At 40.4% G+C, this 144,179-nt stretch overlaps 2 protein-coding genes and 1 non-coding gene across 10 annotated transcripts; 1 reads left to right on the top strand and 2 right to left on the bottom strand.

The window, feature by feature from the left end:
• Nucleotides 1-34,105: 34,105 nt before the first annotated feature.
• Nucleotides 34,106-54,496, top strand: ENO4 (enolase 4). Of its 7 annotated transcripts, none has more exons than XM_048060388.2 (14): nt 34,106-34,662; nt 35,761-35,889; nt 37,041-37,231; nt 38,747-38,874; nt 40,950-41,119; nt 41,359-41,490; nt 42,941-43,006; nt 43,737-43,799; nt 46,186-46,353; nt 47,765-47,890; nt 50,098-50,293; nt 51,288-51,355; nt 51,894-52,011; nt 53,882-54,496. In XM_048060388.2, exons 1-14 carry the CDS (start codon nt 34,516-34,518, stop codon nt 54,055-54,057), a joined length of 1,878 nt encoding a protein of 625 aa, XP_047916345.2. In that variant the 5' UTR covers nt 34,106-34,515; the 3' UTR covers nt 54,058-54,496. The 7 variants fall into 7 exon arrangements, with proteins under 7 accessions (XP_047916345.2, XP_066856267.1, XP_047916347.1 ...); XM_048060387.2 differs by having other exon boundaries at nt 34,111-34,662; nt 41,353-41,490; XM_048060389.2 differs by having other exon boundaries at nt 34,112-34,662; nt 35,789-35,889; nt 41,353-41,490.
• Nucleotides 54,497-54,638: 142 nt separating this feature from the next.
• Nucleotides 54,639-116,337, bottom strand: SHTN1 (shootin 1). 2 transcript variants are annotated; one of them, XM_067000165.1, is made up of 17 exons: nt 116,154-116,337; nt 107,946-107,998; nt 100,639-100,699; nt 96,130-96,224; nt 93,824-93,992; nt 90,891-90,988; nt 89,803-89,884; nt 87,665-87,759; nt 76,476-76,622; nt 75,042-75,195; nt 74,023-74,128; nt 72,261-72,343; nt 68,777-68,886; nt 68,064-68,117; nt 65,730-65,850; nt 64,649-64,832; nt 54,639-56,597 (listed from the first exon to the last, which is right to left on the bottom strand). In XM_067000165.1, exons 1-17 carry the CDS (start codon nt 116,209-116,211, stop codon nt 56,384-56,386), a joined length of 1,884 nt encoding a protein of 627 aa, XP_066856266.1. In that variant the 5' UTR covers nt 116,212-116,337; the 3' UTR covers nt 54,639-56,383. The 2 variants fall into 2 exon arrangements, with proteins under 2 accessions (XP_066856266.1, XP_066856265.1); XM_067000164.1 differs by lacking the exons at nt 107,946-107,998; nt 116,154-116,337 and adding an exon at nt 102,196-102,329.
• A 9,122-nt stretch (nt 116,338-125,459) lies between these two features.
• Nucleotides 125,460-137,811, bottom strand: LOC106045205 (uncharacterized). The gene is made up of 3 exons (XR_007162079.2): nt 137,707-137,811; nt 135,957-136,084; nt 125,460-125,601 (listed from the first exon to the last, which is right to left on the bottom strand). It is a non-coding gene; the product is annotated as an uncharacterized protein (transcript).
• Nucleotides 137,812-144,179: the final 6,368 nt, after the last annotated feature.

The following is a 144,179-nucleotide window of genomic DNA, read 5'->3' as shown; positions in this document are numbered from 1 at the left end:
ATAGTTCAGAAGCACTCTAATTCTGAATGGTTAATTTTAGAGTTTCAAAGAGTCTAACTTGCTGCTGCTTTCTCTGAGATGCAGAAACTCAACATTTGAAAGAGGAAATATCTAGTATTTAGAGCACTCGCAGATAGCTAGATGACCATCTTTATTTTCAAATTCAGCCAGACACCTAACCTTCATTGAAAAATCAAAGGAGATAATCGTAAAATTGCTTTGCAAAGCCAGCCGGAAAGCTGTCTCCATTTCTAGGTCCTTTGACAAACCCATTGGCACAAACATTTTCCCCTGTAATGTATGTTCTTGTGCATCCGTGTGTGTGGAGAGCTTCTGTAAGATTTTATGCTCTGCTTGCAATTATAAGGATATTTGCTGGAACAAATACTAAATTTACCTTGAGATAGTTCTCTTAAAACTGTCTTCCTATAGGTGTTATAAATTACTCTGTTAGCCAGAAAGAATTAGTTTATTGAGTAAGCGATCAGCAAGCAAAACAGCGCTGGGCGGCCTGGGAGTCCATGCTCCTCCAAACGGTTTATAGCATAGGTATTTGAAATTTCAAGGACTTTTAAGGACTTACAGTTTTAAGGACATGCAGTTACTATCAACAAAGAAGGGAATCAGTTGTACTTAAATGTGAAATTTTTTGTGGTATGTATGAACAAGTTTTACATGGATGCATACCATAACTCCCTTCTGATGTGATATTGTTTACAGGCAAAACAATTCTGAATGAATAGCTGCAATCATAGATCTTTTCAATTCACTGCTGAATCTCCTTGTCAAAGGCTTTTTGGATTGTAGTGCTTGGCTGGCCCTTCTCAACCAGCACAGCCGAGTAGGGGCACCAGGAGCTATGGATCAGCCCCTTTCGAGGCTCTCATTCATCTTTTAGGGATCACTGTTTTCTCGTAGTGCTACATTAGCGTATTTCTAAGCGTGCAGGTACCTAAGTTATTGCCAACTGGCAGATGCTGCTATTCCTTCACAGCTAGTAATCTGCCTGCAGCTTCAGCTCTAGCTGATGTCTTGGGTTCAGAAACAGTATTTTAAGAGTACAAGTTCCCATGTTTTCACTGCTAGCTCCTTCTGATCCTTTCAGGTGCTCTGAGCATGCCAAAGCCAAAAGGTGACTCGCTGTACAGACGTACACAGTGGAAGAAACCAGTGCCTATTTTTCCTTGCTTTCAGACAAATGGGTGTTCTGACAAAGAGACAAACTTTCTCTTGCAAGAGCGATACCGAAGCTCAAGACCTTTCCAAGTCATTCTCAGGAGTTCTCAGCATTCTGTATGCTCGTTTACCATTTTCTTCGTGCAGCTTGTTCACACACTCACGGTGCTCGTTTAGACAAAAGCCTCTAACTCCAGATAAAATTCCATGTCTGGGAATCCCCCAGGAAGTGCCTGCTTGCCCAGAGACCATCTTAGTCCTATCACAGTTGCTGTTACTGTCTTGGCCTAGTAAGATTTTCTCTCCACACAGCTGACATCTGTGAGGACTTTGGTTGCCCATCTCTTCCCTATAAATGCTTGAGGGATTGCTGGAGCTGAGGACTCCATCTGGCTGCAAGGCTCGTGGGAGACAGGCACTGAGGTGTTCAAATGCCTTTAAAGGTCTATTGAAAACACTTCTTTAGGGCCAAGATCTCCTAAACACTCTCTAAAACACAAAGTCCGTTCAGAATTCAGAAGAGGTTGTTAGTGGCAATGCAAGACACCTTGAATCTGGAAAGAGGGGGGACAACATAGCATGAACCTACTGAGGGATACTTACCTCCTTAGTATTTTTTTTCAGGTAAACTGCCAGGCTGTCTCCACTGCTTGGTTCTGCAGCATAACATAATCTGAAGTACACACTCCAGTACTGCAGAGATGCCAGATTTAATATACAGACCTATTTTAAATAGGCTTATGATACAAAGCTTAAAGAAAATGTAGATTTATATTTTAAAAGTAACCAATGGGGAACAAGGGCATGTAGTTTTGCAGTACAAGAAAAAAGTTTGACCAGAACTTCATACTTGTTTGCATGACAGCCATCCCCACAAACCAGCAGGCAGGAGCTACGAAACTCTGCTAAAAAGGCCCAAATTAAACTCTGCAGCTTCATCAATAAAGGCTCCTCTCTCCTTCCTACTGAAATCAATCATTTCTTCAGGAAAACCTTATGCGACTAGAAAAATATGCTGTGATCAAAAGCTCAAATGTGCAAAAGATGGAAGCTATGTCAATGACCCCATGTCAACGGGGTCAAGGATCCCTAACTCCTTGTATCTAATTCCCTTAAGATTCAGAGGAGGGAGGAAGGGTGAGGCTATAATCCTGTGCTCTTGCAGTTACATCAGCTCCTGCAGTTAGGCCTTCCAGACAGATGATTTCAAACTCACGCTGGATTCAAACTGTACAGGACTTTGAACACTTGAATCAACCTCTTCAAATAAGGCAGCAATCACTTTCCACAGCAGCCAAAGCTTCCAATGACTGCAGTGCATTATTCAAGATACCGTGTACTACACTAATCTACTCAAGAGGTGACAGAGGCACAGAAAACTGGGTAAGGCCAGCATCTGAAAGGAAAGGTTGCAGACTCTTGGGCAAGCACAGATGATAAAAGCATTCCTGGCGGCTCTTGCTATCTAAGCATTCTGAAACAGCCAAGGACATCTTCAGAATGGCACAACATCATCTTCAGAAACTCCACTCTCATTATCTATTTCATTTGTGCAGTGCTTGTTTTGTCCCTTAACAACCTTGCATGACCCTCTTTAAAGCCAATGGAAGTTAAACACACTCAGGCGAGAACAAAATGGAAAACAACTGTACACAGACTTTGACTTGACAGACAAACCTGAACCCGGTAACATTCTTAAACAAATGTTATTTTGATTTGCCCCTTTAGGCCCAAACACATACCACAGGTCCAATTAGGATCCAAAACCACAATTGCCAATGTTGGTGAGGAACTGGACACATCTTGTAAACAGAAGCAAAACCACACACAAAACCCGAATGCAAGAACAATCAGCAGAAATCTAAAATAAAAGCTAAACTGATCAGAGAGAACAAATCTGTGATCGCGTCCCCACATTTCACAAGGGCAACAAAAGATGCCACACTGCTCAACCCAAACCCTGTTTGTCCCAAGGCCTGAGTTTTACAGCAAATCTGTATCTTTAGCTTACCTTTTATCCTTGTGTGTAAGTGAAGTAGCCTCAAGACTTCATTCAGTGCTTTTCACAAAAGTCTATAAGCACTCAATCACTGACAAAATATTCAGACCTTCTCAGTGTTGTTCTTACTATCCCTGCTTTTTCAGCATCCCCATGCATGGTGCTCAACATGTCAAAAAAAATTGAGGCTAGGAGCTGCAGAAATACACAGCCAGTGCTTAGTGCATAGCTAATGGCACTGTCCCAGCTGATTAATTTGTGCCCTTTGATATGACCTTTTTCTTTAGCCAAGTTAATGTGCAAGCTTCACTTTGTGGAGGAAATCAATCAAATTCTGCTTACAATTTTAGGAGTGTAAATCTGAAGCAATTTCATTGTTTTATTCCCAGTGTTACAGAAACACAAATACAGTGTTTCAGACAAACAACACTATGAAATATGATGCATAGCTAAAATCAGGAGACACTCGTAATGTATGATGATTTCATTCTGGATTAGTAACAGCGTTCTACAATGCAAGAGGAAAACAAATGCAAGGTAACTTCAGGGGTATAATGTGAATATCCTGTACACTGCTAAATTCTGAAGTGTTCCCAACAACAACAACAAAAAAGCACGTTGTCACTGGTGAAGCACGTACTGCTCAGCTGCTATCAATAAATAAATAAAAGGCTAAGATGTATGGGGAACAGAATTAAAAAATTACGCCTCAGATACAAAGCTCTTAAACACGACACTGACCTGGAGAAGTGTTCAGTTCATACTGTCACATAAATTGTATAAGAACTGAGTAGGGTTCAAAGTGCATGATAAGAATGACTTAAAGACATTTTTCCACATAACAGGAAATTGTTAAGATTGGGATTGGACAGAGCTGACAGACAACTTTAGGAGAATGCTTTGTTGACACACAACTCATCAACTTAATAGTACAATAATAGATTGCAAATCACAGTTTTTTCATAAAATTATTTCATGTTAATTGAGAACAAATAGTGCCTCAGAGTTCAACATTTCTTATTTAAATAAAATAATTTACCATATTCATTCAAACAAAGCACATCCAGGCTACACGATGATCTCTTAGAAGGCTTGGGAAAAAGTCAGTAGAAATAGGAAAGATTAAAAATCCCCCCAAGCATGGCAGATTAAAAGATTTTCCATTGTAAGACTAGTAACTCTAAGAGCCTGATTTGACTCCCCAGGTAGTATTCAAGGGCAGAAGAGAGAACCTTAATTCCAACATCTAACAAATGTCTATAACCAGAAGGTATCCCGAAGAATTACAAACAAGCTATATACGTAAGCCAAGAAGCTGGAAGAAATGACATGCTAGAAGAATATCAAATGGTGAGACAGAACGTTCCCAAACAGGCAATGGCTAGTCAACTGCCAAAATTATCCCTTGCCCTACAATAATATACACATCAAAATCATACTTTGCACACATTAGCAGGTTAGTATAGGAAGAGGCTCTGGTATGAATACAAAATCAAGGGTGACACTAATAACTTCTCTATTTCTTGAAGATGTCCTGTGTATTTCTGGAAGCACTTTTGTGCAGACAAGAGACATTTACTTAGGCCCAAGCAAGGAACAGCAAACACCCACCCTCTAACTAACAGGTCCATTTCAGCAGCCAGACAATTCTTACAGAAAGTTTTGAGAACAAAAAGCAGCCAGCTAAGGGAACCAAAAATGTCTGGCATTCAGAGGTAGCAATCACTGACAGACAAGCATCTGCCCTGAAATCCTAATTTCTGGATTTTACTGACTATCCTAAAGTTTTCGTTTAAAATTATTTAGCTTTTATTAACATTTTTCTTCTTTATTTATTTTCAGCGTTAGAATGTATGGCAGTTATGTGTTGTAGCTGTGTCGAGAGACTGGAATTAGGTTTACCAGCACAAATATATCAGAAAAGACATACAGAAGACGTGTCACAGAATGTATAATATGCTTGAAACTTATGTCCAAGGGCTACCATAAAATATGGCAGTGCTACCTTGTGACATGCTTTTATTACAGTTAATATTTTACCTTGCATATTGTTTCTTTTGCTAAATGTTGATTGTTTTCCTTGCTTATGATAAAAATACAAACCTGAAGTCCTAATTACACACTACAGTAGTTTGGGGAGTAAGAAAAAAAAAAAAAGACAGCTTCACCATGGGGCAGAAACTATTCACCCTCCCACTTGAATAACTTGTGTCAGCTCAGAAATGCACCAGAAGGTGTCTGCTGTTTTTGCCACCTGCAAACTTTTGCCATTCAAGACAATGAAAAATTCTCAAGTAATGACAGGGAATGAATGAATAGCCTCCAGCTCCACATGAATGGGAAAGACCTGACCTTCCCTAAGCCAACATAGAAAATTGCCTGTGTCTAATATGTAACTATGTGCATAAACAAATATCGGTAAAAAACTATATCAACAGCTCCTTGTTGCCTTTTGGTACAGAAAAGATTTTCAGAAGCGCAAATTTTCACCTTTTTTCGGAAAACCTCTATTGAAATAAACATCAAAGTTTTCTACAGATAAACATACTTTGTTCTTACTTTTATCAAATACACATTTTGCTTTTCATATCAGTAGTCACACAGATTCCATTTGTTAAAAACTCTAAATGCCATTTTTTTTCCTATGAAACACATTAGCATTGCTGTTTTTCCCAGATGTGTCTTAAGCCAAAAGAGCAACTAAAAAAATTATTTCTTACAAACACTTACAGCTTATTCAGAATCATGTTGCTCTTTTAATCTTTTGCTGGACCTGCTATTGTCTTCATGTTACTAGTTATTTGTAGAGCTACATTAAGATGACTTGGAAATTGCGAAACAGGATTAAATCCTTGTTGTTAATCTTTAAGACTGTAACAAAGCCTATTTGGAGGGCATTCAGAGAGAAGTAAAAATGAATAAGGTGACTGAGTAGTACATATTTAATTACTTTCAGATAGCAGTGGCTAACTAACATGAGTGTAACTAGCGGTACCTAACATTTGACAAGAATCTAAAAAATATGGAGTCACGTTCAGAGTAGTGTGAGGTAATTTTTTACTACAACTAAAAAAGGTGTAACAGGATGAAGAGGAATATGCTACACACCACAAAGTATTTGAAAATTTTCTTAAAGGCAAGCATCAAGAGGTATAACAGACTGGAAATAACTTTCTGGGCTTAAAGAACAGCTTCATGGCAACCTCTTCAGCTGGTTTAGAAGTGTCCAGTTTTTCCAAGGGAACATATCACACACGTGCTGCCAGAGAATGGCATTTGCTGGGTTCTGGCACACTGTAGCTAACCATACAGCATGTCCGTGCTTCTTGGAAGCTCTAGTTTCACTGCAGCTGCATAGATGAAGTGTTGTCCATGGCCTGAAACTGCTCTGTGCCTGTATTTGAGTTTGGGACAGATAGCAGCAGGGCACAGGTGCGCTCCCTTAGCACCTCATGCAACCTGGTTCTAGCTGCTGATTTTGTTTTGTTTTCTGGAGGACCCTGAGCTCCTTGCCTGTCATGCATCTTTGGAAATTGTGGGGTGTCACGTAGGAAGGAAGAGCAGATGGAAGCTGGCTGCTACTGTCAGCTATTCACCCAGCCTGCAGCCACTCCCCAAGGTCCTATCATGAAAAAAAACATGGCCTAAGCAGCTCACAAACCTTATGAGATGCCCTGCTTGCACAGTGTAATCAGCAGTCCATGCTCTTTGCAAAATGTCAGACATATAGCTAATATTGACTGCAACTGTGCAAGTTCTTCAATTAACATCTGTATTTAAATAATTGTCTGTAAAACCACAAAGCTGGGATTCTTCTATGGCTCTTAACGAAAGATAAGCTCAGTGGGAGATAAAGTTCAAAAATTTTACACACCTTTGAAAATCTCAGCCAAAATGACCAGCGTGGTTACCTCAGAAACAGCCTCTCTCACTTCACTGTGTAAGAGCTAAGACAAAGCATTAAGCTACCAGCCCTTCATTCAGAAGGGGGAAGGGAAGGAGTCCCAGTTCTGGAATTTGTTTCGCCCCTAATCTTCCAGAACGCAACTGACTGTCAAACCACACCATGACGCTCATTCTTCACACATTAGAATAAAGGAAAATTTCGACAAATGGGGGGAGATGGGGTGTTTCCCATTTAAAACCCTGGCGTATTTCTTGCTTTTTTTGGTGCTGTTGTTTGTTTTGCAATGGTTTTAAATTCATGCTGTGGATTATGGGTATGATAATTTTTGAAAAATAAATAAATAGATAAATAAGACAGTGCAATTTTGCAGTATCATTCTCTTCCCACCTTCCTTTTTTTTTTTTTTTTTTGCTTTACAGGAACAGCCAGAGCCAATGCAGAGGGTGCTTGACTCAGCAGTTAATGACCAAAGCAAAAGGTCACGTACAAAAACTTAGCTTGCATGAAATGCTCAGTTTAGCAGTTATTAATAGTTGGCGCTGAGGAAAGATCAGACTCTAAGCACTCAGACACTATTTCTTCTTATCTGCAGTGAGTTAATTGCTGCTTCTTTCTGCACCTCAAGAGAGGCGCTGGCCTCAGATGAAACTAGAGTGCACACCTTTTGAAAGAGTCACATGTATTGACCCAGACTCTTCCAAGTGACCCTTCAAAGGCTGTTCTGTGGTGCTTCTTACAAAGCACATTAGAAGTGTGATCTTTCTTTGATGTCCCTAATTATAAAGCTAATCCAATTCTCACTAAATACAACAACCGTTTCAATATTGGCTTCATCAGGAGTGGAAACATGGAGTTATATTTTACATTCAAAGATGATCTACTGCTCACAAGGTCATAGAATTTGGAATCTAGAAGAGGCTGAAACCTCTTCAATTCACTCTTACGCTCTTGGGTTTATTTGAAAGAAGCTTCTGTTGTTTTTAAAAGAGTTTATTTGTGGATATATTTAACCAGATCCTTGGGAAAATCAGTCTTGTGCTAAAATTAGGATTCAATGACCCCAAAAGAAAAAAGTTTCTGTAACACTATGCAAAAGTATAACCCACGAGGTTGGTCTTCTGATTAGGTTAGCAGACTCCTAATCTTTATCCAACAATGCACTGCCATCGTGTGGTTCATCACATCAACGACAATATTAAAATACACCTAGGATGCAATAATCCTAGGATGATTTCATAAATTTTTCATAGCTTTAATTTCTAGGAAGCTAATAAAATATAAACTTTAAGTTTTCAGGTTATTTATTGAAAGCTACAGCATTCCATTTTTAAAAAAGGAAGTACATAACTTGATTCACCCTTTGAATTAAAGTTGAATTTTTTTTCAATAAAATTCTTCAAAATGTACTGTATTTTGATTGTTTTATTTTAATAGTGGACTGATTCTAATTCAGATCACTGCCACCCTCCCGTTTTCTTTAATCCAAAAGAGATGAGTTCTTGAAATAATTAAATTTTAATAACCCTTGTATTCCATTGTGATATCCTTTGCAGGAATGCCAACACAGGATTTACCAGTTCTGCTCATGACTACATTGTACACTTAGTATACACAGTACACTTGGCTAATTATAATTAGTTCAAAGATCATCCAGCTGTGACCAGGCAATTTCAAAGTGACTGCCTTTACGTAATATCCACGTTCAGTGTGTGTTTATACAGCTAACTTTATCAATCTCATGTTCAGTTGCTTCTGTGAGTTGAGAAAGAGGAGATGGTCTCCTAGACATGCACTCAGTCCTTTATCTTCTAGCAGTACCTTGCTGTCTGAACCCCAAGTGTTCTGCTATGGATCCCAGTGAGCCAACCCACTGAAAGTCCCTCAGGCACTTCCCTTGCATTGCTCAGAGCTCTGGGCTTAGACAGAGCTGCACTAGGAAAGGAAATCTCACATAGGTACTAATTATGATGAATATTAAATTTAGGGGAAAGGACTGAAAAGCAAATACTTCTTAGTGCATCTGCTGTTGGATCTATCAACAGAACAGCAAGACCACACCTCAATTTCTGTATTCCACTACTGCCACTTCCTCCCTTTGAAATATTCATGCAAGGTTTCTGGCCAATCCAATGATAAACAGTTGGCAAAAGTCACTCTACTTCTTGTCCTTCCATGCAGATTTTTTTTTTTTTTTAAACAGCTAAACATGATAAAAGAAATCCATCTGGCTTCACAGTGCTAGGAAGTCAATTTTGTCCAGGAACGTCAAGAGCCTAATGTAGCATTTTATCTAGGATGGTCTTCTTTAAGAATTTGACTCTGACATGGGAGGCTGTCACAGGTACAGACTCATGGCTGTAACTGCACAGTTAGAAGCAGGGGGTTGATTTAAAAGGCTGTCTGTTCATGAGGATTGCAGCAGCATCTAAGCAATACTCAGTTTGCTACTTTCAAATAAGAAGCAATTTGCTTGTAGAAGACAGAGTTCAAAGCTCACTCTAGGTATTTGTTATTGCACATCCATGGAAAAAGGTCTTCCTGACCCTATCATGAATGTACTTACATTATGTCTTGCTATATATATTTCTGATCTAATGTTCATCAGAAATCAAATCTGTTTTCCTTCTGGCATATATATACACACAAATATATATAAAAGTGTAAAATTCATGGCTTTTATATATTCATTTTCCTTTCAATTTTACAGTGCAGCCCTTAGCTGTCATACAGGGAGGACGGATACATTGGAATATCCCACAGGTTGTTCAACATATTCTGTATTACATGCTTCCTATTATTTTCCATAAAACACAGGGTATAAAGAAGCCTTTCGAAGTCCCTCGTCTTTCCCACCTCCCTTGGTTTGATGCTTTCTGTGTCACTTTCTACACAAAGCCTTGCAGCTGGACACAGTAATCCAGACGAGGGCGTCCTGTTGCTTTGTATAATGACCGGCCGTCCTGGAGCTGAAGCCAGTTATCTGTGGGGAGGGGGCGGCAAAATAGGACTGTACAACACTAAGATCAGCAGTGCATGTACCACAGGCGTGCAAAGGAAGACAAGTAAATTAAGCTAAGGCACCATGCACCCACCAGCTCCTGGGTAAGGCTGGGTGCTCGCTATAACCCATCGAGGTCCCTGTGCTCCCTGGGACCCTCGGCCTGCCTCCAGCCTGGTCCGAGGCCTGTCCATGGGCCTGCTGCCCCAGCCTGTGCTTGGCAGCCCATCACCTTCCCCCGACCTGGCCAAGAAAGTCATCCCACACCTCTCCAAAGGCTGGGGGAACTTTCTGTAGCATAAAAGGCCCAGAGGGAGAGGCGAAGGTTTTGACCCGAGTCAACTGAGCTGCTAAACACAACTTGCTTCTGAGAATTCGAGGCCTAACATGCTGCAAGCCCATGCGTAGTATTGCACCTGAGCCAATTTCTACCAGAGGACAGCTCCGATACCCTTTATGAAGAAGGCTGTACAGAACTGGACACCCCACAGTCATATCATCATCATGAAAAATAGGCCTTTTGTAAAGCGATCTCAAAAACAGCAAGAAGATACAGCCTAAAATATTATGAAATTTTTGGCTCAGGAAATGACTTAAAAAGCTTATCAGGAAATTTGGAGTCCTAGAGAAAATGCCTGCACCTTCTCAAAAGTTTATGACTCACATTACCAATCCTGGGTCTGAGAAAACCCTTAATAAATCACGAATGAAAAATTTTACATCTGAATAAAAGTTTTTTTTTATTCAGTACCTTTTATTACAATAAATTGTTTTGTTTAGTTTAACTTATTTCCTACAGTCAAACAATAATTTAAAGGGCAAAAGCTAGCCATGAAAAAAAAAAGCTTCACTAGCCCCTGAGAGAAGCATTCTTGTTTAAAATGCAGCAAAAATATTTCAAATCATTCTGTGATAAAAATAAAAAATACTATAGAAAAGGTATATTTTAAGAAAATTGTAATGTATATGAATGTTGTACTATTTAAAGTATAAACTACATAGCCATTAATAATATAACAAATTATTGCATTATACAGAAATAATTATTAGAGGTATTTTTAATATTTAAATTCTATTACATTCAATGACTTCCTCATTTAGTAAGAATATCCCCAAACTGGGATAAGTTTCATGTCTTATACTGCTTTCTGCTTCTGTTTTACTGAAGTCAAGGGGAGCTTTTCATTGACTTGAGTAAGAATTGAACTTTACAGATCTAGTCAAAGGGAAGGATCTTAGATCATCTTGATGAAAGATAGGTATTTTGAATTGTTAAGCTCAATTTTTGAGAATTTCTGGTCAACTGAATATCTCAAGGCAGTTATCAAATGAGCAGACAATGTCATACTCATCTCCCTTAAAATATACACTTTACACATTTTCAAGTTTTTTTTTGTTTTATGTCTAAATGAATTTCCTGTCTTACTCTTTGAAATGTTACTGTGCATTGTTAAATAGTTATGATGTTTCATTCCTATGACATTTCATTCCAGATGACCTGCATTTCACCGCTAGAGATACTGGTACTGTATCTGCAACATAGCTTGTGAGGTCCTCTGAGTCCCTTTCAAATGAATTATACCACAGATTTAAGACAATTGAGTTGACTGATAAAGCACATGGTAGAGCCAGCAAAAACGGTTATATTTGACCAATGAAAAATCATCATTTTTTCCACAATATTCAGCAGGTTCTGCAATTGTTCTCTCAACGGGAGACAAAATGTTAGGTTACAGAACCCTTAAAATTCCCTGCTGGATCTCACAGAATCTGCAAGTCCCACCCCGCAGGGAATGCCACTTTCCGGCAGTCTCTACACATTCCCTGAAAGAGTTCAAATTCTTTACACCAATTGAACGCATTTCTCGTCTCGTTTGAATGGCAGACTGAATGGAGACACTTGAGAGTTCTTGGTCGCAGACATTCTAATTGATCTCTTGGCTGCAGTATACTGTAATTTGTATGGAAATATGCATTTCTCTGTGTAGGCTGTCCTGCAGTGGACTAAGCATAGTCATGTCACCTAACAAGAGCACTTTATGAACCATAATTTTCTCTGTTCAAATTATATCTCTCAACTTAGGAGGTACATGAAGAACCTTTCCATATACACACACACAGGAGAGAACCTGTCAAAACATGTAGCTTTGATAACATTGACTCAAAAACTGAATGCTTAACAAGAGCTCTCTATGAAACAAACGGGGAAGAGGCAAAAAATCATGTTTTCTTAGACTAAAGTGTTTTCCCCACTATCTGTAAGACAAATTTAGCTGTGGCATTTGCACAGCAAATCTCATTAGGTAGGCTGGTAAGTTATGCAGGCAGAAACAGACTTCTAAGGATTGTTCTGCAAAGAGGGGGCATTGGCAGCACACAAAGAACTTCCCTTCCCACTCCCCGTGCTGTGGGATCTGGTGAATCCCCAGCTGTGCTATAAAGCAGACCTGTCAAGTCTCATGCACTGACTCATTCTTTTGTATCACACTCTGTCACTGCCGGCATTGCACATTTTTATATGGCACTACCATGGCTCTCTCCCACTTTTGGATCCCACACATCAGATGCAGGTGGTCAGTCTGATCTGTGATTATCTGACCAGCTGCATCTGACGTGTGGGTCAAGGAGCAAAAGAAAGGTCATGGTGCTGGCACTGCAGCTGGGGAATATGCTGTTTAGCAGGACCCAGTGCTGACGAGCCCTGCTAGAAGGCGTGCTCCCCTCTTAAGGCTAAGTGCTGCAGGACTCAGCTTTTTAATGGCTGGACATATGCTTATCACCTAACCTTTCACAAAAATGTGTGCCCCAGCACGTGGAATCTCACGTGTCTAAAAGCGGTGACTTAAGAGGTCTGTATTATAAGTTTAACTTTGTCATGAGATTTTTGCAAGAAAAAGTAATAGGATGAGAACTTGGAGATCTGGTCAATATTTCCTAAAGAAAGATTTTGTTGACCTTACCTTTTCCCTTTTCCTATATGCTATTATTGGTCATCTCTTAAAACCACAGAAACAACTACATGAATTCTGATTTTTTTTCCTCAATTTACAGGATCTAAAGGCAATAAGTACTTACGGTGAAGGTAACACTTATGAAATGATTTATACCTACTTCTGAGTCTCTCTTTGTGGCAATCAAAAATTACATTTCATAAATACATGTTTGTGTGCAGTTACTTAAAATGAAAGGATGACTGAGGTTTTAAATGTCATCCACCCAAAAAAAGCACCGTAAATATTTCAGCCGCTCTCAGTGGAGAAGGCTGGTGACTGGCATATTAAAAGCCTCAAGGCTGCAGTTATTTACAAACTCTAGTTTGCTAGATTGTTCCATATGTTTAATTCCCTCCCCTTCTCATCATCATCATCCTTCCCACTGCTTTTCATCAACAGGTATGTTAACAAGAAGTTTGGTTATTCCTAACATTTCTGTATCTGGTCTGATGTTTCATCGCCTTTAGAAAGTAAGACCAAGAACAGAGAAATACCTCCACGCAGAGAGCCTCCGTATGGCCACGTGTACCACTGATTCCACAGTGAGGGATGCAGCAGGCTTCCGCTGATGCATGTGACCTTCTGAGGGATTCCCATACAATAACTCTGTATAAACAAAAGTATAATAAATTAGCACCTTTTAAAATTTTTCCTCACGAATATAGACAAAAAGTCCGGCAAAATAAGGCTGAGGGAAAAAAAATGGATAAGATGTACATTTACAATAATTAGAATCTTATTGTTTATTTGATGGAAGAGCTCCCTTTGGCAGAATCTCCATTGACAAACAAAATTTGTTTACAGGACCACATCTGTTGGAACACAGACATCTGCTCCTTAAGGCATTAACTAGTTCATCTTTCACTACAAATGAAAACCACAGTCCTTATATGTAAGGAGGATTTCTGATTGTAAATATCACATAGTCATTCCTATTGCACTGCCTGACTATCTGTTAATAATGTGCAATTGCATTTCAGAGAATCATAGAGTGGCTTGGGTTGGAAGGGACCTTAAGATCACCTATTTCTTTATGTGCTGATCCTTAAGCAACAGCTAGGCTGGAAAATCTTTAGATGTAATGAAACAAAGAAAATGCAGAGATGCAAACACAAAAACACGAGGAAGTATATACAGCCCATCTAATCCAAGTAAGCAAATAAAATTAAACTGAAAATGTCATTTTGTATGTGACAGTGGATAAGACCCAAGCAGACGTTCTGTTTAAAACCTGAAGTACTAATTCGTGCAAATACCCTTTAAACAAAATGTAAGTCTTGCTCTCCATCAGATAACGTATTCAGCACTGGCAATGTGTTGTAGAAAAGATAAGAAAATGAGAAGTCAAATGCTTGGAGCATTCAATATATATATCAAAGACTGGTAGGTATCAATATCCCCTGCCACATCTTAGAAAACTGTATGAGAATTCAGATATGTCATGAATTAGCCCCACATTGAAGCTTCTGTAGCAGTCATTGGTCACACCACTGCAGAACAGAGCATGCATCTGCTCTCTGTATGCATTTTTCTTCTCTAGGTACAGCAGTTTCAGCAAACTGTCGTTGACTGCTATTTCTGGTGAAATAAAAAGCTGCAGAGACTGTTCACCCCTTGGCTTTGCCTACGGTCAAATGAACCCATAAGTAAAAACAGCTGTCAGAATTCCCCACCAGGACTGAATCCCTGGTTATCTGTTTCCACCAGACAAGTTGAGCCTTCCTGCTCCCATGACCTCCTTGATTTTATTTGCCGTATTCCACTCATAATATCCTACTTGGTGCATTTGGAACAATGCAAATACCTTCACGCATGCTACCATCAGCTAGAAACAGCTTTTGCTACTGTTCTTTCCCTAATCCTTAAGGAACTGTACTCTGTCTTCAAAGTGATTGCACTAGTGGTGTCTCAGGCTGCACCCACCTCCCACAGCGTGGCTTTGCCAAAACAAACCAGGTGGGAACAAGCTTGGCATCTTGGCTGTAGGTAAAGTTGTACCCCTGTGTGCAAGGAGGGTTAGGAAGCCTTCATGAGCTCTCCAGAACAAAACCACCTTTCTAAAATCATTTCCCCCAGTTTACTTCTCCTTTCTTAGCTTTAGCTCACAGCTCTCAATAGTGGATCTTACACATCTACTTTAACATCAGTGGAAGTAGAAATGGGATCAACATTTCCAGCTGACATCAGAGTAACGCATCCACACACTTCTACAGAAAAAGGAAACTTTTTGGATTTATTTGGCAGATAAACCGTCTCAAGCAAAAATCAATGTTTTGTACAGAACAGTTACCTTTCAGCCCCTCATTCACACACATTGGAACAGAAAACAAAAGCTCATCCTCACTTCTCAGTCCTCAACAATCTTCTTCAGTATTTCTGGTAAATACTCTTCCCAGTATTTCTGGTAAATTAAGCAGTTCTCTCACTCCAGCACAGAAAGCAACCATAATAAAATCCCATGGTTACCCTTAGCAGTACATTACAACGATGTTAAAAAGGATAACTTTACTTAGCCTTACCTGGCTTCCAGATTTTCAGTCAAAAATAACTTAATTTTAAGGAACAGATTATGAATCTTATTACTGTCCCATCCTAACATGGGGATTCAGAGGTTATACTTCTATCTTTATAATTGATAGTTTATATTATTTTGGATATCCATGCCTTCATTTACTTAATTTCTCCAAGCAACAATGAAAAATCTGATTCATGAAATCTTTCTAATCTTTTCCCTCCTGAGAATTTATTTGGTTTCATTTTGCTGTTGAATGCAAACAGCTGGACAAGAGGGGAAAAAATCGGAGGGAGAGGGTGCTCCAATAGCCAGGACTAATTAGCCAAAGCAAGAGGATGTAAATGCCTCCTAGTGGCAGGTTTACAAATCTGTATTTTGCTTCAGTTGATCCTTAGCAAAATCCATATACACAGGACAGAAAACTGAAAAACAAGAATGCAGAGGCTGCTCTTTGTTTGGGTTTGATTCTAGCATCCTCCTATTCTTTTCCCCCACTCTCTCAAAATAAGGAAAGAAAAGATTCACACCACACAACCCAAATTTATGCTTATTTCCATTTTAAAAGAAGATTCACTGCTATTTTTTTCTTCAGTACTGTTAAGGCTGAACACTCAACTGACCCACTGTGTTTAGGTTTCCCTGAGTGCTTCACAGAGATTTGTTAAAGATATAAAATAACATAGCAAACAATGAAAGAGCTTGTTTCCCCAACCATTTTTGTTGAAAGCTACTTTGTATATGTTCCTATGCAACAAAAATTAAGTTTATGTGTAGGTGTTCCATGTTTTTACAAACTCCACACTCCTTAGTTGTTATAAGATTAAAACAATTTTCTCCCTCAGTAAATGCTTCCCTTGAAAACCACTGGAAGCACATAATTCATCTGTCCATTTATAGCTTCTATTTTCTTCTAGGCACTGAGAAACTGCTGATTGTGATTGTTGTTTTCCCTTTTAAGAAGCCAATGTTGAACAAGTGACAGATAAGACAATTTAATGTTTCAGTGACCACACAGATCAATTTTTTCATTTATTCTGAAGTTTAAAAGAAAAAAGAAAAAAAAAGATAGGCAACCAAGGTACAATAGCAGGGATTTTGTTTAGCAAATTATTCTTCTATACCCAGAAAATTTAACAGGCACTCTCATTAAACCTGCAGGGAGTTTTAAGGTAGCTTTAGTCCTAATATTTTTCAAAAAATGCATTCAAAGATTTTTCCCCTGAATCGTTTTCTTCTCTATGGAATCTATCAGAAAGGTTTGGAGATATAGTACAAGTCTTTAACTGTGAATAATAGAAGAAGAAGAAAGAAAAGAAATGTATTACCACAAGCTGGAGAAGATCTCAATAAAAAGATAGGTAAGTGAACAGGGAACATTGTGTAGTTGCTGTATTGGAACATATAAATGGAAAAATGACATATATTTGGGAAAGTGTTTATATGGAAAAGGTTCAGGATTGGTATCACCTATTAGCACTTACCAACTCAATACAAGTCATTGTAGGGTGACGGACACCTGATTCACTCCTTCCACCCCCTTCGTTTCTTCCTGGTTTTATTCCCCGTAGATCTCTGCCTTCTGTCCCTGCGGTGTGCCATCTGATGCGCAACCCTATTAAGCAAGCTAGCATTATAGCATCGTATGTGGGCTGGCAAAGTATGTGTACTCAGCCTCCTCATGCCTGGGTGCTAGCAACGTGACGGCTGCACATTGCACCAGTGTTCAGTGTGAACCTGTATGAAATCTCCTCTAGATGCAACAAACCCTTCTGGAGACAGTAGGGGGCCTTAGGCATCTGACCTGGCTGTCCTCAGGAAGAGTAAGGACTAAGCACACCTACATCAGAACCTCCCTCTTTCCAGTTATTCAGAGACCAAACTCAGATGCCATGGCTGTTTACCACTGTACCTTTTTTTGCTGTCAAGTAAGACAGCACTCAAAGGAAGCTGTGCAGTGATCAGGCTGTCATCCCATAAAAACAGAAACTGAAAGACAGCTAATTAACAGTAAATAGTCAACAGTGACATCCAAAATGCTATCCATAATACTCATTGTTTTTAGCTTACTGAGTACAGGCAAGAAATTTAAAACTTATGCCAAGGAATTTACAGTGACATCCCAAGCAATCTTGCAAAAGTCCTGGAGCTACTATGTTGGTTTATGTTCACAATTTTTTTAAAAAATATATATATATATAGTTTGCATTGGAACAGTTTGCCAAGAGATGTCGTGGAATCTCCTTCTCTGCAGATATTCAATGCCCACCTGGATGGGATCATGTGCAACATGCTCCAGGTGACCCTGCTTGAGCATCGGGGTTGGGCTACAAGATCTCCAGAAGTCTCTTGCAGCCTCAACCTTTCTGTGATACACAACATGAACTCTACTAAAAATAGCATAAAATTCCATCTTTGTTCTCTATGAAACAAAGGTCTTCTACCTTGGAGTGAATCCAGTTCATTTTATTGATAGGAAGCAGAATTTTAAATCCTTGCTTGGTTATCTGTGAGGCTAATTGAGAAGACAGGTCTATACGTATTAATTTTGCCCAAATACTAATTACAAGATTTTCTTTCACGAGCTTAACTGTTATTCTCCTGTTTAAAAACATTACAGAACTTAAAACGTGTTAACAACTGTGTTTCTGCAAGTTTCGCAGTGTAACAGAATGACATCACTGTCAGTTCCCTATAAAGAGGCTTTGGTTCTGCTAAATACTAAAAGAAGACTTTATTGCCTCATATACTACTCTTGACCACTTAATTAACTACCACAAAAGCTAATTAATTAGACAGCACAGTCTCTAATCATTCTGGAATTTGTTCTATTATGTTCAGCTGGAATATCCTCTTTCCTCAACAGACCCCCTAAAGTTTAGATGAAGCATTCTGGGCTTTTCAGATACTTAGGATCAGGATGGGAATATTTTAGACTGATTTTATTTCAGATTCTCCCTATTTAACTCTATCTTTAATACAACAGATGTTTCTGTGAGTTTGGAAGGCTTCAGCCCCTTCCAGTGTTAGCATTCTGATTTTTTAATCTACTGGTCAAATTCACAAGCCATGTCACATTGTACAAATAGGAATTAAAGTGATTTTAAGGTCGTACATTTTATTTATAAGGGAGTGTCAATGGCCAGAAAAATAGTTACACAGTTTTTGCAAAGCAGTGGAATACAAAACCATGCATCCTGGAAAGAAAATAATATTAATAGCCTCAATCATTAAATTAGGACACAGCTGTATCTTTTAAATATGGTTACAAATAAGCTCAAGCCTTAACTCTCCATGCATACACCTGTTACAGCTTTTATAGCGACTTTGCACTGTTACTGTGTAAAATAGGACTCATGAGCTGATCCAAAAACCCAACTGTATATGAACAGAGAAGGATTTAGAAACTTTTTGGGACGGGAATGACCTAATTTTGCCAAAAGCTCACTCTTAAGACATAAAGAATTCCAGCAACTTAACTCAATGACTGTCCACTGCTGATGCATCGCAACATGGATATCTTGTGCACAGGAATTTCGTGAAGCACCTTCCCCAATAAACTCAAAAGATTTACCTCAAATATTTCAAATTGCTTTGGCAACAAGATGCAGCTGGTCTGTAAAGCCAGCCTGTGTGTCGTGATGGAATGAAAGTACCAATGAGAAACAAGCTGATGAATTGGTTTGACTAATCATTAAAACCCGTCTAGTATAATCATTTTAGCTGATCTCGTTTAAGTCATTCCGTGAAGCTGCCAGAAGAGTTCAGGGACAAGTCGATCTTCTATTCGCATCATGCAAGGATCAGGCAGATAAAATCCGATCAGTTACCTGAGCATTCTTGCACTTATATGTAATTATTCCCTGTTGTTTTAAAGCTTCCATCTGGAGGAAAGAAATCTGTTCTGCTCCTGACCTTTTCAGACCTCATGCCACTGTACTTAGCTTTAACAGATGGATTCTACTGATCTGATATGAAGAAAGAAATGAAAGATTGAAAACATGAGAAGAGTGGAAAAATATAGATTCATTAAAGCCTTGAATCATTGCTAACTGCAGGTCACTGGGTGAATCTTCACTGGGTTCATGGGTCATTGATCAGGACTCTCAGTTTGTTCCTGCCCTAAACTGCAAATGAATTAAGACGACTCTATTAAGAAGGTGACAGGCACTACCTTCCCCTAACGTGCCAGTCGGTGAGAGCAGGAGGGGTTGCCAACACACACTGAATCTCCTAGGTCATGACTATTCCTAACAGACAGCCATAGTCGAAAATAAGTACCAGTTCTGAGCAATATTGAGATCCAGCTTGTGGAAGCAAGAGCAATTGCTCTGAGCAGCAAAGATTTCTGCAGAAGAGCCGAATTTTTCCTATTTGTGCAAGGCTTTTCTTCTTCTTTTTGGTCAGGATGAGTGAATAAAAAAAAACTTTTTCACAGATTCACGTACAAAGCATTTCGGTGAACAGAATTATTCTTCATCTGTGCAAAAACACACTGGAAAACTTAAAACAATATGAAATAATGAAAGCACTTTTCAGAACAATACACACTTGAACTAGTTAATCATAAAGAAGGAAAGAACTGAACTTTTGCAATGTCAATATTCAGCTTTGGTGTGCTATTTCAGCTTAAGGAGCAAACTGGTGAAGATACATTTCTGAATCTCACAAACGGAGAGGAAATTCAGAGGAAATTCAGAGCGAAACCTGATTCACTGTCCTTTGTTCAATTCACTTTGTCTACTTTATGAAGATCAACTACAAGGCACTACGCTTGGATTGATGGATGCTGCAGTTTCATATAACCATATGTAGTCTGGAGTAGGCTACAGCAGCAGGAATTTCTGGGCACGTTCCCAGAACAGTAGAGTAGAAGAAATGTGTTTGTAGAGAAGGGTTGTCTTCCCCACATATCCATCATAAGATTCATGAATTATACATGTGTTTTAGGCTATTAGGTGTGCTGCAATATGTAGATACAATAAAACAGAGAGACAAAGACAGATTTCAATAACTTCAAAAAAATACCATTACCTTCATTGTGTTCTCCATTTTCTTACTGTTTTTTTCATTTGAACAACTTCTCATAACAGCTTTACAGGAACTGCACTTTAAGATGTTAACAATTTACATTTGATGTGTATTTTTTTTTCAATTTGTATTCTATCACACAGATTATTATTTTTTTTTTTCATAGGACAACAGAAACCAATTCCCTACTCTTTTAGACATACATGTGCTTCTGAAACCTACTGAGGATCTGTATATTACAAGGCAGAAGACATCAAGACAAAGTATATAGGAAAACAGAGGACAGAATGCAGAAAATCGTGATTTGATATTAGCAAATTGGTAATTGGTATTTTTGGTAGTACCTGTGCACATTTGCATAATCATAATGCTCCCATTGGAACTATCTGGCAATACAGTCTTATTGACTGTCATTATTACCAACCTTCCAAAAACAGTAAACAATTAAAAGGAATGGCTAAAATTCTTTTAGAATGTTTGGAATTAGTAATAAAGAAACAGCAAGCATTTTGCTTCATGTTCTTTGACTCCAAGTATCAATGAAAAATCAAATCAAAAGAAAAAAAAAAACATCCTCTGGAAATCACCCAGTGGACTTGCTACCTAGCCAACAACTGTCCTGCGTGCCAAGTTCTTCTTATGCTAATATAATGAAATGTATTTCATTGTACAGTGCAGATCCAGAAAGAAGATCAGACAAGATATTGAGTAACGTGACTCATTATATTTTCCAGTTAAATTCTCTCCTGAAAAAAAATGCATGTCCCAACATTACCTCTTTATTTCAATACTGACCTCTTTTGAGAGGCAGGAATACCATCTTAATAAACTACATAAGAAAACTTTTAAGACTCCCTACACAGAATGTTGTGCTACTATAATAGTTGTCCCCACTGACAACAAATATTTAATAAAATACTTCAATTGTTCATGCTCTCATAAAGCATAACTGCTTGTCAGCTGTCAGGTCCAATTTTATACTGTTTCGTAGCTACAATTTTGCTAAATAAAACAGAAAGGTATTTGTTTTCTCCAGAGCTGAATTTCTTTGAGTTGCCTTTGACTTTTGGATCAGAGATAAGGGCAAAGAAAAAATAAATAAATAAAGTTTTACATCATTAATAAGTAAGGATGCAATTCCTTCCTGTTATAGTCTTCCTGTTTAAACAAGCAAAACTATCATTACATTATGACTACAGCCATCAAGTGATATAAATTCTCTTATTGTTTCCTGTCCTTAATATCATTGAGTGTTATTAACCAGTTGGCTGTTACCATCCAGGTGCTACCTTTTTTCCTCAGCAGTGGTTTCATTCCATAGAAACCAAAGAAATTCCTGCATGTAGTGACTTTTATATAAGTAGGGACTAGCTCAATTCATCTGCTTAAACTGAGAAGTCTGAAAAAGTCTGAAATATAGTAATAAGATCTGAAAAACAGAACATCAACTCAATATTAGGTTCATCCTGTCTCTATATACAAATATATAAACACTGTGCTATTACTTGGTAAAGCATTTTAAAATCCTGAGTCATTTATACCATCATCAGCAGTGTGTTTATGCTTTCGAAATAAAGGGCTATTTTCTCAGTTAACATAAACTAGCATAACTCAGCTGAAGTCTAAGCGCTATTGATTAACCAAGTGAAGATACCCATTAAAAAAGCCAATTCCCCAATATGCTGATGACCTGATTTTACAGTTGTCAGATGTCAAGACACCTAGGACTGATCAACTATCAAAAGCATGTGGCCACATGTGAAGATGGTCATGGTGCTGCTAAGAAACAGGTGAGGTCAAAGGGAAACCTTTATATTCTGTTTTTTGTTATTGTTTTTAACAAAACAAAATAGGATTTTAAATAGGATTTAAAAAGGAGAAAATAGGATTTTAAATATCTTCTAGGCTTTTTTTCCTGAAACATTTCACATTTTCAGGGTTATTAGGATGTTTTGATGGAAAACGTTAATATGTTTTAATAATAAAGAAGAGGTTTGCAACAGAGAAGTAGAAAGGATTTTATCTGTGGAAGGATCTGCATTTATTCCTCCGTATGTCTTTCTACATTTGGACTGCTCAGTGCCCGGTTTATGGAACCAGTGCTGTTTCTGCACCAGTGCCTAAGGTTTATGTGGGGAGGGGAGGGAGAAGGGCTGCTAATGATCTCTCAGAGATAAATGAAATTGCTGATTTAGTCAAGCTCATTCTTGACCTTGACACAAGACGGGACAGGCAAAGGGAAGAGCTCAAAATAGAGCAAGTGAAAGAAGGGAAGATCAAACGAATGCCCAGGTCTGGCCAAGACCCCCCCTACATTCAGCTAACACCTGGCTGAGTTAGAAAACATGACCAGCCCAACCTTCCTGTTGGAGCCGATTGAAGCTGTCAGCTCCCGGCTTGTCACCCACTGCATCAGGAGGCCCCTGGGCTGCCACAAGAGCCCTAATTAGGCAGAAATGGCACTTCGGCAACTGACCCGCCAGGACCTTTGGCAAAGCATTTAACATCATTAGTTAACATTTTTATTAAAAAAAGTGTGAATGTAAATGAACAGCCAGTGCATTTCAATAGGGTTTGTCGGTGGCATTGCACGCCCCCCCACTCTCCCAACCACACACACACTTTTTTGCATGAATAGTTCACTTGTTTTCTCTAAAGGGGGATGGGGATGCAGAGAATGTTTTTCCAAGGGAACTAGACATGTTCAAAGCACGGGGAAGGTCTTAAACAATCAGGCACAAACTCTTGCCTTTTGGGGAGTGTGTTGGGGAGTGAACAAACAACTAAATGCGACCTTACCTGCAACGTGCCTAAAGGGACATCTGAAAGGGAAAGGATGCATAACCCATACCGCAATAAAGAGACGCACAATCACATATTCATCTGATTGCTCTAAGTACGTTCCTTGTATATTTGCTCTTTTCTGCTACATATAACAATATAGGTACCTATCCAGTAAATTTGCAACACTTTGCTGGAGCTGTCAAAAGCTACAGCAAAATAAAAGGATGAATGTCTAGGAATATGCTGTCCTCTTCTTTCCTTATCATTTCTTTAAATTACTGCATTTTATCTTTGATAAAACATTATCAAAAATTACCACTCAGGCATATTAATGACCTACCTTAACTGAGCCACCACTGGCAGCAATCTGTATGTGGAAAGTTATTTATTCATACAGATGAATATGCAGCCTTGAGAGAGTTTATTACTATTTAATTTTTTTCTGCAGGTTCTTTAATGGAAGAGCTTCCATAATACATGAATTCTTGACCAAAATCCTGGCACATTTTTTTGGGGGATAAGGGGCACAAGAAAATGAAATAATCATACACACACTTTTGAAGAAAGAAATAGACAGGATGTGGAAGGATGTCCAGTCCTCAGATATTTTATGCCTGTTTTCCATGAATATGCCACAATCCTTTATTTCCCTTAACCCATTAGACTCCTCCTTCCTCCAATGGATGCTACAAAATATAGCACTGGGGCTGACTGCTTGGGCCAGATAAGGATTATATTACCTCTGGTTTTGGAATTTGTTCCCTCAGTCTGTAATAGACGTATGTTATCAGAAACAGTTGTAGTGGTAAGGACTATTACTTGAACCTTCTAAATCAGATCAAAATAAACCAGATCTTTCTAATAAAGTACTTGGGATGAAGATTTTGGTTCAAATCCCAACTCACCAGACTCACTTTGCAGCCATTGGAAGGTTATCTTCTTTCTCAGTTTCACGTATTAGAAACTGAAATAGCAGCTTTGTCCTTTTCTCATGTGTTGGCGTACTCCAAGGTTCTGGTCCCTGAGCATTCCAAGCCATGTCAATGCCATACCAGGAAAAAAACGTGGCTATGCACCTTTCTCCTGTATGTTCAGTTTGCTAAACAAGCCAGTCCCCATCCTCAACCCTGACCTGAGTACAAAAGAAGAAGCACTGCACTCCTACATACCACCTGACAGGGATAACCAGGAGATCATACCTCAGAGTACCTCAGATACCCCACAGATCTCCCGTACTGTGACTGAGACATAGCAAAGTTTGTATCCAAAATGCCAGAATAAAGTTATACCAGTACACGTGTACCCCACATCTGCACAATGCTGGTGGAGATGCGACCAATGCACACAGGCACAAGGTGTATACATGAATATGCTCACACACATAAGGACTGTCCTTTTCCAGGATGAATAAAAAACCTTCCTTAGTAAATGCTTTAGGATCCACAGATTATTCCATATAAGTTCTTGCTGTGTCTGAACATAAACAAACAAGTGCAATCATTCTCTTCTTAAACAAGTATGTGTAGGCTTCAAGGCCACTCTAGAAACATTAAACCAACACGGACTTCTAAATATAGATTTTTAAAGCACAAGACCAAGTCTTGAAATCCCCGTAGGAAGCCTGGCGTGATCTCTTGACTCACCTGTAAGAGCAAGAGGGGCAACTTTGGCAGTATTCAAATCATTGCTTACCACTCTATTAATGAAAACAAAATCTGTATCTTTCTTTCTAGAGCAGAAAGAGGAAGGCATAAACATTAAAAATGTATTTGCTGACAATAATCAGATGGTGGCTTGCCTATCCCCACGATGCAGTTGTTCAGAGGTCATTAGCTTAAAAGCAGTATTAGGCACAGGGAATAAATGCTCTTTAGGAAGTGTGGAAAAAGCTGAATTGTACAAGGCGCAGAAAGTTGGTAACAGTAAGGTGTCTATATCTGACCCCTTTTCCCATCACATGACTGTTTTCCAGTCTAGTTCTCCAGTACGGCTTCTCTTCTCCCGCTGGAAACCAGAGGGGTAGCTGAAGGGAGAGAGAGATGACAGCTTATCGAAAAGCTCGTGCTCCCTGCCTAGTTTTGGCACATGTTCTGCAGGTGCCTCACACTGTAGCCACAATAGGCTCTGGAAGAGAGGATTCAGACCTGTCAACAGCTACAGGAGGCAACTCCACAGCTTTGTCTTACATGCTAAATTCATTGTCTGCTGTTCTGAACCCTGCAGCACAGGCACCCATTAATGAGATGAGCCCCTTTTTCTCGGTTTGTTCCTCCCTCTGTTTCTCTTGCCTTCCTGTAATGATTTAACTTGATCGTATTGGTTCCTTTCTAGTGGGGATTGCTCCAACGATCAGATAAGATAATTGCCTGTAGAATACTGCTCGGCAACAACTATTACTTCTTTGGCTGAAAATGTCAGAGCAATTGAAAGCTCTTAGTGAAGTTCAAGAACAAGGAGGCAAAAAGAAGCAGCTCCTATATATGGATGTATCTGTGTGTATACACAGCAAGTTTACTGTGGCCAGCTCTCCTGGATGATCGTGCTTTGCGGGCACCTATTTCTGCATATTTTATATTTCCATGACTTTTTAAAGAAGCTAAACTACAAACACACACAATTCACATAAGGATATTTTTTCTCATTTAGTTTGGATTTTCACGTCACTAATTTTACCTTTGGGAGATAATATTACTTAATTGCCTCTTTTGCCTTTTCCCCATTTCCTATTCCATTTCTTAAAAAAAAAAACTAACACAATTTCTTTTAATTCTTAAAATATTGTCTATATACAGAAGATGCTTAAGGAAAGCTTAGAGTGGCATGAAAAAGTGGGTGCAGTTATTGGATAGTGCCATGAATTTAATCCCCTTGAAATTAGTCAGGCAAATTCTTCATTCTTTGGTGAGCAACTCTAAGATAGGCAGCTACATGATGGTTGTTTTACGCAATATCACAAGATTACAAGCACACAAATTAATGTGACTGAAGATACCTGGAAAGAGCCAGGCTCTAATCTTGTGATGTAATTGAACCAGACTCACACTAGTTTAATTACATGAAGCAGAGAATAAAATGCACGGGAGGTTTATACATTAAGCATTTCAAAAACGGAACTACTATATTGGAACTAACGTTATAGTTAGGTTTTGTTATATACAACTCAGCTTATGAGCTGAGCGAATTATAGTGCAGGTATCCAGTTAAACTAACCAGTGATTTGTAAAGCCCACTATATAACTTATTCAGAATTACTTCGTTGGCTGATACAATGCTTTATAGCAAAGAGGTAAAGAGTTGAACAGATGTCTGAAATACAGTTTCTTCCTGTTCTTTTTGCAAGTGTTTTTGGAAAGTCACTAATTGCAACAGCTTCATTTTCTTTTTTCTTTTTTTTTTTTTTCCAAATATACAGTCCCACAAGTTGCCAGAGAGAGTAGAATTTCTATCTAAAACTTCAACATCAAGAACTGTGACACAGGAAATTGAGAATAACTGATCTTCCTTTGTGTCTGAAGCTTAGGCTAGCAGACTGACTCTGGAGCCCTTGACAAAAACTCACACTTCTAGAGAAAGCTGGAAGTGGTAATTGCTACTCATGCTTGTCCTGAAACAACATGGCCTTTGAATGAACTCCCATCACGGGGCAGGCTGGTGCAGTAGCTTCACAAACACTTCATGGCAGTCCTGAAAAATGACTGTGTGTAAGTAGGAAACACAAAAGAAAAGCTCTACTATCTTTTGACAAGTAGCCGGGGAATTAAAGATGTTCCTGTGCTCATTTCCTTGCCTGTTACAGTCTACGCTCACAGAATAAAGGAGAATTAAAACATACAAAATTGTTAATTAAGAGCTATGTTCTTTATTAAGATACTATGCTGCAAGCAGGCAGCAATTATTCTCAAATTAAAACCTAAAACCCTTTAATCTTATAGATCACATGCAAAAAACAACACAGTGCTTGGTATACGCAGGAGGTCAAGAGTAAATGATCTGATAGTCCTTTGTGGATTTAAGCTTGTAATAACCCAACTGCTAGGATTTCATTTAACTTTAAAATAGAATACTAGCATCAGGCACTTCTCAAAATAATTTCACTGCATTGAAACACAGCCTGCGTTGCCAGAGATTGTGTGTGTTGGACTATTTCCCTCCCCATGAATGGAGCAAGTAACTGAGTACCAATTAACTGGCAAAGTCAGGAACCAGAAGCATTTATTACACGACACTGACAAATAGTTGTGCATGTTTTGCTCTCGGCCTGCTCAAGAGACATCAACAGTTAACAACAAATATACCCTCTTTCTTTGCTGTGGAAAGTGGTGATTTTTATGATGGGTGTTTGGACACATTATGTATACTGATTGCTTTCTGCCTGATGTGTTTTACATACTGTCCGTTTCATTGCTCTTGATACATTTCACAAAACGCACAGTTGCAGATGCAATATCTTTCTCCAGTTCTAGAGGGTTTTCTGTCAAACAACTCTCTCTATCAGTTCCTGCCCTCATGTTGCTTTCAGTAACTTTTTGTAAGAAACGAAGACTAGAAAATAGAAGTCCTGTATCACAGTTAAAGGTACAACGAATGAGTCTGTAATATTTTCAGGCGGTTACACACATGATTTTTAATAATTATACAAATCCTGATAGTAATCTAGAGCCTGAAAATGAACTCTATTCTTAAGCAGTGTTCCAGTTATGCAATATCAAGCCATAAACTTTCGTACACTAGCATAACTAAATATGCTATGTCAATACACGGTAATGCAATTTCCATTAGTGCAACTGATGCAAGAACTTAGTGGAGTGTGTTCAGCACAGAGATGATTAAAGGACTGGTGCACCCTTCTTATTAGTAGAAGTTGAACTTTTCAGCTTGAAGGCTCTCTCCTTATTTATCTATCTGTATAAATACCTGATGGGAGGTAATGAAGAGGAGAAAGCCAGCCTCCTTAGCACCCGCTGACACAACAAGAGGCAATGGGCACAAATTAAAAAATGGGACATTCAGTCTGAGCACAAGAAAATGTTTTTTGTTGTGAGGGTGGTCAAACACCAGCACAGAAGCTCAGAGAGGCTGTGTAGTCTCCCTGCTTTGAATGATCAAAACTCGACTGGACACAGTCCTGGGCTGACCCTGCTTGAGCAGGACGGTTGGAAAAGACAGTCTCAGGAGGTCCTTCCAACCTAAGCAGTTGTGATTTTGTAATTTATGTCTCAGTAAAGCTTCAAGAAGGAAAGATCATGTTTTGTGAAAGCTTGTTTAAGAGATGTTCCTTTCTGCTCTAGGGAATATGAAATATTGAATCAAAAATCTGAATCAAAAATATTTTACTAAAGGAAGTCACATTCAGAAGTAAAGCACCTCCCCATTTCTCCATGTATCATTCTTGAAAACTGTCTATTAACTCTTGAAGCAGAAAATGAAGGGAGGTTTTGCATTAGAAACAGCCACTATCTCTATGTCCGTATCAGCCACTGCTTAATTTTAGAAAATAGTAATATTTGAAATCTGAACTAAACCCCCCTGTGCAAATGCACCACGACAAACTATTTCTCCAATCTTTTCCAAAACACTTCAAAACCACCAGACTGACCTCATGTTCACAGATCTACCTAACTTCAAGCTACTCTGTAAGAAATGCTATGGATTTACAAGTCTTGTTGACTTTTGAGGAAAGTCAGACATGTTCAAGCTCACTCAAAATCTGTGCTTTCAGACATGCCAAAGAACTAGGTTTTAATATAATTCTAGCAATACACTAAATTTGCAAAAACAGTATTTTGTGGATGAATACACTCTCAAAGAGTAATGCAATTCAGTAGATCTGTTGTTCTTCAAAAGAAGGTATATTTCACTGTATCAGCAGGATGTCATTCAAACATATGGTTGAATATCTTACAAGGAACTGTGAATATTGCATATTCTTCTGAAGGCATATTCTCAAAAAGGTTTTCAGTTTACATCTAAGTTTATTTTTTTATTTAATGTGTAGGAGCAATATTTCTCTCACGCTTTTTACTAAACAAGTTTTGAAATGAAAAAAACTATTAAAGGTAACAATGGAAATCATGGAAATAGAGGGAAATAGAGAGTTTTAGTACCACAATTCACACAGTATTTCTCTAGCCTCAAGGGGACTATTTAAATCTTGTTTATAAGAAAAAAAAAATCAGATTTCATCTGAGACCTGAAAATCTGGGGGTTTTGTGCAAAAATATCAGCAACATGAGGCAAGTTTGCTACCAAAAAAATTTTTGTATTACAGATACCAAAACTAGTGCAATGGTAATAATAAAGTCAGTTATAAATTCACGTAATCTTATGGGCTTATCCCAAAATGATAGTCAAGCTTTTGCTCCAGATGGTGCAATAGTGTTTGTGACATCCACTTTGAACTGCAATCTAGTTATGTGTCAAGCAGGAGAGTCCATTATTCACAGCATCAGTGCTGGGGAAAGAAGGTTAAAAGTTCAAGACATGCCCCAAGCGATTAGGGTTGTAAAAATCAGGAGATATACCATGGGGAAAAAAAACGCCATTCTTCCGTTTCTTCCATACTCAGTTTGTCCCAAAAAATGTGTTTAAGAAAAAAGTCATAGGACATAGGAAAGCCCCCATTCTGAACAGTAATGCAAAAATTACCTTTTTATTTGAACTCCTTAAATCCCTCTGCTACCAGCTTTGCTTTTCCTAGAAAGAAACAGAAACGTTTCTCTTAAAATCTTTGAGTAAGTTACATGAATCGAGAACTCAATTAACCTTATTTCTCACTCATCACAACATTCACTTCAACTGTTACACACGTCCAAATAACTCTGATTTCAAACTTTATTTTTTACGTATCCCACATATCAACAGATCATCTGCACCAATCCAGCTTCACTTCTTAGTCGTGTAAGCCTTTGATCAGTAACAGATAGTCAGTAGCAGATAAACTACAGATTACTTCCAACCATCCCCAAAGTTTCTGTACTTGGAACTGCAAGTACTGCTTCTCAAATGGTTGACCAAATTTCCAAATTTATTGAATTTCTAATCCAATATAACAGGTAAGAGGAAGACCCAAAGCCCAAAGTGTGAAACTAAAATAAATTCAGATTTAAAAAAAAATGTTGGAAATGCTCTTTGGAAATTGAAAGATTTTAAATAAAAAAATAAATAAATAAAGATGTTTTAGTGCTTAGAACCTTTAAAAGGTATCAAATAAGCTTTTCCCATCGAGGTATCTCATTTCAACAAACTGGGGCCAGAAAATTAAAAAAGAGTAATTTCCTTCTAATATGTTGCTTTTTATGATTTCCATTATGCCGCAGGTTCAAACTAGCACATCCAAGGAAACCATTCTGACCATAAAAAAGAGATGATGAAAAAGAATAAATTCCACTGATTTACATAAAAGTTTTTCCCTAGAATCAATAACCCAGCATCAGAACTAGAAAACTTAGGTACATGTTCCTGCTTTTCTACCTCCTGCTCATCTCTGAATTTGCTTGCTGGTTTGTCTAAATTGCAAATGCATTATGGCCACCTTGCCACATGATCTTTAAAACTGTATTGTAACTGATGCATGAGAATACATTCTTATTTTCATGTCATAGAAAATATTTAACATGAATGTCACAAAGCCTGGTAACATTCTAAGTCTGTATATATTTATAAGCGTATTAACATTTCGGAGTATCCTGTTGAAATGATCCTGACAAAGATCCTTATAGTCCATCACGTCAAGGTCCTGAAACTAGGTAGGCTTCAATAATGTTTTAAAGCTCATAAAAGATACTTCAAAATGCATCTGCAAAGAAATCATGTAATAAACTCCTGATATTCTAGACTAAAACTATCGCAGTATTCCTCCACAACTGGTGCATTACAGAAAAACAAACAAACAAAAAAATAAGAACAGCTGCATCACAGAAATTTGAGGGCAATCTTTTGTAAACTCAAAAATCAGCTGAAAGACTTGACCTTAAGTACTTCACATTCCAAATTACCTTTAGAATTGGAATGATAAATCAAAGCCTATCAGCTCTCATGTTTTAGCTCTGCGGCCTCTTGTGAGAAGGCTGGGCTCACCCTCGCTCAGCATGAGCCGAACAGACCCACAGGAAAAATCCTCAAACTTTAGAAATAAATTAGTATTAAAATCCACTCAACTTGAAGTAACCATTGGAGCGGAGAATGATTACTCAAGGCAAATGAACACTTATATGAGTATTCTGGAAATTAACAACACTAGAGAAAAAAACATGACCTAATAGTCATCAGAAATTTCCAAATATTCATTATATACATTACCCAAGTTCTTGTACATCTTGTATCTAGCCTTAAAGTCCAATCTAAATGTTACACATTCTAGGACGAAAGCTTTGGTTTAGTCTTTTACGTAAAACCATATTGAACTTTGTTACTGATGTTTATCCTACATAAAATATTAAGAATTAAAAAAGAAAAAACACTACACAAGTATTTTTGTGTGTAAAAAGAATTTTTAAAAGCCTTTTCAAAAAACTAAAATGCCTCAAAAATAGTAATATACGTGTGTAAGAGTATTTGTATTGCCAAACTAAAAAGGCAATCCTGATTTTATTGGAAACGTCATGCAGTTTTTATGTACTCAGACTTGACTTCAAAGAAGACCCTGTCAGTGGAATGAGCACACATTACTCTTCTGTGAAATCCTACAAGAACACAGATGGCAGTGAGACCATGATCTTAATTGATTTAAGGGGCACTTTTATGTCTTTAGAGCAACATTTCAGAACGGCAAAAATCAGACCCTTTATGCAACACATAAGCACGCCATGGTATACTTGGTTTTAGAGGGCCCAATAGCATGTTGATTGGCACCACACATAAAGACTCAAGTGAGATATAAAGCAACTTGGGAAAAAAGTAATGCAAACAGTAGTGCATCATACATGAGGAGTAGCTGATAATAACTGATTTCCTGGCAAAGGAGTTAGAGCAAAGGCAAAAGCAGTTTTAAAAAAAATGACGTACAGCTTCTCTGGAAAGAAACACAAAACTGATTTCTCCATCCACCCAAAATATTACACGAATATAAACATATAAACAGAACATGGTGTTACTGGCCACCCCTAGGAAAGTGATGATAGCAAGCTTACAACATTGGTGGTTTGGTACCTTTTAAATGTACATGCTGATATAAGTGAGTCATCTTTATTGTTCAAAAATTAAAAAGAGCTACTACAGGGCATCATTTGCACCTATTCATTTCTCGAAGGACAGATCCACACCAGTCACATGCTTTTGCACACTGTGTGGGTTTCTTGGAGCTCGCTACATATACTTTGATTAGTGAGTTTTTAATTACACTTTAGCCTGTTAGCACTATGGGGCCAATAAAACTAAGAGAAATAGAACTAAATTCTTTTCATTCAACACAACTGTTAACTAAACACCAATTAATTACACCCACACAAGCCTAATGAAGATAATGGGGTTGCAGAGAGTTCACCGATGGTATGAAGTGGCTTGCAGTACCCTAACCTTAATCAGTTAAATACTTCATAATAGGTAGGATCATAGGATAAGTCATCCTCTTTCTGCATGCTTGCAGTTCCTATTACTGTTAATGGAAATTAGACGACACTGCAGATAATTCACGTAACATTCAGTTGACTGTGAACCTAAAATGATAAATCTGGAGGGGAATCCTTACTAGCATTTCAAATGGTTAACTAAAAAAAAAAAAAAAAAAAGAGTGTATGGTAATTTTAAAAAGTGAGTATTAATCTCCTTTGATTCTTTGTTTTCCTGAAGCTAGCAAGGGAAAATTGACAAGTTTCTTTTCTCAGACTATTAATCAATACCAATACAGCAACAAACAATGCTGTTTCTCCACAACACATTTTAAAAGGCGGAAGGTGGGAAAGTGAGTTAAAGGCAACTGAAATTTAGCAGCAGGTACCTCTGCCAAATCACGTCATATGGTCTAGAAGATGATGCCCAGGAAGCACCGAACAAGCACCATCACCTTGAGAAGTACGTTCGTAAAGAATTATGTAATTAAAACTTGAATGCTGTGGGCAAGAGCAATGCCGGTCTGAGTCCATTCCTCTCATAACACCCAGCTGAGAGCCCGCACAAGCCCCTCAGGAAGAGCAACGCGCCCTGAGGAGCAGCGGCCCACCGCACTGAACTGCTCTCAGCCAGCGAAACCTCACCAGATATTTATTCTCTTTCCCCTCTTTAAGGCACGGCTAGTGTCAGTTTAAAAACTTCTTCGGAGGAAAAGGCTAAGGGATTAAAAAAAGATGGAAAAAAAAAAAAAAAAGAGGGTTTAACTCTCTAGAGAGGTACCGTGCTATTTCTGAAGGATGTGAAAGGGAAAGAAAATGATTCAGTAGGGATTTTTCTTCATTATTGCCCAACCCAGAGAAGTGAACATACAATGAGCAAAGGTCTACACATATTGATTTTAGAGCTGAGGAAGTGTGCAGCTAACAGCTTTTTAAGTATCTCCATTTTCAGTTACTTCAACAAAATTACCAATGAACAGTGTAACAAAGTGAAAGTTTTTGTAGGAAATTGCAGACTAAAAATGATCATTTAGGTTGTGAAACGTTTCTTTTCATTGAAAGTAAAGGGCTTTTAAATGCAGAAGTAGAGTTACTGGGGCATTTTGCAGCGTTATCCTCACTAGACATTTCACAAACCATAATCTGTCTCTCTTTCAGGATGATAATCTTACACAATTTCGTTGTTCGGCGACTTTTAAAACTAAAGAGCGCCTGCCCCAGGCATTCTGACTTGGAGGATCATAACCAGCTTCCGAGGAAAGAGCCAGCGCGGCACGAAGGAAAGACACCAAACAAACACCGCCCCTCCCTGTCGCCGGGGGGCCAGCTGCGGGACCCCCGGGGGCAGCCGTAGGACCCCCGCTGGTGCCGCAGGACGCCCGGAGGCAGCCGCAGGACCGCCGGGGGCGCTGCCGCCCTCACACGGCGCTGCCTTCCCCCCCGGCCCGGGGCCCGCCCGGCGCCATTCCCCCCTCAGCGCCGCGCTTCCCGCCTCAGGGCCAACGGCGCTCATCTCTCGCGAGAGAAGGGGGGCGCCGCCATTTTGTCGCCACGGCCGGCGGGCGCTGCCATGGAGCCGTGTGGTGGCGGCGGGCGGCTCGCGGAGCTGCGGCGGGAGGCGGCGGAGTATTACCGGGGCCACCGAGTGCCGCAGCGGATGGAGGAGGCGCTCAACGCCCTCTTCCCGCTATGCCCCGCAGATCTCTACGGGGCCTTGGTACCTCCGGGGGGGCCGCAGTGCGGGAGGCGCCCGCTCTGGCTGCTCCTGAGGGAGGCCGCGGTGCTGCTGCTGCCTCTGGGCGGGCGGAGGCTTCGCCGAGGTTCCCCGCGGCCCCCAACCTGCCCATAGGCTCTCTCGGGTGTCTTCTGGCAGCCCCAGCTGTGACCTTCCCTGGTGCCCCTTATAAGCCCAATGGCTACTGATGAGAGGAGCCCGAGGTTTCTGTGGCTAAAAGTACACTTAAACACTGGGCTTGCCACTGCCTCGGGCAATTTTCTTTCATTTTTGCCTCTTGGGGCCACTGGCACGATGATGCTGGTCCAAATAGTTCTGTGCAGCATCACAGCTTTTTGTTATACGCTGGTTGCTGGTCTCAGTGCAAAGGGAGAATACTTTGCCTTGGGAGGCTGTTGGTGGGCATCCCTAGTAAAGCTGCTGCTCAGCACACTGATGCCATGGGCCAGTTGCAATAAAAGAGACTGGGCATGTTTCAGCTCTTCTCGGAAAGAGTGTGGGCCTCACACCACTTACATCTGGTATCAACTTGACAAAATACTGTAGGGAGTCCTACTAATGAAACATCTGTTAGTGATGATACAGCAACTACAAGCAATACAAATAGGGTGTAACTCTTAAAATAGTATGTGAAAGTGTGTGGAAATGAAGCATTTCACTGTTTCCCATCTCCAGGTGTTTTGCCATCACCAGGGGAAGATGGGTAGCACATGAATTGCAAGCACAATGATTGTTTTTGTTATATAGTGTAAATCCAAGTAAGCTTTGGGCAAATGCCTGTTTTCTGGGAGGGCTAAGGAGATACTTGATGATACCCATCACTAGCTTTGTAAAATAAAGCACATGTTCATCTAACCTGGATATGACTTTGGACTTTCCATATAACTTGGATCTGTTCCCTGGAATGATTCTTAAGTAGATGCTGTAGAAGTAAATGTGCAGTGTAACACAAGTATGTTGAAGATTGGGACATAAAAATAGATTTGCGCAATGGTGGATATAATTTAAATTTGTTTAATGGAATAAAAACCTTTTTGCATTGCAACTGACTTCTGATGGGTTCTTTCTCTTTCATTTAAGGCTAACTACTTTTCTACATTTTCAAAAGCTCCAGTAATATGCAAATTAGCTGGAAGAAAAGTTCTTGATGGAGTTGGTAAACCAACATTAGAAGTGGAAATATACTGTACAGTTAAAAACTACGAGAAGGTATGAGCTCCTTCTTCCTGTTTTATTTATTTTATTTAATAAGACAGTATCAGGGAGATGTACTATTCTACTCATATCCTAGCGAACATTTTAGTTTGCATCTTTAGTGAAAAGATGAATCTCCGTGACTCACCAGTTGAGTACATAATGTTGTATGTACTCAAAAAATGTCATGAAGAAAAAGTCATGAAAAGTTAGCCACTGACAACAACTATGAAAACTTTATGTTCTGTGAATTAGACAATACTTTTTGGACAATACTTGTTTACTTTGTGAGTGTAATGTGACAGAGCATCTTTCTATGTTAAACTTTCGTCTGTCTTAACAATGTATCGTGTTGCTTTTCCTTACAGCCACGTCCAGCCCTGTAAGTTCATTTACTATCGACTTTTTTTTTTGTTTTTGTTTTCAGATCCTTATATTTCTATTTTTGTGGCAATGTTAAAGAAAAGTATAGCACAGTGTCAACAAAGTGTAGGTGAAGGAACTTTTACTTTGAGATGATGTGGGTGATAATTAAGTCAAACATGTATTTCACCTGCACTTAAACTATGACTCATTCCATTCTTGATCCCTAAAAGGAGCCAATTTAAAGAAATTAAATATAATTTCAAAGATATTCACAGTATGTAAAGTAAATACTATTAATACAGGCAGCTCTGTGATATCTGTAGATGATTGGGTGAGTTTTGTAAGTATTGTTCATCCTTCTGTGGTACAGAAAGATAAGCTTAAAATACCTAAATAAGACAACAAGTAAGTGATCATGAGTGATGGCATTAAACATAAATGCTGATGAATCATGATACAACAAGCTAACAACAACTGCAATAGAAGATGTCATAATGACAGTATGATCTTTAAAATAACTCTGTTCTGATAACAAATGGCATATGTAAAGCAGATCTGTCACAAGGTTTTTGCCTAAGTAGTTATAATTTAGATGGAGAAACTTGAATAAGGTCTGTGAGTACCAGCGTGTAAGAGACCAGGAAGGAGGTGCTGGATGAAAAGAGATCAGTTCAGTGGAACAAACAGTAGTTCTGCAGATAGGTGCTTGTAGAGCTGGTAAGGACATCTACTTCTTATTCTTTCAAATTTCCAAATTAGAAATGAAATAGTGCTCTAAGTCTTTTTACGTTATTTTGCAGAGGATTTGTTCTGCTATAATGTCTTCTCATTCTCACGTGCCCGAAAATGCTTCACCTGAAATAAAGGAAGGTGATGAGAAAGAAAGAAGTGACACTGTTGCCACTGCTGTGGAATGGGTGAATGAATCCCTGAACACGATGTTAAGGGACTTGAAGCCTACTGACCAGTGTGAAGTTGATAAGATGCTTGGGTAGGTCTTGCATGTGTTTTCTACTCTTTTATGTTACTGCAAAACAAGTTACTGCATTTGAAATACTGTTAATTTATATGTAAATGAAAAACATATACAATAATGCTTCTAATATTTTTGTATATTTTTAGAATATGAAGTGCATTTAAGATATATTAAAGTATATTATTTCCTGCTGCTTCATAATTATGATATGGAAATTAGCCTTATTTAATAAAATTTATAGGAATTAGATTTTTTTTTGGGGGGGGGGGAAACTAGGAGCCTGAGAAAAAATGCTTGAACATGTTAAAGAGTGTAAGAAACTCATTCGGTGCCAGTTTAATCCGGGGCGGGAGCTTCTTCCAATTGCAATTCTGCTTGTTCTGTTCATTGCACTGCAGAAAAAAAAGTGGTATGGAAGGCCTTTGTGTTATGTCTTCTGCACTGAGCTAGATCCACAGAACAGATAGGTAGATAGATAGTGTTTTCAGGATCTATCAGGGTGTTTTTTCTGGGCAGGGTACTCCTAAGGGATTTTTATTTGGAGTAATTAATTGCTTTTAGCTGGTATTCTACTCTTTCTTGGAAACAAAGTTTTTCTAGTAAACAGTCATATGTATTGTTTCATGCAAATATTTCATAGGGGAATCTCAAGTGAAAATGAATGGCTGTATTTTTCCATTACAAAGAAATATTTTTGTTTATAAGAAAAAAAGCCCTGCGGTAAAAACATCACATGTATCTGAATGTATCTGTACTAGCCTTAGAGAAGCCACCTGGCGATGTTATGGCCTCCTTCACCCAGGAAGCAGTAGTGCGGCATGCCATCCTGTTCTGTCTGTAGTTGGAAGTGTTTCTGTCAGCTGCCTGGCTGAATGCAGTGATGCTTTCCTGGAGGGGTAGCTGTTGGGTTGCCACACTTAACACAAACTGTGGCAAACAGACCTAATTGCCTTCCAAATGGATTAGCTGGAAATCTTTCTCAAGAGAATGAGGACTCGTTTTGAAAGAAATTCTTCCATCTAAAGTGAATCTAAATAAGACTAATACATTACTTAATGTTACCTTACGTAGCTTATGTGCTCCATTTGTCTGAATTGGGTGTCTGTGTGACTATGTATGCAATTTCCATTTCATGCATGTAGTTGAAATGCAGCCACTCAGAGTTTGCAACCACGCAGATGACAGCGTACAACTTACATCCTGGATTAGCAATTTAGGCTAAATTGTTATATGTCATAAAGTTATGACAGGATTACTGTCTGTTACTACCCATGCAATGCAAATTTGTCCTTCACACTAACATTTGTTATACCTGCTTATGGGTTCTTTTTTTTCATTACCCAGTGATGCAGGTAACTACCAAAAGACAGTCATTTATTGACTTACTCAGCTTCACACAAGGAGACCATGGCAGAAACTCAAATAGATGCTCTTAATCCATCTCCCAGCATCTTTAGCAAGTATAGTGTGTCTACTTTTCACATGCCTATCACTATTTTGAACCAATAATCTTTATGCCTTTTCTCTCAGTGAATACTTTAGAAAAAAGGTAGAAGAAAAAAAAGAAATTCAAAAGGAAGAAGAAGAAGCAGCAGCCCCTCTTTCCTGTGCTCCATCAGCAGTGGCACTATCTGGGGGAAAAAAAGCAGCAAAACCAGGTTTTAGTTTATTTCCTTTTAATATTTTCTGTAAGACCTGTAATACCGATATTGATAAGGATGCTAAAATACTTCTGTGGACACTAAAGAGTAGTGTCACATGTTCAGGTCTTCAGTTACTCTGTCCTAAATCTTCTTTCTGCTCACAGCAGTTTCTCCTTCAGAAATGAGAGAGGGAAACACACAGTTTTCTCATCATTCGCTTGCATTTGTTGAACAGAGTTTCTGCCTTTGTTTTACAGTTGTCTTAGACAGGAGGTTATTACTCTTCAGAGTGAGGAATAAGAATGGAGGAGGATGCAAATGAAGAATAAAAATGAAAATGATAAGGAAAGAAAAGAATCATAGAACTGAAAAGGAAAATGGAAATAGAATGAAGATAGAAGTTGAAAAGAACGGAAAGGGGAAGGGAGGAAGGGAAAGTTGTGGCTAACACTGACAAAAGGAGGAAATAAAGGTGAAAAGTGAAAAAGAAAAAAGGAAGGGGATGACATGGGAAAGACAGGAAATACAAAGTGAAAAAAAGAAGTAAGTAGGCAATGCTACTGAAGAAAAAAATGGTGCAAGAGTAGAGAAACAGGATTACTATATATAGCCAAAAAAAAAGAAAAAAGCATGCTATGTTACCTCCATGTATGCATTATCCTCAGAAAAAAAAAGATCTTCCTGTTGTCATTTATTTGAATGGCATAAAATTTTGGCAAATTATCATCTACTTACCAATTTAGTTTGAACTCTCATAAAATACTAGTAAGACCTCCCAATTAATATGTTCTATATGTGTACTCTAAGTTCGCCTTTCACCTGAAACAAAACATCAGAAGCTGTCAGGTCCATCTAAATATCATCATGCTGTATATTGTGTGCTTAGTTAAGGTTCTACTGATACTTATATTACTTGTTTTCATTCATTTTAATTTCTTTGTATTTGTGACATTGACTGCAATACTATTGCTGGAACCAATATCTGAGTATTAGGAGTCAATGATTGTGGCTTCTTGTTGTGACAGGAGAGCAGTAACGGATGGCAACTTCCAGCAGCAGGTGCTTTCAGAGGTAGCATCCATGTTGCCATTTTTGCAGGTTAAAAAGTAGTGTAGTGGAAGGAAGCTCTGGAAGACGGAGCAGTTTACTGGAGTTGCTCAGCACTAGGTTACCAGTGTACTGTGTGTGTAGCTCTTTATCCTCAATGTAAGAGGTACGGAAGTTACGTGCAGTATGTGAATGATGTATGGTGTAATCTGCATATCCGCTTAAGGTCCTTAGGCATATTTTATTGCCTAGCAGAGTTGTATCCCGCAGCATTTATATTTTATTGAAAACTTCCACAGCAAATTAACATGTGTATGTCACTCCTATTAGGAACCAAAGTAGCTGGTCAGATTTACAAAAAAGTACCCAATGCATATGAATTTTGAGAATCAGACATCTTACTTCACATAGGTGCTTACTGGTAAGAAGTGTAGGTAACAAGTACAGTAGTGGGAACTGCTGGGTTTCAAGCATTTTGACAAAAGTTACGCTACTGTATCTGAAAGGGAAGTAAGCTCTTTTGAAAATTAAACAAGACTACGTGTATGGAATATTTAAAAGACCTGATCTGTTCTCTTTATGGAAAACTCAACTGTAATAGGCCTAAATTTTTTTCACGCTCATTATTAGAAGAAATCAAGTATGCGTACTTCCAGTCAGCTTATAATGTAATATTCCAAGATGTTTATGCAAAAGCTGAGCATATAAGGAGGCCAATAAAGACTACTGAAAACATGTTGATGAAAAGAACCTGAAAAATGGTATGACATTACTGCATATAAACATAGACTTCAGTGGCTGAAAGAGCTCTAAAGGAGATTTGAATCACATTTGAAAGCAGAGTGAGGACAGATACTTTACTTACTTGTAACATCATTTCGTATAAAGCAAATGACAAGTTTAAGGAAAAAAATGAACTGACTCTTCTGTTATATATTGACTACACTACCAAAACGTGACTTTTTATTTACTTGCACAACCATGGTACATAAGTACATGTTTTAAACCAATAAAATGTTTAGCTGCTACTCTCTGTCTCACAGGGAAGAAGATGTCGAGTACAGAGAGAACAATCCCGCCTGCAGAACCCATTGAGCCAGTGCTTTGTGGCAGCTTAGCTATTGGGGGAACATCACTTGCTGTAGCTAAGGCTGGTGCCACTATTAATCATATCCCATTGTACTTACATATAGCACTGCTGAAATATAATCAGGTACGTGGGACTTTTGTCATTTTGTTTGTTTTATTCTAGTTACCACAATTCTAGAATTCTGAAGTCAGGAGTCCCTCGCGAAAGTAGGATTAAATATACCTCATAAAATACACCCATAAGACAGTTGCCTGTAATAGGCTTTGAACTGGCCCTGTGCCATAACTAAAATAAACATTTATATATATATATAAATGATTCTGTTTTTTAACACTTTTTTCACACGGTACTCCCAGTTACAGGATTCACCTAAAGAAATGACTCTGCCACGTCCAATGATTACTCTGTTGAACTGTGAAAAATTTTCACCTGCAAAACTGCAATTAGTGAAAGAAGTTATGCTCATACCACCAGCTCAGTTATCACTCAAGCAGGTACTGTTTTGTTGTTTTAGTGTTTTTTTTAATAAATATTAATGTACATTCCATAAATTTCACAAACTATATATGTATGTGAGTATATAGATCTTTTCAATACAGTCCTTAGAATCTATATTTTTCATTTTTTGTTTATTCACAAGGTCAAAGTTTTAACGAATGTTAGTGCAGAGTTCTAACACAAGGAACATTAAAAGTAGTAAACAGATGAAGATTTAAATGAAGATACAGAAAGATTTTAAGTTTAAAATGCATGTGTTAGTATACAGGAAAAAGCGGTGCACTGAAGACTCTGTAAAAGAATTCTGTTATACAACAATAACAGACTAGTCTTTTTTAAAATGTGATTTTTTATTAGTCGATTATAAATAGTATGAGTTGATCTGCAGTGCATACAAAACAAAAAAACTCAACAAATTCACAGCAGAGCTTAAAATCTTTGGGAAAAAATTTCTTTAAAAATGAAATTGTGAAGATAGACAGGAATACAAAGCAGAACAAAATCTATTCAAGGGGCAAGAAGGATGGATGAGACAGACTGGGTCAACACCCTCTTTTTGTTTAGCCATGTGTTGCATTAAAGAATGTATCTGCACAAGATGCCTACGTTAGGGCTGTGATTTCTACTTTGTATGCTGGTGACCTGAACAAATAGCTGAGCTCGATTCTCTTTCTTTTTCCTTTTCCTTTAGATTTTTAGAATTGTCACCAAGAGCTCTTAATAAGGTTACCAATTTTGTACCTCTCAAAGACTTAATGCCTCCTAGTGCTCATGGGAAAGTAGCAAGCTGCTTGCTGCAGTGCAGTAAGCGTAGCAGGTCCTCCTGTGTTGACATGTTGTCAGCTGTAACTGACTTCTGCCCCCTTCAGTTTGCCTTTACTGGCACAGTTTAAGAAAACGTGAACTGTGATTTACAAAGTTAGCATTAAACTTTTCCTAACTCAGTGGAAAAGGAAAAACAGCCTTGTGTTAAAAGCAGTGGATTCGTTTAGCTGGAGCGTTCCTCCATTCCCCAATGTAAAAAACGAAGACAGCGATTCTTTTCCTGCTTTCTGGAAATGTTGTCAGAGTTTTCAGTTAGGAACTCTTAGAGAAATCACAATCGTGGACAGTGATTAAGATCTTTTCACTTGTCAGATATTAGGTAGACCAGGATATTGTTTACTTCTTTTTGGCCAAGAGACCACTTCTCTTACTTTTTTATTCAGCAGCATAATCAAATAATTCTGTTCATTCCACTGCTACTAACCCGTTATCATTGGACACTGGACTGCACTTGTGGGTGGGAGATACTGTTATGGAAGTCTATAAGAGTTGTTGTTTTGTTTTGTTTTTTAAGACTTTATATAGAGGTCTGCATTTAGAAGTGTGCCCTCTTTTCTGATTTAAGCTGCTAGAATGAAATAATTTATCTTTCTTTTGAAGAATACCGTTGTTTCATTTCAGGGCATAGAAAGAGTTCTGGATGTACAGAAAGAAGTGATGAGACTGTTGGAGCCTGCAGGCAAAGTGGTACAATAAAAATGTGTTAATGTGATGTACTCCATTTGACATTTCTACTACTATTGTCTGTTTAAGCTTAAACATAGAACATTTAGCACGTTATCACATTTAGTCTTATGGCACAGAATAGAAGATTTGTTTCTCTGACAGATGAATAAAACATTGGCCATTTAGTGATATTAAATTAATGAAGATAGAATAAAGCATTGTTCTAGGCATAGGAAGACTTTCATTATTTGAACCAGGAAAGGTTCAGAATGGTATCAGAGTGAACGTATGGTTCTGATCCTGCTAAGGCTCACACACACGTAACATATCTTTGTCAAGGTATTATTATTATTGCAGTATAATACCAAGCTTGGTACTTGTATATGCTTTTTGCAAAGTGAGGTTGTTAGATTTCTCCTAGTACAGAGTCTAGATTTTCATTTGCTGGAACCCTGGTATTACTGATAGGTAGGCGGGAATATTTTGAAAAACAGATGATGGTTACGGTAATGCCAGGATAGAAATAAGCACTTGAAATGAATTACCACCACAAAATAAAACCAGGTAGTTGCTTATAGTTTCTTTGTCTTAAATGCTATATCCTAAATTAAATACTTGCAATCTCTTTAGACCAAAATTTAGACTTTTGGTCTAAAAAATAGAGATTTTTTTAAATCTGATATCTCTTTGTAATTTTGGGGCTTTTCCATGGCATTTTTTCATTGTTTCTTTCTTCCTACCTTCCCAACAGCCCAGTCCTCAACTAGCAGACAATAAGAAAGGCAAAGCACCTAATACAGGGAAGAAAGCTCCGGTAAGAAAAGAGATTTTCATTTTAAGCCTTCAACAAGGTATTAACAACAGCAGGGAACCAAAATGTTCTTAAGAAATGAAACATTAATCTACATTACCACTTTGGAAAGGTCAAGGCAAGACTTTTAAATACTCCAAATGGCCATATTTTACATGGTAATTTAGATGCCTCTGACTATACCTTGCCTTCTTGTAGAACATTAACAGAAAGGGAATTCTTCTGGAACCTAGACATTTTTCTTACCTTGTTAAGTCATCCAAATGTGGGCCTGTAGCACCAGCAGAATACATGCCCTTTGTTCTTGTAAGCCCGAAACTATTACCTGTAAGACTTGCATATTGTGCTCTTTGCTACCTCTGGAAACAACTCCCATCTTAGTCATGCTACATTAAGTTTCCAGTTCCTGTGTGAGGTTATCGATAATGGCAGATAGGAACAAGTAGCTGAAGGGCAGCACTTGCAGTAGTGGCAGGGCATTATTTTATCTGATTCAAATGATCTTTGTTGTTGTTTTTATTGTTGTTTGTTTACTTTAAAATCTGTAATTTATTGATGAGTTTTCAAAAAAATAGACGGAAATGTCATGTTGGTTTTGCTTTCCTTTCTGAGCTAATTAAAATATTATCAGGTAAGAACTGCTGCGTTTGTGGAGTATACAAGACAGGATGAGCAGAAGTTTTCAAACAGTTTTGTCGCTTAAACCACACAAAATCTGTCATCGCTAATCAGCTGGCCACTATTTTTCTGGTGGTTAATTTCCACATTCTTATCTCTCTGTGTACTGCAGTAGCAAGCTAAAGTAATTCTTAAGGTAAACCTAAGGAAGCGATGCATTAGATTCTCTGAAAAAAAGAATTTATTTCAATAGGAGAAAACTGAAGGAGATAGAAGTGGGACTGAATTTTAAAGTGATAAAAACATCATGCTAATTTGATTTTTTTTTTTTTGAGGAAAAAAAGGACAAATGACAAAATAGGCGGTGAAAGAAATCATTTAAACAAGAATTTGCACCTTTTTTTTCCAGTATGTTGGTGTCCTAGAATGAAGGACTGGTTACTAAAGTTTCCTAGGCTTTTCTTTATAATAGCGAAAACTTCATTTTAGTCAGACTTATTTTGAGGCTGAAACAATTGAATAACTGATGTTTTGAGCATTTATGGTGCAGCCCTATCATATATGAAATGTTTAAATATATTTTTTAAAAGCACATTTAAAAATAGTTGTCATATCTTAAATCTTTTTCTTTGTTTTGTTGGTTTGTTTGATCACCTATGGGCCTTTTGCTTGTTTAAATATTTAATGCTAGAAAGCAGTTGTTTAGGTTATAGAAGTCAAGACTGTGGAAAAATGTTTTGTAGAGATAAACAGTGCTTTTAATAGAATGCAACAAGGTGCATCATATGGGGACAAATCACATAAAAAAGCAAACTTAAGTGCTATGTCACGTTAAATGCAGGAAGAGTACACCATCTATTACTGTCTATTGCAGCAACGTAGTGCTCCAAGTCAAATAGATTCTTTCTCCCTTCTTGCAGATTGCTACAGAATGATTTCATACCAATCTGACCAGAGGTTTCTTTCTACATTTTTTTATATGAAGGAACATTCATATGAAGGTCTCTGTTCTGTCCACTCTACTTAGTTCTCTAGCTCTTGTCAAAACTGGTGCCTTCCGAATGACTTCTCCAGACAAACACAGGATTTTACCCTGTTGCTTTCTGGGCAACTTGGTGTTATTCTTTATAATCCCAAATCCACAGACTTTCACAGTCAAAATCAGTGTTTGAAAACTTGCAGAGAAAAAAAAAATACAGAACACATGAAACATTTGCTCAATGCAAATCTGATCATGGCTTTTTACAGGAATACTGTTCTCGAGGCAGACAACTCAATACTGCTGTGCTAGAGGTATTTCCCCTCTATGAAATTTGTTCCTTCCAGAATACTTGGAACATTCCAGTATTTCTTGAGCATCCTAGAAAGGCAATATCAAAGTTGTCATTGAGGATGAATGAGTAAAAGCAGTTTAAAACTGGAGAATATATTTCTGTGGTAAAGGGATGCTCCATAGCACCAGAAGCTTTTCCACAGTATCCATGACAATTCGGTGATTGTTAGGTGTGCCTTGAAAATGATTTTGTAAACCAGTACTGGCCATATAAAAATGGGAACTACATGACTAGACACAGTTCCAAGGATGATTTGTTTTCTATCTATTAGCGCTTGGTAACCCCTCATTCATAGAGAATTGTCCTTAAAGTTCCTAATGCAATTTGTGAGAACAGATTTATATTTTGATGACTGAAGGCAGGTTGTACTGACAGTGAATACATATGTAAGTATTATTTATGTGTAAATAAATAGATTATTTTTGTTTTATTTCCAGCCACCACCCTTAAAAAGAGTATCACACTTAGGCTGCCTAATAACAGGATGGGATAATCTAGAACAACCTCTACTCCTAATGCAAACAGCTTGCAACAACATAGGTCTGGAGCTAGGAACAGACATGTATTTAGCAATAAATTGTGCTGCTCATGAATTAATGGATTACGTAAGTTATTTTCAGTATATGTTTTGTTGTTTTATTTTAAAGAAATACAGTTATTTGTTAACAATTTACTATTGTATTGCAAACTCACTTAGAAGCTTCCAAATCTGTTTTCCACAAGCAAACCAAAAGTTTTGTCTCAGCATTTATAAATTGTCTTTGAATCAGTCCTGCAAACGTAGCAGATACATTACTGGATTGTAAGAGCAAGGAGACAAGCCATGCTGACCTCCTTCCAGTCGCCCAGTGCAGTGGGAGCTGTGAGAACGCTGACACGCATTCCTCCTCTGCAGCTGTACCAGCATACTGATGCACCTTGCCTGGAATAAGGCTCAGTGGACCAAGGCAACCCCCCGTTATGCCTTGTGTCCTGCCTGCAAAAATCTGTTACTTTCATGATTTAACCTTTACATTCGAGTGACGTAAGCCTGCCTGCATCAGCCAGCTTTATTCCTTTTCTCTGTTTATTAATTTTTCAAGATTTTTTTTTTTAAGATAAAGTGTATTTATCTCCAGCTGAAGTCCTCGTGTTCTTGCCCCTATTTCCAAGATCAATCTTTTTTTTTTCCTTTTTTTTTTTTAAGCAGAAAAAGAAACTTGCTATTCTATTTGGTTTAGTATTTCGTGAGATTTTGCATGTTTAGGTGTACTGTATCAGCAAATCTTCTACTAGTAGTATATTTTGTGAAACAGTGTTGCTCTCCTGACAGTTTATGATGTCTTAATCCTATTTCAGAATGATTGAAATCTTAATGAATGAATTATCAGTAATAATTATCAGCAATTCTGTAACTTTGTTATTGTACTGTTAAAGTCAGTAAAGCAGTGTTTTTTCTGGCACAATTTGACAGTGCCAGTGACCCTTAATCATCCTCATATGTTGCAGCTTATACTTCCCATAATGGTTAGACTAGTTGAAAACTTTTTTTTTTTTTCTCTGAGAGGACAAAGAAGCAAGGAAAGGTATTGTCTTATTTTTGAGTACTGAGGGTATGTTCCATTCTCACAGCAATATTTTTAATGAAAATGAGAAATAAGAATTAACTTTTTTTTTTAAACACAAAGATTTCTCATACAAGATATAATAAAAATATCAAGTACTGCCAGTTTTATGACAAAGTTGTGTAAAACTGTCAGCATTGCCTAGAAAGTGCTGGAAGAGATCTCCCTTGTTTCGGGAATGATACCTTTGGCATGAGACCACTGCAACGTACTGTTACTGTAGGCAAATATTTCTGTAACAATGTGCACACAGACATAGAATAAAGTAGACAAGTGAATATGCGCTTATTGAAGAACACACAATGCACTGCCTTCATGGAGACACTAGTGTTACAAGACCTGCAAGCTTACATTACTAATCTGTTTTTTGAAGTATTACCACTCTTATCTTTTACACTTTTTACTTTACTAGGTTAAAGGAAAATATGAAATACTTACTGGAACATTCAAAAGTCCTGATGAAATGGTTGACGTGTATGTGGAACTGATTAATAAATTTCCTTCTATTATTGCATTAGTAGATCCCTTAAGGAAAGAGGTAAGATAGTTTATGTGAGACCAGTGAATTTTTCACATTTTTACAAAACATACAAAATATGAAGCTTCTGTTTTTAGAGTGTTTAAGTACAGAAATACCAGTATAAAAAAGGGTAGGTAATAATTCATTTGCATATCTGTAATTGGCAACAACATTTTTCTATATGTTTGACCTAATTCCTGATAGAAAATAATCTTGGCACGAACAGAATATGGATAGTACAAATATTTTAAGGAATAACAGGAAAATGCTTTTTTTTTTTATCTGATTCTGCTTGCTAAACCACAGTCCTTTTTATTACATTTTCCTTCTTATTTAAGTAAATAATTAAAATTGTATTGTAAAATCAAATTACAAAATTCAAGTAATATATAAATGTTATTACATTAAACAGGAGAAACTAAAAATTTGGACATGGTTATATGCTTCTTAGAACAACTGAAAAAAATTCACATCACAGCTATTCTTTACAATTGAGATTTATACCCGAAGCCAGAACAAACCTGTAACTGGCACCATTGCTCAGCAGAATTTTAAAAGTGTATTTTATCACTGTGATCAAAGTTCGAGGGGTTAATCAAGTGTTGGCAACAGATTAAAACAATAAAGTAGAATACTCTTAAGCATGTTACCAGGTTATTGATAGATGAAAGAAATTGCACAACCTCAAATATAAGCATTTATGCATACAATTCAGCTTCCATATATTACACAAAAAGATAAAAATGTAATTGAAGCAGAAGCTACAATTGTGACCTAGATTCTACAGCTGCACAACTTAATAAAAACTTATTCTTGCTGTGGAATTGTACACCTTTTTTTTTTTTTAAACATAAAATACATGACTTTTGTTTTTCTTACAAAAAAAATAACATGATGAGTATGAATGAAGGGGGAACCAAGGTGTCTTTATGAATCTGCCAAGTGCCTGAATCACTAATTCTGAAACAGATGATCTGCAAAATCTAGTTTTTAGCTGAAACTTTAAAAGCTTATTTTTCAAATATCGGTGTATGTTATTACCTTACTCTAGGTAGCCTTGCTTCCCTGCACTGTTTCAAACTGACTTCTATATTCCAAAACACCAGATTATTCCCCACTCCTACCAGGGCTGCAAACTTTCTTGAAAATTCTTATGAAAAAATATAGTTGCAATAGGAAAATCTGCAGAAGAATTGCAACAGATAGTGAAGTAAAGTTTGAAATAGAGTACTGTTAAGGAAAACGCCTCTCCTCCTCCCCTCCTCAGAAATCTGCAGTTTACCTAAGGTACATCCTTGCCACAGATAATTAGGTCCTTGAGGATTAGCCCTGGTACCAGTTCAGCAATTCCAGACAGCAGACCACTTTAGTGCTTAAATTTAAGCATTTGTCCATGCATCAAAAACTTCATTTTCTGTTACATATGGGCTTGAAAGCTTCATAAGAATGGACTTTCATACAGATTGCAAGTATATAGGTACAAATTTCTGTGATCCACACACCAAGAATTATCCCTATCAGAATTATTAACTAGAAAATTAATGTTTTTAATATGAGAACTTTGCATGCTGTGGACATAAAGAAAAAATAATTTGTAAATTTCTTATTTCAAATTATTTACTTATTTTTATCCTCTATTTCTCTTTAAATCTCAGTGCATTAAAATCAAGAAACAAAGCTCCTAAAAAATGGAGCTTTGCTAGAAAGAGAGTGTTGTATTTAGCTGTTCCCTGCAGGTCTGATCATCCTCTCCTCATATCTGTCACTGAGCCTATGGCTGCCTCCTGTTTCCTTATTTTATATTCAAATAAAGATTATGACACTTCGCATATTATCACAATAATGAGACCTTTAAATAAAACAATGGAAAATTATTTTATAGTCCATGAAAAAATAAATACAATTCAGGAAAGGTGATTAAAATAGCAAACTCATACAAATAATTTGAAATATTTAAAACTGTGCCTGTGTGCAACTAGCTTTGATTAATTCCAGATTAGAAGATTTGTTTTCCAGCAAAATCTTAAAATTCAAACAAAATTCCTGTATTTTATTTTTGTTTGGTTGACAGATTTAAAATATAAAATATATGCTTATAGTGGAGAGTATCTTTAGCATTAAAGCCAAACTAATTTTGTATTTTATTTTTTAATTTTTAGCTCAATTAGGATTTGCATTCATTTTGTTGTTTTAAACTGCAGATATTTACTTGATTGTTTATGCAGGACAGACAACAATGGAATAACATTTGTTGTGCTCTTGGTTCCAAATGTTACCTGATTGCTGAAGATGCTGCCACAAATATTTCCAAACTTAAAATAGACCAGAGCATGAACGTACCGATGTGCAGTGGTGTTGTCCTAAAATATATTAATCAAACCAAAGTATCAGACCTCATAGAATTTACTGGACTTCTGGACGGTGAGTAGAGGAGTTAAAATGCTTGCTTTCAAACCCTACAAGTCAATAAATAGTGTTGCTACATCCATAAATATTACATATTTTTATTTAATAATCACCACTTCAAATTTAGAAAGCGTTTGTCAGAAGAAACTAAAATTCGTGTTTTGATTCACAAATCTGTGTTCGCGAGCTTAAAACAGGACGCAGGCTTCAACTATAGCAAGTTAATATATTGTGGATGTTTTGAATGTGGATGCCCTTTGACACTGCAGATAAGTGTTGTACAGCTAGATAATAGAATTTAAATAAAACAAATGATCTGAATAACAATAATCTGAATTTTGACTAATATTAGCATTAATAACTAAGAAACCCAAACAAGTCCAAAATGTTTAAAACTGCAGTTTACATAGATTATTGACTACATATTATTGAGCCTTTGTGGTAACAGTACTTGTGCAGTTTCATATGTAAGATTTCTCTTTGTAGTTTTTTTTTTTTTTATTTTATTTACCTTTATAGCCAAGGAATAGATGGACAAATTTAATGTATCCAATTTTATAATTTCCTTCTCCTTATTCCTTCAAAAAGCTCAAAATAACTATATCAAAGCGAGTAAATAGCAATCTAAACATTTCATGCAGTCATGAGGGTAAACGTATAGTGAAGAAAAATCATTACTATAGTAAAGAGCATATTTAAAATAAATAGAACAGCCTCCTGGCTTGTAGAATACGTTACCAGAAACATCAGCTAGAGATAAGATGTAGGATAGCATGTTAGATATTCCCTTATCCATGCTGAAAATAAAACAAAATGTACTGTTAATGCCATAGTGGTAGCAAACTAATATAGTCTACATTTTTATGAGATGGGTTTCATTGGTTTTACTCCTGTTTGCATTTAACCACAAAATGCCCAAAGGGGGGAGGAAAAAAAAAAGAAGTCCAATTTATGTGTCAAATTTATAAAATATATACTAATGAAGGTTTTACACTTCTGTTATATATAGGTCAAAGACATATTACCATATTAGGAAGTCCAGATGGAGAATCTTCTGATGATAGCCTTGTGGATCTGGTAAGTATTGAAAGCTGTTCAATTGCAGAATTGCCAAAATACTGCTTTTAACATGAACTATTTTTTTTTAGGAGAAAGCCTGTTTCTGTGTGAGAAAGAAACAACATTTTACGAAATGGGCTTTTTCTAGAGTTGCTTTTGTCCCCCCACAGAGAGCTAATTGAGTCTGAAGAGAACACACAGTAAATTTGCCAAATCAGGGAGTATATTCAAAAGTGCATAGAATCTATTTGGTTGCATTAGTTTATAAAAAAAAGTGAGTTAAAACATTTCTGAATGGTAATAATACTATATCTAAAAAAATTTAACAGTGATAATATTTAGTCTTTTGTATTAAAGCTACATTTACAAATAAAATTTCCTATTGTATGCCAGTGAAAATTATTGTTTGTATCCAGCAAGTCTTTCATCAAGGACATTTATTATTTGTAAAAAGATAAGATTGTTAAGTTAGAAGTAGGATACCGTGTATAATAATTACAAATGACATCACTTCCCAAACCATATAGTTTTAAAATACGCACTTTCTTGTTTTAAGGCTGTTGGACTGGGTGCCAGGTTTATCAAGTTGGGAGGTCTTTCCCGTGGAGAAAGGGTGACCAAATACAACCGCCTTCTTGCTATAGAGGAAGAACTGGCCAAGAATAGAACGCTACGTATGAGCTTCTTTCTTACTTTGTTTTCAGCTTGCAATGAATACGAGAACAAAGATTGGAGGGAGAATGATTGAAACTGCACCACAGGAGGGAAGCGAAATCAAAAGACTATAAATAAGCGCTGACAAAAAAAACCTAGGATAGCACTTGCCACAATGTATATTGTTGTCCTAATGGATTATCTGTTTACTGAATGTTAAAATAGACTCCTTCTTGAGGAGTAGCCTACATTAAGCCTTTTTCCAGAATTAATTGGTAGGAGTCTTGAAGCCCACGATGCAAAAGGAACGAAACAAAAACCACGCATATAACTCCAAAAAGCTGCCAAAATGGAATTTTAGGGCAAATACCCCACCTCCCTCAAGCCCCTAAACATATATTGCTAACAAAATGTCATTTCACAACCCCTTTGTGTTCCACGTCCCGCAAAATGTGTTTGGAAAGCTACAGTTGCATGGGTAAGCACGAAATAAAACCCAAGAAAAATCCAAGTTGAGGATGCACATTCAGCCTTAGCCACTTGTATGCATCTGTCTGCATTTCATGATCTGCATATTCTTTATACACCATTTTCTATGCTGTTAAATACTTAACTGGTCATTAGAGCCACTTCTCCCTTGCTCAGGTATCAATGAAGACAGAATAAAAGGATACAGGCTTGAGGGGAAGGAGGGGAAGAAATGAAGGAAAGGGTTTGCACAAATTTATTATGGCTAAGTAAAAGAAAAACGAAGGAGAATTAAGTCATTTGATCTTGTTTCTCATCATTTTGCGTTCTGTGAGTGGCATATCCGCATTTCACATGCAAACATTATATAACAAAGTATTTTTTATAAAATACTGAAAAGTATTACGAATTTTGGAAATCTCCCATTTGCTCATTTATAGTCATTATAAAAAAACAGAAAAATTCATTTGGATGAGTTTCACAGAATGTTTTCAAAAGCAAGACATATCATTATAAACAACTGTGACCTTGAACTGCCTCAACAATATTAATATATTCCCTATTCAAATGGAGGTAGTCTAAACAAAAGAGCTCGAGTTTGACAAATATTTAAAACTATATCTCATAAAATGAAATAGCATCAATTCCTGAGACCGTTAATCATTTGGCAGAAATAAAATCCAGTAACTAAATCAACAGCAGGGAAATATTGAGATGGCATGTCTGAGCCGCATACCAAACTCTTCATTTGGCTGGGCTGCGAGCTACAAAATACACTGGAGAGCTGAGCAGTAGAGGACTCTGTAAGTGGTGCGTAGCTGGGAGGTGACATTGACCCATCAGGAGTCCCCCCAGGACTGAGTGAAGCAGGCCTGCAGCTGGGCTCGGGAGCACCACAACAACAGGAGCCCTCAGCTCTGCCTGCTGCCACGCAGACACAGATAGCCGATGGGAACCTTTGCAGGAGGTGCAGAGGAAGAAGGATGTTCAAAAAAAATAAAAATAAATAAATAAAAATAAAAAGGGGGGGGCAGCAAGAGCCAAGGTGGAAAGCAGCAAGGTGAGATGATTAGCGAAGAAGGGACCACAATAAATACCCGGCTCAGGCTGTTCTGAATCATAGAATGGTTTGGGTTGGAAGCGACCTTAAAGACCATCTGGTTCCAACCCTCTGCCTTCCACTAGGCCAGGTTGCCCAGAGCCCCATCCAACCTGGCCTGCACCATGTCCTCTTCCTGCAAAGTGCAGCAGTGCTGCTCCCTTATTTCTTAGGCCCAGACTTCTAATGGTGTTTAGAGACTTGTGTAAGCATGGTGTGGAAGTTTTTTTTCTAAAAAAAAAATTGAGTGCATCAGAGAACATTTCAAGAAACTGAATTTCAGCAAACATAAGAACAGGCTTCTTTTTTCTCTTTTGTTATAGGGTCTGAAGCAAATTTTGAGTTTACTGATTTTGCTGAAGAAACACAGCCAGAAAAAGAACTGTCTGATGTAATTCCTTCCCCAGCGCAGGATTCGTTGCCTCCACAGCTCTCTCAGCCAGCCCTGCAGGTTCACAGTTTGCCTGCACAGCTCCCAGATAACAACACACTAACCTAGGTTGCCCCCCAAATTAACTTTTGGGTAAATTTCTGAAAACTAATTTTGGTAAGGAACTCATATATTGACTGCTACTTAATTTATATTCAAGTACTTCAGCTAAAAATTTTAAGCATTCAAATATTAGCTTCTTTTCCCAGGAGACCATTACTTCCAGCTGAAACCAAGATAACTGAACAGTGACTACAGTTTGAAAATACTGCAAAATTCTGTGCTGTATTTACAAGTTGACCAAACAAATACTTCTGTGTTAACTTCAAAACTAAATGTTTGTTTTGAGAAAGTAGAGATCTCTCTCCACACAAAGAGTAAGCTATTGACAAACAGTAAAAAAAAACACATTTTACAAAAAACAAAGGCCTTGACTGTTTTGCTGCTCCAGCCCCTCCCCACCCCCCCGCACAACCTCAATGCTGCTCTTAGATCTAGCCTACAAGGGAAATTTTGCTCCAGTTCTAGCTAGCTATCAATACAAGTGCATCAGTGCAAACCCCAAATGTAGGGCACAAAGCTGTAATTTGCATCAATAGGAAGCCTGCTTCAGTCTGAGGCAGGGAATAACAAGTCAACTTCACAAGGTCTGGGAAACTTGTCAGTAGTCTTTTTAATAAGCAACAGTGAAAAGATAAATAAATAATTTATATCGTAGGTAACAAATAGTTTAAAAGAATTTTTTGAAACTTCTGGTTTTGAATAATTTGAAAATTTTAACATATAATACAGCAGTAGTAATTTGAGGAAAAATACATATATAAAATGTTGCATTTAAAATTCAATGTAACAGATACGTAAGTGAAAAATTAACCACCAAAACCACCGCTGCCCTCCAGAAAGCAAGGTATCAAATAAGGAGACAAATTTCCCTAAGTTTAGGAATTAAACATATTCAGTAATTAGATCAAATCCAAGATTTTTCTTAGCAAACATGCAAAAACACCAGAAAAGATGTGAAACTACCACATTCGTTACTATCATTTTATTTTCAGGAAAAGCACCAGACAACTGCATGCAGAGCCAAACTAACAAACTCAGAACATTCATCCTTCAATACTATCAATGTTTCAATTCATTAAATAAAAAATAACCCAAGTGCATTCAGGTACGTGACCACCCAATTTTCAGTTACACCGATCTTCCTTAGGTAAATCCCTGATTACATTTGTTTGTTCATTATAAAAGAATGCGATACCACGTTGGATTTAAAAAGAAACTACAATGGCAAGTGAACTGGCAGTGCAGCAGATCAGTTAGGTACCTATCTCACTGTCTTCATAGGGAATAAGGGCTGAGGGAAAGTGGAATTTGTGCTACCAAATACAGAAATCTAGCAGAAATCTAGAGTGTTACCAAATGAAGATCTTAATGCCACCGCTCCGTACTAGGTTCAAAGCAAAGGCATCTGTATTAATGCTACTGGGTTTTACCTGGGAGTTCTCAAAAATGTTGATTCCAAAGTCCATACTCATGGGAGCCTAGGATAACTTTTTGCAGCAGCACATGCAGATTCCAGCTGCATCAGTACCAAACTGCTACATCAGACTAAAACAAAAAAAAAATAAAAAAAAAAAAGAAAAACAGGAGATAAATCCTCCTTTGAAGAAGTGCTAATCCAAATAAGAGCACCGGTCTCTATCCACAAACTTCTGCCGTTGGCTGCTGTTACCAGAAGTCTTGGTACCAAAGAGACATGCCGCACTGCCTCTGCTTTTCAGTCTGTGGGCTAGCTCTCTACTGGGGAAACTGAAACAGAAGTGTTATGCTTGTGCTTTCAATTTCATCAAAGTGGCCTCTGTGGAGAAGGCAGAAAGGAGACCTACAAGACCTTGTTTTAGGTAGGTATCAAAGTATTCTTAAAGCAATGTGTCTAAAACCTGTTTGTTTTTGTTTTTTTTTTTAATAATACCCCTGTACTAAAGCTGAGGTGAGTGTAATCACCTTCGTAAGGTCTAACCCAAAGCCTGACCAATTCAAGAGGGATGCAAGGGGCTTCCGGCAAGCTTTGGAATGGTCCTTTAACGAAGGATCTTCTCAATAAAAGAATAATTAAAAAAGCCTTTTTCAAACACAGTTTTAAGAAAAAGGAAGGTAACAGTCAATATCTAAGAAAACATTAACCATACCTGCAAAACTAAAATGGGAAAGGGAGTTTGAGCGATACATAGTTGTTTAACACTAATGCTTGTAACAAAGCTGCATACAAAAGACCATTTCAACCTGCATTACTGAAAACTTTGGAGCACAGACTGTAGCCCCTAGTAACACACCTAAGCAATTTACATGTCCAGATAATGATTCCCCAAAGTTACGGCCTTTTTCAGAACAGGTTTCAACAGTTAGAACTGTCGTCTATCTCTTTCATTTTCTCTACGTTAGTTTCTTTAGGCAGTGGCTTGCTTTTTTCTTCTTTCGTTTTGTTCTGATGCGGTGTGTTTTCAGACATCCGATCCCCACCGGTGGCAACAGGATCTAAAACTACAATGGATTCTGTCCCTTTTTCACTACTAGAAGCTTTTCTTGTGGATTCCATATGACTAGGTGATCTAAAGGAAAAAGAATAAATACATGAATACAGATAGCAATTCACGTATTTAGGAGAAACAATATAAATATACAGAAAAGCATTTCTATTATTAGTAGCCTATGTGACCAGAATTGGTCCACTAGCCTAGTGAACAGATAATAAATCTATTACACATTACAGCCCCTACATACAGGTAGCAGTGCACAAAATGCAACATTCACATTTCCTGAATCAATTAGGCCAGCCCTGTAAGATATTTAACAGTAGAAACAAACTTAAGACTATGAAAGAGTAATTTTAAAGATAATCTTAAGAATTTCTTTTCACTCTGCTCATCTCAGAGCTGCATTTAGGTTGCGCATGTCCAACACAGCAGCTGCACCCAGCGAAAATGCTACTAGTTTCTGTCACCTAGAGGTACTGGTCCTGCAGCCTGGAAGAACACGGCTTCTTCTCCACGCCTGCATCCCCGAGCAGCTTGCACAGGCGCTCACTAGCCTGCACCCTACTGCATGACAGGGAGCTAGAGGCAGCACAACCAGATTTTCTGCTGCAGCTCAGCACCAACAGGCTGCCAGTGGTCTCACTGGGAGTGAGTGCAAACCATTTCTGAAAATTCACCACTGGATTTGCTGAAATACAGAGGGGCTTTAGACCTACGTTGCCTACTTCAGAACGGGGCTGTGTCTTGACTGCTTGCAGCACAAGTTCTTGCAGAGGAAAAGCCCTCTGAGCGAGGAAGGAAAGGTCAGAGGCACCAGGGTTATTTGTTGAGGCTGGCATGAACACAAAAAGCATTTGTTTATATTCAAAAGCTTTGTACTAGTGTTGAAAATGTGCAGGTAAACCCTTAGATTAGCTAGAATAGACCAACGCAAAGCAAGGCAAACAGGCAAAGCCTGACCTGAATGAAGGTGTCACAAGCCAGGGTGTTCCCCACGCCACCTGCAGGCTGCCCGCAGGACCCACCTTGCCATTCGGGCAGGCAGACAGCTTACACGCGTGGGCTTACACTTGCCCTTCCTCATGGTTTCAGGGCACGTTGGCCCTGTATACCTGTGGGCACGTAACCAGACGTGCTTGGAGATGCTCCACAGGGCAGTGACACCTGCACACTCAGCACCTCTTCAGATAGGTAGGGCCTTACGCTGTGGTACGGGTACAGGACAGACGTCTGCACTGACGCGGCTACAGCCACCAAAATGGAGCGGTGCAGAAACCTTAGCGTAGACAGGTCCTACACGGGCACGTGGTTCAGCTCTCATGGGAAGCCGAACTGAAGAGTTGCTGAATGCAACCGTATTTAGTAGTTCAGAGGGTTTTTTTTTTGTTTAATTATTATTTTTCATGCTTACTCATAAGGAATGGCCTTCCATACTGCTAAGATAACACTCTTGAAAGGAAAAAGTAGAATCAACTGGAGGCCAAAGAAAGAAATTCATCTAGTGGATCCATCTGCTGTGAACTGCCCTTTATTGTGACAGTCTTTGTCCTAGAGAAAACGACAAAGAGAAGAGAGGTCACCCCACTCAACAACTGGAGCATGGGGTTGAGAGTGTGCTGTCTCTCTCTACCTGAGTGGGAGAGAGTAAATGTACGGGTTAAAAATATGTAAATGATCACAGAAACCACAGTCGCTGCACTTTCCATTTCAGAAAGAATTTACTCAGTTTGCTGCTGAGATGTACTGGATGTATCAAATGAAATTCCACGTTCAAGCTTTAATTACAAGAATTGTCTCTTAACATTAGAACTTTGGTATAAGTTAATTAATTCAGAAATTGGCGCTAATAGATACAGTTTCAGGCTCATTTGATTATCATCAGAAGCTAGTGATTTCATACGGCAAATAATGCTTATTTTATGCAAAAGTTGCCAATCATTCCGGAAAATACAAGGTGGAGTATTTTGAATGTTACAGCAAATTAAACTTTTTAAAGCAGTGTAACCAGAAGAGGGTTATTTTAAAAAGTGCTACCTCTGAAAAGCTGATTGCCCAACACTATAAAAATGGTCAAAGCCATAAATGCCAAGTTCATTTTTATTTCACTTTGGAGGTAACTATCTTTCAAATCCCAACAGCTGGACTATTTAATACAATCTGGTGAATCAAAGTATAATTCTTCACTGGGCTCACAGTGGGGAGTCTGCATTAGTGTATGGCAGCATTCCAACAACTGATGCACAGCCAAGCGCTCTGAAGTCTGTTTCAGTTATAACAAAAATGGATAAAACGGCAATCATATTTACCACCTTCAAAGGACAGAAAAATGAAAGATGTCGATATAAAGTAGTTTAATGGAGAAAACCAGTGATTAAATCAGCGTTTCAAGCATAAAAATAAGAATTACTATTCAGACTTGGTTGTACCAGCATTCCCTTCTTCAAATCCTTTACACTGTTGCAGCACCAGCCTGACAGTGCTCCTGTCAGAGCTGAGGTATTGTTAAAATTATTAACCCTATTTATCAGGTATTCATAGCTCCTTTTCTATAGTTGTCAAGAGCAGAATGCAGGCATAATAAAGTTTCAGTGCAAGAATGAACATAATTTTGGAGCCCTCTTTCAAAAAAAAACTGTTTTTGCTGCTACAAATAAAGCTTGCAAAAGCAATTAGTATAGATGGAGTTAGCCACAGTGCTGAACAATTACAAATTTGTCCAGCCAAGGTAGCTCTATCGAGCTCTATACAAAACTCTTCCCTCATTAAGATTGTTAACGTTGTTATCAGTACTCCTGTTACTTGTCCAGCTATAGATTTAAGCCAGAAACTGAGACCCTGGTTCTATGGTACTCATTCATACATAAAAATATATGCAGGCTTACAAACAATGATGACTAAATACAAAATTCTGTACTGTGAAATCCAGATTTGGATAATAAATGCATTTGAGATCAACTGTATAGGATATGCAGAGTCCCATGCAGCTTTGAGAAGGACTGCTTGTGATGTAAGATTATCAAAAGCATTATTTTCCATTCATACAGTTACAGAAGATATAAAAATAAAGGGTTACGACCGACGGGCTACCTGTGAACTCGTGCTGCTGTGCCTTTTGTAAATAATTTATAGTAGGAGAACAAAAGGACAAACTAAGGATTGGATTGTCAACTGAGACCTGGATTTCCTTTGTTTTCTCGGGTTAATATTATAACCTTAGTATTATTTAACCTTGCTTGGTGCTCTATTCATGAAATCATTGAACGTATTTCCATCAGTAACCAGAACTTCATGTAAGTTTCACCAACATTTTTTGAATGAAGTCTCATCCAAGGCTAAAGGAAACCATTCAAAGAAAACACTGTAGGAAAATCTGGTTTTTACACCATATATAGAAAATAGTGGCAAAAGTCCTTTTCAGCAAAGACTGGTTTTGCAAGTACACCGTTAAGCACGTGGAACTGAAGGTTGGTACTCTGCCTGGAACCTAGGCTAGCATGAGGTAATTTCGGATAGAAAAGCCAACATTAGCATGCCGTCAAATCAGTACTCTGCCTTTCAGCAAGGTCCCTACTGAAATACCTGTAATCTCTCTTCAAAGCCAAGCTGCTTTTAAACCCCAAATAAAACGCAACCAGAGCTGTTCCTCCCTGCCCAAAAGATGAGATTCGAGGCATTAAGTTAATTTGTCACTTGCTCACCACCAGCTGCATCTTCAATAAAGCTTAAAAACCAGGGCTACGTGCCAACCACAGCTTGTTACCTGGCTAAGTGCCGCCCGCCTTGACCCCACCGTTCCTGTTTTCCTACAAGATCCCCATAGCTGAAGACAAACACCACTCGTGCAACAAAGCACTTACACTTACTACAAGGAAAAGTGGAAACGCTCATCTCCACCAGCCTCTGACCTGGTGCAGCACCACAGGGCACCGCTCCAGACTCTGCTCACCCCACCGCCACCCCAGGAGCCTGCCAGACACCAGCAGTTGGTTTTGTCCTCCTCAAAAACTTGCACTGAGAATAAAAGCTAAAGATGTGTTTATTAAATATTTCAGGATTTTTAACATAGCAACGGAATGCGAGAGGCCCAAAGGCTAAAACCAAACAACGGTAAGGAATACACCCATTACAAGCATGAAAAGTCTTAGAGGAACAACAACAACAAAATCCATCCATTTGTCAAATGCAAGTTGCAGGGGACACAAACCATGACACTAGTGAACAAGCCTGTTGGTTCCCTCCTACGACAGGGTATAATGCTGGGTATTTATGAAGGAAGCACAAGGAACCTTCTCCATTTCAGGAATGCCTCTGCTAAACCCAGCTGAGTAGAAGTGGTCAACACAGCAGTGAACAGAATGTGTCTGTAGATCTTTAGTATGGCAGATCAAGTCAGGGGCAATTGTTCCTATTTTAGGTACTTTTTGGAAAATGCTCAAAAACATTGGCAAATTAATTTCCGTAATGAATCTTGAAGAGCTTCTGCCTGCACTGAGAGTTGGAGCACACGGAGAGTACAGTCTAAGAAACGTGTGTGATGGGAGCTTTTACAGCTCTTAAAACCAAGGAGATCCCAAACTTCCAGAACATCCCATTGTTTTCTTCCTGTGTTGTTCAAACTAAATTGCCCATGCTCAAGCTGCCCTGGAAAACCTTTGTAGTTCTGCCTAGCTGGGGCTGAGCTGCTTCCCGCTGAGCTGGTAGGTGGTTCAGGGCTACTAAGATTACAGCCAGGAGGAGGAGGACAAATCCTTTAATTGTATAAAATCATGAGATTAAGACTAGCCCTCTCTGTGGGTCCCTCTGTTAACGGAGATCTCTGGTGCCCAGAAACAAAATGTTTACAAAATTCGGGGGGGGAGGAACAGAAAAAAACAACCACCTAGGGGCAGAGCCAGACACACCTTTCCCTTCTGTGTCTGCACACCGCGGGGAGTCACGGGAGCTCCCTGTGCTCCCGAGGGAGCTAAATTGTCACCTTGCTCTTCTCAGCAATTGTCACAGAATTACACTCACGCTGGGTTAAACATTTGGGAAGAGATTTGTAGAGGAAGTTACCTGAATACGGAGGTAAGGCCTCAATTTCCTGATAGGACACACATTGTTTGTGTCTTCCCCCTCGCCACCACCTGAGCTAAACTGCAGACATTCCAAGTCAGCTGCGTGTGGCTGCAGGCCTTTCTTCTAGCGATGGCCTGTACCGAAGTAACGCACAGCCTTGTGGTCCAACCCTACGTTTTTCTTCTGAATTAACTTCTGTGGCCCAAGTGTCATCCATCAGTTTTGTTACCCGGAAATTTCCGAATCCGCCTCCACTTGTTCACGTTACAGCTTTTTTCCACAACCCCTCCCTTTGGCAACTAACTTCAGTGGCTGGCGGGTGCCTTGCGAGCACTTCACCCCTCCAAGAACCGCTCTGTGTGGGGCGTCCTGCTTCAGCCACAGACCAAATTCCGCTCTCACACTGCTGTTTAGGTTAGGTTGCCACTGACCTGGGGGGCACACCAGGGTTTTACTCAATGAGCTGACTTCTGAGTATTGTTCACAGACTTATTTTCAAGGCCGTGTCTTTTTCAAACACGTGCCCTTCCTTCTCCAGGAGGACAGGGGTGCTTAGCTGTAACTCAAAGTGAATAAAGATGAACAGGGCTGTTAGCATTTAACAATCTGTGTTACTCCTTCAGATTACAAGGCTTAGTAAACGGACAGTGTAGCAAATAGAAATATCTCATGCATGACTACCTATAAGGTTTTGTATAAGAAGCTGTACGTTAACATCTTGCTGAAGAAAAAAGAGTAAATACTGCACTGGAAGAGCCCCCTGGTAACTGTGAGACGTGCACTCCTCTGCCGTGCTGTAACGGTTTGTTCAGCTGCTGAGAACAGTGGAAGGAGGTCCCACCTTTGTCAGACTTGAAGGAATTGCAAATGATGAGACAGCCGCATTGTTTCACCTCGGTATGAATAAGGAGAAGTTCCACAACAAATCCTTGCTACGCCTTTGTCACTACGGGTATCTGCTGAAAGCTGCACACTGCTTCGTTAACACAGGCAACTTTGGGGAATAGCGCGGCGCAAGAAGAACTGTTTTCCCAACCAGTGAATCCAGGGATCTGGTTTGTGCACTGAAACCACTCCAGAACACAAATGAAAGCGTAACAAATAGGACAACAGGGAGATTTGCTTCAGAACTGCACTGCTGATCCAACCTGAACTGCTTGCACAGATGCCCCAGTCTAGAAAGCTGCCTAATTAGAACTCTAAGTTGTCAGACGTGTTAGACAAACGAACTTCCTTCTGATGGCTGCTTCAAACGAGCCACGTTTCAACACAGCACTACGCACCCTGGAGTCGGGAGGCAGCCCCTAACCTCTGCTACAAACGGTACCCAGGAGAAAAAGAAAAGTAATTGCACTGCAACACGGTGTGAAGCATCTTGGCTATTTCCAGTCCTCCCGGCTAGCCCAGCAGATGCATATGAGAGCCCCAGCACCTCCTCTCATTGGAAAACCATCCTCAGTGATGAACCTTTCCAATTAAGCAGGTTTACACCAGTGACGTGGTGCAATGAAGCCCTTCAGCACTGCGAAATCTGGCCCTTCACATTTGTTTTAATGCTTTAAACAGATAAATTAAAGTGAAACGCGTCTTTTAGGATGTCACTGAATAGGCAAGCTGAGAAATAAATTGAGCTTCACATATGCTTTTATAACACATAACAACTGTGACTGTCAACACAAGATCCTTTTCACTGTCAATTCACCACACATTCTGCAAGACCTTGGGGCCTGAAATTATTTCATTTCCTTTCTTGTAAATGCAATTTGCACTTAGTTTGGTGGAATAAAAGGTAGACTAAAGATGGTAGGAGCTGCTGTGTTTTCTGATTAAGGTTATCTGTTCAAAATCGTCAAAATCCACAGACTACAAGCAGTATTTTCAGGACCCACCTCACCTTTCTGTCAGGGTGAACCTTTCTGGCAGTTCAAGAAAATGCAATGGCATCATTCCTGTCAAATTACCTGTTGAACAAATCTTCTTTCTGATTAAATTAAAATGAAGATCATCTTTCTTCTAAAGATACTTTAATGAAATAAAAGGGGAAAATACGTATGATTGGAAAAAGCATTCTGCTTTTAAAACTCAGTGTGAATTAAGTAAGACTGCAGGGCATAGGAAGGAAATTGGGCTCTATCCATTCAAAATTAAATCATAAAGGTACTTAAGAGTGAAGTAAATATCAGTTCATAAAAATAGATGTGAACTGAATTTCCAGCTCATTCGTCGTGACTTACTCCTTTGAACTACGTAATGGAGACTTGCTAGAATTGATACTGGTGGCATTTTTTAACTGATAGAACAGGAAAACAGAGGTTTAATTAGCCAAGATTACAATATGCTGCTGGTCTGTCTCATCTCTTTCCTTCTCTTGAAGTGACAAACTGACAGACATCCTGGAACTGAAGCAAGCACACAGCCTCATTTCAAAAGCAGCTTGGTATTGTTACAAAGCAAGCCAATTCTCCACCGGATCCATCTGAAATAAATACTTCTGAAGCAGGTTTAACTCTTTGATGCTTAACTGGCACCTTGGATCTTCGATCTGTTGTGACATTGTCTGTGCAAATACTGTACTAACTGCTTTTTTTTTTTTCTCTGAATAATCTTTATCTTGAGATTTAGGAGTAACAGTCTGCATTCATTTTGATCCAACAGAAACTGCACAGCTGCATAGAGACCAATATGACTTAAATGATTCTGGTTTTGAAAAAACTGTGCTCAAGAACTTTTTTTTTCTTGGATCAAGAGTTAATTATATAATTTCCCTCTTCTCTTCAGGATATGGAAAAAACCTTCAACTTTGCTATCCCTCTCTTGAGTTCTTTTTTTGTGGCAGAGAAGATGAACTTTTTTACGAGCAATGTTCACAGATTCTACAGGAAAAGAGCTTTCGTACATAGAATTCATCTCCTAAAGTGAGACTGTGAGTTATTTGAGGAGTCACTGATAAACAGCTATAGATAGTACATTTATCCTATTAACCAAAATTGATGTAAACTCACTTTCAGAACACATCAGCTAAACAGATCTGGTACTGAAATATACCTAGAAAATCATATGCTACTTACTGTAACGTAGCCTTGGAACCTGCGACACCGTTAAGCTGGTTAGAAACAGGACCTGAATCCGATACTTTGGTACTGAATTCTGTCTCCAGATCTTTCTTGTTCAACGCCGTTTGTGCAGCACTGGCTTCTGAACCTAGCACAGGCTCAGATTTTGATTCTGATGTGGCCAGGACTCCAGTGGGACCTAAAACCCAAAGAAAGTTTAATGCTTCTGTTGATTGCTCTAGAAACAACAGGTAAGAAGAACAGTATTCAAGTCACCTGCAGAAATCAAAACAGATTTTTTAAGAGCATCAAAACACCCTATCTGCAGCTTCTCTTCTCTCAGCCTTAAAATTAAGCCTTTCTTGTTCCACTGTCACAGCCTGCTGTATTGACACAGTTGTGCACTCGATCCCCCTGCTTTCCGTGGCTCTAAGTCCTGCTGTCAACACAGCACTACCAAGTCACTAATCATCAGTGCTCTCCCAGCCTGAAGTGCAGCTGGGGTGAGAGGTAGCCCACGTACAAAAGATATGTTCTTATACTAATGAGTAATCAGTGAACTGGCTACCTACAAAGTCCGAGCTAAAACTATTCACTGACATTAAAACCAGCCACATCTGCACGGACGATGGCATGGACTTACACTTGCACAGACGGCCTTTCTAACCATGCAGAACATCAACAGTTTCTTAGAGATGGTGATACGGATATCTTAAAAACTGCAGAGCCCTTGCTCTGCAGAGGAGGTTAATTCAAAACAGCAGTCCTAACCCCATTGCTCTGGTTACCATTACTTTCCAGAACATTTTCACAGGAAGCTCAGGCTAGTAATGCTCCAGTAACACTGTCAGAGCTCCGTCAGGACAGAGGCATCTGTGTGTATGTGGCTGCATACACAGAAAATCCTGACAGAGGCATCTCTTGGAGAAAATGGGGATGAAAAGCAAGAGGCATAATGGGGACGTGAGTCAATGTAGAAGTAGGCAGGGCTCTCTGTAATGGCTGAAACGGCAATGGTCTGGAAGAGAAAGTAAAGCTTCAAGAGTCACTTAATGCAGGGGTAGGAAGAGGCCTCTGAAGCAGTCAAGCCACTTACCGCCACTGTCCTGGTCAGTAGTCACTTTCCGGCGTCGCAGAACTCGTTCTAGCTCTGTTTCACCGCTGTCTGTCTCAAGGGACTTCAAGCTTCGGGAACTAGTGGATTTGTTCAGTGTTTCCTATGGCAGGAAATAGGCATGAAAAGCTCTCTGAGTATACATTGAGCCCTGCCAAACACCCCATATGCCCAACGTGAGAACCTTTTAAACTTTGGGAAAACAACTGCACCTCTAAATTAGAGTGCAAAGCTCTCCCTTTAGCACAACATCGGGGCCCTGGCTACCATTCCTCCCCTTATCTGGGCTTTCCCTATCTATGGATTAACCACGCTTACCTACCTTAGAGGGTTGATACAAGGCTTAAAGATGCCGTGGATAACCAATGAACAAACTTCAGTGTTTGCAGAGAACTACCACCTTCCTCCCCCTTAAAAGATCTTAAAACACTGTCCATTGCCTCCATTAGCAAAAAGCCACATATTTCACTGTTCCAGCATGTTTTGCACTTGAGTACGTTTTTGTGTTGTGCTTGGGTGCGCACACATCTGAAAAAGTCATCATGTACTAGATGTAACTGCAACATTACTATATCCTATAATCTAGCTGATCTGGCATAAAATTGGGCCTATTTCCATATACTGGGTGGAAACTTAGCTGAGGAGGTGCGTTATTAAGGAGCAGTGTGCTCCCTATCTGTGCAAACATACATATCTGAAAGCAACTTGAGCAACCGAGTTGCTCCAACTCTGCAATTTACAGAACATAAATGTTTTGTTTGTAACAATTATATGGAGGTCTACATGAAATGCATAATTAGCAGAGTAACAACAAACGTTTACTCCATCACATCCCACCCCCATGTTTGTTGTCTGACTGTGCATAATGACTGGTCTCAAGAACAGACTGGAACTGGATTTTATATAGTATGTCTTATATTGCAAAAATCCTAAAGGGCTCACAAGCAGCAAGCTAGACACAGAAGTACAGTGACTGTGGGTCTCTTTCTGCTTCCTCTGAAGCACATAATCAAGTCTCCCCTGATGTCAGTGGTACAGTGTCAAAGAAATAAAACAGCTATTAGGAAACGAAAGGACCTTCAGCGGGGCTGTTGAGTCCACACAGGTCCAAATAGCACACCATAGCAAACCATGGATATACTTATGGAGTTCCTTTTAAAACAATCTCCACGTCACATTTTATTCCTTTTCTATTTACCTCCACGTTTAATTATGTGTCCCTCTAATTACAGCGTGGCATTAAGGTCTGGTAGCTCTCTAGATCGTTTCTTCCCTTCTTCTGCTGCTTTCACATGACTGGAGAACAGTCAGTTTAACACGTCCTTGGTCCCACACTCACGATTTAGAATCACTGTTAATTATTATCATCGCAGTGGCTACTCCCTTTGCTGTACTCCTTTGCTGTATCTTGCATCATCCCAAAAAATACTGAAGTTAATTTTTAAAAGGGATATTTAGGTGCTATAATGGATGATCAGATAAACAGTCCTACCTGCTGTGGAGTGGATTTGAAGTGTTTTGCTTTGATATAGGCAGAATTTTACAGTATTTCACATTACAAAGGCAAAATTTCACTTGACACACCAAAGTTGCACTTCAACTTTAAAAGCTTTGGGATTACAAAAATCAGGGAGCAAGAACTATGGCTACTTCTGACTGTTTCATACAATGTTAGCACTTGTGCACGAGAAGCGACCAGTTAAATAAGCAATGCAATGTACGACTTAAGGACAGAACAACAGCCAGCTTAAGCACATTACTTGAGCAGGACCAAATACAAGCCTAATGTCTCTGTTTACTGACAAACAGGTATTTGGAGAGCTATTCAGAATCGGTTTCTTCTGCATACAAATACAGACTATAGAGCTCTTGTTCCATTTAAGCTATGTCTATGCTAACACGAAATTTGATGAGAACCCTCCATCTACTACCTGTGCAGTCCAGGGGCGTTACTTTGGACTACATTTATGCAGGTGCCTTTCCCTCCCTAAGTATCCCTACTGTGAGTACTTGGAAAGTTTCCAAAGGTCCTATGGCAGGTGCAGAACATAACAGCCCCCCTAGCGGCAGGAACGTACAAACCTGGAGCTGAGTTAACAAGTTAGTTTTCTCCAAATTAAACTCTTAACAAGACAAAAACCATTTTTTCAGTAGGACCAAAGTCAAAAGTGGAGATGTTCAGGGGATTCACTAGAGAACTGCAGCTTCAAACCAAAATACTAACGCGGAGCTTTCAAATACTTAGCTATTTTGCACGGCAGGTCTGTCAGCTCAAAGTGAAGAAAACACTGAAATATAAATTGCACGTTTTCTTACCAGAATCCCTTTTAATTCTTTCATTGCACTTTCAGAAGGCTTTGGTGTCTCTGGCTGTAAACAAACATAACAAACATATGTTAAAAAAACACATGCTTACTGATCTGGCCCAGCTGAAACGGACCGTGGCAGACTTTGCACAAGGATCTACTGCACAGGCATGCAATTGTATCACCTTCCTGTGCTCTGCCCTCTCACAAGTCTGTGGCTAACATTCAAGCTATTTGCTTATATAGTGGAAGAGAAGAGTCTCAGCTCAACAATTAACATGGTAAATCCCAGCCCACACGTAAAGAAAGATTATACTTTTATGAAGACAGCAAGCAGTATTGTATAGCATCAGTGCATGAATATGGCTAGGAGTGCTGCATAAAAATATTGCTAAATACAGTATACTTCTTGATCTTTCCCTTTAACCAATTCAGTTATTCCCTCTGTGCTTTTTCTTTCTCTGCAGCCATTTGTTTACAATAGGTTTGCTTTCAGTTCCTTTCTGTGTCAAAGAAACTGGGCTTCTACTTATGTAATGTTGGTCTCACTTTTTTTTCCTTCAGATATATGCTGCCCTAATTTGTTTTATTCAAAATCAAGCAGTGCAAAAGAGGAAAGCACGGCAAATGTATTCTTTTGTATGCTTTGTAGAAAATCTGATTTGTTTTCAGTATAAATTACTATGCTCAGTTAATAGCATTGCTTTGCAATTTATTCCAAACCTTTGTTTTAGGTCTGCTTGACTGGTTGACTGGTCTCAGGTGAACTCCCTTTTTAATTCTGTCCATCATTTCTTCAACAGCTTGTCTCTTCAGATCTGTTACTTCTTCACCTGTTCCAAAATCAAAGAGCATATCACATTCCAAATATGAACTACAGAGGAATATTAGAAAGAAAAAAAAAAAGAAACAGAATACATGTTAAACAGATAGCCTCTTTGACAGCTTGTTTGCCAGACACAGCCAGTCACCATAATCATGCATTAGTTTCAGTGATGAGCTGGCATTTACCTGCAGCAGTCCTTCCTGCCTGCATGTATGGTGTTCATGCACTATCCAAATCCATGCTTTTTGCTCAATTTTATTAAAAACATAAATGATAAGCATAAATATATAAGCTTAGTTTTCTCTGAATAAGTAGTGTGTTCACAGGGTCTTCCTTAAAAGACCTCTCTCTGTCTTACCCTCAGTGTTCCCCACAGCGAGGGGATAACTTACACTATATACACCTAAAAGGCGTTCCCATTTTCTGTGTGATGGCAGAAGCCAGCCATCTTACCTCTAGTTATCAGGAATTCTAGTTACTGGATTCAGGGCTATTTGGGATATTTTCTATCAGCTAAACCATTGCAATCTCTTCAAGGATAAAAGGGCAGTGTACACATGGTGAGGATGCAGCTGGGGACTTCTCAGATGCCAAAGAGCAGAGTCTGCACGTGGTCTGGACAGAAGCAGGGCCCAGATCCCCAAAAACTCAAGGGATGCCCTAACTCCACTAACTGTGTGGGAACTGCGAAAGCTCAGTGCCATAGGCTGAAGTACCAAGGACTACAGAATATGGCCCCACTGCCACTGATTGCGTTCGTTGCGGCTCAGGAGACATTTCCACAGCTTCATTAACACAGGACAAGCTGATCCTGCCCAACAGGGCCTACAGGCAGCCCGTTACAGGGCCACCACATCGCTTGTATTTCACATGGGCTTAAGAACTTTGCTGAAATGCTATGTCAACATCTTTGACCAAACTAAAACCACACATTTAATAATATTGAGTTAAAGGGCAAAACTTAAACTGTCTGATTTTCAAGAGATTCTGTATCAGGACTGCAAAGTACTCAGGTGGAACTAGAGGCTGCGTGATGAACCTAACCAATGCCTGTTAACTTATCAGCCCTCTGGGTAACATAACAAAAGACACTTAATGTGACATACTGAAAAGAGGAAAAAAAAGACTACTTAAACAGAATACATGGAGAAATATGGTTGATGCTATTCAAAGCTACAACATTGTACCTTATATAACAGGAATTTTAAATAGACTTTTGCTCTCTCACTTGTCAGAGTACTATTGATGATTCATAAAAATGCAGTTTCTGTATTGTAATCCAATTTAATGTCAGACTTTAATTTCACAAACAGGCTGTTTCAAATATAAAAGCTTAATTGGTGGTACGGGATAGAAACCACTCATTCCAAGTCCTTAACAAGGGTCAAAACAAGCCTCGGGGTGAACATAATAACTAGATCAACAAATAACTTTCCCCTTCTTTATTTTTATTTTAAGAACTATTAAGCTCTATTAGGAGAAGAAGCAGTTCATATATGATTGAAGAAAGGTCAGAACTGCTAAAGTTTGCTAATAATGAAAGAATAAAGTTTTGAGAACTCATTGTAAATTTCATAATATTTCCTGCAATCACTGTTTGCAACAGTCTCAACAAAGAGGTGTAATCAAAACACCTAGGATGCTTCAAGGTAAGGAAACTTGATAAACGAAGGCAACATAATTGAACTGTTACTGAAAGATAAGATTGACTCTTCATCAGGGATCTCAGTACAAGGTCACGTCTCTCATGTTTCCCAGACCAGCAACATTATTTCTCTCAGACTGGTAACCAGTTCCCAAAGGTTCCCCAAGGAACCTGCCCAAATCCACTCCACTCCTCGTTTCCTCACCTAACTAACGGGAGTGGTAATGCTTCCTTTCCCCCACTTCCTGCTTGTTGGTCCCATCCGATAATCCAGCCGTGCTTGCAACACTGCTGCCATCTGCTAACAGCGATTTTTCCTTAACAGTCATACCCTATACCTATAATTTCAGCCTGGTTCCCTTCTGCAGGCCCCTTCTTTGTTTAAGTGGCACCAAACGAGTTAAGCAATTCAATGCAAACAAACTCCTGCTGTTCCAGAAGGAAGAGAGAAACAAAGAGGAAAACCTTGGTTATTTAACTGGCAACACTTGTCTGACTAGCTCTGACTCTTCAGGCAGGCATGATCACTCGTAAATCTGTACTTAACTCCCGTTCTCAACCTAATAAGTTTCCAGCTTCCATTAACAACAATAAAATGCAATTTCAGCTGTTACTTGGCATGCAGAGCCACCACAGTGCAAGACTGTTTTGTTTTAGTTCTTTAGTATTATTAAAGGATTAGCATTGCGGTCAGCTTTGAGTGGTAATTTCAGAAGATATGAATCGAGGGATGAAAACTGAAGCATTTAAACTAGCTCTGTGGAAAGGCTTTGGAGGGGAGAACTCACAAAAAAAGAAGCCATTCTAAGCCGGAAACTTCCCTGTGTTGTCCAGTGTATAGCCTGTGCTTCGCTTAATGATTGCTAGGTTTGTTCTTCTGCTTCTTCCAGATAACCTGTGGACGTGCAGAGCACTGGACGTGCTGTGGCTGCACCTACACGCTGTAGAGTGTCCACTACACGTTAGTCGAGCCTCTCAATGCTGTTGTAGTGTAACTGCTACTGGCAGTAGCAATTGCTAGGGTGAAACTCAAGCTGCGTGGCGTCATGCTAGTTATACCAACAGCATGGAGCCTAAATTGAACCCAAAATCTCTCCCCATCCATTTCACACAACACATCTGCGTACCCAGCTGAGTGCTCACCTCGTCAGGTCCTTCTGCAAGTCTGTAACAAACATGACCACCCTCTCCCCAGTGGGGGGAGGAAAAAAAAAAAAAAAGGAAGGAAGATACATGTTTCTGCCACATCAGTGAGTGAAATCAGTGTTCCAGCATATCTGACAAGCATGACAGCGAGAAGCAGAAAGATAAGAACTTTTTTATGATTACAGCAAGTGCTAGGTCTTCCCCTAAGGTTTTTGATCTGCAGCCTCAAAGATTGTTCATACTAAAACCCGTTTGGAAAAAACAAATTTGATGCTGACTGCAAGCTCAGTTGTGGGGGCACAGATAGCTTAAGAGGGCTATGGAAATTCATTTGGGATCTCAAGGAAGCTTGCATGACCAAAGCTACGATGCCAAAGTTACCATCTGCAGTCTCAGAGCTCATAATACCTAGGCTGCAACCACACTTCTGGACTGCAAGGCAGATGAATATGCTGGGACACAGACAGTAATTGTTACGTTGACAATTGCGAGCATTTGCACAACTATCTGTACCCAAAGTTCATTTTCACTAGCTTGGTTTGTATTATCTAGTGTACAATCCACAGAACTCGAGAAAGGATGAGCCATACCTGACTCCTGCTGAGGAGGTTTCTCCTTCTTGCTCACATTGGTGCTGGAGTGAGATCTCTTGCGAATCATTGACATGAGAGACCTTTGAGGAAAATGAAACTGCAGATTGTCATTCTGTCCTCTGTTACACACTGCTAGAATGAACCCTGAACATGACACACAAACAGCTTGCTTATACCTGATTATACAGCTACTTACAAAAGACTCATTTAACTGTTCTTGAATGCAGATGTACGTACTGAATTACCCCCCACAATGCCTCCCATCAAAACGCACCAGAGAAATGTATTTCTTTTTAACAGACATTAGGCACAAACCAAAACACTTCAGATTTGAATATTAAAAGACAGTGTCTCATTGTGACACATGACAAACTGAAGCTGTTCCAGCGTAAAAAAAGGAAGGAAGAGCTGTAGATGTTAAAGTGAAGTATTATTCTCCAGAGGACACTTAAATATGGTGATCAGTATCTCCTCACCAACTCCAAGTTTGTAATCTTCTTATAGTGTCAAATAATTATCCCTTCACTACAGTCAAAACGTAAAAGTCCAGACGAGGAAATGATTCATCTTAGAGCCCGAGCATAAGCTCCTACATGCAACGAAGGTGTTAGTGGGGCCTATCCCTCCCCAGTGCTCCTTACAGAGCCCAGTGAGCTCCCTAAGATAAGGGGTCAAAGCTCTTTCCCAGGAAAAAAGCATCCAGTGCCTAGGTTCTGAAACAACCTTTGCTCACATGAACTTCACAGTACTTGAAAGAAATACTCTGATTTAGCTACTACAGCGCTTAAAATGGATAGTGCTATCCATCCCAATTAGTAAAGGACCCAAGCTTAAAAAACAAACCACCACCACCCCCAAGCTAATTCATTCTATTAGTGAGAAAGAAGCAGGCAAATCAAATGAGTTAACGAAGGTAAAAGGAGCAAAAGATGGAACACAATTGTTCAGAAATAGTTTAGACTGGATTTCTAGAAACAGAGCACCATGCACAAAGGGTTGAATTCTGCCTACTAATCATTATTTAACCCAGCAGTTAGCAAGACTCCTGTACGTACGTTCTATTACAGCAGTGCATTGTAGTAAATATTTTATTTAGGGCTCCACATATTTGGGCCTACTGCCCGATACATCATATTGGTCAGCTTTTTTATGGTCCTTTAAAAAATTCAGTCTTAATTTTGATGATTTTGCCCAAATTGCTTAATGATGGGGTGTTTTTGTTTTTTTTTCTTTTTTTTTTCTTTTGCTGTTGTTGTTTTGTGGGTTTTTTTTGTTTGTTTGTTTTTGTTTTTAAGTTTTGAAAACAATTGTTGGAACTGAAAACTGCATTTTCATCACTGGTATCTGACAGGAAGGGGCACACACTAATAATCCAACATACCCTTTGGTTCAAAGGGATATTCTTAGCTGCAGATTCAGACAAGCACTTCACAAGTCTATAATTACAGCTATCAGGTGAACAGGAAAAAAAAAAAACTCCTAAATTTAGGAGTCAGGTATCTCTCCTCCAAAGTCACAGTCTAGACAATTGATTAGGCTTGTGATGGCAGACACTGTTCACAATTGGTCAGGGTGCAAATCTGTTAGCAGGTGGGACAGGAGAGTGTCCTGCTGGCAGAGTGGAAGAAATGAAGTCCAAGGCAGACAGAGAAAATCTTTTTTTATTTAAAGACACGTTTCTTCCTTGCATGCAAGCTCATGTGATGTATTCTGCTTTAGCAAAGAACATTAATGCTTGACGCTTGATTTAAACACTTACCGTATAGGGTTAGGAGGAGGCGGAGGAGGAAGAGGAGGAGGCGGAGGTGGGGGAGGAGGAGGCGGAGGATTTTCAGACTGGTGTACTCGTTTTTGAAGTTCATCAACTGTGCAAGAGAAATGAAAAAAATAAGAGTCAGTTCTCTGATTCTCACACATCTACTCTAAAAGCGATTCTGATGTCTTACACCAAAAAAAAGCTACTAATTAACCAAAAAACTAAACCACTCAGTTGCTAGGAAGTCCTATTTTGGGTAATATCTTTTCTAAGACAGCTGAGAAGAACTCATAGGCCTGCCTAGACATATTTTTAAGGCTAGCTGATGTAAAGCTCCAACACAAAACAGCTCTTCCAGGCAACACTGCTAACAAGCTTAAAAGATAATACTGCTCTTAAGGATATGTTTCAGAAAAGCATGGTTATACATGTAGTCTTATCTAAGGACAGGGGTTTTGGCCTTCTCTGACAGGGGTTCAGATGCTTTCCTCACCAGCTATTGTAAACTAGCACCTGCTTAGCCCTTAAGCTGAATAAAGGCTAAAAGCAAAGGCACACCAAAATAAAAAATAGGCCCTCCTTATAGCGAGGCACACACACCAGGGGCCCTTCTTAAAAACAGTTTTAAATACAGAGCAATAAATAAATAATTTTCCTCATTCCATTTTGCTGATTTTTAAAAGTAGGAAAGAGGATACATTTTGGATGAATATGAATGATTCTTTCACGTAGAAACCCATTCAGATGTATACATCCAGTTGTAAGAAGACTGAGGGCAGGCTTAGAACAGCATTTTTATACCTTACTGAACTTCACAAGGTTATTCTTTCACATGCATTCTGGACATGATTGTTCTGTGGTTGAAGGCAACTGCTGAAACTCTTGTGTGAAGCACAGATTTGGAACCCAGCTAGAGAAGCTGTTGCTTCTTGGGTCTCAAATCCAACGTGTAATTCTTTTAGACATGCACCGCTCACACACCTGATTGTAGTTCTAAAACGAAAGTTACTACGTGATGTTACCTGTATGCTTTAAGTCTCTTGCTTTTTCTTCAGAGCTCTGACACTTAAGCTCTAGCTCCTTTTTATCTTCCTCTAAAAGTTCTAGCTGCTGTTTAAGACGACTGATCTCCTTATGCAGTGCTTGATTTTCCAGCTTCTCTTCCAATTCTTTGATCTACAATTGGCAAACAACAGCATTAATTACAATAAAAGGTGGGTTTTGTCCTTCCTTTTAACAAATTAGGCATAGTTATTCCTGAGAACATGACGTTGCAGTATAGGAATGAACTACAACCCCTAGAGAGAAGACAAATTTTGAATAAGAGCTAGACAGATTTTTCTGAGAAACGTCAGAATTTTCTATTCTAACCCTAAATTCTCTCATCTCCTTCCTAAAATACGTCTTTTAGACCAAAGTACTTCAGCTGTAAGCCTTTCCCTTTTTCTTTTTAAGAAGTTTTTAACACATGAATTTTGTTTCGGACTATTTCTTCATTTGAAGCATGAGAATATTACCATTTTTGTTCTCTTACTGACTGCTTCCACTGATAGCTTGGCTATTTAAACTCCCTTGTCTCAATTCACGCAGATGTCAGTGGGTGAAGCGTGGAACATCAGCGTTAGAGGCAGCAATCAGGTGAAGCGCAGCAATCGTTCCCAACTCCTTAAATACATACAATTTGCTCTAGACTTCAAGGAGACAAAGATACAGAGGTTTTCTATAAACAGGGAACTATTCTTCCAAAATACTAGTTCAGAAGCATATGAGATTACATAGTCTTAATACTGTTGCATTCATAAAAGCCCAGGAATGGTGTACCTCTTCCTAGCACTCCATTACCAGAGATTTAAGAACGGACCTCACAGCTAAGTGAAAACTCAATTTCAGGCTTTTGGTGAAGCAATGACGATTTATCCCAGTTAAAGACTGATCTAGGCATCCATTTTCAAAGGCTATATTTATTTAGATCCTTGCACTTTAGATCCTATCATGACATTTTGCAGCCTAGCTTTTCCCTGGTTCCAGTATGTCTGGCTGCTCTATGCAATGAATTTCTTTAGCAAGAGACCAGACTGCTAACAGGAACTGCTTACCTCTCACCTATGATTGTCTTAGTTTACATCACCTGTTCTGTCACCTCTTCTCCGCTTCAAGAAACTTCACTTAATGCTTATAATTAAGCTTGTGCTTTAGAGACATCCAGAAAAAAATACTCCCCAAACCCAGAGCATTCAGGCTGAAAAACCTTCAATTGTTATACTCATGTCTTACTAGTGACCCAGAAGGAGGGAATCACTATTTTCTCTGAAGTTTAATTTTTAGACTGTAAACTCTTCCACGGGGCGAGATAGCAAATAATTCTTAACCACAAATCCATGACAATTCACAGCAGTCCTTAAATTCAGAAGGCTGTCAAAGATTTCTGCATTAGATGAAAAGTAATCTAGTTTTACCTTTTGTTGGTGTTGAAGTCTCTCTTCCTCTAATGTATGGGTTAGCTTAGCATTGTCATCCAAAGCCTTCAAAAGCTGCTGATCAGGAGCAGCGTTTTGCAGAAGCAGCTGACTTTGCCTTTTCATCTTGTTTTGTTCAATAAACATCTGCCAAAACAAAACCCACCCCCAAACAAAAACAATAGTTAAGCAGAGTCTAAAGCTTGGGGGAAAAAAAAAGGCAGCTGGAAAAAAAGTGAAGAAGTTAATGCTGTATTAATATGGTAGGGGTGGAGGGGAAGATGGTGAGAAGGAAGGGGAAAGGGAGTCTGAGAATAAAATTTACACGAGCTGAGCTCACACTGAAAGGAACCAGAACAACGCACTGCAGCACCTCTATTACCTGCATGCTGGCAGCGTAAATAATTTAAATACATCTGAATTTTGTTTCCTGGAAACATGAATAATCCAATTCTGGAGCTCTGGAAAGATTAAAAGAACTCAGGGTGAAGGAAGAAATAGCTTGTGAATTCATAGACATCTCATACACATCAGCAAGCCTTGGCATAAAGCCCTCTTACTGTACTGTTACCTGGGTATGTGAATGATGAAGTGTCTTTGGGAAATGAATTTCAGCTCATGTTTGTGTAATCAGTGTGTAGACACCCTTGGAAAAGGCATTTCAGATCAATTTCAGCCTTCTACTTCTAATGCTTGTGTTCTTTTCTCTTCACCAGTTATATTTTTGATGCAGGGAATGGATACATTAGGAAAAAAAAAATCCAACCGTCTAGAAGCATGACGCTGACACAAATATCACACCTCTCTCTAGGCTTCACCTGAGAGGTGCAGAGGCTGTCAGCATGTGCAGTTTCCCTAAGATCTGCTCCTTTCAGTATGTTTGGGAACTTGGAGAAAAACAAAACAAAACAACAACCATTTCCCGCCCCAAAAATTACTCAGTGAATTTATTCTGCATCCTGCTGTCTCTGGGTGCCCACCAAGCAACAAGAGCTTCCACAGGATCCTGTCCCTGTTGTTACAGCAGCAATGGGGACTGGGCCACGCCGAGACTGCAGATGAGTGTGCACAGGCCAGCAAAGCATGCCACTTATGGCAGGAGAACTGAGAACAGCCAGAGACTCCCTCGGACTGTTGAAACACTGTCCTATAGCACAGCAAAAGCAAGAAGATAGTTTTAAAATAAAATATTAGAAACACAAAAGTTCCATGAGATCTTTCCAGGTTCCCACACTAGTTATTCACAAGCCAAAGTTACAGACACTACATGCTGATGAATGGTTTCTTCCTGCCCAGTGCTACTGCACTGCCAGCTGATTTTAAAATATAGTCAGATTGTAAAGAAACATCATCTGACTCAGATTTGTAAGTGAGCACTCTGCCCTGTGATTCGCAGACACTTTAACTGAGTCTTTCTAGAAAGCAACTCTCTTTCTAACAGTAGGTACAGCATGAGAAGCCCCCTGCCTGCGCTGAACTCACAACGTATCCTGCTTGACCCTGCATGCCAAGAAGAGTCAACTGATGTTGACTCGATGTCTATATACAAATAAAACCAATAGTGAATACTTCATCGGGCAAAGCAGTGCCATGAGGGAAGTCATAAGAACTGGAAGCATTCAGTGAAAAGGAAACAATGAACACAGGCTCTAGTACTAGAGGCTAAAAGGTTGGAATCAAAGCTACCCACACCAACCTGTAAGAGTTTGCTTTGGTATTGCAACTCTGCTATTTGTTTAACATCTTAAATTCTTAAAAGAGACTGCTCTTTGGAAAAAAAAAAAACAAAACAAAACAAAACATGCTTTAGACTACACCTCTGACCCATAGAACCTTTTAGGTTGGAAAAGACCTTCAAGATCATGAAGTCCAGCCATCAACCTGACCCACCAAGTCCCACCACTATCCATGTCCCCTAGTGCCACATCCATGCACCTCTTAACCCCTCCAGGGATGGGAACTCCACCTCTTCCCCAGGCAGCCCCGTTCCAATGCCTGACCACGGTCTCTGAAGGAATTCTTCCTACCGTCCAATCTTAACCTCCCCCAGTGCAACCTGAGACCATTTCCTCGTGTCCTATCACTTGTCACATGAGAAAAGGGACTGACACCTTCCTCGCTGCAACCTCCTTTCAGGTAATAGTAGAATTTCCCCTCAGCCTCCTCTTCTCCAGACTAAATAACCCCAATTTCTTCAGTTACTCCTCAGAAGTCCCGTTTTCTAATCCTCACTACAGAACTCAACGCTGTATCAAAGCCTCCTGTCTCCTGTTAAATCAGTCAAAAAGTTATTTAACCCTGAAAGAATCAACATCTCTCTATAAGCCACCTCTGTGCAAACTGGACAGCTTATCTACAGTGAACTTTCAAAGCAACATGAAAACCTGAGTTTTATTCATTTTATTTATTTATTTTGAACTGGAGAAGTGTTTTGAGGCCTTAATTCCAGATTTTTCCCTATGTTTCTGTCACTAAGACCAGCAGAACAGGGTTGCTCCAGCCTGAAGGAGCAGAAACCTACCAAAACAAAAAGAAATCGCATATAATGACTTCAGCAGATACTTCACCAAGTGTAGAAAACACATATTCACTTCGTTACATGCTTTTCTAGAAGGAAATTTTAAAAGTTCTCTTGAAGAACTACATGAAAACTTTTCATTGGGAAGTTTTCACAAGAAGTCCTGCATTTTCCATTCACTTTGTAAGTTTTTTTCACGATATGGTGAATATGTCACTGCTTACAATAAATGTGAAAGGGTCTTCACCACCAAAAAAATCCCAAATATCTTTTAACTTAATTTTGCAATCAAACATGTGGGAACCAATCTCTAGTGGGGAGTCCCATCCATTCCAGAAGTTACTTACACGCCTGTAACTTGAAGTACCAGCATATTCTAAATGGAAAGGACAAAATAGACAAGATGGTCAGGGCTGATAAAGCAGAAAAAGAGCTGGTGATGAGCCGATCGTAAGTTTTTGAGAGGTTGCTCTGTGTGTTTGAAATGGGACAAAAAAAGACCCTTCAAAACAATTCTAATTTAAAATTGACAACAGTCACTTCTTGCTTCAGCAGGGTAGAAACCCATCTGCCTGCACAGCCCTGAATATTAATTAAAGCAACTGCTGAAAGGACAAAAAAGCTACTAACAGGATTATTTAGACCAGGTGGAACTTAACCAATTGATGGATTAGTTCCGACCCTGGCACCTGCTAGACAATTACCTGCAGAGTATCCCAAACAAGGCTAAAAACATCAGTCAGTGCTGGGGAAATCTACTGAAACCATGACTGCGACTAAAGGCAGACCACAAAGGACTTACACCTATCATCATCTTTTTAAAAATCTCCAAGTGTTGCACAAACCAGCTGCACATCTTTCCCCGAGTTCACAAACGGAAGCTCTGAAGTGCAGAAAATCTGGGACTTGGCTACGTTCCATCAGCAGGGTTTGCACAAAAACCGGGGGAGGGAGAAAGAGAGGGGGGATGAAATCCTGAAAATAATAAAAGCTCTTCCCTTGACCTCAATGAGGCCACACCTCGTTCTCAGAGCCCTGCTCTAACCGTTACCCACACAACATTTGCTGCAGCTGGTTTTTGTTTACAGCAGAGTTACCAAAGGAATTCTTCCTCATTAAGAAAAGTTAGAAAGCAACTCTGCTGGTGTCAGGTCCCTGGGAACTGTGATCCTTGTTCAAGTAACGTTCAGAGTACAACTGGATGCTTTCCAACTACCACTTCTCCCAGGAGCAAAATGAGGCCAAAGGAAATGCTTCAATATCCATACGTTGTTACGTTCCTATAAATCATTCGAGTACTCACTATATGGAATAACATTTTTGGCTTAGCTCCAGCTTGAAAGAGAAGAATAATGTCCAAGTACCGCAGCACTGCTATAACAACGTAATCATGGGCAGCATAAAGTGAAAGAAAAATCAACAGGAAACATTATCGGCTATAAATACAGTACCAATAGAATCATACAGTCATTTAGGTTGGAAAAGACCTCTAGGATCATCTGGTCCAACCTTTAACCTAGCACTGCCAAGACAGGTATGTATCAAGGCAGAGTCAAACCTTGGAAGCCTCAAATAGGAAAGAGAACAAAATCAGTCAACTGACCAGTTGGTCCTCATGTCAAATCCCTGGCAGCACTGCTCCATCCCCTCGTGAGGAATCAACACATCATCCTCATGGAGTGGTAAAGCATCCATTTACATGTGCCATAATTTACAGCAGACAATGTCTTTTGCAATATGGATACCCTGAAGCCTTATATTCCTGTGTCCAGAAGTGAAGTAAGTCCCCAAGAGAGGAAGGCTCAAGGCACTTGTACATCCCCAAAGGAACAGGCTGTCTGCAGGATTTTATGTGATGTGGGAGAAAGAGTGATTGACAGATTATGGCTTGACAGGGCACTACGTGGCTCTAAATTCAGGAGGTACTCTGGTTCAAAATATAATTCCAGGTGTGGATTTTAGTTCAGTGGCTAATCAGGAAAAAAATATATACGCACACACTTCAACCTCGTGACTGCTTAACCGTGCTGCTTTATGAAGGACATCTGGGCCTGTAAGCTTCACTGCATATGAATTTTACAGCAGGAAACAATGGCTAGTGTTTTTTGATGGAAGAGCTGAGAAACAGACATATCTCATTAAAACACATTAAGAAACTCAACCATAGTTTGGACACTGACCTAGAAATGCTCTCTCTACACTCAGGCTCAATGCCGCATATCAAGCAATGACATTTGCCCAGGAGGAGTTACAAAGCCTTTGTGTTTTAGTGTGTTCATAGGTTTCTGAAGTGCTACTCAGGAGAAAAGCTACACCAAATAAATGGGTTCTATAGTTGCGATACAATCCAAAAAACTTGCTTCAGCACATGCTTAGCTTTAAGTGCACGTGGCATTACTCTGATCTGAAAGTTTTGTATCTGGTGCTTATATTCTTGCCTCAGATCTGCTTCTATAGAGAGTAACTATCATGAGATGTCAGACAAAGACAAGACTGCTCCGACAGCTAACAAAAATGATGTGACGTATGGGAAACCACAGCGATGCATTTCTAGTAATGCGCTGTGACCTTCATAGACTGGGATTTTCAGCGGTGCTAAAGACTAACACTAGATTTTCAAACTGCCATAGAAAATTGACCAACTTGATCACAAAACAGGACACAAGTATAAGCAACGTGCAGTAATCAGCAGCCAACAGCCACTCCCCTCTTTCCAGATAATGCAAAATAGTTATTGTTAAGATCTGATTTTGTTTTTACAAGACAGAGCATTATCAAGTTTTGTGGCTGAAAAGAAGAGGTCTAACTAATTTACTCAGAATGCGAGAACTGGAGTAGGTGAGTTAACCCTATTTGACGCCCAACAGTTGCTTTTCACCAAAGAGGTGTTTGGATCTTGTATTTCAAAGGTGAGAAGACAATCCTCATCGGCATTGTGACTTCCTAAAAAACACAGTATTACTGCACAGCCTGCTTCATAGAAGAGGGATTGTCAAACTACAGCACTCTTCCATTATTTGCTTATGAACTATAACTGCCCAAGGCTCAAAATAAAGGAAGGAAAAGAAAAAAAGATTCTCTTTTTTTACTTATGTTACTTATTTATTCATCTTCTAATCTCCCATAGTTAACAGTTTTCTTTTTGCCATGGTACAAGTGTAGAAATACAAGCTGTAAGGCTCACAGTCCTACAGCATTTAAACACCATCTAATATACTCAGAAATAGATCACACACCACATGAAAGAGGAGGAAACCTCTTCACTTTTTTCCCCGATAGAGTAAGTGCCTGAACAGACACAGACACACAAAGAGAGAGAAAGACCAAAGAGAGAGTTTCCTAGAACGTACATCTGTTACCATTTCACAAGCCTGTTCTGGGGAAAAAGCCTGATGAAACGTGTTAGTGTTGCATCATGCTTCAAAAGTGGTAACATTCAAGCTTAGGTGAATTGAAGTACTAACCACTTACCATGTCTCTTTAACTATTATTTCCAGTTCAATCAGTTGGACTGCAAATTAATTATCTTTGGCCACCAGTTTCTGTCCAACTATTGGTAATGCACAGAGCACAGTACTTGTAAGCACGGACTTCTCTAGGAATGCTGGGTTTGCTGTATCCTCTCACAGATGTAGCACGTTAATGCAGAAGTCCTCACAAATTAACCCAAAAGGTCACAAATGCATCTAACGAAGAGTTCTTTGAGAGCTCATGTCTAGCACAAGTCATTGAGACAACAAAATTCATAGCACACAACCCCATGAGCAGTGCAGACATCTGTGAAGAAGGGCAGTAATTTTTCCTATAAAATAACAGCCACCTTTTATCATTCAATACTGGAAGATTCAGTCCCAGTAATGTCAGCTGTGAACTGGCACAGGTAAGGGATAGAGACATTTTGAGGTAAACAAGTGAAATGCAAAGATGTTATTGCGTTATAGATAAGTACAAACACAGACGTAGGCATAGCCTACTTTTTGCATGCATCCCTAAGTGCTGAGAGTTGGAGGGAAGTCAGGGAAAGATGGAACAACGCACGTTACAGACTCACTTTCATTTTCAATACATCTGGATGACAGCTCCTTTGAATGCAACCTCTCAACCCACAAAATATTTCACAGATAACCATAAACACTTGGGAAGCCCTTCATTTTTTCCAAGTTGCGTGATTTGAAAAAAGCCTGTGCTAGTCACAGAAGTGAGAGGAACCCTAAAATTTTACCTAACAGCTCAACACTCCCTTTCTATTTACCCGAGATGCAGCGAAGAGAAAACAGGGGCTCACCACTAACTGAGAGCATGCTGCCTCTTCTCGGGGAGGCTTCCAAAGGAATTTTAGGTGCAGGGGTTGTCCCCATGCCAGCACACACGACAGTAATAAACCGTTCACTTTACAAAATATTGTTGCAAGGCAGGTTGTATGCTTAATAAACCATTTATGCCAGATTATTTTTGTTAAACTCCTGGGATTTTCACATTGCTAAGACTTTCAATTTACATCTTGCACTGTGTTCCACCCCTTTTGGCTTGCTTTGGCTGAATGTATTGTATTTTGCTCATCTTTGTGGAAGAGTGCTTTTCAGGGCTAGCCTCTATATTATTGCGATGGCCTTCAAGATACTCTCTGCCTTCCTTTGTTTGCTTATAAACTGCTCTACAAAGAGCTGAGAGATCTTAAAGTGTCTCTTAAAACATGACACTAGAATTCTAGTTAAGCTTGCCAAGATTCCTGTGTTAACAACCCTGTTTTATTCAGGTAGGTACAGATTTTTCCATGCCCCCGCCCCTTACACACTCTATTTATTTAGTTCTTTTATGCAGATTCCTGTACCTTTCACAATGGATTGTGACTCACTTCAAACCCTCTTTCTTTTTCCTTCCCCCTCTCCACACCACGGCTGACAATATTTACTCAGTTTCTTTAGAACCTCTAAAGAGCATGAATTCTAATGTTTGAAGTTGGATCATTTTTGATTAATTAAATATATATTATGGTGGTGCCAGCAGCATGACTATAATTAAAGCTGTATTTGATTTTTTTTTAATCAAAAGGTCTGATTTTCAAGTGTTCTCTCACTCCCATGTGCACTTGCTCCCTCCCTCTCCCTGTCTTTTCCCCCTGCCTGCACTTGCTCCTGCACACGCTCACCTTCTGTTCTCTGTCACACCTGCACTCCCAGTTGCTCACATCCTGGGGCAAATCCTCATCTCTTGCAGAAGCACAGGATGGAAAGGGCATCCCTTGGAAAAGTCTGAGCCAGCCACTCGCATGGGCTCCTCCAGCTGCAGCCCAGGAGGCCACAGTAAGGAGCAGGGGGCTGATCTGAACCCATGGGCCAACACCCCTGGCAGGGAAGGCTTCAGATGCCTGAGCCCTGAAAAAGTCGACGTGCCCCCCACCAAACAAGACCCTCTGTAGATGTTACGTCCATATCCAGGCTGTTGGAGATACCCTGAACTAATGCAACATGCTAAAATGTGCTATTCTACAGACTACGCCACAGCACTGCAGTGGCATGTGCATTACTCAGGGATCGGTTCCTTTCTCAAAGCACTCCGAGCAAGTCAAGCACGAAGCACTCAGCCCAGGGTGTTGCCCTTTGCTCGAAGTCCTCCCTTCCCTCAGCATCGCACGGCTTATCCCAACAAACCGCTGTGCCTTCTGTACAACTCAAGCAAAAAATCCAGCAGGATCTGTGTTTCAAAGAAACTTTTTATATGGGCAGAGAAAACAGAAGGCCAGTGAAAGCCTTCCACTGGGAAGCCAGGCCAACAATCACAGATTTTTAAACTAATTTGAAACACTGCCATTTCCCCAACCACAACTGAGAAGTGGCTTTGTAGTCACACGCTTCTGTATTTTTAAAAAAAAATAAAAAAGAATCCAAAAATCTTTCTGAATTGCATGACACAAAAGGAAAAGAGGTACACAAAGGGAAGACTAATGCAGGCCTGAAGCTCACTGTCCTAACAGACTCCGGAAGGACTTCAAGGAATGAAAAGCCTCAGCCGAAGAGCTACATTGTCAATCTGCCACAACAGCAGCCCATATTTTCATATTTCATTTATGCATATTTCCACATCCATAAATAATGGCACAAAAAAAAAAAAACATGTACTTGTTCATAAATAACCTGGATTTCTTTGGCATTGTACTTACCAGTTTGCCTGTTGGTTTGTTATTCAAATACTAAAAATACCTTAAATATCATCTTTCAAAATGTGTAGCTGTCTGAATATTGCAGTTATGAATCTGAACAAAGGCAACATTCTGGGCCCAGAGTATCAGATAATATTCTTTTATCACCTGAAAACCAACTTAACTATGCAATTACAAATTACTCACTTCTGAGAGATGTAAGACCTTTACATACAATTTTTTACTGCCGGTTAATGAACAGAAGCACGTCATTGTTCCCTACTTCAGAAGAAAAAGCCAAGCAACAGTAAGAGATGTAAAATAGATGTTGTAATAATGCATGCTAAATGAATGTGCTTAATTCTTAGAAATTTATTTTCTGAAAATAGCAGTTCTGCAGACATCACAGCCAACAAAAACTGCTAAAAAAATTAATGCCTGCACAGACCAGTAACAGTCTTGAAAAAAAACAAACAAAAAAAATGAATATTTAAACAACACAAACATTTTGCCTAAAAACGTTTAGTTGCTAATAAACGTGTCTGTTGTAAATAACTTCACTGAAATTTGCAGGTCTCTTTTTTACTTCTGAAAAAAAAACCCACAGTGAACCTTTGACCAAAATCTAAATGCCCCAATGGCACTGAAGCCATGGCCAAGGGAGATGTCCAGCTCTGCACAGATGAATTTGGGCTTCATCTCACAGAGCTCTGTAAAAGTGGAGTCTGGAGGAGATTGTACATACAGTCTCTGATTTCAGAAATCACTGCTCTTGAGCGATTTTTCTCTCACATCAATTGACTCTAACAGTGTTCTGCAACGTCCACCTCCATAGCCCAAATCAGAGTTAGTTTTAATAACTAGTAAATTATTTTCACTTCTATCGTTTCTTCTCCTCTTGGGAAAAAAATATGTCAGCTGTTTGAGCTTTGCTTGAAGTACAGTTCTATTTTTGACACATGGCAGAGATACTGACAACAGGCAGGAGACTGTAGGTATGGGTTTCCTGGAGGGTCACCGCAGTGGCCTTACAAAGGGGTGAACAGGGAAGTGCTGCAATAGGTGGAATAAGGAGAAAGAGAAGCAGTACCCTTGGCTCAGCTGCCGTGAAGTTCTTCAACCTCTGCACATGGCACAGTCAGAGAGAGCACATGGTGACAGAGCGAGCCAGAACAAGCAACATCTGGTCGACTTCCTCACCCCTTGCTTCCAGATTTTTTAATTTGTATACAGTTTATCTCAAACCCACAAAATGTTTTGTTTAAAATGTTGTTATATTATTCTATTCATACTCGAAGAAATCAAATAGCCAGCACAACACACATGATTAACAGAACACAATAAACACTTTCAGTGTTTTCTGTAGAGTTTCCAAATGAATATATGCCCTTGCTTACTGTCATTGACTGAATGCAGTTAGATGTACAGGAGTAATCAAATAAATATCTTTTTGTGAAAGAGAGAGAGGAAAAGAAAAAAAAAAACAGCAGCAGCAAAAACAGAAAGCACAAGAGCTCTCTACACAGACAAAGTTGACTTCCTGAAGGCTAAATATCTGTTTACTGGCAGCCCTGGTTTCAAAATCTGAAATCAGATATTTTCCTTATTTACAGTATTTCAATAATAATTACCTGTAATTTTGATGGATAATGGCTTTCTTTAAAAAACAGAGTTCCTTAAAAAGCAATTACTTAGGAAGTCCAACTTTTACTAAGGAAAACATTGTACACAGGGCACAGGTTAGAAAAGCTTGAAAACATAACCCAAGTACAGAGCTCTTGAAACCCAAACTGCAAACAGAAAAAGCATGAGGAAGAAAATAAAACAAAACATCCTTATAAATTTATCAGGCTTTGGTCTATCAACAGAATGAAAGAGTTTGGCAGCGTTTTCTGAGGCAAACAGCATCGCCAGCTAGAATTCATCTGTGGAATTGCTAACCATTCCATAATGCTATCCAGCACCTCTTTTCCTCTTTGGGAGTTCATACCTTTTTTAGCATACAGAAGTAATGTTTGTGTTTTTTTGTTTTGTTTTTTGGTTGGTTGGTTGGTTGTGTGCTTTTTTCCCCAACTAGAATGTTCTTTGCAATAGGTTATTCAAAAAACACATTTTAAATAAGTAGCCAAACTTGCATAAACCTCAAACAATACTGTATTTTGCACTTTTTTTTTTTTGTGAATTCACTTTTTTTTTCCAGGAAAAACAAAATGCTTTAAATTGTCTCAGTAGAAAGGCAACTCATCTTTCCCAGACCCAATCACTACTGAAATGTTGTAGCTGATTAAGCCCATAATAAACTTAAAGCCGCAATTTAAAAAAAGACAGAGGTAAGAGTACATGGATAATTCTGTAAAGCTTTATAAATTCTGTTGAAATAGTAAATCCATTTCACAGATGAAGTATGTGTGTTAGTTAAGTAGTGCGTGGAAATTAAAAGCCAATATTTCTACGAGAGCGAAGAACTGAAATCAAGTCAACTATGTTAGTAGTAGGGTTTTGGCCAGAGATCCCTTTTACTTAATTGCTCACCTCTTGGGCAAACGACTCTGCCTTCTTCCGTAGGTTCTTTTCCAGTTCAAAGTTTACATGAAGCTCTTCATATTCCTCCACGGCCAGCACAGACACTGTTCACAAGAATGAAAGAAAATCAGAATTAGAAGCAGAATGGATAACAAACCATCAAATAAGAAGAAAGTACTGCTTGATTTATCCAGATAGGCTGTGTTTCCCCAGTACCGTGAATCCTTGAACAAAGATATAACTTAGTTTTATGTTTCTGCATACAGCACACACTGCAATATTTATCCGTTTTGCTTTAAACCTCACTATACATACACACTACTTTATACCCGTGCATGCACATCATCGCCCCATGCACATCTGCACATACAGGTATTTTAACACTTGAAAAATCTTTTAGAATGTTTTTTGCCTACAATAGGATGTGATTTTCTTCCCCCTTCTTATGAAGCTTATAGGCTACATATTACCTACTACCATCTTAAAAAAAACACCAGAATATTTATAGCTTACAATTGCAAAATGAGAATTAAACAATATCTATATTTTTTTCTGGATAACTCTCACAGAATTACTATTTCTCATCACTGCTCTTTGAGATGTAATAAAGAGTACGTGACAACTGGGTGTCTAGAATAGTCTACCCAGAAAAGGGAACAGGTTCTCTATCCTAGGAAATCCAGGCAGGCATAAAAGTTCACTTTTTCTCCTCTTCCCTCTCCTGTTGCTCCAGGGTTGTTGACTCTTATTAGTGAATAGACTGACATATAAATAACATTTTCATCTGTATGGAGTGATACTTATGAGTCAAGGATCAAGTTACCTGTTCCAGTCGAGGAATAACTACAGGTAGAGAGAGCATCTTCTGGTGGAGCTCAAGCTCAAAACTCCAGTAACAGACACGAAGGTACCACAGATAGTATCTTGCTTACCTCTTTGGGCAACAGCAATCAAAGTCTCCAGAGAGCCTTGTTCAACCTACCAAGGTATTTTGGAGGCAACTGTATTTGCCTACCTGGTTTGAGGGAGGTTTGGCACATCCCTTTGCAAGAGATTTCAAGGGGCCTGAAGAAGAAAGCCGTGCAATCTTGCATTGCCTGTATTTAAACTGTGCTCACAAAAGCAAGCCTCACATGGGTGGCTAAAGCTAACTATAGGACATGCTTCCCCAAACTATTCCAAACACATCTCAGTCCAGATCAAGCATCATATACAAATTCTGTCTCACTGACTGCTTGTACTTTCCTAATAAGCTTTAGCTCTTACTGGCCAAAGACAGTAAGTCCAGAGTGATGCCATTGGATTTCTAACAGTATCTTACATAAGTTCCTTGCTTCTTTAGAAGCAAGTGTAACAACAATTTTTAAAGGTAAGCATAGGCCAGACAGTAGGATACACATCCCAGCCCATCTGACTCTCAAAATGATGGTTAAAAGAAACCACCACACTTACATTTAAGATAAATTCACCAACTCCGACTGTATGTATCAATTGCATAGCTCCAAGACAGCACCACATAGACACAGAATACAGTAGGTATCAAAAAGATACTTCAGTAACTCGTTTCAAGCATACAAAAAAATCTTGCTTTATGTTGCCAGCACATTAGGACCTAACCTTGTGTAACTCATCTTTTCTGGATAACAGGCAAACTTAAAACAAGGGGCTGTTCTTTTTCAGAAAAAATAAAACATTTCATTCTTCTGTGTCAGTTATCCAGTAGCAGCCTTGGCTGTTCCCTTTACCCAACAAAACTTTCAGAAACCCTTGGAAAAGTTTTGAGAGCTCTTTATTTTTCTCCCTGGGTAAGCAGGTAGAACACAACTGCAGAGCAACAACTTGAAAATAAATCAGAACGATTTCAGGCAGTGGGAATGTGTCTGCCCTATTCTGCTGTTTCTGCCACAGAGCAAAAAGTCTTCCTATTCTCCCATTCAACCTGCTATTTATACTGGCACATTTTCCTGGAGTAGAGACAGTCTAGAACAGTCCATGTGTTTACCCGGCATCTATAGCAATGAGACCAAGTGTCAGATCTGGACTATAGTCACTGTTCTGCAACATGTCCTTTGAACTATAACATAAAAACTCTGATATATCCTTTGCAGAATATTCAAACATTTACAAAACCTGCTGAGACCACACACCTCTGTTACATTTTTCCAACAGTTTTTGCTGCTTATTAACTTCTGTTGTCAAAACAGCCTTTTCTTCTTTCACTTTATTCACCTAGAAAATTATAAAGAACAAATTAAAAATAAGACTATTTTAATTAGTGGCATAAGGCATACAACACATTACACATTGCAAGCAACATTTCGCTTTCAGTAATTTTGTTTCTTAGGTTTAGCTTGATGTTAGTTTCCTGTGGGATAGGAAGAATTTTCACCCTAATTTACAGATCCCTATCACAGACAGCATTAAAAGGTTATGAACCAATCCTTCACACGGCACTCCCATGGTCCATTCTCACAGCACGTACCAGCCACAGCTACAAATGTAAAATCTTTTGAGTCTTTCAGGAGGAGGCACCATAGCACCTGGTTAAAAAGTTACTAGCTTGCCCTTGACTGCTTGCCTTTAATATAGACAGGCTGCTGGATTTTTTTGTTGTATTTGTGTTTTGTTTTTTTTTTTTTTTTTCCCTTCCCTGGGCTCTGTTCATTGTTCAAGAGCTGTCAGCTGTCTCTTTCTGAATGCAAGTGTTGCACAGACAGGAAGAACCACTAAGTCCTGATTTGCATCAGTACATGGCTTATCCAGTTTTCAAGAAGGAATGAAACTGCTGGCTCAAAAAGCCAATTTGCTGGTCTAATTGCCATGACAGGACACTGCCAATGGCTAAACTCAAGGATATGCTCAATGAAGTAGCAACAGTGATTAAACTGCGAATTCTCCAAAAATATTTCTTGCATTTGGATAGGTTTAAGGGGAAAAAAAATTGTACTGCAGGCTGATGGGTGAGAGGATGTCAGGAAGGGGAGATAATGAAAATATGGGCATTAGAACAGATTATGAAGAATCATCTGCCAGCAACAGCAGCAGATTGGGCTCTGACATAGAAGGCCCCTTCTAGATGTGTGCCCTAAGTGGTACCTCATATGGGCAGGCTGGCAGGACTTTCGATTAGATAGTATTCAATTAACTTCACAACTGAGTGTTTTTAGCAAAATTAGATACAAAAAGTACCAACTACACGCTAACGTGGTCTCGCCTTCCATGGTACAATACATACTTCTTCAATTACTTCTACAAGTTTGCACCTCAGGTTTTCCAGTTCAATGGCTAAGGTCTTCTTTTCCTCATGAACAGATATGATTTGATCTCGCAGCTCTGCAGTTTGAGGAAGGAAATGAAAACATATTTTTATTTTATTCTTGGAAGAAAACAACAGAAGAAATGTCAGAGCAGTGCAAGCACAATCAAGTACAAAACAACTGTATGCAAAGCATCAGATGCATTCACGGTGCATCCTCAATAATTTAGGAACTTCGCAGAAGTGTCAAGTAACAGATCTATCATCAGGCTCCAGTTTCAGATTTACTCTATTGAGGTAATGTGCCTTGTTCAGCACTGCCACCTTCATTTGCATTCTGAATGATTCATTTCATGCTATAACGGGGCCAATCCTGTCACCACAGAGTGTCCTCAGCCCTACTCAGGAGACTGTCACATCACAGAGACTCTGGTACTCAGGTAGCAGAATGCAATTTTTAATAGGCGTCCTTTAAAACAAAATAATGTACTTCAGTTCTTTTGGGATCATGAGTTCTCGTCGCAAGGGAAATAAACACAACAACAGGCAGTTAATACTTGGGAGGTTTCCACTGAAGAAATTGTCCTGAACAGCTGCCAATTTTTAGTCTTTGTAACATGTGAACAGAGTCAGAATATAACCTTTACTGATGGAAGAGCTAATGCTTGTAATTTTCCCCTCAGAATTTTTGTTCCTTAATTATCAAAATATGAAATAAATTAAATTCACAATGGAATAAACCATTTGATTATAATCACTTCTTAACAGGAGATCAGTTTGCATACATAATATATCAAGGTTTAGGTTAACAGAAAAACACCACAAAATATGAATTTATTGATATATATTAGCTTTCAGTAAGTGCTCTCATTCCCCACCTGCTTCCAGTATTTCATAGCACTGCTGTTCATTGAATACCAGCCACCAGTTAAGAAAATTGTTGCTAATCAATTGCAGATGACGACAACATACTGGATGTCATTTTGTTTGGTTTCAGATCTCCTAAATGTCAATTCCTCCTCCCCTCCCCTCCCCTCCCCTCCCAGTTCAGGAGCTTCAAATTTATTTTCCTCTCAATTAATGGCACAGACATTGAAAAGGAAAGAAAAATTCTTGTTCTCCCAGAAGATTCTTGAACCAAATCTTCTGTTTTACGGATGTGTGCTTTCCAGTGAAATTAATGGAAAAAAGATTCTGAAATTTATGGTAACTGGGTTAAGTCAGGCGCTACAGTACATATATCAACCTCAACATATAGAGAAGGAAGCGTATCCATACCAACTTGGGTAACACCAGAGAGCATCAAGGGGAGATTTGAAAACACCTCTTTCATTGCACGTGATCTCACGCTTCGCAGATAATCCTAGATGCTACCAGATTTTTCCCTCAAGACTAATGCCACACAGTTTGGCTTAGTCTGGGGACAGAGCCCTGATATTGCTTTTTGGTACATGTGGTCAGATCACTCTGCTACCATACATACACCCACTTTTCTCCAGGCACAGGAACAGAATATCTTTTCCTCTAGCAAATGGGATGCCAATGCTTTTAAAATACTCAGCACTTGTAAAAGTAGGACCATTAACATTTAATAATTGTGCTGGAGAAAGGAACAGAAGTCAAGATTTCTAAATCCTTTACAACTCCTGCCACATTTATTCTTTAATGAATGCTTCGGCAAGGCACAGACCATATACAGCAGAGCATTTCTTCAAATATTTTTCTCATTTGGTCCTGCTACCCTTCCTAACAACGTTGTCCTTTGACCTGCAGCCAGAATCTCTGCCCCTTCTAACAGTATCCTTGACATCTTTCTCCATTAAAAGACAGGAGGAACTCCAGAATCTTATTTGAGATTCGGATGGGTTGCATGATGTGGGTCACACCATTCTCTGCCTCCTTTCCTACACCTGGAGTACGTAAAATTGTTTATTATAAAAAGGTATACGACATCTTATTTCTTGGGTGTTCTGTGAGATTTACTGTTTTAGTTTTTTAACCATTTTTAAAATACTAGTGTTTGTTTTGTTTTTTTTTTTCAGTGATACTTTGTACTGCTTCACTGAGGCTACAACATTCAAACGGACAACAACCAACAAGGTCAGGTTGAGTTCAAGACATTTGTACTTGCACGGTGTTTGCTACTGTAACTTATTATTAAAAAAATGAATGTTTTTGCTTGTTTAAGTAAAACCATTTAATCTCTCTCTGTATCAGAATGAAGAATGTGTGCATTCCCCTTTTCTGGACACTGTGATATAGCAAGATATATACAAAAATCACAATAACTTCACTGTGAGGTTAGACTAGAAAGAAAGGCAAATTTTCTACTAACAAAACACAAATAGCCTATCAAAAAGAACCGAGAAATTTCTGCATATTGCACAGACTTCTCATAGCAGTGTACTTCCATGTTCCCAAGCTTTGCTGTTTTCCCTGGTACAACAGTCCCTTTCTAATTTGCTTGTTTGGCAGGAACTCTGGAATATGAACAAAGTTTGTGTATACAAAGGTACACAATGGCAATATCAATGGAGAGTCCTGCTTTACGATCTTTGAAATAGTGACACTACAATTGAAGTAAATACCGAGGTGACCTTGTCCTTCCGCTTACCTTTCACTTCGTTACGGACCTAAAGAAACGTTTCTTTTACCAACTCAGTAACGTTGAGCTCTCTTGGCTGCGTAGATCCCATTTTCCTGTAATTTACTTAGCAGGACAAATATCCATCATATACATTATGCATTATCACTACAGGCCTACCATGTCCTTACAGTCCTCCCTGGAAATCCTTTGATGTCCACTCTGAGAAGCCTGACACGGAGCCAGATGGATCTCTAGTCTCAGGCCAATGCAGCCATCCTTTAGAGCATGCCGGCTCTGGTGTTGTAGGCTCAGCAACAACGCTTACCTTTTATTTGCTGTTGACAACGCACAGAATTGCATGATCCAGAGTTGGCTTCTGTATCTGGGGCTGGATCTTCCTCATCAATGTTAATCTCTTCAGTGATAATTTCCGGGCCCAGTTTTGCCATATAAAGCATACTAATTCTTTTCAAGGTCTTGTTTTCTTTGTTCAGCTGAAAGTTCAGAAGTGCAAACAGTAAGAAGCTAGTTAGTCTATCTTTAGGCTGCTGTGCAAGGAAAAAAATAGCTTTTTTCACCCTTATTTGAAAGTGCTAGCAAACAAAGAGCAAGACAAAGTGACGTTTGCTTAAATGTTCCATTCAACATTAAAATGGTCTAAAGATGGGAAACTTCCCCTCTTTCTCCTCTGAAAAGGTTTGAATTCAACATGATACTTCAACTATGCCCTCCTTCCATCAGGGAAGACATATTCCTCTCTGGTACTTTTGACTAATAAGTACCCTGTATAGATTTAAATCAAATCAACTATCAAGTTTATTTAATGCTATGCTGCCTTTTTGATAGCTGCTTCAGCTCTGAACCCTTCAGCATGTACCAGTATCAACAAGAGCCCTAACTGAATGATCTGAACAAAGGGACTGTGCTCCTGAAAGCTCGTCTGATTTTGCCAGCTGTATCAACTGGTCACAGAAAATCAGCTTTTTTTGCTTATGAACTACAAATAATACACACTACAATTACACTTCCAATGTGGACAAAATTACTATAAAATTATTTCAGATTATTTTCAATTCTCAGGAGTTACTACCGTAAAGTCAAGATATGTAAAATGAAAGCTATACCACACACCAATTCCTTGTGTGTCAGACCACAAGCCAGAAACCACTCCAGGGTGGATGCTTAAGCACATGCCTGGTTGGTGGTTGATACAGAAGAGGTTTTATAATGTATTTCCACCTGGACCAAAGCACCAGGAAAAAACGAACAATGGGGATTGCTGCAAATGTTCACTCTCCAAATTTCTTTCGCTGCTCTGCATCTAGACACCCCACGTCTCAGCAGGCTCAGCATAATCTCAGGAGTGGTGAGGTGGGTGTTGGGGTGTCTGCCCACCCACCGGCCAAGCATTATCTGCATTCAGCTCTAAGAATGAGGTTCAATTTTCCACTAATGACATGCAACATATCCAGGTCAACGTGTAGTTCACAAGTCCAGCTTTTGCATTGAAATAAAACACATACTGAACGGTTAGGCTTGCCCTGAACTCTTGCCTGAGCAATCATCTTTGATTCTTTCCTCAGCCCCCTAACTACAGGAGGTTCATTCAAGAACTTCACCTCATTCCCAAAGAACAAAACGGAGCAAGTGGGCAGGGTGGTGTGGGGAACCTTACATGGTTTATGGCAACAAACAAATCCACTTTGGCAAAGCACCCCTAGGGGATAAAGCCAGTCTTGGAACTGCCCCTGGACCTCCATTACAGAAAAAGTGCAGAGAAGAAGAAAAGTTACATAAATACATTCATTTTCTTACTTAGATGCTGATTGTCTATCTTACGAATTCTAATATAGTGTCATTATGCAAACAATTAAGTAAATACCTCCAGAAAGTACATTGCTAATGCATCTAAATTAAAGTGATTTCTTGCTGGTGTGATTTTTACCATATCTAAAGATGTACTTTGGGCAGGGGATGGGGAGTGGGGGGAGGGAGAAGGCAGTCAGCATTGCTAATGAAATTTGGTTCAAAATTGCTGTAATCCATTTTCTGATGAAGTGGCTCAGATGCATTTTACACAACCAAAAATATATAACACAGAGATAAAAACATTCTTTAATAATAATGCACTTCTGATGAGATGGAATATAGAAAATTACACACTTGCTAAATTCATCAGACTAGACGCAATCAACAGAGCAGCGGAGGTCACCTTTCCCCTGCCCTTGCTTTGCTTTCATAAACAATCACCTGAAATGTAATGCAGTGGTTGACTTTTTCCATTTGATTTAGACACTGAAATGCTCATTATTGTTTTATATCTCACGCAGGACAGTTCTAAAACTTGTTTTCCATTTAACCTAAATGCATATAAAAACTAGATATCAGCAAGATGGTCCATGACTTACTGTTCCAAAATAGAAATTAAATTAAAATGGGTATTTTTCCCCCCCAAGGGCAGGAACTGTATTTCGCATCTCCCATATGACTTACAGTTTTTGCCACTTCAAAACAATTTCACAGATCTACAAGATTATGCAAAAACATATATGGGACATGCACACAATATCAAGTTTTAACAAAAAAAAAAAAAAAGGAAATCAGATGAAACGGAATCACCGTAGTTCTCACCTTAGAAGCCAAAGCCTCAGCACTTTCACGGCACGTCTTCTCAATTTCAAGATGATTCTGAATACAGTTTACTTCCTCAATAACCATGTGAGAAACTAGGAGGAGAATTTAAACATTAGTCAGTGTTTTCCTGCATTTGACACATGCATCCCATGATCAGAAATATTACATCTTTTTCTGTTAACCTTCTATGTAAAAATTTCAAACACTGGGAAGTACATAATTAGAACATCTGTACAGACAGAAATTGCTTTGAACACTGAATATTTGGATGGTTGCTTTAAGCAACTCTCTGAAGCCGTGCCTGCAGCCTTAGAGATGGAACTGGAGAATTGAACAAAAACTTAAGGAAGTAGACGGCCAACAGAAGCCTCCCTGGCCATCTTCATTTATTTCATTAACACCTGAAAAAATTATTTCATTAACATTTATTTCATTAACACTTGAAAAATTGTAGTCCTAAACTGGCGAAGTCCTAAGCTGTAGTCCTAAGTGGAGTCATATCATTAGGATTGCTCCTTAAGATTGCTGTAGTAATTCTCCTGAACATTTGGCATGGATGCAACTTTAAAAATATTGATGTTTTGATCTTCAGAAACAGCAAGATTAACTCAGTTTACAAAGATATTATTCTCACCTTCCAGTCCTCGGGTTTAAATAGTATTTTGAACATCATCACAGTTGCTGAACACAAGGCAGAAGAAAAGCTGCAGGATGGATGTACAGCACAGACCTAGGGCTTACTAGGAAACAGAGAAAGGAGTGACCGAAGCTTCTATACTTGTGATGCCTCATGCAACACGTGCTCCAAAGAATCAGTTTAAATGACTAGCACAGCCCTGCTCCTTCCCCTCTTTCTGCCCTATCAGCTTTGAAGCCTGCTGTAGCAGCTGGGGTATGCCCTGATGGACGCAATACTGATGGAAATTCAACACTGCTCGCACTGTATGACTTTTGACAACTTCAGCTGAACAACCCAAGTTCCACATTACCATATAGCTGTAGCGTCTCAATTGCTTATCTAAGGTCTCTTTGCACTTGAGTGTGCACTGAGGTGAGCGCTGTGGTCTCACACCCTGCCTTCACAATCCTACAGCATGAACTTGACCATGAAGTTAAAGAACAAAGCTTATTTAGTAACATAGGAGAACGATGCAAGTTAGAGGAATTTTAAAAGCACAAGTGCATTTTTGCTTGCGATTCTCCTCAACTTTCAGCAATATGTAGGTATTTAACTAGTGTTGAAAGCCTTCTACGTGACAAAGTTTCAAGATGCACAGCGGTTCTGAGGCAAAGCAGGAAACCAAATTTCCCATTTCTAAGGACAGCTGGACTCTAATTCTGCAAGGCACTTCATGGCAGGTTCCTTTCAGCCCAGTGTCAGAAGTTCAGTGAGCAGCAAGGACCATTTTCAGCTTACCACTTTGAAAGAGGAACAAGGCTGGCAGAATACAGTAGGAATAAGGAGGACTTTCTCTAGTATTTCCTTCCATTTTCATAGAGATAAGGTTTAAAAACTAACCATTTCATACCACTGGATAGTATGTGCCTTCTGCCTTCTTCTAAGACTTTTGCCTAAAAACTGAAGAGAGATACTTAACCCCCTCTGATATATCCAGAGATCATCTTAATAACTACAAAACAGGCCTTTTGAATAGGAAAGCGCAGCCTGTTGACAAAGTCTATTTATGCAGCTTTACTGCTGCTTATCCAGCATTAACTAACATTATAGTTAATGACACAGGAAACCAGCAACACATTGGAGTTTGCTATGAAATCGGTAGCTGCATGTAAGAAATAAGGTATATAATATATAAGCAGTTTTCATGGTGTTCCTTAAATTGTCTGATCCGAAGGCCTGGGGCTCAAAAACCAGAGCTTCTCTCAAGTGCTGTCTGCTAACTCCCCTTTAAAGCAGGAAAAAAAAATAGAGCAGGGGAGAACTGGGAAATCTTGGTCCACAAACTGTATTCACAAAGTCTTCTAAGAGCAGAACCACCCCACCTTTCTTTGGTTGTCTTGGATTTTCATTTTTTTTCTGGCTTTAGAGAAGTTATGTGCTCTAAGCATGCCATACACGATGCTACATTTAATCTAGAAGAGGAAAAGCTTCAGGTAACACATACACATCCATACTGGTTCTGCTTTCATTCCACCTAGCTCTAGGAATTTGGAGCAATGAAGTGCTTCAGTCGGGATGAGGGACCAGCGGAGATACAGCGCTGCTCCCATTTCACAGACAGGAATCGAACGCCCTCAAGCAAAGCCAGCTAAAGTTGGGAAACAAGGATCGGGCTCACATGGTAGAACTAGAGATTACTCTTGGTTCATTTAAGCTTAATTAACCTGCAATTATGATTAACTCAGGGGGAAAAATTCTTTCAAAATTAAATACAAAAATATATTATTTCCTAAGTCTGTCCAAAGTTCTTATTATGTCAATATTAAAATTCATAAAGCAGCACTAAGTGGCCTGAAACATCTCTAACCTTGACAGTTTTTTTCAGGGGTAATAATAATCCGCAGCAAATGCAGGCCAACCAAAAACCACTTAACTAATTAGTAGTTGCAGTCACCGAGAAAACATGAATCAACACTGTTATTACAAGTGGCACATTTGAGTGGCATCTAATTATGACTTGATGAGCACGATACTTGCATTATCAACATTACTACTGCATCCCATCAGGGACTAAAAGCCGCTGATGGCATTGACTGCGAGAAACTCCCACTCAATGGTACTGCAGCACCCAACAATCTCCTTGGCAGGGGCACCCTCACTAAATGACATGTTAAGCGTAATTACTGGTAGACATTGTAAATAAACAGGATTGGAAGTGAAAATTGTACCAAGTGCATAAGACACAATCTGACACATTGGAAGTGGCAGCCTTAATTGAGAGTTTCTTTGACTGCTCAAGATCATTTCAACTGCATTTCTCGGAGGACAGTGATTATAACTGTGGAGACAGACGGCATAATGGTATCAGCACTGCTGACAGAGCAGTGAATTAAATTGTATCTGCTGTTGTGTGAAAGCCTTGATGAGAGGTACAGATCCTTAGTGGTCTTATCATTATAACACAATGGTCATGTTGTCATCAACCTTGCTGGCTCCAATTGAAAAGAAATGATTGTGTGTTGAAGCTTTCCCCCCCACCACCACCTTCTATCTCTTGTGCTCAATAGAACCAATTTTCAGAGAGCTATGAAATCACGCAATAGGGCCTAAAATGCAGCTGCTTGGCATACAAACGGGGCCCCATTAAACTGGAATCACACACAATATGTGTTTATGCCAGGAGAACAAATAGAAGCTGAGTACAGGCCAAGTTTATTCACAGACACAAAGCCGATGTAGCTCTTCATCAATATAATTGCCTTTTATATTGTCGTTCAAATAATGGGCTCTATTATTGCCTTAAAATCCTAATATTCCTGGCATTTTATCACTATGTTTACAAGGTATGTCCTTTAAAAGTGTGAAAGGAAGATAAAAGAAACCTATAAAATTTTACAACATCAAATATTACTTCAAATTTTAAGTCTTAACTACTTGACATTTTCTGCCACACTCTGGTATTCCTTTATCATAACAGAAACAAAACAGGCTGCAATTTTTTCCAGAGGAATTAGACTTCTTAGAGAACATTCTTGCCTCACAGAATAGTTATCTAAGATCATTTAAGGCAGTAGATGATTCCTGTTGATCTTACACTATTTTCCATAATTGTATCATATGAACAATTATAAAATAGAAGTGAGCAAATTCCTCTATTAACACACACAAAAGTATAGACCATGTGATTTCCTTATCCTGCATTAACTTCATCCACATTTCTAATGCTTCATCGTGCAGTTCACCGTACTGGCACAAACCAGACATAACAGACCACAATCCTATTGTAATTGTCTCTTCTAAGGAGCTATTCCACTAGAATACTTCCACTCCCATTAGATGTGCTTTGTTGCTTCCAGACACCGTACAGTTTCAATAGAACCATTACCATAAAAGTGTAAAACTGAATATTGACATTCTCACAGCCCAGACAAGACGGAACTTGCCCGAAAAGTTATCAAGGGACATCAGTGCAGCCTAAAAACCTTTAATGGTATGTCTATGCTTAAAGTAATTTTTCTGTCTTCATGATAAAAATATTATCCTCAGCAGCAGCAGTTTCAGCAGTAGGGTCAAATCCTCCTCAATCCAAGCACATATTATTCCCAATGTCACTTGCAGAACCCTGGTGAGTTAGAGCCACGTTTGTACCACTGTTTTTTTCACCACTCTGCACCTTACGAATGGCCACCTGGGTCAACCTGTAAGTGCTGTGACACCAGTCAGTCTGACGATGACCAAAATCTTACTGGATTAACTGCTTCAAACGAGGCTTTGAAGGAGAAACAGCAAGCGGACCTCGCTCTCGGCATTCTTAACACTGCTTTATAGTTTGCAGATCTATATTCGTAAGTCTATAGAAACAAACTTCCACTAACATATCAACTTACTTTTCTGGAACTCCTCCAGTTTCTTGACAGCCTCATCTCGTTCTTGTTTGATTTTGTCACACTAGGAAAAGAGAAAACTGAAGTGAAACACTGAAACACCAGTTATTTTAATTAGCAGTCAGCTACAACATGTGAAAATCAACAAGATCAGCTGCTGAACAATAATGTACAGAAGCCTATCAAAGCATTATTTTTGCTTTCAGTCATACAGGATTGGTGGGAGCGCTAAATATAAAAGTTGTTACTCAGAGTATTTCTCAACAAAAATGACAAGTTATACTTGATTTTAGGCTCCAATTCCAAGCTACTCTGGAAATATTTTAGAAAAGCTACATTTATCCCAGACTGGTATAAACAGTCATCCATGTACCACACAACAGAAAAAGTAATATTTTGCATGTCATGAATATGCTTTAAGTCTAGTTTCTTTAACACAAATAGATTTAGGCAATGCTATACATTTCCATACCTACCATGTGCAAAAAAATACCCCAGACCAATAACAGGGACATCCCTCTCAGTTTCCTAACACTGTGAGCAAAGAGTAACCCTTGAGAAGGGAAGGATACTCTTTTTCATACCTTGATGATTTCTCACCACCTCAGTTTTATTAATTTTCAGGTTAATGCTAACACTACATAGGGTTGCAGCCACTGATCTTATGACAAAAAGGTTTCTTCAAGGAACAAAACAGACATTAAATAGACTTTTCTAATAAAACCCCACTTATAAGCAAATGAAAGATTCCAGAGAAGTGAGTAAACTTCACAAGAGCCACAGTCAGTGATTAACCGCACTGTGAAAACCCCATGACCCAAGGGGAAGTATGACTGGCACATAACGTGTTTCACGCTCATGGTGCACCGGGCATTCTTCCTCACATGCGGCTGTGCACGTTCAAGATCAAAAATTAACTTCTGGAAGAGATCTGTGTGACTGAGTTCCTCACAGCACAACTACTCCTGCAATTACAAGGATGCCAATCACTGGAACAGAATTGGGAAAAGAAGAAAGCCGAAATGATTTTGCTCGATTTTCACTTTTTCCACATGAGGACCCACTTTGAGCTGGCTGGGAAAGGAGCCTGCTGTTAAGTAACAAGAAGGGAGACAGCGCAATTCAAGGGCAGCCAAATTCAAGAGAGCCCTTCTATCAGCCCCAAGGAACTTTGGATGAGGCCCAAAGAAGGATCAGGGGGAGGATGCCAGCGGTGTCGCCACAGGAGTAACCTCCACGCTGGCACTGGAAGCCGCTGCCGACGGCTGTCTGGGAGCAGCAGGAGCTGCCCTCGACAAGCAAGCTCTCCTCTCGTGGCACTGGGGTGATGAGACGAGGGACAGTGGCTGAGCAGGAGGGAAGGTCTGTGAAACAAGGAAGAGCTGCAGAAGGAGCAAGCTGTGCCAGACGAGGACTCGCTGTTTCATCTGACGCTGTGGGTTGTTAATAAAGAAGCAGTTATGGTTGTCCTGCATAGGAAAAGTGGGGAAGGGAAATCGTGCATGAATCTTGCTGCTTGCTGCCCTCCCTCCCAGCTTCCTCAGCAGAAATGTGTCTTACCTTACCGGTAGAAGCACAGTCTAAGAACAGAAGGCAGTAAAAGACCCAGAAAGGAAGTGTTTCTGACTGTTCCTGCAGAGCACAGCTGCACTGCAAAGGGGGAGCAGTGTGAGCCGCTGCTGCTGCCTCTTCACATTTTACAACAGAGACACTGTACCACTCTGGCATACTTCACCCACGGACTTCTCTGTGCTCTGCAAGCTTACAGCCCACTGCACATCAAGTGAGAAAGTGCTTTTAATGCTCAGTTAGGAAAAGAAAAATAGCATTTTAAGAATAGCATTTTAAAGATTTAATCTGTTGCCTGCGTAAATCAACAAGATACTTCCCTACTGCCGGAAACCCTGATGGACAGGATGCCGTACGCTCCCTATCCCAGTAGTAGAAGAAACTCCTTTTGAAATCCTCCAGTAACGTGCTGTAAGGTGTAACAGCTTTCCCTGCGCAGAGAAAGGGGAAGTTAAATGACCTGTTCCACTTCACCTTGAGTGCTATTGCAGAGAGCTCCATATGGACCACGACAAGCCGACTATTCTGCGGATAGCTACACGTTTCTCTGCACAATCAGGGTCTGCAGGTTTGGGGCTCAGCAGAGCAATTCCTGCTCCCAGTTGCAGCTTTCTGAATATTTTCCTTTTGCTGCTACCGTGCTTCAGAATGAAAGAGCAGGAAGAAAAAGAGAATGGGAGATTGTTGCCCTTGCTGAAATGATCAATGGAAAGCACTTTGCCTTTTGTCTTGCAATCAGACCTGTTCAAGCAGGGCCATTACATGGTCCTGCAAAAACAAAAATTTGTTGATCTCCAATTTTTCTAAAAATTAGGAAAAGTTGAAATTGTCTTTAACTTCCTGCACTGTTTAAAACTTGAAATTATGTAAACTGTTCATATAAAATAATTAAGATTAATGATGAACACGATCTCCCCTTCAAAGAACTAGATCTTTGCTTGAAATCATGAGGTATTTACAGATATCAAATTTAGGTATGCTACCTGCTCTCAACAAAGCACAGGAGCTGTAAAAATTCACAGCCACCTCATGTCAAAAAAGCAGTCTGAGGCATATACAACAGAACTGTTAATTAACCAGCATATAACTCACCCTAAATGTTAGAAGAGTGGTGTTATACTCCTGTAAAATACACTGTTCACTTTTCACATTCAAGTGCATGAATTGTTGGAGAGAAACAGTTTTCAAGCATTTATCTCCTTGTCAGTAGTAACTGATAGCTCCAAACTCAAGAGTACCCTCAAATGGAAAAAAACAGTAGACTACTCCCAGACTGTCAGTCATTTGTTCTGGTTTTAATCCGTTAAGAGTTCTGGCTTCTCTGCAGAGCAAAATAAGCTTTTATATCATTTTACTTCCAATCTTTTTAATCTAATATTTATAGCATCATTATCCCAATAAAAACCAAGGGTAATAGACAACAGACATTTCAGTCCTGAGCTAGCTGCAGGAGTCAATGTTCATTACTTGGTAATGAAAAGTCATCGCATTTGTACTTTCAGAAACAAGTCACAGTTCAGTTTCCAAAATTCATTTTGCAACTAATTCCTTATGATTCTTCATCTTTAAAGAACCAATTTCAGGAGCTTTGCCAGACCAGCTCCATTAGAGATTTTTGCCTTTAGGCACACAATATGAGGCAATACTTTCAGCTCTAATGGAGAGAACCGACTAACATGCTGACTACTTAGAAACAAATCATCTACGTGTCAAGTATGGGTGTTCACACCAAATACTGCCTATACAGCAAGGTGATGGCAGTAAATGGACTCGGCGTGTACTTGGAGCTAGCACAATACCAAGAGAGCTCCATGCCAGCACGGGATCCTGATACCACACGACGATGTCGGGTAGTCAGTGAATGCAGCCACACAATGAATGAATGCAATGCAACTGGAAGGCTGCGGGTACACAGATCTGCACATCCGCTCCCACCCACCTGATGACCCTCTGCCACTGATTTCAGGGAGACAATTAGTGGGTTTCTTGCCTATTCTCATCTAACAGTCTTCTATTTTGCCAGCTACTTTGTACATGAGGTCCTACTGACTTCAGAAAAGGGCCTTCAAAGGGCAAAAACAAGGAGGAGACTGTTCAGCCCAGATATTAAAATGCAAGAAGTTCACATGGTAGCCATATCGTCAATTAAGCCATTGCTAAGCAACACAAGATACATTCTGTCCCTTTTACACAAATTGTAAAATTTATGCAGATTTAATGCTTGCTCTAAAATTATGAGTTTGGCACAGCGTGCACAAGTATCCTATGACATTTGCTATGCTCCTTGAAAGAATGAGCATGTCATTGAGGCAGAATCCCTTCTCTGTTCCCATTTGGTGACAAAACATATAATCCACTCTGTATGTGTGCTTTAACAGAGCAAACACCATGAATGATCTATCAGAGATACAGTATTACACCTACTGTTTGGGAAAGCTGTCTTGCTTTTTTTTTCTTCTCCTACTGGCAGAATGACAAAACACTGTCAAAACCAGTGTTCAGAGTCATTTCTGTCTGATTAGCAAGTAGTCAAATATTTATTCATGATCTGACTCTGAATACGTCAGAACTGCATATTAACTACACGTGTGTGCAACTGAGCACTAGTTACCTATTTATTTCTTTTTGTGAACTATTACACATGCTTAGTTGGTTACTAACTCAAAGGGATTCAAAGGGTGACCTAAGAGAAGTAATCTGCCAATGTCATTTTTCCCCCCCCCCCCCTTTTTTTTTTTTAAGTACTTAAAAATACTAATAAAAAAATGCCTGGGCTAGTTTTGTCAGAGACCCCACCAGAGCTCTCCAAACCAGCAATTTAAAAAAAGGGAATGGGGAAGAGACACTGTGGATCAAAGATCTGATTTTTTGCTCCTGAATTTTCAACGTTAGTAGCATCCTCTTAAGTGATAGCGTTTTGAGCAAAGTAGCATATGTAAAAATCAATTGACTTTCCAATTTTGAAAAAAAAAAAAAAAGAATAAAAAGCACACAGTTTCAAAAATTTTCAAAAATTAAAATTACATGTGATTTTAAGTTAGCTGCCTGCAAGGCGCTTAGTTCCTTGTTTCTAATATAAAGTAGGATCATTGTTCCATTAATTAAACGGACATAGCTCAGCTTCCAGAGCCACACAGGTGTCCTGGTGACTTAGAAAAAAATTCCACTGAGTGTGTCAAAAGCATATACACACAGACTATTATCTAACTCCATGGTACTTTCCACAAATCATCTACAAATCTGCCTTAAAAAATTATCTTACCTTCCTCCTATCAATGCAATTGTGTCCCTAATGGATACAGAGGGAGTTTACACTCATACTGACTGACAATGGCAGAAATTGTACTGGAATTTACTCACAACTTCCAAGATCCACAGACAGAGGTAGCCTGTGCTATAATTCCTCCAGATCAGGTTTAACCCTACAAAGCATAAACTAAGATATAAAGTTACAGAGGTGTTAATGAGCTTTCAGGATTACCCAGCCCTCCAATAGTTTCTGCCAGTATTAGCGCTGTAAGTAAACATAACCATGAACTCTGTATCGGTGGATTCTTTTCATGCAGAAGAAATGCACTCAGGGCCTCCCACTTAACCACTTGAGTCCAAGCACTTAAACCATTAAGCAGAACTGCTTACATAAGCTCACCAACCTGCAGGATGGAGGTTCTCACCCTCCCCATCTTCTAGTTGGGCAAATGAGTTCAGCACGTGCTCGGTGCTGGAGGATGCCCAACTGTTGTGCAAGTATTTTGAAAAACGTCATACCAGGTTTCCAAAGAAACCTGCGGGAGTGACTACAGAGAAGCAGTTATAAGAAAGAAATCTTGTGAAAAAGAGGAGTAAGGAAGAAAGAAAAGCAGAATGCAAGTAGTAAGCTCAGAACATTTCATCTTGATTTTGGCAGCAAATCTTTTCATTTCAATTGCCTCTGAAAAAAATTTTGTAAATACAAATGAAGTTCAAGGAAACCCTCCTCAACAATCCGTGCCCTTTCCCCAACATAAAGAAAGCTTTGCTGAAGAAACACCAATGCTAGCAGGAGTAAGTTTCAGGACAAAGCTGGAGAGCTCCTTCTCCATGCAGCAGGCAGTCCAGCTGTGGAACTCCTCACATGTGATGGAAGTCAAGCCATCAACGTGGGCTCGAGGGGAGACACACAGAGAACACACAGAGAACACAGACAGCTCAACAAGTCCCTGGGCTACAGATGATTTGGAGGCCGGGAGAGCTCTCTGGGGAGGTTACTCTACACGATCTTACAGCCCTTACAGATGGGCTCGTGGTCTGCCTCAGTTTCACCCTCCTTTTCTCCTGAGCACTAGGAAGTTAACTGCCACAGTTTTCCAGGTAGTGAACATTGAGGACAGGTTTCCTGGGATATCTGAGGGTCTGGTACAGGACAGGAGAATGGGAATGCAGCGACAAGCACAGCAGAAGACACAAGAAAGTCAGTAGGTAAGAGGGAGTGAAGCAGAATATGCTGAGCTCAGTGGATGTAGGCATAATGATTGCTCAAATGTGAAGATAAGCTTCAAGTTTTCTTTAATAATGAGAAAATAGTTGAAGGACAAGGTTACAGCCTTGAATTGCAATATTTAAAACAAGCAGGCTAAAATGACCCCTTCAGAAATGACTTGACAAAAAGCAAAACTAAACCTACATGCCCTGGCAGCTAATAAAGATTTGAAAATTAACATACAGCTTCCATCTTCAGCTCACTGATACTGCAGAAAGGGGAAATTTCTGTTTGCAGTACAGAGGAGCAGTACTGCCACTGCCCTCCTCACTATCCAGAACTGATAAGAGACTTCCACTGGCCACAGTTTCTTTTGGCAGGTATCTGCTAAAACCCTTTTGCACGTTGACAATGGTTTACACAGCACAACACTGCCATCAAGCCTCTCTCCAAGTTCTCTCTTCTTGCTGGTTTCCTCACAGAAAAGAAGTGTCTTCAATGATCAAGAGTCCTGGGTGAGAAGAGAGACCTGGCCGAATGTGCTTAATTTCCCTACTAGGAAGACAGCTTATCATAATTACAATAGACAACCTAGAAAGTGGACATTATTTTTGTACTACAGGACTTACGCACTTTAAAAAATAAAGCCTGCAGTAACATATGAAGTTCAGTCCATACATTCAAAGTCTCTTTTCAAGTTAGACAGGCATACATATTTCACAAAAGGATATGTGATACACTGCAAATCTGTTTTATGCTGCAGTACCGCTGTGCAGACTGAGATAAGACATCTTCCTCTCCTATCAAAAGGCATTTTGTGGAGAGAGAGGACTGAGTATCTTCAGGAATCATATTCCTACACTCTGAATTTTTAGAGGGGCTGAGCAAGGGCAGGGGTTGTTCTATTCTGTTTTCAGTCAGTTCCAGTGTGCAAATCAAGTTGTTACAAAACATTGGTTAGATCTAAGGGAAACAAGTTGTCCTAAGAATATCTAAACACTCGAGTTGTTCCATGCTGACACTGTAACCATACACAAACCAGCTATAGCAGCAGTCATCTAAATATACATACACACAGTTATAGCAACGTTTCTGGAGTAGAACATCTGGAACAGCTGCTGGGAGTTACTTACATTATTACCTAAAACAAGAAGTACTGATCAGTGACGCTGTTGGAAATAATCAGCTGAGCTCACAAAAGCAGAGGACAACCTCTCTCCATCAATAAAGTGTTCTGATATGTAGCACTTTAGTATTAGAGAAATAATCCTTGGATACAAACCTCCTCTTTCGTTTTCTTATTTTCTGCTCTAAGCTCTTCATATTCGCCAATAGCTATAGAAGAAAAATAAAGAAAAAAAAAAGGTTAACACTGCAGTCTCTCTTTTACTCAGATTAGCTATTTCATTCATTTTGAAACTCTTCTGGCTATCTACACAGACTTCTTAAATAGCATGGGTCATAAACTTCATTAACAGCCCCTGGATGAACAGGATATCCTTTTAGAATTGAAGTAATTGGAAAGTGTCTGAAAAAGATGGTGGCTCCCAAAACAATCAATTTTTGATCAATGGAGAGTTAAACAATCTTATTGATTGAGTTCAGAAATTACAAGGTGAATGCACTGCCTTGCAGACACCAGCTTAAGCCCGCACTGGCTCAGGTTACAGATCAATGCTAGAAAGCATGGCTGGTGCAGCACTGTTATGCATACATACACCTGCGTACCTCCAGAGTAGCTAGGCACCTTATACGTTTTTCTTTTGCACCCCACAATGGAGACATGAAAAGACTGCATGATTTACCCAAGATCACACAAGAACTCAGCTGCAGGGATCAGCAGGGAAGGGATCAGCCTCCAGAATGTGGAGGTCTGTTGTTTCAAATCAGTAAATGACACGCAGAAACAGTTAATCGGCTACCAAATAAGCTTCCTGGTTAAAAAGGGCACACAAAAATATACAGTAAACCACTCATTCTACTACCTTCATGCCTTATTTATGTATACCTTCTACATACCTTCATTGCCACAGGATCCCGATCCTATCGTTCTTTCAGCGTGTCCCGTACGGACTGTTTAGCCTTCAAGGCCATAGAGATTTTATTGTTACTATAAAGAACCTAAACACCCTTCACATTTTTTCTCGGATATAAGCAAAAGCTACACTACTATACCAGTGTTATTTTAAGCCATCTTAATTACAAATGGATAAAGGGTTGGAATATATAGTTTTCAGCTGACGGAGATGTTGGATATTTCTCTTAAACTTCACACCACCTACATCTGAAGGCATCAACATGCAGAGTCTGGTGGATTAGCCACTTGAAAACCTGCTACTCCCTTCTAGCTTAAATATCCAAACTTTCAAACAAGCAGCTCTTAGAAATAAGGTTCCACTTTGCACTACTGTTCTCCTCTATCCCCAGTGTTTCAAAATCTGTTGAAAACAAAATTAATACAACTCAATTCTGAAAGCTAGGACCAAGACACTGCTGCTCTGCTTGTCTTAGCCATGTCTATTACTCTCATCACCAGCACAGAAATACATCAATTATTTCATTATTTTTTTAAATAATAATCAAAGTGCCCTTCTTTTCTCCAAGGTTACTTCATTTTAGAGGTGCAGGAGTGAGGTACAAGGAATCTGGGATTCAGAGGCTATAGCTCCTTGGCTAGGATTGTGCAAGAAAGGGCACATAAAGTGAAACAAGACCTACTTCTCGCACAGGAGTGTAAAAGCCATGCCTCTCGATCACCATCCCCCTACTAAGCCATTTCTGTGGTCCTCTTAGGAAAAGGAAGGCAGAGATTTCCAGCACCTGGCACCGAGAGGCAAGAAAAGGATGCGCTGTATCCCCAGATACAGCCTCTTTGAACTTGAAAGCTGTCGGTGCTTGCGTGCCTTTCTTAAGGCAAACTGCTACTTGCCACGCACCGCTTTGCGAATGACTGAAAAATGCAAACGCAGCCTTGTCCCACCCTTGACAGCTTTCCCCACGCGCTCCACAAACCAACAACTCTGAAGCCATAAGCCCTTCAGGCACGAGAACAAGTTACCGCAAAGCACAGCACGAGATGAACTTACACAACGCCCTGGCACCCCGTGGAACAGCTCACCTCCGCGTGATGGGGATCCGAATGCCATGGTTGAGGAAGCCCTTCCCTCTCGTACTGCAGATGGTAACGCACGACACATTTGTCAAGGCATAAAACCACAAAATCATCAGGTGCTTCACGCCAGGCTTGTGCTGCAGCCTTCTGTGGTGTCTTTTTACCATGGCCACCCTTTACTGTCATTAACAATTATCTTTTCCTTCAATACAGCTAGCAAGCAGGAAGGTTCCAGTACCTTATTTAACATCTTTCGTCATGGGAAGCAACTTCTGGATGATGCTTCCATGCAGATCCCACCTTTGGGATTTTCAGGATTGGTTTATTAAACACTAGTGAAGAAACTGCTGTTTTTACCAGGCCTGGAAACTGAGCTAATAATTTAAACATGACCACACACTTTTTCTGCTGTATATCAGCTTCTCCACAAAGGCAGAAGAGAACTTTGAAATTATGAAGGGCAAATGAAAAGCTGGTGGATTTGTTATGCTTATTTTTTAAATATTAGAGGTGTTTTTTTTGTTGTTGTTGTTGTTGTTTTTTTATAGTGGTTTTATAGAAAGCTTTTCCAGTGTTTTATGTACAATGAAGTTTTGAGACCACCTCAAATAAAAGTCAAGAGCCTGGGTAAGGTTCAGTGAAGCACTAACCTGCACAAAGGTGGTAACGATCTCTTCACTCTAAAGCCAACACCAGCAGCAACCAGGCATCACTTTATACGTTGCCAATTTCAAATAGATCATTTAGCCTTGAAAACCTCTTTGGCAGACCAGAGGTGGTATCCCCATTTTGACAGACTGACAAACCACATACCCTGTTGTGCAAGGACTTGCCTAACCCTCCTCTGAGAGCCAGGAATTTCTCCCTAATCTGTGGAGGCTTTCACACAGCACACCTGATAATGGCATCTGAAAACTTCTTACATCTCCTCTTGACTCATTCAGATTATGCTATACTTAAATTACCCTAGAATAAAGATTAGTGGTGAGTGAAACAAACAAGTGAAGATGCTTTACCAAAGGTGCTACTAAAATTCCAGAACAACTATGCATCATTTTCTTGAAAAATCTTCACTGTAACACATACTGACAGTAAAAATCCTATTTTGTAGCCACTAGTCTCCAGTGAACCCTGAAGAAGCATACCAAATATGCATCAGATACCTTGAGATACTGCCATTCTCTGACACTGACTTCAGTTTATCCTGAACAGAATTATTCCTGATACACAGCGGTCTTACGGAAATAATTCAGCAGGGTCCCAATGACACTTCTTTGCTTCAGACTATCTTCATGCAGGCGGAGGGCAACGCTACGAGTTGATTTCAAGACTAAGGAAACAAAATATTTGGGAAGAGGAGAACAGAATATTTTGGGCTACAGCTCTTAACCCACCCAAAACATACTCGCAGCCAACCTTGTTCTTATTTTAAACTAGCCAAAGCACAGGCAAACACAGCCTGCTCCTCCTTAACACGTCCTTGCTCACTCACCAACTGCTCCCTGGCCAGGACGGGCTGTCCTGGAAGCACCCATCAGCAGACTTCGTCGGTACTCAATTAAGCAGGTAGCTCTGTGTACCACGGCTCCTTTAATTATATCTTAGTCTTCCGATTTTTAGTTGTCAGCCTGTCTCCCGAACCTGGACTTGCCAACAGATGATAGGTATTATCTCAATTAGATGTTTTTATATTGGATACTTACTATGCTAAAAAGCGCTTATTACTAGAACAAGGTCACAAGGGGAGAAGTATGTAATGACTATAACTCCTAACGAACAACCAGAAAAGACAACTTCATGTATACAGAGTGAGATGGTCAGACTTCCCACTCTTTTTATAATTAAAAAGTTAATCAAACTCCCTTCTAAAGCTGCATATTAAAAAACAGGAAGAAGAAAAACCTTAGCAATGCTGCATTCCTATACTTTAGCTTTTATATTGTAAACCAGGGCAGTCTTCAAGCAGACTGAGGTCCCTTCCATGTCAAATCAGCACATAATCCAACCTCAGATTCAGCATCTCAGCCTCACTTGATCAACAAGCAAGCAGAGCTGTCCAAAAAAGCAGGGCATTCCCTCGCTGCTCCCTGGACTGCAGGCAGGCATGTCTGTGCGGGCACAGGCAGGAGCCAAAGCCTGCAGTGCCCTGGGTGAGCTGAGCTATCTTAATGGAGTCACTTCGCTGGGAGAAGGGAATTCACACCTGGCCTTCAGCAGCTTTGGACGGATCCCTAAAGGGAGAAGGACCCCTGTAGCAGGACGACACCAGAAGCTTCGTCGGTGTGGCTCCTGCCGCACTCCCAAAACTTGGCACTTGGAAAACAGGGAGTGGGGCCAAACCTGCTGCACAAACCCTCTCTCAAAAAGCAACGACCTGCTGACGAGCAAAGCGTGCGCAAGGCCTGGGAACTGTTGCCAGGAGTGAAAATAAAGGTCAAAAGCACTGGATTTTTCCATTGTTCCCCATTTTATGCACAAAGATCTTCTGCAAAGATCCCTTCTGCTAAACCCAGGTAAACCCAGCAGGATGCAGCGTGGCATTGGTGGCACTAGCCACGTGCAAGCTGTAATGTTCAGATACCAAGCAGTTCCTTAAAAGAAAAATCACATGTAAGTATACAAAGGCAAGCATTAAAAATGAAGACTAAGTCAGATACTGCATCCATGTTCCCACATGCTTTAATTTTACTCAAATCTGTACAACTATGTACAAAGGTTTTTTTTTTTTTTTTTTACTGAGACTCCAAATTTGTATCCTGCAGTCCTACGGCTCCCTGTATGCCAGAAAGGGAAATTAAACATACTACAGGCTGATAAAGCCTAATCAGCTCATATGGAAAGATTTGGCTTCACAAGTTTCTGAAAACCAGGCGGGGTTACACACAAGCAATTGAAGTGGGAAACGCTTGTACACTCTTAAGAGATGAAGAAAGCGTTCAAGCAGGAAGGGTTTTGGTGGGGAATGACGGCTACTGTGTACAAAGGCACACACAGGTATGTGGAATAAAATCTGCAGAGCAGGTGACTACAGAAGAGAACAGAGCAGCCAACAGGATATCCTACCCTGAATAAAGAAATTCCCCTGGCCATAAAAGTTACTCCTCTGCCGCAAAGAACAAGTTTGTCAAATTGCATTAAGAGCTTGTCAATATCACATGCTGTAAAAGTGATACCCTGAGATGTTTGTGCCAGACTGGTGGTCTGTCCTTTAGAAGGCATATTCAAAGTTTCTGGCACTTTTTTGTTTTTTAAAGAGAATGAGCAGATCTAAAAACCAAAAAACCATAGGTACAACGTGTGGGGTTAGAGACGGGAAATCATCACACTTCATCAAAAAAGTCAACAAACACAAAGTACGATAAGACCTTTAAAATAGGTGAAGAAAATCATGTTTAGTATCTGTGTAGTTAACAGTAGTAACTAGTTAACACCAGTTAACTACAGTAATCTAGCAAAGTCACCAGAAATTTGACTGTGATAGTGGCAGGTGTAGTTTTATGTAGAGTGTAACTCCAGATGTTGTGGTTGCTGGCTGCTGTTTTCATCCAAACGAAGATGTGACCGCAGCTGAAGGCATTTCTTTAAGAGCAAAGTTCCGGCAGTGCCAATCAAACCACAGACAAACAAGGCAATCTTCCATGCTGCAAATCGATCACGGTTGGGGCAGCTGCTAGGCTGGTTTGCTGGGTCCTACACCGATCCATTGGTAAGGCAAGGTTTTGCCCACCTCATTTTGTTTCCAGAAGCATTTGGTTTTCAATTTGAGTCTCACCCATAGGGATTATACGGGCCAGTTAAATGGAAACGTGCCCTGCTGGAGATATCACTGAGAGTACCTTTAGGTAACACTAATGTTTACAGCAGATCTGCTTTATCTAATCAAGCCATCTCAAAGCTATTTAAAGTATTGTTTGAGTTTTAGTTCTGTAAGTCCGAACTATCAACACAGAGATCGTGTTTCTCCACGATGCTCACCTCAGACTCGGTAACAGAGCAAGCTGAAGAAGGAGCAGTGTCAGGTATCCAACTCTAATATGCAGGACTTGGAAAATTCGGCGTGGGTGAAAGACAAGCACATCACGCTCACAGACAGCCTCGGCGTCCTTGCCGCTGCTCAGAGCCCTGCCCAGCAGCCAAGTGGATTTGCCCAGACACCAGTCAGTGTCACAGCTGTCACTGACAATTGCGTGGCTGCCGTGAAACACCTGCCTCAGGTGCGATCTGCTGACCTTGCTTGGGAAAAGGATAAGCAGCAGTAGAAACGTTACAGCCATCAGCCACGTATGGGCTGCTGCCTTCTCCTCTGCCTTTCGCATCGCCTCCCAGCCCGTTCAGTTACCCGGCGTTACGTGCCAGGTTGTTTCTCAAGACTAGGAAAACACATCCTGAAAGAGAACCTGAACAAGGGCAATGGAATGAATGTCTTCAAACTCCTTCAAATCAACAGGCGTTATCCAGAAACCTGACAACAGGCCAGAATGTTACAGTAAGCTGAAGCCATGTAACACTTTAAATGCTATAAATACAGGACTCCTGAACAAAATGTACACCCAGCACCCCAGGTGTTCAGGGACTGCAGATCCTTCCATCATTTGCACTTACTTTCAGAGTAATATTATCTATACCTGAAAGTGGAACAGAGGGAAAATTCTAGGCAGCCATACAATTACAAAAACGCTTGCTAGTCTCACAACAAATTACTAACACTCCTAATTTTGGGGAACATCCATCAAGAACAGAGCCTTACAGGTCAGGATCTGCCTGTTAGTTTCTGTTTCAATAGCTTAAGAGGATCTAGGACAGCCAGTGCTCGAGTTACAGCATCTTTCCTTTGAACTTACTCTTGGAGTCTCATAAACTTTCTTTACACATCAGTGGTGACTCAGTCTACCAGAGCAGAAGACTTTCAGATTTCAAAACCGAAACCCCAGTCCCACTAAGTCAACAAGAAGATTCTAACCAATTTCAAGAAGCTAGGATTTCTCTGAAGAGTAACCCAAACCTGCCTTGTTAGCAACTGATTATTGTCATTTTAACAACTGTCGTTTTGGCACAGACAGCTCTTCTGGAACCAACAGTACTGGAAGGATGCAGTCTGTCAGGAAAAAAACAGCTTTTTAGCCTTATTTTTTGGTCTCACGGTATAAATATGACCATGAGTTTTAAACCACCTGTAATCCTTGAAAGGCAGAATCTATCTGGGGAAGCCAATAATTGTGAGTTTCCAATACTGAGTGTACGGGAACAAGCAAAAAAAAACCAAATGCCAAGGCCAGTGATCACAGATATCCACCTGAAGTTTGGTCAAGAGAAGCTCCTGTTTAATCAGACAAGGTAGAAACTGTTCCAGACCAGCTTGGTTTGGACATAGACTGACCAGGGGAGGTAGAAAAATGGGCTACCTTCTGAGTATCCGAGCTCTTTTCCACACCCTTTCTTACAGAATACAAAATATTACAATGTTTTAGTTTTCTAACCAAACACCACACTCATGGAGCCGACCATCCATAAGGCCGAAGCACTGGACTTCTCTGCCGGATAGTGACTCACACGGGGAAACCGACCAGCCCAAGACAAACGTGTTCGTTCATTTACACTGGAGCTACAAGGGCTCTGCAGAAACTCGCGGCGTACCAGGGCTGGCCCTGAGCTACCACCGGGAAGTTTGCACACCGATGAGGACTGGAACGGGAGGTGCTTGATGGGTTGGTGTGACAGGCCCTGACACACAACAGGCGCAGATGGACACACAGTTCAGACACAGCAAGGAGCTTCCCATGAAGGTAACCCTCCAGAGGAAGCCCTCGGTGCAGCTGGACTTTCACCTCTCGAAGCCGGCCAGCCCTGCTGCTGAGGTGGTCTCCCAGGGAGCTGCGTGTGAGGGTGCAGACAGCCGGGCTCATCGGTGTCACCCAGGGGTTACCAGCCTGTCACAGCTGGTGGCGTGTCACCAGCCTGACAGCCAGGCAGGCCATGAGGTGTTAAAACCCGGGTTAACAGCAGCCCTGGCCCACGCAGGGAGCCCCTCACCCCACGCCCCCATCGCTTCGGTGCCCACCCTGAGCAGGTGGAAAGCAGCACAGGTGCGGGCAGGTGAGGCACCTCCGGGGGGGTCACCCACAGCGTGTCAGCTCCCTCATTTAACCCCCAGCTCCCTCGTTCCATCCCCAGCTCTCTCACGTTATTCAGGCTTTTTGTTTTTTCCCCTGCAAGGGCCTAGAAACGAGCGGAGCCCTGGCGGGAGCCGCCCCCAGGCCGCGCCCCGTCCCCCGCCGGCCGCCCTCAGCCCGGGGCGGTACCGGGGGGCGCAGCCGCTGCCCTCAGCGCCAGCCGGGGGCGAGCCCCCCGGCCCAGAGCCCGGCCCGGCCCGGCCCTTACCTCGCTCCTTGAGGCTGGCGAGCAGCTCCAGCTGCTTCTCCTCGTCCGAGCTGTTCATCCCGCCCGGCTCCGCTCCGCCGCACCTAGCGCCGCTCGCACCTGGCGCCTTCCCCGGGCGGCGGCCGCAGCCCCGGGGCGGGCTCGGCGAGCGGCCCGGCCCGGCCGGCTCTGCACATGCCCAGACTCCCGCGGCGCCCCAGTGAGCATGTGCGGGGGGCGGCGGCGGCACCGATCGCTGCCGGGCCCCGGCACCGCCCGGCACCGCCCGGCCGGCTCCCCGCCGCCCCACGGCTCCCCCCGGCCCGGACACGCGGGCGCCGGGGGTCCCCGAGGGGTTGGCGGCGCTGAGGGGGGTGGGTAACAGGGGTGCTGAGGGGACGGTGGGAGCCTTGGGAAGGCAGGACAGGCAGTGGGGTCTGGATGGTATGGAGGGGTAGGAGGGAACCCCCCCCACACGGCACGGGGCAGAGGAGATGGACCTACTGGTCACGTTGGCCTTGTCCTGACTGGAAGGGTGAGCACGGCCAGCCAGAAGGGAAGCAGCTGTGTGCCATCCTACAGCCCAGCTGTGGGGCTTTTGATGAGCACTTTGGCACGCTTTCAAAGGATCACAGAGTCATCTAGGTTGGAAGAGACCTCCAAGATCGCCTAGTCCAACCTCTGACCTAACACTAAGAAGTCCTCCAGTAAACCATATCGCTAAGCTCTACTTCTAAATGTCTTTTAAAGACCTCCAGGGATGGTGACTCAACCGCTACCCTGGGCAGCCTATTCCAATGCCTATCAACCCTTTCAGTAAAGTTTGTGTAGAACAGCCTTCTACTTGGATTGACGTGCCACCCAAAGGAGTGGTGGGAGTGTAAAACTACTCTTTGAGCTTAGCATTGGTACATTGAAAATGAACAAGATAAAAAACCAACCAACCAACACACTGTTACATTACTGTTTCCAAGGGGCTTAGGGAAGCAACTGCAGGCCAACATGACCAAAACTTTTGGACAACATGACGGCAGAGCGCTTTGACAGAAACCACCTTTGCCTCATTCATCTGAAATTCTGCCTACTGTTCTCCAGATCGAAAAAGAAAAGATCCAGCAATGAGCTCTGCATTGAAAGAGTCACCCTACCCAGCCCATCTGAAGGCTGATATCAAAAACACATCGTAGCTACACTGCAGAATTTGGTTCTGCCCATTTTCTGTTGAACTTCAGAAACTCAAAAGCCACAAGTTTGAAATAAAGTTACTGCTTTTGATGTTAACTAGTCAAATGCTGTGCTACACCCCATTTACAGTGCACAACACTAGAGTGAATTTGAAGTAGATCTCAGTCTCCAAGAACTCTTTGTCAGTCACACCAAAGTTGTGGCCCACAGTAGTGGTGAACTGAACAACATTCTGCATATTTACTCTTTAAGCATGGGAAAGGCACAGCTCATCCATCTCCCTTGGCAAAACCCATAGATCACCATGGCTGTCAGAAATCTGCACGTCACAGACACGGCAGCATTAGTTAGAAACATCTGTGAAGGAAGGGAAGAAGACCTCACTACAAATTGTTGCTCAGTCCTCCTGCCTCCTCCTTCCCTGACGGTATACTCTAGTCTTCATGACCTAATAAACCTTTAAAACATGAAGAGACTTTGTATTGATGTTTTACAGTGTTATCTGTCCTAGGCTGGTTAATAGCACATGTAACATCCCGGAAAGGAGCACAGAGAGCCATGTGAGCTGTACCAGTGTCTCAAAGGGTGCTATGCTCAGGTAAGGCATGTGGAAAGTTCAGAAGCTAGTCAGCTTGTTTTGAACTAGTCAGCACAAAACACGTTTAACTACACAAAAGTGAAATTATAAATCCATGCTCCTAAAGAGAGTCATACGCAAAGAATGGGAAATTACCTTGGAAAACAAAGGCTCTGCAGAGGTCGTGGGAGGCAAAGCGTGCAAGTAATTACATACATGCTGCCGGTAAGGTGCTGCAGCAGCAGAACTGGATGTTCGCTTTCAACCAGAAAAAAAAATTGTTCTGTGACATTGACAAGACCAAAATAATGATACTGTATCCAGTTCTTCAAAAGATGGTAGAGTCATTTACAGAGAAAGCAAAAGAAAAAAGCAATCCAAGGTTTGAGGAGAGGGCTTTGCAACGAGAGACTGCAAACTCCTGGTCTTTTTAATTGAGCAAAAATGAAACAAATTATTTGATTATGTTAATTTCAGAGGAAAAAATCATTGGTACTTGAGGGCTTTTCAGCCTAGTGGAAAAGACTCAACTACATTCTGTGTCTGCGACCAGAAGCTGAACATAAAAACTACAAGTAAAGTCACACATCAATAAATGCCTCCATTTTGAAGAACACAGAGGTCCTATTTAAGTCTTCGGAGTTCTGGGCTGACCTCGGTTTTGAATAGCCCCCACTTTAAGTCAGAGCAGTTTTGCCAGTGTTTTCATGTTTAGCATCCTTTCTTGGGCCGGCTGTTGGCTTCCCTTCAGCCACAGGTTTCATTCCAACTCCCCTTCCCTTTGCTGATATCATCCCCTCCATTCCCAGACCAATTTCTTTTATACAGCGCCGTAGCAGGATTTGCAAAATAATCATTGTAGGGTTGCTTACTGTGCCAAGACACCGGACATCTTCATCTTGCAACAATGTTCTGTCTGTTGTGAGCTGCCAGAAAGGCATAAAATCTCTTTGATATTCACAGAGACAGTAAGCCAATTCTTCCATTATTTTATTTATTTATTCAAGTTAAAGTATTATGGGTCAAAAGACTTCCCACCCATAACTTCAATATTGCAGCTTGAGCATTGTTCTTATTGCTGTTATTCATTTGGACCTACATCAAGTTACAGTAAGCATTTAAAGCAAGTGTGTCCTTGTTGCAGACCCTTTTGGTTGCAATAGTAGGAGGGATGCCACTCTAACATTGTTCCTCAAAGGTATTAACTAATAATTCATCAAGCATTGTCAAATAGGCTTGCTTCTCAAGCTAACTTTTTCAGGTTAGCAGACAGCAGAGAAATGAACTCATACTAAATTTGCTAATGTACTTGTTGCACTTGCTAATGGACCTTGTGCTCTACAAGGACTTAACACCTCCAGTAGCATTTCCCCCGATTATGAATTCAGTTCATTGTTTCCAAGTTACTTTAAATAAGAGTCTGTAATGCCTATACTGTTCTGTGTAATAATGCCTACATTGTGATCTGATAGCTGATGCTGTAAACCATTAAGATCATAAAAGTTTGCGCAGGCACTTCAAGCATCCAACATGGGATTTCACAATGTTTAAATAGGGATTAGGTAATTATTGCTTCCTGTAGCAGAGAAAGAGAAGCAACATTGTACTTTGAACGTAAATAGCCAGTTTTCAGTCACAGCATTTCAAGAATATTATTTCTGCATTGTTAAACTGGAAAGCTAAGTCTAAATGTGTTTAAAAACTTGTCCAGTTCACAGGCAGCACCAGTACTGGGGGAAAAATTGAGGACTGAGTCACTTTCTACTGGAAAATCCAAGTCAATGGATGACATCAAGTATATCCACATCCTTTTGGAGATGAAAATTCAGATGGAGTCACCATATTTTTATATTATTTTTGTAGTTTTGTCACAGACTGTGCAAAGTTTTGAGAATCACATGTGCTACTTGGTAGGAAATTTTTTAAAAAAACAGTGAAGTTTAGAAACACTTCAGGAAGTGGGATTAATACTCAGATCTTGTCCAAGTGGAGCAATGATTTTAGCTGGGTATCATTTTACACAACTCTGTACTATTCTACACAATTCTATACTGTTCTATACATATACTTTTCTATACAGGGATGAGTAAAAATGAGTGCATTGTTTGGGGAAGTTAAGAGTAAATTAAGTCAATATGTGTCTGTAAATAAAAGAGAACTACTGGACGAATACATACTTAAGACACCGTGGTTTCTTCCTATTGTGCTTAGGTCTGGTGGGACATCAGAGAGAAAGCATGCTAGCTTCTAACAACACACTTCTAATTGAAACACAGGCCAGCTGGGGAGTGTCTGCAAGAAAAAAGGGTGTATTTGGGGAGATTATTTGCTGTAGAGAAAATTGAGGGAAAGAATAATAATATATAATAATAGTTAAAGACTATCATAAAGTTGTTAATAAACTGTCCTCAATAACCATTGGATTGGAGAACTGATAATTAGTGCAAGGTTTAAATTGTAAGAGTGGAGACAAGAGGGGCTGGGTATTAAAAAAGGTTCTGTTAGTGAAAGCACTGGAATAGGCTACAAGTGAGGGGGAAGGTGAAATCTTCAAAAGTTTCTAACAGGTTTATAAGGCCCATGGGGCTTTGTTGTTCTGACTGCCTCTGTGGGTGATGGGACTGAGAGCAAATGTCACTGCTCTGCCTCCAGCTCCCATCATCCACACCAAGGCTAACCTCATAAAAGACCTCCCCTGCAGTCTTTCCAGTGCTTCATAAGCAATCTCATATTTCAAGGCAGGTTCACATATACACAGGAACTGGTGAGGAACTTTGACTAAGCTACAAGAGGGATGGGAGAGAAAACTAGAGCTCAGTGACAATACCTCCCCTCTGCTGAATCTTTCAACATGGTGCTCCAAGTCAGATACTCGGAAGGGTTTGCAAAGTCTGTGTTCTGAGGGGATGATTCAGTCTTCACAGATCTCTGCTCCCACCCCCCTGTTATTCACAGATGATGTTTATAAGCTTTATTGGAAATAAGACTGACATTTGTTCAAAGCCCTTTGTTGCTGTTCCCCTTGCAGCAGGACAGCTTTATTCCTTGCACCTGCTGCTCCCTGGGCCATGCCCAGGTCTATGTGGGCTCCCCAACTTGGGATTGGGTACAGCCATGGCTCAGCTCCTGTCACAGAGGGGCACCAACAGAGTCCCAACCTAGGTGCATCTTCTGGGGCAGCATCCCTAAGCAAGAGCAGTGGGGGCAGCAGCTCCAGGCATTACCTTCTTGGCATAGAATCATAAAGGTTGGCCTCCAAGATCATCTGGTCCAACCACGACCCTACTACCAATGTCACCCACTAAACCATGTCCCTAAGCACCACGTCCAACCTTTCCTTAAACGCCCCCAGGGACGGTGACGCCACCACCTCCCTGGGCAACCCGTCCCAATGCCTGACTGCTCTTTCTGAGAAGAAATGTCTCCTCAATTCCAACCTGAACCTCCCCCCCGGTGCAACCTGAGGCCATTCCCTCTCATCCTATCACTAGTTACCTGTGAGAAGAGGCTGACCCCCAGCTCCCCACACCTTCCTTTCATGTACCTGTAGAAGGCAATGAGGTCTGCCCTGAGCCTCCTCTTCTCCGGACTAAACAACCCCAGTTCCCTCAGCCGCTCCCCACAGGAATTGTGTTCCAGGCCCTTCGAGCCCAGGACGTGCTCCAGGGCCTCAATGTCCTTCTTGTAGTGAGAAGCAGCAGAGCTTGGCCACTGCCCTTCCCCTGCCCACCACCCAGCCCACCATTGCTGCCTGGCTTCCTTCTCAGGCTCAGCCCCTTCCATAACAGACTGGCCACAAGCCTGTGCCTGTTGACAAGAGAACAGAGCAGGTCTTATGTTCAGACCTACGAGACCAGGAGGGACAGTGCCGAAGAGCTAGGTACATTTGAAACTTTTGATGTTATTCCCAGTTTCTTTTTTTCCCCTCACTCTCCTGATCACAAGGCAGTTTGGGACTTCCATTGCTCCTTCATTTCTTCCTGCTTCTACCAGGTTTTGATATTTCAGGAGGTACTTGCTCATCAACTTTTGGAATTTTTCCAGAGGTTCACATTGCTAACTGCAGCTTTTTACTGACTTGCTCCTACCGATGACATTTAATATGCTATACGCGTGCATATCCTTTCATCAGGGCTGCTCCCCATCTGTTTAAGTTGTGTGCAAACAATACAAGTGTTTGTTTACTTGTTACAACTTATACTGCTTTCCTGCACTTCTGTTACCAGAGGCTTCCAGTATCACCACAAACACTCTAAATATGAACAAATGCTAAGAGGAACAAAAAGAAAATTTTCAGGATTTGCCAGTAAACAATACTCACTACTAGAGTGGCTTCAGTTCTTGCAAGAGGTTTTTATAAAATAACATCCATATGCATTAAAACCTACCAGCAGTGAAATAACCAGTGCACAGGATGGAACACGAATGATGTTCACTGTTTTAAGAAGCTGCTAAAATAGACAAAACCCAAAGGAATCATTGTTTCCCCTCTACGCACTGCTCCAGAGGCCTTCCTTTGCAATACCTACAGGAACAGATGCTGAGGTGAGTAAGAAAAACTATTCAAAGCAAGCAGCATGAAGGGAATCACACAGTTAGGGCCGTATCAAAAAGTAAGAGAAAAATCAAATAACAAAGATCACAAAGCTGCAATGGGTAAGAATCTGCATGTTATCCTCAATAGTCAGCAACTGTATAAATAGGATAAAAATATAGACACTGGAAGGTAAAGAAAAGTACTGAAAGGCTTAAGTTTTTGTCTTTCTTTGGGATAGATCTTAGTGAGATGTTGGGCACCTTCTATAGTTTTCACTAATGCTTGGAGCTCAGAAAAACAAACAGCTCCCAACACGAATGTGTACCTCAGACTGTTGTACCTGTGCGGAATCTTACTAATAATTGGCTTGGTTAATGTTTTTGATTTTTTTATGATTAAAAACACGTTTCGTGCAAGTCCAAAGTCCTTGGATGGGACTTTCATGAGTGTTCACACAGCCAGACTTTGCAAGTTGAAAATTTCACAGAATGACAAACTGAAGCAAATGCTAGTGATTATTCACTTATTGACATAAAATCTCCTCAATTCATAGAATTTTGAGTGAAGGGCATTGGAAACACCTGCCTTGTGAATGAGTGGTTTTGATCTGGAATCATCCAGAGAGTGCAGATTATGAACCCTATCTATTCATCCTTACAGATATTTTTTTTCTCCTGAATTAGCTGTTTATCAGAACACTGTACATAACTGCACATGCAGGAACAGAGTGTGGTACCTTACCAAATAGGTACTACCATCAAATTTACTGTCCTTATTATCCATGCTAGAATGTGGTTATTCCTGTTCCTCATCTGGACAACAAGTTTAATGGACACGAAGACGATCTTACCCACATATCCCTAGCATCTTCAACAACGAATGGCAAAGAATGGAGCAGCGGACCTGCCGTGGCTGAGAGAGAAGGGCATTCTCTTCTGAAGCAGTGACATCCATCCATCCCTGCAAAGCCTTAAGGAATTCTTGAGGATTTGTCATCCTACTATTGAGGAGAGCTGCCTTGTGGAAAGGGTTGCAGCTACAGGCTGCACTTACCCTCAGGGCACGACTACAGCCACATGTTTAGCACTTTCAGAGCAGACATAATTTGGAGGGGAGGGGGGGAAGGAAATATGAACTACGTAATCACTGCACGGATAAACAACTGTTAATAAACTCCATAAAAATTGAAATTGCAATAGCTATTTGAGTATATAATTGACACTATGAATAAGACTAAGCAGATTATCTGCTGAAGTAATGTATATTTTTCCATCAAACCAATCAGTGTTGAATAATGACTAACATAATATATCTGGGTAAATATAAGCACTTCTTGCTTCCCTAAGATGACAACTGACTAATCAACACACATTCAAACCAGAGTATAAGTATGATTAAAAAAAGAACACACATAATATGGATTCATTTGAAAAACTTAACCATTTGATTAGAGACACTGGCATGATCTTTCCTAGTTACTCCCTTCTAGGATGGCAAATACATCTATCTGCACAAAAAGGCATTAAGTGATTGGAGGATAAATCAGAAGAAGATTAAATTTTTAGCATGGCATTTTAAAATGCTTTAATTATGCTGTAATTAACAACCCCACATATTACATTTACAACTATAAAATCTAACGAGGTGAATTATAGCAACCCACCCTTCAGAGCAGTACACCCTACTTTACAGATGCTCACCTCGTATAATTTGGTTGAAATAGGTGCTCCCTTTATCTACGAGGACAGACAGGTGGCGAGGTTCTCCCACTGAGTGCTGAACACCTGCCAACACATGCGAGGACACATTTAGAGACAGCAAATAGCTCAGAAGTGATTCACTGTGTTCCTACCAGCAAAACAAGAGAGCTCATTTGCTTCCAGTCTGGCAGGAACAAATACCACGCTCTTGGAAAGCCAGAAAAATGAAGCTGGGTCCTGAGATGTGGGAACCAGTTTCACCAGTATCACACTGTGGAGGCTGTGCTAACCTCCAATAGTTATTTATTGCAGGGACTCATTTTTGTTCCTTTGGAGTTTTCCTGGTTTATTCTGTAGCTCTGAATAAAATGGGCCACTAGAACAGAGATTAAGAGGGTTTGTACAGGAATGTGGTGGCAAGAAACATTTTGTCCTGTAGTGGTGCAGTCGTCTTAGAAACTAAGTTACTGTGGTTGCTCCAGGCTGTGTAATCCAGTTTAGGGGAAGGAATGGGTCCCTGGCTTCAGCAACATGTCACTTCTCTAAAGCAGCTGCAAGATGTCTTTTTGCCATGGATGTTACACCAGTGACCAGAGTCACTGAAAACAGAAACAAAAACCTCTGACAGCTCTGCCAGTAACAGCTCTGTAGTCCAAGCTGGTCGCCCCTCTGACAGTTCCCAAATCTGTTTCACGTGGCTTCATATGAAACATTTCACACTGAATATTGATTGATAAATGTTAAACTTTCTTTTTGACATAGAAAAGACTCTGCAATGTGTTAGCTCTCCTACCATTGTAAATCTAATTTTAACAATCCCTTTAATATAAAATGTCCCCGGTTTTATTCAAACCTGCCTAACAACTCTGTGTTAAGGATGCTGCTGAGTTTCTAAGCACTCTCTTGGTCCTCACAGAGAAGTATGAGCTTCTCACAGTTGAAGTACGGGCTGGGTGGGCATGCACGAGGTGGATGGAAAAGCAGCTGAATGGCCATGCCTGGAGGGTGGTGATCAGTGACACGAAGTCTAGTCGGAGGCCAGTAACCAACCATGTAGCCAGGGGCCAGTACTGGCCCCTGTCCTGATTAATATCTTCATTAATGGCCTGGATGGTGGGGCAGAGTGCACCCTCAGCAGGTCTGCAGATAACACAGGACCGAGGAGAGTGGCTGATACAGCAGAGAGGCGTGTGGCCTTCCAGAGGGACATGGACAGGCTGGGGAGATGACAGGAGCCTCACGAAGTTCAGCAAGGGGAAGCGCGAGGCCCTGCCACTGGGGAGGAACAACCCCAGGCCCCAGCACATGCTGGGGGCACCCAGCTGGAAAGCAGCTCTGCAGAGAAGGACCTGGGGATCACGGTGGACACCAAGGTAAACCGAAGTGAGCAAAGTGCCCTTGCCACAAAGGAGGTTAATGGTTTCCTGGGCTGCATCAGGAACATAGCAGTGCTGTCTCTTCCATGGTGCTCTGCAAAGAGGAGACATGAGAAGGTGAGGCTTCATGTGAACATACTGGCTTGAAGGAGAATCTGATGTTCCCTGGTACAAAAGAAGTTACACCACACAGTCTTAGCAGCTGTCTGGAAATAACTGCCTGTTAACAAGTATCTGGGCTGCATATAGCTCACCTGCACATAGTTTAACAGCATTTACTCCCAATAGTCCCTGCTCTGATCCTCCTAAACAGTTACAGTATGTTACCTGACAGGCTGTGTAATCATGATAAATGACAATAGTAAAGAAGCCACCTTTTTTTTTTTCCCCTAGGAAGAAGGAATAATCTAACAGCTTGGGTGGAAAAAAAAATAAAATCTTAGCCATGTAATCTTAGCCAAGTATCTCTGTGCTCATCATTTAATTATGGAACAAGAATAGACTTAGATTTCAGTGTGCACAAGTGTTTTCCATGGGAGAAATCCTAGGGAAGGAACCCACTGAAATCTAACCAAGTGTCAATGAATAAAAAGTTACAAGGAGTAAGTTACTCCTGAAGATGATAGTGCTATCTTGTTCTTTGAAAAAACAACTAGCATCGGGTCAAACGAAATAAAATTAGTTAGAAACTTAAGTATGTTACTGTACAACAGTCAAGGTCTCCTGGTACTGATGATCATAGACATGTTAATAAACCACTCATTATGCACAGCTTTTAAATTCAATGCCAGCGTTATTTTGCTTACACCCTTATTACCCTACTCTGTAAAGTTACCTTCATAATTAATTTCTGCATGAAGGGCAATTCATTTCACTTATATTAAGCAATTTTACATCTTATGAGAAATAACCCAATGCCCTGTTCCTCAGCACACTTTCCATCAAGTATTTATGTGCAACTGGAGCCACTTTGTCTCCCTCTCTCCCCCTCTCAGAGGATCTTTGCAAAGACCTCAACAGCAGTTGATGCTTTTGTTCCTGTTGCAGACTTGTCCACTTTCTGGTGCTTGCACTACCTCTGTTTTCACTACATAATTAGGGTCAGATGCTAGTTCCTTGAATTAAAGAGCATTTGAGCTCTCCTTCCAACAAGCCCTTCTCCTCCCTTCTTGCAAAACAAAGCTGTCACATGCATTCTTTAGGTAGTGTTGGATTACATTACACCACTTGACCACACTCGCTCTGCTAAGATAATTATGCCAGGTATTTTGCTGATAAAAATCACCATGGCATTAATGTATGCTGTAGAGCTCTGTTAACTCATGACAGCAAAAATTTAGGTACTTTGTAAGAATTTAGGGCCAGAGACAATGCTCAAAGTTGACACAAGGGTTCTCATGAGGTTAACTATCATTTCTGGAAGTCCTTCAACAAAGCAGAAGTAAAGGGACCAAGGAATAAACAAGTTTACTTCCATAAGGTAACAGACAAATTCTGCCACTTACCCAGCTGTTCATTATCACATACAAAAACCAGCATCCTTTGCAAGTTTTTACTTTGTGGATGTGCCATACCACAGGGCAGCTCCCCCAGTATCCTCAAGCACTGTTACTGGCAATGCAATGAACAGAGAGAAATTGTGCAATGAATCAAACCCATTCGCTTGCATTAGAAATTCCAAGAAGTTTGTAAAGGGCTGGTCAGGAGAGAGGAAAAAAATGTTCATTTTTTACTGAAATATTGACTACAATATTGACTTTAAAATGACTTTATTTATCCCATCTTAAGGAAGTGAAGTTGCCATATTGCTTGGATGACACCACATGCCATTTCTTTCACCAGAAGCAGTGTGTAGCATGATCTCACTCCACCAGTGCATTCACTTTGTACACTGATCCTACACTACAGCTTAGTAAAGCTGATGGCAAATCATGCTACAGCCACATCTCTAGAGCTGATCTGAAGATTTGGGGGATTAATTGCACTTTTTAACTAACTTCCTTCATGTACTGCATATAAAGTATATGTTTCATCGTATATAATAAAATACTATCAAGTTGCATGAAAACATTGTTCTAGTGCAAAAATGAAGGAAGCCTCAGAAAAAACACTACATCATACAAAAGTGGAATGCAGCAATCTGATAAATCGGTGTTCTCTCAAGGTGAATTTTGTCAGCTGAGTGCTTGAAATGCTATCTAATGTCTCTGTGGAAATGTCTGAAAGAAACAACAGATGTCTCAGATTTTTGCCTTTCATGTCTTATTAAAATCAAGAGGCAATTGAAAGGCAAACTAGGGGTTAATCATCATTTTCCTCTCCCTGAAAGAAGTTCCTGTGAACACCGCCTACAATGTGAGGTGACAGTAACTGGAAGATAACTGAAAGACAAAAAGCAATTTAAAGATGAGCATTAATAAACCAAAGGTTTCACTGACAACACTATTCCCAAGGATGAAAGGTAGAAAGGAACAGAGAAATTCTGCTGTTTTGTTCAGAGAAACAGCTTGCAGTGCCACTGCCGCTTTCAGCATAGCCATCTTGCATCATTCCCCCAAAGCGTTCAGCTGAGAAATTCAGAATGAGATGCTCGTGATCTGATTTGTGCTGGATACTTCTGACTCAACTGTCTCATTCTGACCTGTAGCTGTGGCCTCTGATCCACATCCCTGATCTGCAGGGATGGGAAAGGTGTTCCAAAGTAGGGCTCGAGCTACTTTGCGCTCCTAGCTCAATGCCTGCAGCAGAACTTTCCAACACCTTCACCTGTCTCCACCTCCTACTTGCACCAGCTCCCCACGCTGTCTTGTATGCAAAACTGCAACACTTGCCCTTGTTGATTATGTACTAAAGAGGAAATAATAAAACTTACTTCCCATTGCTATGGTAGGCACTTACACTTGGCACTAGGAGCCAAAACAACTGCCCCATCCCTTATTCTATTATTTTCTCCTTCTGTTCCTGAAGGAAGACGGATATGTAAATTACATTGTCTATGCAAAGCAATTCCTGATAAGATGAAAACACTTAGAGAAAATGCACACACAAAGCACAACCCAAGCAGTATTTCCAAGCCCATAGTCCAAATCTGGGGAAGAAAAAGAGTGAACATGCTGGTGGGATCAGAAACCCGAGCAGTGCCCCCTGTGCGTGTCCCTGTGCACTTGGCATTGTGCTCCCGCTGGCAGGCAGGCGATGGCAGGCAGCGTGCCGCAGGATGCGCTGCGCTGCCCCGCGCGCGATTCCCACAGTGGCTCCTTCAGGCTGCTGTTTCCATCGCCATCCTCCCCATCGCTCGTGCTGCCGCTGCACATCCGTAGGCAAAGGGCCAAGTGTTAAACTCTGAATCATCGCTGGCTTCGTACAGAAGTGTTCAACGAAACGTTAGAGAAAGGCAGCCGGTGCAGGAGATCAGCCTATTCTGCAGTAAAAGCCACTTAAAGACGACGTGCAGAAGTCCAGCTGAGATGCTAAATAATAATCACACTGGTTTTGCATTCCTGAGCTGAAATTCTGTAGAGGAGCTCACACAAGATAGCTTAGCTTTGATCTTAAAAATGTTATTCTTCAAATAAAGAAGCTGAAGAGACAGCATTTCTTTCCATGGCTGTTTTCATTTAAGGCCTAGATCCAAAGGTGGTGACACCGATGTGCTGTGCTAAGTGTCTCTGAACACTGACAAAAAACAATCTTTAAACCATTTGGTGAATGATCTCATAGGTAATGCCAAGGGCTATAGACACTGAAAAAGGTTTGGTTAGTGGGCGGTGTATACCAGCAAACCTTTAGAGAAGGCTAACCTTGGGGACTGCCAATTAACAGGGCCTTAGAAAAATTAATATATATCTATATATATACTCTCCCTGTAAAGACACAGCACCACGTTTACATAAAGGTTTTGTTTCCCATACATTTTTCTGTACATGCTGTAAATGCTTTCAGACTAAATGAAAAGCAGGTCTCCTAATGCCAGGTACATGTCATCGTAGGGGCTAGTACGTCTTTGCTTATAGCATTGCCAAAAATACAATGATTAAGACTCAAGATTTTAGTGACAAGTTTCTGCTTAAAGCCATATTTTGGGATTATTTCAGTGTTTATATTGCCACGTATTTTGGATACCTTAAGAAAAAGAAATCATCCCCTGGTTGAGAAGCTCTAGCATCTCACCCTTGCTCTTAAACACTAGTCAGGGATGCCTGTGGTATCCAGGAGATGCCTTGGCCGCACAGTTTGGCTTTACTATTCCTGTCTGCCTGTCCTTCCTCTAGGTTTTAATATGCTAAAACTTTAGAAATAACATCCAGAAATATAACCTCAAGCATTACCCAACTTTGAAGTGCTTGCAAGTTTGTTGTCACAGCAAGCCTGGCTTGTCTTACCTTATCTGTACACTTGAGGACACAGCCTTTGTTACGTGACCACAATTTTCCCTGTGGGACATGCCTTATTCCTTCCTCTGCCATGATTAATAGCAACCCTGCCCATCTTGTTGCAGGAAATGGAAGATACAGTTAAATACCGAAGCTCATAAGAGGTAGTTAAGGAAACATGCTATTAAAGACAATTATTTTATTTATTTTTTAAATTAGGTTACTGTTTGCATTATCTAAGACCCTTTATATTGTTTGCTGACAATATAGGTCCATTTTCTACACTGAATGTACATTTTTTCAGGAATACAGGGAGGTAAAGTCTAACTTTAAGCATGGGTTTATGGTACAGGTTAAAAACATCCATCCTCATAGCGGCAAGCAGTTGCACATGTGAATTAAAAAGGAGACTGAGTACATCAGGTGTTACAATTTATTTTTTGCACTTTTCAGAACAAAGCATGCCAGCTAAGCAATCCCAGCTAGAATAAGAAAGCACCACCTGGCTACTTACAGAAAACCCATCCAGCTTCCTAACACATCGGGAAGAAATACCAAGGGGATCTCAATCCTACAAGAGCCACTTGAGCCCGAGCATGGTGCCACAGGGCCCTGATGTTACAGAGCTACTCTGAGCACCAAGACCACAGCATCAGCTAAGCAGTAGGACGCTGCTTACAGTAGGAAAGAGACCCATTTCTCACTGCTGGCTACCCCGTAGGACTACTCTCATGAATGGTGCTCCATGCTCTTCTGCACATGCTGATCCACAGCTTCAGCACGTTTTCATTTTCCATTTGGATTTTTAGATATTTCTATGAGACACCCTCAGACTCAGTAGTCAAGTAGCCTGCATTCCCTTCAACTCCAAACCATCCAGGAAAGGCAACCAGAGCATGGGGTAATGGCCACATTCCCTCTTATGTTTGATGTAATAATGCACATCTGCAAAGTTGTCCCTGCAAAACAGCAGTCCCTGCTGTGAGGGGTTTGCACAGCTCAGTAACACTGGCAAAGCTCTTCTGGTCTCTGCCAGGAAGAAACAAAAATCCTGTGTGATGAGCTTTCCCACAGCTTTCATTTCTGGAGCATCCAGTTAGAGAAAAACCCCAAAGATGGTGATTTCTGGAAAAAACTGAGCATTTATCCACCCAAAGTCAGCTAAGGCCTCTAGGTGGTATTCTAAGACAAACACAAAATTGCTGCCCTTTCAAGGAGCCCAAGTTAGGTGCTCCGCATTGCAAATGAAAGATTTGGGTCTGAGCAGCCCTTAACAAAGGATCTAATCTTGGCAGTTCCTCGGGGGAGCAGGAATTTGCAGTGGCAGGTGCAGGAAAAAGGAAGCGAAGGGGGAGCACAGCCAATTGGGCATTAACCCCTCTGTTAGCCTGGGCTGGTGCAACACGCATTCCTGCCTTGTGGCAGGGTTACAGCTGCAAGTTTGAGCAGGGGGAGATGCAGAGCTGCTTCCCTCCCTGCTGTCACTGCAGTCAGGCCGCAGAGCATCCGTCCGCACGGGCTGCGCACCACTGTCCTGGTCCAGCTCCAGGAGCTCTGCAGGCGAGCTGGTGGAACAGGCCTAGCATTTCCCTTCGGTGAGAATATCACTGACACATCCTGGGGTCCCACACCAGATGAACTGACCTACAGCCACAACAGCTTTTACAAAAAACCCTGCTGCTGCTGCTGCTCCCAGCAAACATGAGCGCACCCCCGCACACGCCTGTCTGGAGGCAGAACAGCCAAGGACAGGCAGTCTTTAGCGAACAGCAGATTTCTTTGGAACAAACACTTGGCAAAAAGAATACTTTTATGTTTTACTTCCATCAGGAATGATGTCTAACTAGCATGCATTTGTTAAACCGGTACAGAAGGCATTCTGGTGTGGTTGGTAAAACAGGCATTTGTGTACTGTGCGGGACACAGTCCAGCTTGACTAGCTGGTGCGAACAGCGTGTTCTGCCCCATCAAAGCAGCACTCGACTCGCAGAGAGGAACTAGCTGTATTTTGTGGAAGTAAGGGCAGATCCTCCAGTCAAGCCTGCTGGCAGGAAGAGGCTGGGAACAAAGGCAGCGTGCTGAGGTGAGAGGCACTGCCTGTCCTGGAGAGCTGCCACCGCTGCTCTCAGAGCTCCCCTCCCTGCAGGCTCTGTCAGTAAGAAGTCTGAAGCCCAGCCGGACCTGATAAAGTCCTTGACACACACTGATGGTGAGCCAGTCCCTATCCTTACTTTTTCTGCTAAACATGGACTGTACTCAAAAACCACTACAAATTCTATTCTACCCTCAACTCGTATATACAAGTCCGCAGCACGGACAGATGCTGATGCCTTTCAGCCTTCCCAGAGTTTTGCTATTTACACTAGCAAATAAACCTGGACCCAGTCTGGGCTGGCAATGTAAAGATGAACACTTTGGTATTTGAATGTTCATCTCATGCCATCACACCAAAACACATTCCCGTACACCCTGAGTTACTAAAAGCCAGCCACACTTTCAATAAATATAAATTTCCTTGTTCTCCTGCTTCTAATACTTCATGGCCTTCGTGTCTAGTCTGTACAGTTAATATCTAGGTATGCTCTCAAAACATGTTTAGCCTTAATTCCAGGTTCAGAACCAACTGGCTTTTGCCAAACATCAGAAAATCACCCTCTCTTCAAGAGTACAGGAGAAAAATATCTTCAAAGTATCCAGCGCTCTCTGGCTCTGATGTCTAGCACAGAGTCACCTGCCTCAGTGGGACCGCATCCAGGTGGAGATACCTACAAATGTTCAAGCAGTACGAGTTGGACAGAAATGGATCTGATGGGGTGGGGAAAATCTAACAAACAGAAGGTCTGATCAGGTCACAGTAGGAATGAGTTCAACAAGCCGGGCAATATTAAACAGCAGATTAAGAATCAGCCTTAGAGTGTGTACTTTGTCTCCCCCTGCCTTTCTGCCCTCTTCACTTCTTTCAGCTGCTCAGCAGATCAAAGCCATGACTGGTGCAGTATCTTCCAGCCACCTTCAGGCTCCAGGGTTACTCTGGTCATGATGCCCACCCTTTGGAGCTGGGACAGGGACTCCCCACCTGGAATCGCTCGGGGCTGCGTTCAGTAACCAGTCACTGGTGTTACAGTGGCACCTATCCAGCTCTAGCTAAACCCTGCTCTCATCATCCTAGCTGCCACAAAAATGTCTGGAGATGGTAGATACCAATTAAACCTCTCCACCCTCATCCACCTCCAAAAAAGTCAGCTTCAATAGATAATGCAAATAGAAACCGGTAGAAAGGAAGCGCTACCAGTACTGTCATTAGACAGCCTCTGATGCTGTTTTTCTGTCTCCTGTTGCCTATCAGCAGCCCTTGGGCTCAAGGCTCTGGGCCTTTTGTCCTTGCTTTGGCACATTCAACATGTGGGATTCATCACCCTCCTCAGGGTAGCATCTGCTTTTAACTATGCAGGAATTCTATAAACCATTGTTATCATTGCTCCAAGAGAGGAGAGCTATCAGCATGAATCACAGGGATGCACTGAAAGAAGATTTCTCAGGATTAATAGGTCTGAAATGTTTCTGACAGATCAGTTAAAAGATGCATTAAGGCAGAGTATAACTCTCATCTAGCCCAAGAATTTCTTTTTTTTCCTTGACTTCTACCCATTGGAGCAAATCCAGAGACACTAAGTCAGCTTGTTGACATACCAGGGCAGGAGTAACTGAAAAACACTAGTAAGAATACATCATAAAAGCTCTGCAATAAAATTCTCTATCTTAACTCAAGATCACTGATATTTACAACAGTCATTCTTCATCATTGTTTCATAGAGTTGCTCAGTATCCTGGGGAGCCAGGAACCACATACATTTTAGATTATTCTTATTCAAGATACAAGTGCATCTCTATGGCCGTTAACTTGGAGAACTATAGCCAGGGAACAAAAATCAGCTCTACCTCCCACTAAATAAAAATAACCAAGATAACTGTAGTAGATGATAGTGACAGTGCTATTGAAATGCTAGTATTATAATGAGAACAATTGCCTTTCCACTTTATGATACAGTTCAGGAGAGAATTTAAGTGATTTAAGGGGTAATCTAAGGGGTATTAATAAAGGGCAGTTTCTGTACAAAAGCCCCCAGACTGCCCTCCTAGGAACAGGGAGAGACCCCAGATTACCTTGTCTAAGATTGTTGTGTGCCTCCTCTGCCATCAGCAGGTGCTCATACACAGCCAAGACTGCAGCATTTCATTCACCTTCACTCAAACACTACAGTCAAGCTTGAGATGGTCAAGCTGTCGATGCTTCATCTCCCCTAAATAACACCACTTATCCTATGCAGCCAAGTTTACTTTTATGTCATTATGGAACCCCTGGACACTTACAAGTATGAAGACTGCATTGACTAATGCTTCAGCCAATATTCTGTGTATAGAGTTCAAAGTTAACTGCATGACTGATTCATACTGAAGGAGGACAGCCTATTATCCGCCCTGGGAATAAATGTAGGTGCTGCATAAACACACTTAGCTGCCAAATACAAACTGGATTATGGTTTTATTCTTATATAAATAAAACACCAACTCTCTCCCATAATGGTAAACAGGAACAATATTTAAAGGACCATATTTAAAGGACCTAAAGTACATGATGAGCAGTCTCAACCATTTTACAAAAGCAAATGTAATAATAGAAGAAGAGAGGGGTCTTATAAAAATATTATAATGAAAATGGCATTCAGAAATCCATTAGCAAGTGACTGTGCTTCATCACAGCACTAGGAAAGTATTTTAAATGTAAGCAAAGATCTTTGCTTTTAAAATCCTTAATGAAGATGTAAAGTACTAAAAGCCACTGGGAAGTCTTAAAAATGAAAACAAGACCTTGTAACAAAGCTAACACCTTGGTTCATAATGGATTACAAGTCAATACTGTTGTTCTTGCCTACATTACTGCAGACTAACATTATCTGAGTGAATGATACCATAAAACTCACCTATACTTCTTTCCTTGGCCTCCTTATTTCTAGTAAGATTTGCTTCATTTATTGATCTCTGATGGGTACCATAGCAATGGATGAAACACGACCATTTAAGCTGCCTTTTATTAATATAAACAAAATGCATTCAGGTGAATACTCAGAACACTAAGAAAACATAAAATAGGCACTGAAAAAAGGTAAGGAGAGTACTTGCAGAGGATTGGCTTTTGAAACCTAGATAGTCTGCACTTTTGGCAGGAAATGCAGTGTAATTTCTAGAGGCAAAACCCTAACCATTTTGCAAGAGCAAGTTGGGACTTACTAGGTGCAGAAGCTCCCGTTGGGGCAAAGGAAACCTGTATCCTATAGCAACATCAGAAGTTTAGGTGGTGAAGGCACTGCCACTTAAAGACTTCTTCAAATCTTGCAGCAAGAGAAAGCTTTTTCCCAGTGATGTACAATTCAGACAAAACCTGTGATTTTTGGTATGGCTGCCTTTTTTTTTTTTTGGACAAGTGCTCACATTCCATCATTTTGTTGTCAAGTATAGCTATATTGGGGTGTGTTGTGCAACCACTAGAGCTCCGAGGCATGCAAAGGGCAGTTTATAATGACAGAGCTTCACTTTGAACAACTCATTCAGTAGCACATTGTTTACTCTGCCACGATAAGGAAAAGAAAATTCCCTAGAAGTTTCAGAGACCTTTAATTTCATGCAAAGGGTAAACTAAGTGAGGAAAAGACACCTGAAGACTCATTTGTTAATGCAAACTACAATTACAGGAAGAATGGCTTCAGAGGAAGTGGTATCTGAGAAAGGAGGGACCCACATTTTTAAAAGCCTGCATCATTGCTTCCAGATTTGTATTGTATTTGAGTCTTGTATTATCATTTATTTACTGATGCAAGGGCACTTTCTCAGTTCCTCTGGACCGCTTGCAGGTATGCTCAGTCTGCAGTATATTGCACCACTGGGCAAGTTAGAAAAGCAGTCATACAACCAGCAACCAAAAATTAATGACATGGTTAAACCTGAGCCCCAGGACATTTACAACAGCAAATAAAATCCCTGGAAATAATCAGCTCTAGAAGAGCCTGCAAGGTCTTACCTTTGGCTGTCATTCCATCAGAAGTCTGACATACCTCTGGCCTCCCAGGTCGCTTTCTGATACAAGCGGCATCTGTTCCTATTTTGCGCTTTCTGAGTAGGTATGCAAGTAGTTCAGTCTCCTTGCACCTGTTTACAGTGCAGAAAAGGTAAATATTCAGCCCAAATTGAAGTAATGTTTTTGAGCTCCCAATTATCTTAGATACAACTAAGTATGCATTTTTGAGGTGAGAGAAGCCAATGCAAGAGCACACCGCTGCAGAAAGGATGAGTAATTCTCCTCCTTATTCTTGATCAAAAAGAAAAGCCAAAGTCTCAAGTGTAACAAAGTTGATGAATTACAGCATTAAAGGATGGGATCTCTCACATGAATACAAGAGATTGCAGCAGGCATTCAACGCTGTGTAACTACTGTGTATACACTTCAGAGCTTAACAAACAGCAAAACAATATATAGGCACCAATTGATTTTATAAGTTAGCATAATGATTTCATACGCCATAGCTATTATAAAGCAATGCACTGTTTGCTTTGTTTTCTGTCAATGCCCAGCAGTAACTGGTCATATATTGACCTCTTTCCGCACAGGAGGCAAATTAACAGAAATCTTACCTGGGAGTCAGGCATACAATTCATTTTTAAATGGTTGGTAAAAAGCCCTTAAGTGATCTACATAAACCTCGTGAACATTAGCGTGTATTTCTTCAGAGACCTGAATTAGTTCAGTCAATTTTTGCCATTCCAAGTTTACTTCACCATTTACCACTCCACTTTAACAGCTCAGCTTCTCAAGTCAGGACAGGCAGAAAACTCCTTTTTCTCCCACCAAAGCTCTTTGTACACAGCCCCTCTGGCCTGATCACCTGCTGCACAGGGAGGCTGAGCTAAAAGACGACATCCAGGATGCCCTGTTCAGCCCTATGCATCATCTCACACCATGCCTTTCATACACTTCTCAAGCTTCCTTTTAGGACCAGGTAGATACTGCTTATTCTTACCCTGATTGCAAGGCTACACAGATACTAAGCCAGTGGTTAGAAGGCATCTAACAAGCTATTCATCACACCAGCCTCACCTGATAGCCTAAGCAGCTTTTTTCCCTTGAGGCTCTTTTCCATGCATACTTGTGAAGAGCAATAATTCCTCCTTTTCCATTCTCATTTTGATAGGATGAGCAAGCAAAGCTTTTAGTCTCTCTGAATCGTAGGCTCCCTGTTCACCAAGCATCTTCCAGCCCTTTGCTCACTTGTCACACTCCCCTCCTCCTCCTTCCCAGCACACAATCTGTTCCTTCCTTAGCAGGAAAACACAGCTCAAGTACACCTCCTTCCATTCACTCCACATAGGCACCATGACTGGCAAGTGCCTGGCAAGAGGTGCTCTAAGCTTGACTCAAATACTTGGGTGTAAACATCTGTGTGCTATTAGGATCACCATGGCATGAAGTACAGGCCCTCTCTTTTACCTTCATGCTTCGTTTCCAGAAAGGCACTGCCTGCTTAGGACCTCTGCTCAGAGGAAAGAGGCCTTCCCATTCCCCACACCCAGGGACTCACTATAACCCTTTCTAGAGCTCAGTCTCCAGATGCCCTGCAGTTTACTTCTGCAAGGATTCACAGCAGTCAGTAGCAGAAAGCTAGTATTTTTTATACAAAGCCACTTATTTGAGATAAACTGCAACATAGAAAAGACTCCGGTGCCATAAGCCATCCCAATAGTTAAGATAAAAACTGAGACCAAGATGCACCCACCAGTGACACAAAGGGAGGGAGAAACCAGCTAAAACCACAGGACACCAAGCAGGGAGATGCTCAAACCAAGCTGAGATAAACTAAATGAAAATAGGCCCCTCTGTGGGGCTGCTTTAAATACAGTCATGGCACTCAGCAGAGTAACCACAGGTGCAGCTAGGAGCCAGGGAAAGATCTTGCTTCCCCGCTAATTGCCAGGTGGCCTCTGCTGGAACAGCTCGGGTCCCAGCCCAGGAGCCCGATGCTCATCAGCCCAGGCAGGCAACCACCTGAGATCAGCGTGGCCCTGACAGCTTTCAGAGACCCACTTCTAGAGCAGCCTATCTGCCTTTTCCTTTGAACTCTCTACTTCACACTACTTGCTCCTTTTTTTTTTTTTCCCTTTTCAGATTTTTTGTTTCATTCTCTTCACAAACTGAACAGGGCAGTGTTTTGGAGGTATACAGTTACGCGCTTTTCTAAGACAGGTTAGGTAGTTGTTGATGGCTTCTAATGATTGCCCCTTGAGAATTTGTTACAGAGGCTGTATCTATACTGCTAAAAGAAGTCCAGGGGGATATCAGCATCCCTGAGGACAAGGGACTCAGACTTGCTGCTTAGGGCCCATTCCCTCTTGATAGGCCAAATTTGCACCTCACTGGAGGTGGCTCTGGGCATCTCCTAGGCATGCTGTGGCCTTAGATGGAAATTGTAATTTCAGAGTTCCTTTACAACTTTTTAAATATCTGAAATAACATGAGGGCTGTGTTGCAGCTCACTAGACAATTATTATTTTTTAATTAGCATTAACCAGGATGATGAGTTGTGCTACAGTGCTGAGGGGTGGGGGCCTGTGGGACTGTTTGGGAGTGCGAAGACTGCTGGGATGATGCCCGAGGAGCCAACTGCATGGTGTCACCAAACATGCTGCCTTCTGGGAGCTCTCCGTATTCCTTCTGTTGCTGGTAACCTTGTGAGGCTGGCCAAGGCCATGCAGCAGCAGCAGCGAGTTCACCTAGAAGGCCACCATCACCTCTTTCATCAGCGGTGGCCGTCCTGAGCTGTTAGACACCTTGGCCTCCTACTGACTGGGACGAACACACACATAATGGAGTCTGGCATGTTGTGCGTGTCTCTGAGGACAGTGGCTGTGTGGTTACAGTGCAACTTGCCGTTTTCTGAATGGGAGAGACGCAAATAAACATTCAAAGAGTGAAGAGACTCATGCAGGCTAACACAGTGTGTGTGTGCGGCTGTATGCAGCGTGGGCTTATGCACCACGTGGTTGTCTCTGATGCACTGGATGGTTTTAGTTATACCCTTCAAAACCCAGGCCTGATCCTTTCCATATCCTTTTTCTTTTAATTTGCAGAGATCCTACTGTTCTTTGCTGGTGGCAGAGAGAATTCACAGTTCCGAAGCACCCTTATTTGTGTGTGTTACTGTTTTTCCCATCATACTCTCTACTCCTGCAGGCACTGGTGAAACCAGAGGTGTGTTTTTTCTCACTCCACCGTACCGGCGAACTAGGCTTTCTACATAAAATTCTGGGGCCAAAAAGCTTGCTAGCTACTGCCAGCCTAGGAAGGCATGGTGATAACGGCAGAGCCATTCTGGCTGCTGAAACTCTGATCAGGTATTACTGGGTCAGCAAGGAATTTGATGTTGCACCCTTGATGGACCTTTCATATTTTTTACTCTTTTTTTTTTTTTTTTTTTCCTGTGAGGAAATAAAGCTTTAAAACTGCTAAAATATTGTCGGACTTGTCTTATTGTGTGTGATTTTGAAGCATTTGTTCCAAGCACACTACAATTTTTGCCATTTAGTGATTACCTTTATCTGCGAAGCCTTTTCTCATGTGCCCTTGTGTAGCGCTTTGGGAGATTGTCTGATGTGAAAGGCACTATTACACATTGAACTGATTATTGTTGTTTGTTGCTGTTAACACAGACAAGAAACCCTCCTGGCAGGGAAACAACTTCTTTGCTAATAAGTATTCATAATTTGTATTTCAGCAAAAGATGTAAACATATATTATCATTAAATAGGCTGTAATTTTAATTGCCTATAAATGTTATTAATTCTGATTGTGATTATTCAATAGGTAATAAAGATAAAGGCTGTCAAAATTAATTAAGTACATATTCATTAAATTCAAGGTAGCTTCAGTTTCTTTATTGCACAAATACAATTAACACTTAATCTGAATCTCAGTAAGTTACATAATCATGTGACTCAAAATAAAGGGAGGATACAACCTTGGCCTTTTACTTTTTACATGGGAAAACATTAATGATGCTGACATTGGAGACAATTAGACAGTGTCGGCCAATTGTTTTTAGTCAGCTTTCTCTCACATCTGTGGTGTCTACAAGCAAGAAGGGCCATTGTTTCTGCAGGCCTCCGTCGCGCTTTGGCTCTTTGTGCTAACCGTCAATCTCTTGCTGAATATCAAAGCTGTGAGGAAATTAGAACAGACCAGCTCTACTGCACCACACTAAAGCTTAGCAGGGTGCATCCACTATGCTACTAATTAGGCAGTGGCCAACAAAATAACCTGTCAATGTGTGCTTGCCATTTCCCACACACCTGCATTTCATACACTAATAAGCGTACAGCCAGGGAGAGAAAGGGATAACTGCTGAAGTGTGAAAAATGAACAAAATATAACAATGTTTCTCTCCCCACCTATACTACTGCCAATTACCATTTAACATTAGGTAGAATCAACATGTCGGAAGAAATACAATACAGTATCTGAAACTAAAGAGGGGGTAGGACGGGGCAAAGCCACACATAGAGTGTATTAATGTTTGCTGCAGAACGCCACACTAAGTGGAATCTCTCATTATTTGTATGAACTGGGAGGTTGAAAATGATCGTGATTAGGGTTTTTCTATTCACGTCAACCAAGAGAGAAATCCATATTTTAGCTACGTACCAAAAATGAGTGAATAAACACTGTAACAAATGACGTCCAGTGCTCTACTGACAGACCCCATCCTTCACATACATCAGTTCAGCTAAGCCAATACAGACTGGGCTCTTAGTCGCTGTCTTATTTGCTTTCATTTAGTTTCACAGAAACTTATGTGCACCATCCTTCCAGAGGAATCATATCAGCCAGGATATTGGTACCAGATTGCCTGGAGGACTTGCTACATTCATGCTATTATTTCCTATCACGAGTCTTTTTCCTACCAAACACATGGTTAAAAAAACTTCTAGAAATGACTTTTCATTCCAAGAGATAAAAATATGCGAAACTGCACTGTTATTACTATTATGAAAGGGGGAGGAGAGATGTTTATGTGGTGATTACAAATATTGTATTCGAAAAAGACTCATCCTCAAAATACAGAAATCAGTCTCATTACAATCTTTATAACATAGTATCGCTTAGAATTCACAAAACTCCCACTTACAAGCCTTTGTAAATTACTGGGTTTCGTACAATAGTAATTCACACACCATATATTTCTTTCCCTTTCCCTTGCTTTAATGCCTGATCAGATTGCAAGAGTGATGATTTAGAAGTGATAGGCACTGAAAACAAAGCGGGGCACGAGTACAGATATTAAGTCAGGTGCAAAAACCCGGGGCCAAACTGCAAAGTCCATTACCTCTACTGAGGATCTGGCTTGGCTTAATTCAACAGTTTGGACGTGGAGCCCTTTATTTTTTTTCCCCCTTTGCACGAACCCGAGGAGTGTAAATGCAAATTTACTTGTGTAAAACACAGCGATTCCCTTGTAGGTCTCCCTCCCCCTCCATCCCAATGCACGTACTTAAATTCACGCTTTTTTTCCTGTAGGCTTGAGCTTTGGTGGATCAGGTGTATGAGTGGCAGAATTCCCTCCAGAAAGCACCAAAATTTATGGATGTGTATGACTCCTGAACAGCCATCCTTTAATGTATAGCTGAATTTAAAACAAGAAATGAAAACCAGAAGGGCCGATGCAACGTGCGGATGAAGCTGTTTTCCTCTATGAGAAAAATCACTCCATCTCAATATGTAGGAGAAATGACTATATTGTTACGCTATCCTTGATGGAAATTATACAATAAAGGCCAATATTCAAATGGTATTTGTTAGATACTTTTGAACACCACTCTGCCTTTCATTAGACTTTATCCAGGAGCAGCATTTTCAATTATAAATAAAAACTTTCTCCGCCTCTTCCCACTTGAGCTCAAGTACAGAAGGCCCCTGTTTAAAATGCAGCTCCCGAGCAGGCCACCAGGCCGCCTGTTCAGCTGCCAGTGGCTTTTGTGTACAAAGATGTTAATTGGTCCTAATCCCCTCCTAGAAGCTGTTTTGGTAGCCTGACCTGGCACCCCAAAGGACACCTTGGTGTGAAAAACTAAAGGGCCCATTCAAAAGAGAGTGAAAAGCGGCACTGAGCATTCCAACACATTTTAATTTCAGGAATTAAAAAAAGGGAGGGTGTAGCCGGAGGGTTGTGGCGGAGGGGGGACGGCACACATCATCCTCCCGGTTCAGAGCCGGCCGTACAAAGCTGTGGTAGTGGTGAAGCAAGCTCTGCAAACGCCCCTTCCACACAAAAAGCTGCGGCCTGCGTCAGGCCCAGGTTCGGATTCCTCTTCCACGTTGTGGTTGCTAACACGCAGACTGCGTCCTGTAGGGCCGGCGATGCATGGGCTGCGTCCTGTAGGGCCTGTAGGGCCGGGGACGCACGGACTGTGTCCTGTAGGGCCTGGGAAGCACGGACTGTGTCCTGTAAGGCCGAGAACATTGGGGGAGAGACCCAAATGCAACCCAAGGGCCCGATACTGCTGCTCCCACCACCCGCAGGAGCAGGATAAGGCCAGGCCGAAGCACACTTCCCGGCGTGTTCTGCTCTCCCTTTCCGTGGCACAAATAAGCAGCCAGGGCATGAAGTAGAGAGGACATTTCTATTAGGCACTTCCAGAGCAGCTGGGGTGGGGGGTGGGGGGAGGAATGAAAAAGGGGGGGGAAAAAAGGCAGCTATTATGGTAAACTTATAATCAAACGCGCACAAGAAATGTTAGATATAAACACTCCCCCTTAGGACGTTGTAAAATGCTATCTGTTCAGCATGCCATTGTACAAAGTGTACATTTACAGCTTGGGTGGTAAATTATGCTAATAGAATGCACAAACCTCAACCGTGAGGTTTTGAATTTTTTGACACAGTTCACAGATCAACTTCATAGGTCAAAGGAGTTTGCCTCCCACAGGCTGATAAAGTAGAAAGATATAAAGTGTGTGTATTATTATAATCGCGCTGAATGCAAGATTTTAGACAGAATACATTTGGTATATTTTCATCTCTGCATCTGTTCGTAATGAATTTTTTTCATTGGACACTGCTCTAGGCAAGGGCAAAACACTTAGGAGACTCTTTTCATGGAAGTGTTTCAAGGTGTTAAATGTAAAAACCCGGTAATAAAAGCTTCCACAGAACATCAATGTACACAGAAAAGAAACTACAGTAGCAATTCTTTCACCAAAGAACAACTACTCAGATGTACTTTTTCATGAGTGTTTGCAATGCAAGAAAAAAACCCGAGGCATATAAAATGACAGATCCCTTAACCAGCAGAGACTGGCTGCTCAGAGGAAAAGGACTTGTAGGAAGGTAAAAGACACAACAGTCGCATGATTACTGTCTACGAAACAAACCAGCCCTAAGAATGCAACATGCTGGAGAAATGCCACGTACCCATTTGGACAAAACAGCAAAATTTGATGCTTTATCACGTTCATCTCCTAAAACATCTTTGCTGTTGGAAGGTCTGCAGCTAGAATTGCCAGCATTTTCCATGCTTGTATTTTGAAAAATGAGTGTTTTTTAACCCCAAATAAAGAAACTATAGCAAATGTGGTTATCTTGTGTGGTCTTGTGTGGTTATCATTTTCAAAATGAACAACTGATCCACTGCTGTCATAAGACAAGTGGCTCTGTCTTTGGCTTGGCACCTTCTGTGCCAGCAGCTTAAAAATGTTGAGGTAAGATATATATATACTAGGAACAGCGCAGGACCACGGTATATTGTAATGACATTGAATGCTTTGTGGGTTTATTTCTATTTTAATTTACTTTTTAGCTGTACAAACAAAGGCAAGAAGAAGGAATTCAGAGTGGCTCTGGGAGCAGGATTTTGGCAGGCGGCAGTGTGCTTCCACGTGCCTGCCCTGAGGTGTGCGCAGGGAGCTGTCTACAAGTGGGGTGTCTGCCCTTGGAAAGGGTGGCATATTTGAGGCATTCCAACATAAAAAGTTCTTGTTACAAACCAGGCCTGAAGTCACACCATGTTTCAGCAGAAGAGAGTGAATGGACAAAGCAAGAAATGTTGCTGTGACCCCACCTGTGCCTCCCATGGACCTTGCGGGGTTCTCGAGTTGCACAGGCTCCAGAGCAGGAGAAGTTTACTGCAAAGCGAGGGCTTTCCCTGAGAAACAGGCTGGATAAATAGGAAAAGGAAAAACAAAGTCGTATTAGTAGTT

The sequence above is a fragment of the Anser cygnoides genome, chromosome 7, assembly GCF_040182565.1.
Source record: "Anser cygnoides isolate HZ-2024a breed goose chromosome 7, Taihu_goose_T2T_genome, whole genome shotgun sequence".
NCBI lineage: Eukaryota > Metazoa > Chordata > Aves > Anseriformes > Anatidae > Anser > Anser cygnoides.
Note: the sequence above shows the minus strand (reverse complement) of the source record. Positions and strands in the feature narration are given on the sequence as shown.

Excerpts from the sequence above, each read along its gene's own strand:
- SHTN1 (XM_067000165.1), bottom strand. The coding sequence starts at position 116,211 with ATGAACAGCTCGGACGAGGAGAAGCAGCTGGAGCTGCTCGCCAGCCTC. Across the intron at positions 93,993-96,129 it reads CTGAGGCTTTGGCTTCTAAG|CTGAACAAAGAAAACAAGAC; the intron begins GTGAGAACTACG and ends CTGAACTTTCAG. Across the intron at positions 65,851-68,063 it reads AAGAATTAAAAGGGATTCTG|GAAACACTGAACAAATCCAC; the intron begins GTAAGAAAACGT and ends TTCCTGCCATAG.
- ENO4 (XM_048060387.2), top strand. The coding sequence starts at position 34,516 with ATGGAGCCGTGTGGTGGCGGCGGGCGGCTCGCGGAGCTGCGGCGGGAG. Across the intron at positions 43,800-46,185 it reads ATACAGGGAAGAAAGCTCCG|CCACCACCCTTAAAAAGAGT; the intron begins GTAAGAAAAGAG and ends TTTTATTTCCAG. Across the intron at positions 50,294-51,287 it reads ATTTACTGGACTTCTGGACG|GTCAAAGACATATTACCATA; the intron begins GTGAGTAGAGGA and ends TGTTATATATAG.